This window comes from Pseudophryne corroboree, chromosome 10 (genome assembly GCF_028390025.1).
Source record: "Pseudophryne corroboree isolate aPseCor3 chromosome 10, aPseCor3.hap2, whole genome shotgun sequence".
NCBI classification, from domain to species: Eukaryota; Metazoa; Chordata; class Amphibia; order Anura; family Myobatrachidae; genus Pseudophryne; species Pseudophryne corroboree.
In genome coordinates, this window is record NC_086453.1 from 32909578 (window position 1) to 33053756 (window position 144179).

Below are 144179 nucleotides of genomic sequence, written 5' to 3' on the forward strand. Positions count from 1 at the left end.
GATTCAGTGATCGTCCCTGAATGGTAAAAATAGAGAATTTATTGTCTGTCTTTGCCATACAGGATTGCGGTCATACACTGAAGCTGAATCCGTGTCAGTGTTCCGGGAACACGTGACAAGGTAATATTTAAGTCCGGGACTTAATATTACGAAGTTTTATGTAAAAGCATAAAACAGGTATCAGGGATACCATAGAATCTTTAATGTCTGGGACTTAAAGAATACGTCTGAGAAAGGACCCGGGGTCCAAGCGCAATTCTCCAAAGACGTCAGTATCTGGGATACTTAAAAAAAAACATAGACCTGGGGTCTATACGTAACGTAGAGAATACCCCGATTTGATCGCCTATATATTCTTGTATGTTGTAGTGAGATAAGTTCTTATATTTGGTTCAGACGGCTGGTAAGTTTTCGTCTGCCAGATATCTATGCTCAAACACTTTTCTTGCTTCCTGTCTAAAACGCTGTATTTTTCTGACATCTTGTACGAAGGTAAGCGTACCCGTCAAAAGATTTCATGTTCTCATTATACAGATAATATTGTGATATTGTCAATGACTAATTAACTGGTTAGCTGATGCATGTATAGTAGAGTTGTAAATTTTAGATATTTTCCTTTAAAGTTGTACTGTTGATTTATATTACTGTCTGACAATGGGCTCTAGTCAGAGTAAAAAACTGCATATCCCCCGCCCCTCCCTGGTGAGACATGCAAGATGTATGTTGCCCGTAACTCTACCTCAGAGTATTATTTAGTTAACCCATGGGTGGATAATTTAGCGGGATGGACAGAGAAAGCAGGACAGGACCCATTCCTACGGGAAGGCAGTAATTACCTTTTCTATATGGAGATTTAAGAAAAAATGTCAGTTCCCAACAGCACAGAAGCGAGGCTGCAGAGAGATCCCTCTCGCCTCCCCCCTTTGCATTCCAATGTATCCTGCGCTCAGAGACACAAATCTCTTGGCAGCAGTAACCCTTTCACACTAGATGGGATTGCCTCCAGCTCCACTGCTGGAGGGTGCGTCCACTAGCTCTATCCCTAGCACCAATAACCCAGAGTTTAGATAATAGTAAAACACTGTCCCAAGCCCACTATTACCCTCGATGGCTGTATATCTTATTTGCGCAAAGCTTGCAAAGGACGCAGCTATACACATATGAAGGAAGTTTTTTTTGCCTGTGTTTTTTTGCCTGTCGCTGTAGCTTGTAAACAGAAACCTTCATAGTCTGTTACTGCGTTTTGAAAAAGGTTTAAGGACTGCTGGACAGATGACGCTGGCTTACCTTTGCTTAACTCAGAAAGCTTACTCACTTCCCCACTCACTCATAACTATCAGAACCCCAGACGCTTTGACAGACAGAACCAACCCCGCAGTCAGGGAAGATTCCAAAGACCCCGTGCACTGACGGGGCCCGGAGGAGGGTATCCCAGCCTTTATTCAACTCACCCGTCATAGTAAAGATTCACCTCTGCTGCCACTTATTATAAATGGAAGTAAAATTCCCTTTTTAGTGGACAGCGGTGCAACAACCAGTGTTTTGTGTTCTGACCTATGCAGTATCCCCTCTCACCAGAAAAGATAGAAGGTCTCCGCCCCGTGATACAGCAATTCTTACAACAGGGTATTCTCAGACATATTGTATCACCATACTGTACTCCTGTGAACCCTGTTGCCAAAGCTGATGGTAGTATAAGATTTGTACAGAATCTCAGAGCAATCAATCAGCTAATTGTCCCAATTGCACCAATTGTTCCAGATGTAAACTCACTCATTTCTGCAATCCCTGCAGATGCTGCGTTCTCTGTAATTGATTTGAAGAATGCCTTTTTTTTCAGCATACCTGTAGATTCACAGACACAATTACTTTTGCCTTTTCTTTTGAGGGTAAACAACTTACCTGGTGCAGATTATTGACGCACCTGTTGTCTCCAGGCCACATTGAGGCCCTGGCAACCTCACCATGGTTCAGTCCTGCTACAGTATGCAGATGATCTGCTGCTCTGTAGTAAAACTGAGGAGGCCTGCCGAGAGGATGGTGTTTCATTACTAAACTGGCTTTGTGAATGTGGACACAAGGTGTCCAAAATAAAAATGCAATGGTGTAAAAAGCATGTTGATTACTTAGGTTTTGTGCTCACTCAGGGAGAGAGGAAAGTCAGTCCACAACGCATACAGTCTGTATTGGGCCTGGTCACCCCAACTACCCAGAGGGAACTACTGTCCTTCCTGGGTATGGTAAATTACTGCAGACAGTGGATATCTGATTGCTCTTATTGTGATAACATTTTGAGACAAGCCACACTGAAGGACAAACCTAAAACTGTACAATGGTCACAAGAAATGTTAACTGCATATGAAAGTTTAAAATGTATGTTGATGAAAAGTCCGGCACTTGGCCTCCCCAATTATGTACTACCTTTCCATCTATATGCAAGGGACAATTGTAAAACCATGGCGGGGGTGCTCACACAGTTTCATGGAGGGAAGTTGCGCCCCGTGGCATTTTTTTCCCAAAGTCATGCCAGTGTCTGTGCAAGGTGTGCCTGCCTGCCTCAGGGCTTTGGCAGCCTGTGCAATGGTTGCAGAAATGGCCACTACCCTCACTTTAGGCCACATCACAGTACTCCACACCACACATGATGTCCTGGCAATACTTAAAGGCTTACACACAGCACATGTCAGCACAACGCCTTAGTGGATATGAAGTACTCCTTTTGAGTAACCCTACCCTTACCATCAAGTACACTGCTAGTTCTTCTGGCCCTGCACCCATTCTCAATACCCTTTTAGGCTTGAAAGGTCCCGAGGATGAACCACCCGACCTACATGACTGTGCTGCTTCTATTGAAGCTGAAACTTCTCCCAGACTTGACATGTCTCCCGTTCCCATACCAGGCGCAGACATAGTTTTTGTTGACGGCTCCTGTAGTAGGCCCAATGACAGTGCATACCAGGCTGGCTATGCCATTGTCACCCTCCCTGACACTGTGTTGGAAACCCTGCCAATACCTTATCAGTCCGCGCAAGCTGCAGAACTCATTGCACTCACTAGAGCATGTCCCTCCCTTTACAACGTCCATCTGCTCACTCAACTTCAAGCTGCTGCGACTAATACTGATCTCTCCGACTGGACTTACCCAATTCTGCAGAAAAAATCCTAAATCAGGATTAATCTGCAAAGAGGGGAAACCCTGTATACCCCAGTCCAGTGCCCCTTTGCTCGTTGCCCAGTGCCGTGGTGTTGGTCACCGTGGTGAAGCCACAACACTCCTCCTACTAACCAATGATTTTTATGTTACTAATGCCAAATCACTTGTGGACCAGTATGTTAGCAGATGCATCACTTGCCTCAGGAACAACCCTAATAAAGCTAAACACCAGCATCTTGAATACCCCACAGAAAACTCTAGGTTACTCACCCTTTGAAATACTAATGGGTAGACCCTTTTCCTACACCCTGGGCTAAGAAACCACTAGTAATACAGGAAGGAGATCTAGAACTCATCAGAGAAGAGTATGTCAGGTCCCTGATAACAAAACTGAATGAAATTGAACATGAGGTTGTTTGTAAAAACCCTTTTGAATCCACAGGAACCTACACACCCCTTTAAAGTCGGAGACAGAGTCGTGGTGAAGGTGCTCCCCAGGAACAAGAGCCCAGGAGACTTCACCTATGGTCCAGAGACAGAGGTCGTAGCAGTTACCCGGACAGCAGTCCTGACAGAGGAAAATCCTGCCTGGATCCATGCATCCCGAGTAAAAAAGGTTCCTAGACCAGACCTAGAGAGGGAAGCAAGTGATTCCAGTGAGGTACGAACCGGGGCAGACAGCCCTGACCTCCCACCTAGCGAAGAAAGAAGAACAGAAGAAGATGAGGAACCTGTCCCCTATCTCTATCCTGGGGACTATCTCGATAGCCCTACTGGCCCTCATTCACCTCACAATATGTGAAGTCGACATCACACAAACAAATGGGATCCCCACCTTGTGGTACAATTCCTCCAACACACACGTAGCCACATATATCCTTGATTATTTCATGTTCCCTAAACTTGCTGACAACAAACATTTCATACAGCAGAAAAGGAAATCAGGAATGTCTGAGACAGTATATATTTGTGTTACTGACGAATGGTACTATGACATTAGATATTATGGATCTAATTGTAATTCCTGGGAAGCTGTGGGGTGGAATACAGGAACAGATTGGGGATATCGCCCATCAGCTGCCAGAAACAGATATGGTCAACATCTGAACTTACTTCAAAGATTGTCCATTAATTTTTGGTTAGAATGGATGAAGTATAGTGCTAACAAACACAATAAAAGCAACTGTTATGTCTGTGGCAAATCTAGGCCCCACCTAGGTACAGTGCCCCTTAATATACCCCTTGTTTTTTTTCAGCCTTTTTAATGATCACCGATGACCCCACTCCTCCCTCTAATACTCCTGTTAATCGAAAGAAAAGAGCACTCCCAGGAGGTAGCTTTGACCCCCACGTATACATTGATGCTATAGGGGTCCCAAGAGGTGTTCCAAATGAGTTCAAAGCTAGAGATGAGGTGGCTGCGGGTTTTGAGTCATTGTTCCCTATAGTAACTGTAAATAAAAACGTAGCCTGGATTAATTATATATATTATAATCAACAAAGATTTGTTAATGATACCAAAGATGCTCTTAAAGGTATAGCTGAACAGCTAGAAGCCACTTCCCAAATGACATTCCAAAATAGAATGGCCCTTGACATGATCCTAGCAGAAAAAGGCGGTACATGTGTTTACATTAGTAAGGTGGAAGGCTGTTGTACATATATTCCTGACAACACTGGTCCCAATGGTAAGGTTACTTTAGCCATAAACAAGTTAGAAACCTTATCCATAGAACTTAAAAAAAATTCAGGTATTGATAACCCATGGAGCCAATATTTTGGGTGGTTTGAAAATTGGAAACAGGCTCTTGTGCAAATAAGCATATTTATACTCATAACTTTAATTCTTTTAGGCATTATAGTTTATTGTATAATTCCCTGTGGAAAGAAACTTACCTCCAAAGGCATTGATAAGGCCCTGATGTATTATGACATAACCACCAGTCCTGTCACCTCCTCTGATAGTAAGGGACCCGACGATTATGTCCAATATCTCAAGAACTGGAGAAACAAGAAAGGAGCCTCACTCAAGAATCATGTCATATAATAATCATGATTCTAAGAGGGGATTGAAGGGTTACCTCTTCTGTCTTTGTACATATTACTTTTTATATGATCAGTTTCCTTGTGGTGGTTACAGTGTAAAAGTGAATATTTCTATTTCCCTAGTGAAGGGTTAAAACATGCTTTATGAACTCTTATGTGTTTGCAATGGATGCGTGCTGCCCTGTGTTAGATGCCTTTGTCTCTCATACAGATACCAGGCTTGTGTGGGTCTGGCATCCAAGGTCAGCTCTATACTAGATGAAACCTGCTTTTTCTACTTCTGTGTGTTACTAAAAGATCCTTTGTTAAGTTCCGTCTGATGCAACGTATATAACATCTGCCTAGCAACTGCTATATCCAATTATGTTATGTCAAGTATTAACCACCCCTACGTACCCCACCCAGGCACCTACCCCTAAGCCAATGAGCCCTTTTACACTTATCAGTTACACCCTTATGTGTTCTCTTTTTATACCAATGTTAAACATTCAATAAAACAGTGTGAATTCTTACTGCTTGTGTTGTGCATGTACCTTGTGGCTAAGAGTTTACACTCCAGACGTCTAAGAGGCCATCACATCGAGGGTTAAGGTATAAGGGCAAATCCTTTCAATTACTGTAGTGTATATGTGCTGGGGTATAAGAGGAGGGGGGGATGATTACTGTAGTGTATATGTGCTGGGGTATAAGAGGAGGGGGGGATGATTACTGTAGTGTATATGTGCTGGGGTATAAGAGGAGGGGGGGATGATTACTGCAGTGCATATGTGCTGGGGTATAAGAGGAGGGGGGGATGATTACTGTAGTGTATATGTGCTGGGGTATAAGAGGAGGGGGGGATGATTACTGCAGTGCATATGAGCTGGGGTATAAGAGGAGGGGGTGGGGTGATTACTGTGTGTCTGCTGGGGAGGGGGATGATTACTGTAGTGCATAGGTCTGCAAACTCGGTCCTCAGGACCCCACACAGTGCATGTTTTGCAGGTCTCCTCACATAATCACAAGTGAAATAATTAGCTCCACCTGCGGACCTTTTAAAATGTGTCTGTGAGTAATTAATACAACTGTGCACCTGCTGGGTTACCTGAAAAACATGCACTGTGTGGGGTCCTGAGGACCAAGTTTGAGAACCACTGCTGCAGTGTATATGTGCTGGGGTATAAGAGGAGGGGGGGGGGGGGGTGATTACTGTGTGTCTGCTGGGGGGGTATTTACTGCAGTGCATATGTGCTGGGGTATACGAGGAGGGGTGGGGGGTGATTACTGCATATGTGCCAGGGTATAAGGGGAGGGGGGTGATTACTGCATGTGTGCTTGAGTTTAAGGGGAGTGGGGGGGTGATTACTGCATATGTGCCGGGTTATAAGGGCAGGGGGCGATTACTACCGCTGTCTCGATCAACCTTCCTGCAGCTGTAATTCCGCTTCCAGGCAGACCCTTCACTGCTCTCTTTAACCCCGGGCACCTCTGCTGCCCAGGCCCTGGCCGCTGTTACTCCCCAGATTTCGTGAGCATTGGCGGGTACCGGACGGGGAATTAGCTGTGGGGACGGCGACTTTAGCATGCACTGGCAGCTGGCATGGGCAGTAGTACAGTAGCGGGCACTGGCGGTGGCCATAGCGACGGTGGTAACGGGCATGCCTCACCAGCCACTGACCTCACCACACAACACTGTCTGGGGGTCAGCCGCTGTGAGACTGTCATGTAAATGCTGCAGTGTGAGGATCCCGGCTGCGTGGAGCTGGTGCAAGGACCCCTGTGGAGACCCCTGCTGACTGACTCAGAGGGTGGCCAGGACTGACTGTGTGGAAGCTGCTATTGTGGTGGGGAAGAGCATTGGAACCACTGCTGCCAGAGAGAAAGATGTCAACCACAGCCAGACCCCAAGAGACCACAACCCGACAGGAACAAGGCCCGGTATGCGGTGCAGGTGGCTAAAGACAGCCCCAATGGACAAGAAGGACCCGGAAAAGACCCCTGCCGGACAGCCAATTTGGGCAGGCATTGAGATGTAAGCCAACGAAGGACCAGAGGGGATGCTTCTCCTGTAAGCTACAGTGGCCTGGCGTGGTGTGCAGCATCTTGGGTACTCTGTGGAGCAAAGTCCGAGGAGAGTCGTGGGGCAGTAGTGTCGCAACTGCAGGGTGGTGAGACACACTGTTTAATGCCCTTCCGCTGCCACCTCTGCCCCTGTTACCGCTTTTGCTGCATTACTCTGCCCCTGATAACATCTTCCGCTGCAAAACTGAGCCTAAACTGTTATAGAACAAAGGGGATAGGCTCCCCTTCCTCTCTAAGTGCCCCATTGGTAAAAGTTATCTGGTTTAACCCTGCCCTATTTTAAAATAGCAGTGGTAGGCACCCTAGTTACAGAGCTTCACGTTCGTTACAAGTGGCAAGGATAGGTTCCCTTGTTTGCTTCCCTTCCTCATTGAGGTTAATGTGTTAATGCAAGTGTGTATTCCCAAATGGTGATGTGCTTTGCTGAAAGCTGACACGCTTATGCAGATTGCTACTCTTAAGCCCCATACACATTACCAGATCCCCGCTGACGTCGATATACACCAAGGAAGGGAGCGACGGCAGTGGGAGGGAGTGGTGTGGGGAACGACGCCAATGCTGTATCTGCAGCATGACTGTAGTTAACGAGGACCTCCCTCGTCTGTTCATGAGGGGGTCATTAATGATGCGCCGGAGAGTGCATCGTTAACGACATTGAGTGTACACACTGGACAAGATTGTGAAACATCTTGCTCAGAGCGGCCCTTCTGAACGAGATCTTTCATTTTCTCGTCTAGTGTGTATGGGCCTTTAAAGGTTGATACTGTATGTTAATACAAATGTGTATTCTCAAATAGTGACATGCCTTATCAAATGCTGACAGGTTAAAGCAAAGGTGTTCTCATAAATTTTGTGTATGATGAAGCAGATGTATCTTCTCAAATGCTGATATGGTTACGTCAAAGTGAATTCCCAAATGCTTTCTAAGTGCTGGGTTTTAACCCCATGACAGGGCACCCCTCGCTGATCCAAGCTCAAGCACACACTCAATCGGTCAGCATCAGGTTCATTCATGGCTGCAGCCAGTTACCAGTTAAATAAAGAGAGTGAAGTAGGAAATAGCAGAAGCAGAAGCAGATTTTATTTCCTGGAAACAGCATATTATAAAGGAATACATATTTGCATACAGTGTCGTAATTTCCTTACACAAAGCTTAATCCTATTGGTTAATAAAACTCCTATCTTATACGTAATATATTTGCCATCGTCTATATTTTTTATACTGTATGTGCTTTTAAATGGGTTAGTTAGGGGAATTTTGCTAAAAGTGAGACATGCTATGTCTAGTTATGTTTTCACACCTTCCATACCGCAAACTACTGGACACCTGTGAAGCCTATGGCCCTCATTCCGAGTTGATCGGTCGCAAGGCGAATTTAGCAGAGTTACACACGCTAAGCCTACGCCTACTGGGAGTGTATCTTAGCATCCTAAAATTGCGACCGATGTATTCGCATTATTGCGATCACAAACTACTTAGCAGTTTTAGAGTAGCTCCACACTTACTCTGCCTGTGCGATCAGTTCAGTGCTTGTCGTTCCTGGTTTGACGTCACAAACACACCCAGCGTTCGCCCAGACACTCCCCCGTTTCTCCGGCCACTCCTGCGTTTTTTCCGGAAACGGTAGCGTTTTCATCCACACGCCCCTAAAACGCCGTGTTTCCGCCCAGTAACACCCATTTCCTGTCAATCACACTACGATCGCCGGAGCGATGAAAAAGCCGTGAGTAAAAATACTACCTTCATTGTAAAAATACTTGGCGCAGTCGCAGTGCGAATATTGCGCATGCGTACTAAGCGGAATTTCACTGCGATGCGATGAAAAATACCGAGCGATCAACTCGGAATGAGGGCGTATATGTCTAGCTGCTGACATTTATATTTTACTCAGAAAAGTAATAAAAATAGATCATAAGAAGGTTTCAATATAGTTCACTCAAAGTGCAACGCCTTGCAGTTCTTTCCAATATCAACTCTGATCTGATAAACAATTATAAACAGCTTAGCAATATGGAGTCTATGAACAAAGATGGTTTCCATCTTTATCACAGGTGAAACTCAGAAAATTTGAATATTGGCCCTCATTCCGAGTTGTTCGCTCTGTAATTTTCATTGCATCGCAGCGATTTTCCGCTAATTGCGCATGCGCAATGTTCGCACTGCGACTGCGCCAACTAAATTTGCTAATAAGTTTGGTATTTTACTCACGGCATTACAAGGTTTTTTCTTCGTTCTGGTGATCGGGGTGTGATTGACAGGAAGTGGGTGTTTTTGGGCGGAAACTGGTCGTTTTATGGGAGTGTGTGAAAAAACTCTGCCGTTTCTGGTAAAAACACGGGAGTGGCTGAAGAAACAGGGGAGTGTCTGGGCGAACGCTGGGTGTGTTTGTGACGTCAAACCAGAAACGACAAGCACTGACCTGATCGCACTGGAAGAGTAATAGGCCCTACACACTGGCCGATTTTTGGAAAGATATGAACGATCTCGTTCATAAATGAACGAGAACTCTTTCATATCTTTCAGTGTGGAGACTTAAGCGATGAACGATGCATCGTTCATCGCTGGTCTCCCGTCGGCTGTGCATGCAGGCCAATATGGACGATCTCGTCCTTATTTGCCTGCACTTCAATGGAGCCGCGTGACGGGGGGAGTGAAGAAACTTCACTCCCCCCGTCACTGCCCCCCCGCCGCCGGGTCGCTCGTCGGCCGTATCCACCGTCGGGCAGCTCGGCGGCGGGTCGGCCAGTGAGTAGGGCCCTTAAGTCTCGAGCTACTCAGAAACTGCACAGAGAAGTCTTTTCGCAATATTGCGAATCTTTCGTTTTCACTCCCAGTAGGCGGCGGCTTAGCGTGTGCAATGCTGCTAAAAGCAGCTTGCGAGCGAACCACTCGGAATGAGGGCCATTTTGCAAAAGTTCATTTATTTCAGTAATTCAACTTAAAAGGTGAAACTAATATACAGTATTATATAGACTCATTACATGCAAAGTGGGATATTTCAATCCTTTATTTGTTATAATTTTGATGATTGTGCCTTACAGCTTTAGAAATCCCCAAATCCAAAATCTCAGCAAATTAGAATATTGTGAAAAGGTGCAATATTGTAGGCTTAAAGTGTCACACCCTAATCAGCTAATTAATCCAAACCATCTACAAAGGGTTCCTGAGCCTTTAAATGGTCTCTCAGTCTGGTTCAGTACAAATCACAATCATGGGACTGTTGACCTGACAATTGTGCAGAAAACCATCATTGACACCCTCCACAAGGAGGGAAAGCCTCAAAAGGAAATTGGAAGGGGAAAAGTGTGGAAGAAAAAGTTGCACAAGCAGCAGGGATGACCTCAGCCTGGTGAGGATTGTCAGGAAAAGGCCATTGAAAAGTGTAGGGGAGCTTCACAAGGAGTGGACTGAGGCTGGAGTTAGTGCATTGAGAGCCACCACACACAACCTGATCCTGGACATGGGCTTCAAATGTCGGATTCCTCTTGTCAAGCCGCTCCTTAACAACAAACAACGTCAGAAGCATATTACCTGGGCTAAAGAAAAAAAAGAACCTGTCTGTTGCTCAGTGGTCCAAAGTCTTGTTTTCTGATGAGAGCAAATTTTGAATCTCATTTGGAAACCAAGGTCCGAGAGTATGGAGGAAGAATGGAGAGGCACACAATCCAAGATGCTTGAAGTCCAGTGTGAAGTTTCCACAGTCTGTGTTGATTTGGGGAACCATGTCATCTGCTGGTGCTGGGCCATTGTGCTTTATTAAGTCCAGAGTCAATGCAGCCATCTACCAGGACATTTTAGAGCACTTCATGCTTCCTTCAGCAGACAAGCTTTATGGAGATGCTGACTTTATTTTCCATCAGGACTTGGCATCTGCCCACACTGAGAAATGTACCAAAACCTGGTTCTATGACAGTGGGATTACTGTGCTGGATTGGCCAGCAAACTCGCCTGACCTGAACCCCATAGAGAATCTATGGGGCATTGCCAAGAGAAAGATGAGAGACATGAGACGGAACAATGCAGAAGAGCTGAAGGCCACTATTGAAGCATCCGGGTCTTCCATAACTCCTCAGCAGTGCCACAGGTTGATAGAATCCATGCCACACCGCATTGAGGCAGTAATTCAAGCAAAAGGGGCCAAAACCAAGTACTGAGTACATATGCATGATTATACTTTTCAGAGGGCTGACATTTCTGTATTTAAAATCCTTTTTTATTGATTTTATGTAATATTCTGATTTTCTGAGATTTTGGATTTGGGGTTTTCTTAAACTGTAAGCCACAATCATCAAAATTATAACAAATAAAGGCTTTAAATATCTGACTTAGCATGTAATGAGTCTATATAATATATTAGATTCATCTTTTAAGTTTAATTACTGAAATAAATTAACTTTTGCGATATTCAAATTTTCTGAGTTTCACCTGTATGTGCTAAGAGCTAAACTTGCAGGACTTTATGCTAATGCTTTTGCTCTGAAAAATGCTGGACTCTGGGGGTGATTCAGACCGGATCGCTGGGCTACTGAAATTGTTGTCAGTTTGAACACACTCCACCCAAATCTAACTCTCTCTGCACATGTTATATCTGCCCCACCTACAGTGCACATGGGCCCTCATTCCGAGTTGTTCGCTCGGTAAATTTCTTCGCATCGCAGCGATTTTCCGCTTAGTGCGCATGCGCAATGTTCGCACTGCGACTGCGCCAAGTAAATTTGCAATGCAGTTAGGTATTTTACTCACGGCTTTTTCATCGTTCTGGTGATCGTAGTGTGATTGACAGGAAGTGGGTGTTTCTCGGCGGAAACTGGCCGTTTTATGGGTGTGTGCGAAAAACGCTACCGTATCTGGGAAAAACACGGGAGTGGCTGTAGAAACGGAGGAGTTTCTGGGCGAACGCTGGGTGTGTTTGTGACGTCAAACCAGGAACGACAAGCACTGAAATGATCGCAGATGCCGAGTAAGTCTGGAGCTACTCAGAAACTGCTAAGAGGTGTGTAATCGCAATTTTGAGAATCTTTCGTTCGCAATTTTAGGAAGCTAAGATTCACTCCCAGTAGGCGGCGGCTTAGCGTGTGCAAAGCTGCTAAAAGCAGCTTGCGAGCGAACAACTCGGAATGAGGACCATAGTTTTGCCCAACTGCTAACAAATTTGCTGCTACGATCAACTCTGAATTAGGCCCTGAGTCGGGCCCCCTATGTGCTAAGAGCTAAGTTTGCAGAGGACTGTACCCTGGGGGTTGATTGCTCGCTGCAGATTTTCACAGCGCAGCAATCAGGAAAAAAAACTGCAAAACTGCGCATGCGCCGCAATGCACACGCATGTTGTACGGGTACAAAGAGCATTGTTGCTGTGCAATGGATCTAGCAAAGAATCCATTTGCACAGCCGATCGCAAAGAGATTGACAGGTAGAGGCGGCAGGAGCCGGACCATTGGTCAGAGGGCTGCTGTTCCTTGTAGCAGTCCTAAGCTTTCTTATGTTCTTTTTTAGTCTTACTAGTTTTTTGAGTGATCTTTCTAAACAACGTCTTATACGCTTAGAAAGAGTCGCTCCAACAACTCTCCGTCGGGACGCGACAACGTTTACCCACGAGTACAGTGATGTTTCTGCGGGCGTCTGTGTCGGATACACTAGCAGTTCCAACAGACGTTACCAGGCTGTGGCCGGAGCACGGAGAGAAGGTAAGGCATCGATTCCACTTAGTAGATGGAATACGGACACAGCTGCACTGTATTGGTGTCACGATCCGGGTAACTGGACACCATTATTTACTTTTCAAGTGTCTCCTGAGGCTGGATCAGCGTCCCAGAGTCGGATCCCAGCTGCGTTGCTGAGGTCCTCACTTCACATCTCCTCCCTGTGATCCCGCAGAGCTGTCACAGCAGCTTCATAAGTCTAACTTGTAAAATCCTAAAATGGCATCTCCAGCCCTCCGCGGCCTCCGCCGCCATCCCTGTGGTTCCAGTGTGCAAATAATCAAGTATGGCGTCTCCTGCCCTCTGCGGCCTCCGCCGCCATTACTGCAATTTCTCCACATGGTTTCACAAACTGACTTTCCCTCCAAGTGCTAACATGGGCGCAGCCATGTTTTTTCCAGTCACATGCTATCACTTCACCTATCCGCTGCGCTGCTGGACTCTGCATAATTGATCAGCCAATGCCTGCCTCCCAGCAGGTATAAATATCCTGTTCCTAGACCTGGAAAGTGTCAGTACTTTGGTAGTCAAACCCAGTGTTTCCAGTCTCACCTCCTTGTGGTTGTTTTGCCAGCTCCAGGTATTTCCAGCTCCTGTCTTCAACTCCACTGGAGACCCGCACCAGTTACCACCTTGCGGTGCAGCCTGACTCTGCAGTGTCCTATCATTGCACCCTGCAACTGGCAGTTTGCTAACACCGGCCTCCAGCGTCTAGCTTCCAGTGGTGTCCTGTCTCCTGTTACCACCGGTGCTCCGCCATCAACTTCCAGATACCATCGGTGCTCCGCCTTCGACTTCCAGATACCATCGGTGCTCCGCCATCGACTTCCAGATACCATTGGTGCTCTGCCATCGACTTCCAGATACCATTGGTGCTCTGCCATCGATTTCCAGATACCATCGGTGTACCGCCATCGACCTGCAATAACCACCGATCCCCAGCATCACCAGTGTCGCTCCTCTGTTCTCCTGCTACATTGGTACACCCGCATTTCCACACAGTTCATCACCTGGTCCGGTTCCAACCGGCATACCAGGCAGTTCACTGGTGCTCTCACAGAGCCAGTAATTCAACAGTACTTCCAGTATAACATCAGCTGGTCAGTTCCTATTTTCATTTCCATTACTCAGCAGATGGGTGCTGGTTAAGAACTTACCATCTCCTGGTCTCTTAAGACTGTCTTGTGATATTACCGCACCCAAAGACATCCTAACCACTGCTGCATTTCTAAGAACTTTGTACTGTCTCCATTCATTTATTATACCTGAATACTGCAACTGCCAGTGTACCACCTGAACTATGTTTAAATAAAACCCATTAACTTTTCTTCTGTTGTCGTGGTCACGCCTTCGGGCATTGGTACTGCAAGCTCATCTGCATGTCAAAGAATCCCATATTGCCTCCCAGGTTCACGTACACTTCAGCCCCTACAACTGAGGCTTCCCCTGGTCAGCACCAGCCCTCAGTTGTGACAATTGGGAGGAGACTACCAAACAGTAGCTGACGCGGCTGCCACTGTGGGTGCACCAGCGCTAGGCCTTAGGGATCTTAGGCACCAGGAATAGCATGAGGCCGTGATTCCTAGGGTTGATGTCAGCAGGGGGAGTTAGACGCTCTCCTGGTCGCCCCTCCTCCCCAGTTCATGACCAGTTTCCACCGAGTCTCCCACCATAAACTGTTTCCTCGCTTCCGTCCCAGACGCTACCACGAGGGGACTCGGTCTCAGCATAGGCCGCTGTGTCTGTATTCACTAAGCGCTACCGTGAGGAGACCCGGTCACAGCATAGGCGGCTGTGTGACCGGTGCGTCTGTGTTCACTGAGCATCTGTGTTCACTGTAGGTTCCCGGAGCGACAGTGTACACTAGTAGCGTCTAGATCCACTCAGCGTTCGCTAACATATTGATCGATCCTACAAGCGAGGTTAGTCTCCCTGTATCTCACTCTACTGTGTACGGGCTATACAGCACTAAATTTCTATCTCCTTTTTTTGAGCATGAATAGTTAAGTGCCTATTGCATATGAGTCTGTGTACATTTACTGTGGTTTTCTTCGCATTTGCGTCTGAATACGTTAGATCTGTGTAAACAGGATTCAGTAATATGTACTCCTACATACTTAAAAATGTGTTTGTAGTTGATAATGTGCTCATATGAATAATATATAACATGTGACTGACTGCTTGTGTGATTGCTGACTTTAATATATGTTTGTCAGTTGTTTCTTCTGATCCTCAATGCTGGTGCATAGGTAGGGTCAGATTGATATCAATTTAGAAGGTTAAAGTGATTACAGTCACAAATTGTGTAGTACACTGTAAAAGTGCTGATTATTTATCATGTCTAAGAGTGGCAAAAGTGATGAAGGTACACTTACAGTAGCACCAACACTAATATCGTGTTTGTCTTGCAAAACTGTATTATCCTCTCAGGATCTGGTTCAGGATGGTTTATGTGCAAATTGTTTTGCTTTTCAGCAAAATACAAGGCAGATCCCTGTACAACATCAGATACAGATGGATTCACATTGGGCTATGTTTGCACAGACCTTGTCCAGGATAGCTGAACGGGTAATTCCTACAGTTTCTTTACCAGGAATGGGGTACACTATTAACCCATACATGCAGCTTCCTACCTACGGTATATAATTTCCCCCAGCAGCTTCTCATATGAAACAAGCTGATAAACCGATGGTAAGTTAACCTTCACCTTCACAGGCTACACAAGATGATTCATCGGAAGATGAAAACTCAATTTACTCTACTTCAGCATACGAAGAGGAGGAAGAAGGTCTCAGCTCAGTGTATATAGCTGAGTTAATTAGAGCAATGAAGGCCATTCTATCCTTAGAGGATTCAGCAGAGCATGTGTTAAAATCCAACGCACCTGTATTTAAACGTCCCAAAACAGTTAAGACTGAGTTTCCAGGGTCAGATCAGCTGACGGAAATCATGGAAGAGGCTTGGGCTACACCCAATAAAAATATAGAATTCCCAAAAAATGGGATTCCAATTATCCTTTTCCAGCAGGGGACTGTTTAAAAAGGGAGGTGGCTCCTAAAGTAGATACGCATGTGATTCGATTAGTGTGAAAATCTATATTGCTTTTACCGTCAACATCATTAAATGATGTCACGGATAGGAAAGTGGATGGTTTTCTGATAACCATATTTTCTCTGTCTTGAGCAGTCATAAGGCCAGCCATGGCTTCAGCTTGGATGGCAAAGGCAGTGGCTGCCTGGGCTGATGCACTGGAAGAGGATGTTTTCTCAGCTTCTAGTGAGCAAAAATCCTTTATAGCTCATATTAAACAGGCTGCAGTATTCTTGGAAGAAGCGGCATTAGCTATGAGTACTATTGCTTCTAGGGCATCAGCCTCAACAACAGCTGCTCGCAGAGCACTTTGGTTACATACTGTACGTGGCAAGCTGATTCAGAATCTAAGAAGGTTTTGGAACATTTGCCTTTTGCTGGAAATATTCTTTTTGGTAAAGAATTTGCAGATATTCTGGAGTCAGAAGCAGACTCCAAGAAGGTCAAATTTCCTTCCACATATAACCCCAAACCTAAGGGTCCAGTTTTTCGGCCTTTTCGGCCGCAAGGAAAAGCGAAGGTAAAAAGTGATCGTAAGCAGCCCCAATACAATAAGTTGGGTAAGTCAAAGAAACATTGGGCTACCAGAGGGCCAGCTTCCAAACCAGAAGATAAGCCATCAGCCTGATGGTGTGGGGCCTCCTCCTGGGGGACCCCAGGGTAGGGGGACGGCTTCTTCAGTTTGCACAGATCTGGCAGCAGTCTACAACAGATGCCTGGGTGCAAAAAGCGGTATCTCTCAAAGGTTCTTCTGCACCAGCTCATCTCGGGTGGAGGCGAAGGCAAGGGCCTTGCAAGAAGCAGTTCAGAAATTGCTTCAGTTAGGAGTAGTCATTCCAGTACCCCCTGCACAATGGGGACAGGGTTTTTACTCCAACCTGTTTTTGGTTCAGAAGCCAAATGTGTCTTTTCAACCCATTCTCAATCTCAAAATGCTAAACAAATACATTTGGGTACCACGGTTTCACATGGAGACGTTACGCTCCATAGCTTTGGCCTTGGAGCCAGGGGATTATATGGTATCCCTTGATATTCAGAATGCATACCTACATGTTCCTATAGCACTGTCCCATCAGTGTTATCTCAGGTTCGCCATCTTCCAACAGTATTTTCAGTTCCAGGCCTTACCCTTTGGGCTAGCCACAGCCCCCAGAGTATTTACCAAGATCATGGTGGTTATGGCAGCTTATCTCCGCAAGCAGGGGATAATAATTTTTCCATACCTCAACAACTTTTTAATCCTGGCACAATCACAGGAATTGCTCCTTTGCCATCTACAACAGACAATAACATGTCTGCAGAGGCACAGGTGGCTCATAAATTGGTCAAAGTCATCTCAGGTTCCATCACAACATATGACTCACTTGGGGGCTGTACTGGATTCAAGTCTGCAGAAAGTATTTTTACCTTGGAACAAGATATCCAAGGTACAGTCAAGGACTCAGGAGTTGTTACACAGTCAAACAGTATCAATTAATGCAGTAATGCGAGTGATGGGTTTGATGGTGTCAACATTCAACATGGTGGAGTATGCACAATTTCATTCAAGAACTCTGCAACATCTGATTCTGGCCAGGTGGAATGGAGTACATCAGACAATAAAGAAACAGACTATGGTACTTTCAGAAAAGGTAAGAAAGTCATTAGCCTGGTGGCTACAGACATCCCATCTAGACAAGGGGAGACCCTTTTGGATATCAGATTGGGAGATCCTGACAACAGATGCCAGTCTTCAGGGCTGGGGAGCAGTGTCCGGAAAATTATGGTTCCAGGGACAATGGACCACAGAAGAAAGTTGCCTGCCAATTAACCTGTTAGAACTTCGGGCCATATACATGGCACTGATTCAGGCAAAGGACATTCTTCAAGGGAAACCAATCCAGATCCGTTCGGACAATGCAACGGCAGTAGCGTACCTCAACAATCAGGGAGGAACCCGCAGCCAAACAGCAATGAAGGAGGTAAGTCACATACTAAAGTGGGCAGAACTCCATCTCCCAGCCTTGTCCACAGTATTAGTTACGGGAGTCCTAAACTGGGAAGCGGACTTTCTCAGTCAACACGCCATTCAAGTAAGTGAATGACCTCTACACCCGGAGGTCTTTCAGACTCTAGTAGACAAGTGTGAATTGCCAGAGATAGATCTCATGGTGTCCCGTCTGAACAATAAAGTGCCCGCATACGGGTTAAGAACAAAGGATCCCAAAACGATCTTTGTGTACGCCTTGTCAGTGAAATGGGACTTTCATCTGGTGTATCTGTTTCCTCCGATCATCCTGTTACCCAGGGTGGTGAGGAAAATAAAGCAAGCAAAGGGTGCCGTGATTCTAGTAGCTCCGGCTTGGCCCAGAAGGCATTGGTACACAGATTTGCAGAGAATGTCGATGGATGCTCCACTTCTGCTCCCTCAACGTCCAGATCTAGTAATGCAGGGTCCTTTTAGTCACAGACATCTGGATCGACTGTCTTTGATGGCGTGGCTCTTGAAACCTCTATCCTGAAGTCAAGAGGATCCTAACAACAGGTAATTCAAACAATGCTCAGAGCAAGGAAACCCTCCTCAGCTCGTATTTATCACTGAATATGGCAGGCCTATATTCATTGGTGCAGTGTAAGAAGTATGGGCCCAAAATCTTTCAGAGTTTCCAGGGTCTTAGCTTTCCTTCAGGCAGGAATGGATAAAGGTTTGAAGGTGGCTTCCTTGAGAGTGCAAGTATCAGCATTAACTGTATGGTTCCAAAAGAAAATTGCCAATTTACAGGCTGTGCATACTTTTTTCCAGGCAATGCTGGGCATTCAACCTCCTCCTACAGCACCTTGGGACTTAAGTGTAGTTCTGAAAGCTCTTCAAGTTGCCCCATTTGAACCGCTTAATATAGTGGATCTTAAATGGTTGACAGCTTATGGTCTCTTTCTACTGACTTTGGCATCAGCTAGAAGAGTGTCAGATTTAGGAGCGCTGTCATGTCGTTCCCCTTTTCTGATTTTTTTTTATCCAGATAAAGCAGTTCTCAGAACTAGGTCTGGGTATCTTCTTAAGGTGGTTCCACCTTGATGAAGAAATTGTAGTCCCGGCTTTTCAGGTATCAGGACTTTCTGCGGAAGATGCGTCACTGGACGTGGTCCGGGCATTAAGGATCTACGTGAATCGTACCAGTGCCATCAGAAAGACAGATTCTCTCTTTATTCTCTATGGATTTCACAAGAGAGGATGGCCTGCTAGTAAACAGACGCTGGCAAGATGGCTTTGAATGACGATTTCAGAAGCATACTCTCAAGCTGATCTCCCTGCTCCGGCTAATGTCTCTGCTCACTCTACTCGTAAGGTAGGTCCTTCATGGGCAGCACAACATGGTGCTTCAGCAGAACAGATATGTAAGGCAGCCACATGGTCTTCCATTAACACATTTATTAGACATTATGTCTTGGATAATTTTGCCTCTTATGATGCTGAATTCAGGCGTAAGGTTCTCCTGTCCAATCAGGAGCGTCCCCACCACTAAATTGCTTTGGGAAATCCCATTGTTATCCTGTGGATAACCTGTGGACCCTGCCAGAGAAATATACGTTATTGTAAGAACTTACCGTTTATAATGATATTTCTCCTAAGTCCACAGGTTCCACAGGGATCCCACTCTGAAGCACCTGATTTGAGGATACTTCTACTCACTAACCTCTTCCTTCTTGTACGAAAGGGTGTGCATGTGTGTTCTTCTCACCTGATTAGGGCTCTACATGATGCTCCTGCCTAGTGCTTTGGAATACAACTAATTTGCCTGAGCCAGTGGGCGGGGATATATGGACGGGCCCGTTGCATCCTAGGAGGCCTGAAAGCTTTTGATCGTTTGGTGCCAAATTCGCTGTCGCTCCATCATATCCCATTTTTATCCTGTAGAACCTGTGGACTTAGGAGAAATACCATTATCAACTGTAAGTTCTTACCATAACGTATATTTTCCTATTATGTGTTACAATAAAATGGTGTTGAATCCTGTGTGTCTGTGTGTGGTCATTGTGTCTGAGGGGTAAAATCAGGTCTGCCTCTCTGATCTTTCTGGAACCAGGTCCATTTCAGTACCCCACACACTTAGTTTTATGTTCCGCTACCGACTTTAGGGTGTTACATGTGTGGTATCCGGTTTTTAGGTCGACAACACTTAGTAGGTCAACCACTATTGGGTGACATGCATTAGGTTGACTAGGTCAACATGGCAAAGGTCAACTGTCGACCCAACGAACCACATCCACATGTTCACAGGAAGACTTGCACCTCCATGGGTAATAGAGCGAATGCATGCACCTCCATATGGCTCAAGAGGGAGGTCTATATGACTGCTCCACGGGTTGTTACTGTCCTCTCTGAGGTCGCCTTAGGACACCTGCGTTATGGTTTGACAGGTGTACCGCCCCAGTCGATTTTTGTCGATGTTGATCGTTTTCAGTTTGCTTTCAGATCGATTTTAATAGATGTTGGGCTTCCAGGGTTAAAACTAGAGATGAGCGCCTGAAATTTTTCGGGTTTTGTGTTTTGGTTTTGGGTTCGGTTCCGCGGCCGTGTTTTGGGTTCGAACGCGTTTTGGCAAAACCTCACCGAATTATTTTTGTCGGATTCGGGTGTGTTTTGGATTCGGGTGTTTTTTTCCAAAAACACTAAAAAACAGCTTAAATCATAGAATTTGGGGGTCATTTTGATCCCAAAGTATTATTAACCTCAAAAACCATAATTTACACTCATTTTCAGTCTATTCTGAATACCTCACACCTCACAATATTATTTTTAGTCCTAAAATTTGCACCGAGGTCGCTGTGTGAGTAAGATAAGCGACCCTAGTGGCCGACACAAACACCGGGCCCATCTAGGAGTGGCACTGCAGTGTCACGCAGGATGTCCCTTCCAAAAAACCCTCCCCAAACAGCACATGACGCAAAGAAAAAAAGAGGCGCAATGAGGTAGCTGTGTGAGTAAGATTAGCGACCCTAGTGGCCGACACAAACACCGGGCCCATCTAGGAGTGGCACTGCAGTGTCACGCAGGATGGCCCTTCCAAAAAACCCTCCCCAAACAGCACATGACGCAAAGAAAAAAAGAGGCGCAATGAGGTAGCTGACTGTGTGAGTAAGATTAGCGACCCTAGTGGCCGACACAAACACCGGGCCCATCTAGGAGTGGCAATTATGGACGGACTGCCACGGTTAGGTGGTATAAAAAAACCACGGTTAGGTGGTATATAATACAATTATGGATGGACGGACTGCCTGCCGAGTGCCGACACAGAGGTAGCCACAGCCGTGAACTACCGCACTGTACACTGGTTGATAAAGAGATAGTAGTATACTCGTAACAACTAGTATGACGACGGTATAAAGAATGAAAAAAAAACCACGGTTAGGTGGTATATATTATAATACAATTATGGTTGGACGGACTGCCTGCCGAGTGCCGACACAGAGGTAGCCACAGCCGTGAACTACCGCACTGTACACTGGTTGATAAAGAGATAGTAGTATACTCGTAACAACTAGTATGACGACGGTATAAAGAATGAAAAAAAAACCACGGTTAGGTGGTATATATTATAATACAATTATGGTTGGACGGACTGCCTGCCGAGTGCCGACACAGAGGTAGCCACAGCCGTGAACTACCGCACTGTACACTGGTTGATAAAGAGATAGTAGTATACTCGTAACAACTAGTATGACGACGGTATAAAGAATGAAAAAAAAACCACGGTTAGGTGGTATATATTATAATACAATTATGGTTGGACGGACTGCCTGCCGAGTGCCGACACAGAGGTAGCCACAGCGGTGAACTACCGCACTGTACACTGGTTGATAAAGAGATAGTAGTATACTCGTAACAACTAGTATGACGACGGTATAAAGAATGAAAAAAAAACCACGGTTAGGTGGTATATATTATAATACAATTATGGATGGACGGACTGCCTGCCGAGTGCCGACACAGAGGTAGCCACAGCCGTGAACTACCGCACTGTACTGTGTCTGCTGCTAATATAGACTGGTTGATAAAGAGATAGTATACAATACTACTAATATACTGGTGGTCAGGCACTGGTCACCACTAGTCACACTGGCAGTGGCACTCCTGCAGCAAAAGTGTGCACTGTTTAATTTTAATATAATATTATTTATCATGTACTCCTGGCTCCTGCTATAACAACCTGCAGTGCTCCCCAGTCTCCCCCACAATTATAAGCTTTATATACAATACATTGATGTGCAGCACACTGGGCTGAGCAGTGCACACAGACTGAGTCACTGTGTGACTGTGTATCGTTTTTTTCAGGCAGAGAACGGATATATTAAATAAAACAAACAACTGCACTGTCTCTGGTGGTCACTGGTCACTGTGGTCGTCAGTCACTAAACTCTGTCTGCACTCTCTTCTAATCTACAGTATCACAGCAATCTCTCTCTCTCTCTCTCTTCTAAATCTAATCTAAATGGAGAGGACGCCAGCCACGTCCTCTCCCTATCAATCTCAATGCACGTGTGAAAATGGCGGCGACGCGCGGCTCCTTATATAGAATCCGAGTCTCGCGATAGAATCCGAGCCTCGCGAGAATCCGACAGCGTCATGATGACGTTCGGGCGCGCTCGGGTTAACCGAGCAAGGCGGGAAGATCCGAGTCGCTCGGACCCGTGAAAAAAAAAGTGAAGTTCGTGCGGGTTCGGATTCAAAGAAACCGAACCCGCTCATCTCTAGTTAAAACACACATTTACTAGCAGATGATTTTTTAGATTAATTTTTAAATGTTAGTAAATGTGTGTTTTACCCCTGGAAGCCCAACATCGATCTGAAGTGGATCTGAAACCGATCAGCGTCGACCAAAATCAACCTTTAGTAAATATACTGTCCTTGTGGGAAGAGGAGGATGGTCATGTGATCTATGTGTAACTGATTAATCACCACTGGTGCCCCCTCTGCCGCTGGTACAAGGAGCAGGGCTGCCATCAGAAATTGCGGGGCCCGGGACTGACAAAATAGGCAGGCCCCATCCTCCCCCACTGTGGAGGAGTCAGCTTTAGAATTGCACCAGTTAACGTGTGCGTGTGTATTATATACACACACATGCATGCATAGTCATACATACATACATGTGCCGCTTTCGGGAGGGCCCAGGATGCTGATGCTGCTGCCTGCCCCCCTCCATCCCGCTGTTCTGCTGCTCTCCTCTGTCCTCCTGCAGCTGTATTGAAAACGTCCCTCCCAAAATGGCCACCGCCTCAGAGGAGACAGTTATTGAAGATACTAGAGGGCTCCTCTAGTATCTTGAATAACTGTTTCCTCTGTGACGGCGGCCGTTTTGGGAGGGAAGTTTTTTTTCAATATAGCTGCAGGAGGACGGAGGAGAGCAGCAGAACAGCGGGGACGACTGCGGAACGGCTGGGTCGGCGGCTGGCAGGCAGGTGGCTGCATGAGCATCCCAGGCCCTCCTCTCTCTGTCAGAGAGGCTGGGCCCGGGACAGCTGTGCCACCAGCAACCCCCCTGATGGCGGCCCTGACAAGGAGCATCTGCTCTACACAATGTGCCCCTGGTTGCAGGTGTCTGTAATAGAATGGGGGAAAATTGTTCTTATTATAATGTAAGGTAGCTGCATGCAGAAGCGTCACCGGGTGTGGTGACACCTGGTGCGCGCCCCTGATCTCCTGCCACGATCGCGACAAAAAGGGGGCGTGGTCTTGTACTTAGGGGGCGTGGCTTCGCGGGATCCCGGAATCGTCACTCTGGGGGCGGCCCAGCATCTCCGGAGATGCTGGGCTTCCCACAGAGCCAGTCTCCGTCCGCTGTTGGCTCCACTTCTGTGGTAGGAGCCGGGTGCTGTAGGAGACTTTCTCACTGCAGCACCTGGTTCCTGTCAGTGCGGAGGAGCTGACATTTGGCATCACACCCGGGTGCGGGCCGCACCCCTCGCACCCGCCTTGTGACGCCACTGGCTGCATGGAATGTGAGGTTAAAACTGAGCAATATCTTTTTATCAAGATGGTTCAGACCAAAACACAATCTTGTGATTTAGCGGTCCTTATAGTATAGACTGCTGGGAATGGGACAATGTAACCTCATGGTTTAATACCTGGGTCTTCAACCTGCGGCCCTCCAGCTGCTGCAGAACCACACATCCCAGCATGCCCTGGTTCAGTTTTAAGATGCATTAATAGCAAAACGGTGGCAGGGCATGCTGGGATGTGTAGTTCCACAACAGCTAGAGGGCCACAGGTTAAAGACCCATGGTGTGACAGGGCTACATAATATTTTGGTGCTTTGGAATAAATGGTTTAATCATAGTAACACAAGTACACACTTTTTTATTTTTTTTTATTTGGATTTATAATTTCCAGAATCTATTTGTCTCCACGGATACAGCAATGTACTCAAATGTGACCACATCCAACTACTTAGAAAACCATCAGGCATTGTCTAGCTCACCTGTCCCTGAGGGCCGGGTCATAGCCGGTCATCACTCCATGTCTTCCTTCCTGACAATCACTGCTATACTCAGAGCTATTTCATAATTACTTTTATCAATGCTAATTTAACATTTCATGTAGGAGAACTGAGCCGCAGCAAGTACTCAGCAATTACTGTAACACTGAGCTGCCTGGAAACACAATAAATACCACGTTCCGGGCTGATATTAGTGCACATTGTGCATCTTTGGCCAGTGATAGTAATTAACCTTCATCACATATTATTATTATTAGAACAATTGTGCTAATGATGTAAATAGATTCATTAGAAGCCTGATGAGAATGAATGAGAATTTTTTTTTTTTTTAATTTGCATTTGAATTTTAAATTGTTTGGGATTAGCAGTACTGGGAAGATCTGCAGATTTGTCTTGCAAATCCGCAAAGCCGTGACAGGCCCAGGTGATAGGGGTGGGGTGACCTCTCCAAAACGTGACTGGGCCCTTGCCGGGTCCCTGAAACGAGTTTAGTATGAAATACCTACAATCAAAATCCTGGCGGTGAAAATACTGACAAGGTCAAAATATCGACATTTAAAATGCCGACAGGTCAAAAAGTCGACAAGTTTTATTGTTTTTTTTTTGTGTATGTCGATATAGGTCGACATGGACACCGTATAAGTACTTCGGGCACGGTACCTCTCTGCGCTCAACACACTATTATATTACCCCTCCAGGTCCACTGGGATGGTAAAGTATTAACAAGTCGGTTTCAATGAAAAACTCATGTCGAATTTTTGACCTGTCGACATTTTAAATGTCAGTATTTAGACCTTGTCGGTATTTTAAATGTCTGTATTTTTTACCTTTTACGGGATTTTGACCTTGTCAAGATTTTGATTGTAGGTAAATTGACTGCATCCCCCTGAAACAAAGCAGGACCCAGGTGATTAATGCTCGCTCCCCTAATTTTGTCGCCCTTGTGCGTACAGGTGTAGCAAGCACCAAGTTGTCCGTTAGCGTTGGATAATTCTGCTGCCATTGCGCAGCCTATGCACTCTGATTTGTTCATGTGGAATGTGACTGTAACTTTAATTACCAAACCGGTAATCTGTTTTACCTACAGACCTCAGAGGCCGCCCAGTGGGATAAAAAACAATTATAATAAATAAAATTCCTCCTCAAATTTGAGTTCTGCCGGTACATGTTTGCCTACTCTCCCGTAATGCCCGAATTGCCGGTAGTTTCCACAGACTTTCGGGAAAGCGGGTGCCCCTCCGGCATCCCACCCATCCTAGTAAAATCGGCAGGATGATGATAGTCAGGGAATGGTGTCATCAAGGCCCATCCCCCTATGTGTGATGTGGCAAACCGTAGGATTGTGAGCAGCCGGCAGGGCCATAATAACGTAATTCACCCCGCTCCCCTCCCCCCACCCAACAAGGACCTTCTACATCACCCCTCACAGAACTCTCTCAAAGGGGAATTAAGTAAGTTATCGTGGTTTGGGGGACTGGGATGATTAACAAGACCCTGTTTATTGGCAAATCCAGCATTTCCAGTATGGCATCCGGTTGGTAGATTTACAGTAACGAAATAGACAGTCAATAGATCGACCCCAAATGGTCAACAGGCAAATGTTCAACAGAGATAAAAGGTCAATAGGGTCAAAAGGTCAAAAGGTAAAAGGTAGACAGTGCTTAAGGTAGACAGGTTCAAAAAAGTTGACATGCCAATAGTCAACACAAGTTTTCCCCCCCAATTTTTTTAACTTTTTTAAAACGTTTTCATCATTGACCATCCACGTGGACTACAATTGGAAATAGTAACCTGTGCTGAGTTCTGCGGTAGCGGAGTGAGGAACCTTGCCAGAAGCATTTCGAGTTTAGGCGAGGCCGCAAGGGTACACGTTTCCAGTAATTTGGCTCAGAGATGGTGAAACATTCGAAATGACACCAAAAAAAACCCTCACAAACCAAACAAAAAAAATCTTGTGTCAATCTTTTGACCCTGTTGACCTTTTCTACTGTCTGCCTTTTCTACTGTCTGCCTTTTGGTCATGTCAGCTGTTGACTGTCTGTCTTTTTACTGTAGATCTATTGAACCACGCCAGTACGTAGTGAGTGGGTGTGCTGTTATTTTTATTGGGATAATTCCTTTATTGACTCAGTCCCCCAATATTGCAGATTCACACACTATCTGGGGGATGAGCATTGCTTTGGGTGTCATATTCATGTGCTGTATATACTTTTGTTTCAGCTGTCATGTTTAGGACGATTATGTGACGGTGCCACCTGCTGGCAGAGGAATGCATTGCTGGGAATTTCAACATTACACGTTGGATGATACAGTTAAAGCTACAAAATAGGTTTCCTTACAGTTTAAGAGACTCAACCAAAGTTAGAAGGCAATTCAGTGCCTGCTACAACTGTAAATTAGATAACTACATCTAGTTGCTACTTTGGTGGTAAGTTGCCAAAAGAAACAATTACTTTAATTAACAAATCTGTTTAAATTGTTGAAACTGATGTAATGTGTGCAAACGTCAGTTTGCACACAGAAGTTGGCTTAGGGGGTAATTCTGAGTTGATCGCAGCAGGAACTTTGTTAGCAATTGGGCAAAACCATGTGCACTGCAGGGGAGGCAGATATAACATGTGCAGAGAGAGTTATGGGCCCTACTCACTCGGCGATGTGCCGCCGAGGTGCCCGACGGCCGATACGGCCGACGAGCAACTCGGCGGCGGTGAGGGGGGGGGGGGGCAGTGACGGGGGGAGTGATGTTTCTTCACTCCCCCCGTCACCCGGCTGCATTGAAGTGCAGGCAAATATGGACGAGATCGTCCATATTGGCCTGCATGCACAGCCGACGGGAGACCAGCGATGAACGAGCGCGGGGCCGCGCATCGTTCATCGCTGGAGACTCCACACTGAAAGATATGAACAAGTTCTCGTTCATTTATGAACGAGATCGTTCATATCTTTCAGAATATCGCCAAGTGTGTAGGGCCTATTAGATATGGGTGGGGTGTGTTCCATACCCTCCAACATGACCCGCCCCACTAGGTACAAAATGCTCTGTTTCTGGACTTCCCTCTTAATTTATTATTGCCATCACCTGTGAAGAAACAGCTTTCTTATCATTTATCTAGTTCAACACAGGTGATGGAAATCATAAATTAAGAGGGAAGTCCAGAAACAGAGCATTTTGTACCTAGTGGGGCGGGTCATGTTGGAGGGTCTGGTGTTCAATCTGCAATCTAAATTGCAGTGTAAAAAAAAAGTAGCCAGTATTTACCCTGCACAGAAACAAAATAACCCACCCAAATCTAACTCTCTCTGCACATGTTATATCTGTCCTCCCTGCAGTGCATATGGTTTTGCCCAACTGCTAACAAAGTTCCTGCTGTGATCAACTCAGAATTACCCCCTTAATGCTAAAGCAAGTTCCAGTGTTATAATCCCCATTTGTAAAATACATGCACAATATATACATTGACAGGAATACAATTATTGACTGCTTTGGTTTTCATCACACAAGTTTTAGAAAGACAGTGACAGAGATAACCAGCGGAAAGAGACTTTGGCGGAGATAACCACAGCTGTTGGCACATTTGGTTTCAACATTAACAATCTTTGGCCCCAGCTTCCACACTTGGCGAGTCGGTTCGCACATCTCCTTAGTGGAACAGCCACGTGATATCGTTTTGGACAGTATGCTCCCTACAAGAGAATAACCATTAGTCATGGCTGCTACAGACAACACTTTACATTAAGGGGTCTATTCATGAAGCAGTGAAATCAGTGGAGAAACAGACAAGTGGATAAACTGCCCATGGCAACCAATCAGCATCTCCCTTACATTTTATATGTACTGGATAAAGGCTACCTTCAAAGCTGATTGGTTGCTATGGGCAACTTCTCCACTTGACCATTTCTCCACTCTTTTCACTGCTTCATGAATAGACCCCTAAGTGAGCAATAAGTTGTAGAGCACAGGGTGCATGTTTTGCAGGTCTCCTCACAGAATCACAAGTGACATAATTAACTCCACCTGTGGACCTTTTAAAATGTGTCAGTGATTAATTAATACACCTGTGCACCTGCTGGGTTACCTGCAAAACATGCACTGCGTGGGGTCCTGAGGACCAAGTTTGAGATCCACTGTTGTAGAGTGATACTGTATGTACATTGTAGAAAATGTTCTGGATTCTGCCCTATATGTGCCATAGCTGACCACTGTATCATGCATGTTGTGTGTTTCTGCTTGTTTACACAATACATATCGCTGGGAACGTTACTGACCCCTCCCTCAACACCAATAGAAAAAGCTCACTAATAGGCCCTACACATTGGCCAATCCACCGCCGAGCTGCCTGACGGCGGATACGGCCAACGGGGGACCCGGCGGCGGGGGAGGGGAGGGCAGTGACAGGGGGGGGGGGTGACATTTCTTCACTCCCCCCATCACCCAGCTCCGTGGACTTGCAGGCAAATATGGACGATCTCGTCCATATTGGCCTGCATGCACAGCCGACATGGCACCAGCGATGAACGAGCGCATGGCCGCGCATCGTTCATCGCTGGTGCCTCCACACTGCCCGATATGAACGTTATCTCGTTCATATCGTGCAGTGATATCGTCCAGTGTGTAGAGCCCCTTACAGTCAATCTGAAAAATCAACCAAAAATAGCCATTTTCAATAGAACTTTCTGAAACCGCTCTATTTGAGCAATGATTTAAAAAATTGTGGATATGCAAATTAGCCTAGGAATGAAGGGCTTTGTGGGTAATACAGTGCATGTGACAATAGGCCAATAGGGATGCATTTGTATTATTTTGTTGAGTTTTGGTCGCTTTTGTGTCAGTTTTGTGTTGATTGCTTTGTTCTGTTGAGTGTGAATAGAACACATTTAGAACTTCAAACAGAACCTCAGATAGACAGACACCATTGATACCAGAATGGAACCAAACATTTGAGTGTTAGTAAATGTTCTATTTTGAATAGAAACACTGTGGTCCATTCTTAGGTGATGTTGGTTCTATTTTGGCTGATTTTAACCAGACCCAAAATCGACCATTAGTAAATTGACCCCAAAGAATCAAAATAATATCCCTTTCAGACCACCAGCAATAACTCGGCTTATTGCACATGAATGCGCAGCAACCCGTGTTTCAGCGCAGTCTGAAAGGGGCCAGTTGAAGTAACCCAGGCCGAGCGACCTGGCATTTCAACCCGGGTAGCGAGCAGGGTTGAATATGGGTTCAACCTGGCTCACGTTGCAGTGTGAACAGGTAAGTTGGGTCCATGCGACTTGGGACCCGCTCACTGCATAGGAAGAGGCAGCGCTTGGAGACCACCTGATCTCCAAGTGCCTCCTCAGGATGCGTCGGTGGTGATGTCACCAACCCGGCAATAAGCTGGGTGAGGCCAGCAGTCTAAAAGGGGTCTCAGCCGGGTTGCACCTGGGAAGGACCCGTGTACATATCCTGGGCGCGGCCCTGCAATGCGGTCTGAAAGGGGAATTATTTGCAGTAATATGGATTTGGCCACAAAGCAGGACCAACAACAATCCAACATCAAAGGGAAAACTTGGAACTTCATCCTAAAAGTAAGCTAGACACACATCGCTGACGATCCCTGGGCACTTGCAGCCAGCACATATGTTACATACATCCCTGCATGTATGTTCATATGTGCTATCCCACTCCCCCCTGCACGATATGGTGTGAGCTACACCCCAGGGGCTGCAGCCACCACTGCTGACCACAGTGAGTATTTGCTGGAGCTCTGTGACCAGATCAGGTCCATCATAGAGGAAAAAAATCAGATTAAAGTATGCTCCATAAGTGGCAAGGAATTCTTACAATTAGTGGAAATGGTGTGTTTTATTTTATTGTTTTCCTGTATGGGAATTCATTGCATCAATGTGTGGTTTATTGTTTTCCTGTATGGGAATTCATTGCATCAATGTGTGGTTTATTGTTTTCCTGTATGGGAATTAATTGCATCAATGTGTGGTTTATTGTTTTCCTGTAGGGCATTCATTGCATCAATGTGCACTTTATTGTTTTTTTTTATCCTGTGGGGGCATTTATAATTGATTGCATCAATGTTTATAATGGATAAATGCCCATAACAGTATTTACTCTGTTTACTGTTCTGTTCTTGAGAAATGGGGTATGTAATGGCTCAATGCCTATAAAATAATTTACTTTCTAACACCTGCTGTTCTATTTTTGATAATTGGATCATGTAATTGGTCAAAACCAATGGGTATTTTTTGTAACAAAAAGATAATAATTCTGTAATGTTTGTTGATTCCTTTTATATTATAATAAATGACATCGTAACATTTTACTTAAATAAACTCCTTTATTTTTCTTTGTTTGTCTCCTTGGATCGGGCACGGGGGAGGAGGAGAGGAAGGGGGGGCCTGTTTTTGAAGTTGTTTCACCCAGAATAAAGTGGAAATTCTATTTCAACATTGGCATGCCTTCCAACCGTGGAGTTAAAGGCCAGGTCCCTACGCATGCCTAAGGTGTGCCCGCCTGGAAGGAGAATGGCCTTGTGGCACACCTCCATTTCTATCACTCTGGGGACAGGACTTTGCTTGGGTCAAGTTGCTTCTCAGAGTCACCTCATCTTTGTGAATGGTTGCAGGGGTGACGACAGCTGTGCCGGGCCAAGGTAATGGGAGGGGACATGTCCAATGCAGGGAGGTGTGGCCAGCCACCCTCCTTCTGAAATATAAAAAATATTATTTCATGTGCGGTCGCACGCGCTGGGCGGGCGGTTGCCAGCATGGGGGAAGATGATCGGCCGGGTGTGATTGATCACCAGGAAGAGAAAGAAGTGACTGCTTCTGCAGATGCCTCTGTGTCCAGCGCAGCACACAGCAGCGTGTGTGCTGGGCTGAGGAGAGAGGCTGCTGCTGCAGCAGTCATTTCTCTCTCTCCCCGCTCCAAGTGCTGCTGCCTACAATGGGGAAGGGGGAGGGGGGGGGGGTGCAACGGGACCCAACGCCACACCCTCCATCAGCCCCTCCAACAGGCCCAGCCTGGGTAATGTCTATGTGCCCCTCCTCCCTCTCGGTGCCACTGAATGTTTGTATGTGTATTTTATGTGTGTGTGTGTGTGTGTGTGTGTCCGTGTGATAGTGTGCTTGTGTGTGTACAGTAAATATATTTATGTGTGATATTTTTTGTGTATACAGTATATCTGTGAAATAGAGTCTATCAGTGTGTATTTGTGTCTATATATCTGTTTGTTTGTTTGTTTGTCTATGTGTGTGTATGGTTGGGACTGTGAATGTGTTATCATCACACATTGCTCTAGTCTGTGTGGTCAATTAAATATAGAATACACATTTTTCTGATTTCACTATACCGTTAAAAAATCGGGATGCGGTCGTTAGGTCGACACCACTTTGGTCGACAGTCATTAGGGCGACCACTATTGGTCGACAGGGTCATTAGGTCGACGTGTACTAGGTAGACAGGTCAAAAGGTCGACATGAGTTTTCCACAATTTGTAAATTTTTTTTGTACTTTATCATACTTTACGATCCACGTGGACTACGATTGGTAATTGTAACCTGCGCCAAATGCAGCGGTAGTGGAGCGAGGCACCTTGCACGAAGCGTGGTGAGCCATGCGAGGTGACACAGTGCACTAATTGGGGCTTCCCGTCACTTTACGAAGAAAATGACACCAAAAAAAACTCATGTCGACCTTTCGACCTGTCAGCCTAGTACATGTTGACCTAATGATCCTATCGAACTAATGACCCTGTCAACCTAATGCATGTCGACCAATAGTGGTTGACCAAATGACTGTCGACCTAAGTTGTGTCGAGCCAACGGAATGCAGTCAGTTTACCTCCAATCAAAATACCGACGTTCAAAATCTCGACACCAATTGACCGATGGTCAAAATCCCGACAAGGTCAAAATACCGACACGGACAAAATACCGACATTTAAAATACCGACATGGTCAAAATACCGACATGTAAAATGCCGACAGGTCAAAATACCGACATGAGGTTTTCATGATTTTTTTCATTGAAACCGACTTGTTCATACTTTACCATCCCAGTGGACCTGTAGGGGGAATATAATAGTGTGCCGAGCGCAGCGAGCCATGCGAGGGGATGCGGTACACTTTATATGGTGTCCATGTTGATTTATGTCGACATACACACATAAAAACATCAAAAAATGCATGTCGGTATTTTGACCTGTTGGCATTTTACATGTCGGTATTTTGACCTTGTCGTTATTTTGACCTTGTCGGGATTTTGACCATCGGTCAATTGGTGTCGGGATTTTGAACGTCGGTATTTTGATTGGAGGGATTTCATACCGATCCCGAGCCAGCGACTCATCCCCAAAACTATCATTACACAGTTGCAGTAAATGTACCTGTTGTACTCGTCAGCTGGGTCACGCACTCTGTCTCATTTCCAATGCAATTCATTAAGATCTCAGCTTTACACGTGCTGGAGTTTGGAGAGAAGCAGCCTTTGCATGTCACCCCATTTTTACTATTCATGTCTTCTGTAACTAAGAATGAAGAATAGAGACATATTTAAAAATAAAAAATAAATGTACTAAAAAAGTAAACAGTATAATTAGGATTACAGTCCATAGACAGACACAATATTGGTGAAGCACTTTTAGAGTGAGATCACCACCTACACACACTGCGGGGATCTATTTTGTGGGTGTAACCACTAACACATAATGTTGCAGCCTATCAATGCACTGGGACCAGCGACATCAGTGAGGGGGAGGCACTTTGTAGTCAGTGATGTCACTAATTCCTAGTGACGTTGTATGCTGAATATCTGTAGAAGCCTCGTATTACACCTTCCTATGGGGGTCATTCCGAGTTGATCGCTCACTGCCGATTTTCGCCTTCAGGTGAAAAAATGGCATTCATGTGCATGCGTATGCCCCGCAATGCGCACGCGCAACGTACGGGTACAAAGCCCTTTATGGTTGTGCTCAGGTTCTAGCAAAGTTTTTCTTTGCATTGACAGCCGCAAGAAGATTGACAGGAAGGGAACGTTTCTGAGTATCAACTGACCGTTTTCAGGGAGTTTTTGCAAAAACGCAGGCGTGTGTGGAAAAACGCAGGCGTGTGTGAAAAAACGCAGACGTGGCTGGGCATTCACTGGGCGAGTGTATAACGTCAAATCCGGACACAAATAGGCTGAAGTGATCGCAAGCACTGAGTAGGTTCAGGGCTACTCTGAAACTGCACAAACTGTTTTTGCAGTGCTCGGCTGCACAAGCATTTGCACTTCTGCTAAGCTAATATACACTCCCCAGTGGGCGGCGGCATAGCGTTTGCACGGCTGCTAAAACTAGCCAGTGAGCGATCAACTCGGAATAACTCCCCATATCCTCTCAACGTCAGTGGTGGGCAACACTGATCAGAGGTGCATGTCCACAGGGGCGGATCGGGAGCTAAAAGTGGCCCTGGAAAAATTTGTAAAGTGGCCCCACATGTGCAGCAGCAGAGGTATAGCACAGCGTACCGTGTAGCCATGGCACAGTCAACCGCTCTACCCTAGACATTTGGCAATATCTAGAATCAAGGCGGAAGTTAGGATTAGGGAGAAAATATAAATATAATTCTTTAGAAAAATATATATTTTAGCTTATAACACCCATTGTCTGCCAATCACCATTCACTCCATCCTACATGTCAGCCAAGCACAAACACCAGACAGCACAAAAACTAGATCATCCGCAATCACAAAGCCTAAGTGGCAAAATAATAATATACAGATGCTGTATATACACTGCTGTGAGATGGATGACAGAATTGCTGTGCTGTAGACTATACATAGACATTGAATAACAGAATTAATTGGAGCTGTCTGTCATGGGAGGAGCAGGGACAGATGTTTACAAACCAAACAGGAACCCAGACACATTGGACCACCAGGAATTTTCCCTTTGAGCCGTATAGGCCAATCCTCCATTGTGTGTCACCAAGATGGCACCGAGGAGACTCAGTCACATCCTAGGGGGCATGCCCATCTCTGAAATGCCCCAGGCTGCCACTTGCTAGTGCCGCTACTCCTCTTGTTACCCTTTAACTGTTGTGTGCAATGGAGGCAAATGCAAGCAGATCTCATTCACTGCTGCTCTGCTGTGCTACTGGGGACAATGCAGACCTGCAGGACAGTGGGAAAGAGCCCTCGAGTAGGGACTGTCATGCTGGAAACCCTCAAGTAGGGACTGTCATGCTGGAAACCCTCAAGTAGGGACTGTCATGCTGGAAACCCTCCAATAGGGACTGTTGTGCTGGAAACAGGACAGTTGGGAGATCTGCACATGCAGTTGTTTAATGCAAGACATTATTCAGACCCACGTTTTAAAGACATACTTACCTGTTTTTTAATGCTGGCCTCCAGTCATAATAATGTGACTTAACCATGTATGTATATATATATATATATATATATAGACAAGATTCCCAAATTGCGCTAAAGAATAACACAAGCAGCACCTCTAGAAGGACTTTCTGTTAGCTAAAGTCAAATAAATAACAAATACAAAGCAAGATCTGAGGGCGCTAATTATAGGGGAACACCATCAATCACTATCTAAATAATTAATACAACAGAATCATTTAAAAATTTATTAAGAGACTCAGAACAAATTGATTAATTTCCAAATTGCTCAATGACATGATGAATTCAACACCTTAACAGCTATAATGGATGTAATTCCTTGTTTCTGAAACTTCGACAGTATAACAGAATGTCAATCTGAAGAACCCAACGCGTTTCGCCCCGTGGGACTTCCTCAGGGGTATTGAATCAATTGGTTAGATACAACATGATTATAGTAGCTTGGAAGAGTGAAAACATCGCTGTGAATAATTTTTATGATGAATCAGTATATGTCTGAGTAAAAAACTCAAAACAAAAAGGATTATCCTTAAAAAGACCAAACAAGGTCAGACATGAGGTCTGGGTCTGACCAAAATTTAGGAACAGACCAATATTTCATGTAGTATTAAATAGCACTGGACGTACAATAATGAAGCAATTTCCTCTTATAATGTATAAGGGCAGAAATGCAGAGATACATGTGCTCCTCACATGTCTGCCCTTGTTTGGTCTTTTTAAGGATAATCCTTTTTGTTTTGAGTTTTTGCTCAGACATATACTGATTCATCATAAAAATTATTCACAGCGATGTTTTCACTCTTCCAAGCTACTATAATTATGTTGTATCTAACCAATTGATTCAATACCCCTGAGGAAGTCCCACAAGACGAAACGCGTTTGATTCTTCAGATTGACATTCTGTTATACTGTCAAAGTTACAGCAACAAGGCATTACATCCATAATAGCTGTTAAGGTGTTGAATTCATCATGTCATTGAGCAATTTGGAAATTAATAAATTGGTTCTGAGTCTGTTAATACATTTTTAAATTATTCTGTTGTATTAATTATTTAGATAGTGATTGATGGTGTTCAATAATATCCCCTATAATTAGCGCCCCCAGATCTTGCTTTGTATAAGTATAAATATATATATATATACACGTTATGGTAAGAACTTACCGTTGATAACGTGATTTCTCTTATGTCCACAGGTATCCACAGGATAACATTGGGATATGGTTGAGCGACAGCAGAAATGGCACCAACACGGTCACAAGCTTTCTGGCCTCCCAGGATGCATCGTGGCCTCACCATATAGTCCCGCCCACTGACTCAGTCAAATCAGTTCTTTCCACAGCAATTTAGGCAGGAGCATCAGGTAGAGACCTGTTTAGGCGATAAGAACACACATGCACACCCTTCCATACAAGAAGGAAGAGGTTTAGTGATTGTCTAGATCCTCAAACCAGGTGCGTCAGGGTGGGATCCCTGTGGACATAAGAGAAATCACGTTATCAACGGTAAGTTTTTACCATAACGTCTATTTCTCTGGCTGGGTCCACAGGATTATCCACAGGATAACACTGGGATTCCCAAAGCCAATTTTAGTGGTGGGGACACTCCTGATTACACAGGAGGACCTTTCGCCCGAAGTCTGCGTCATGAGAGGCAAAAGTATCCAAGGCATAATGTCTAATGAATGTGTTTATGGAAGACCATGTGGCTGCCTTACATATCTGTTCTGCTGATGCACCCTGTTGTGCTGCCCAAGAAGGACCTACCTTACGTGTAGAGTGTACAGAGACATTAGCCGCAGTAGGGAGATAAGCATGTGAATAAGCTTCTGATATTACCATTTGGAGCCATCTCGCCAGCGTCTGTTTACTAGCAGGCCATCCTCTTCTATGAAATCCATAGAGGATGAAGAGAGAATCTGTTTTCCCGATGGCACTAGTACGATCTATGTAGATTCTTAAATCTCGGACCACGTCCAGCGATGCTTCTCCCGCAGATAGTCCCGATACCTGAAAAGATGGGACTACAATCTCTTCATTCAGGTGAAACTTTGAAACCACCTTTGGAAGATAACCAGATCTCGTTCTGAGAACTGCTCTGTCTGGAAAAAACTTAGGAAAGTAGACTTACATGATAATGCTGACGCCATTGCCAGTAGAAAAAAAACTTTAGCCGTTAACCATTTAAGATCTGACATCCTCAACAGATCTGTGTACCAATGCCTTCTTGGCCAAGCTGGAGCTATTAGAATTATTGCTCCCTTTGTTTGCTTTATTTTTCTCACTACTCTGGGTAACAGGGAGATTGGAGGTAACAGATATGCCAGATGAAATATCCATTCTAATGACAGTGTGTCTACAAGGACCACTCCTGGCTCCCTTGTTCTCGATCCGTACCTTGGAACTTTGTTGTTTAGACGAGACGCCATGAGTTCTATCTCTGGTAGTCCCTATCTGTTCACTAGTGTCTGAAACACTTCTGGGTGCAATTCCCATTCGGTTTCCTGAATGGTTTGTCGACTGAAAAAATCCGCTTCCCAGTTCAGTACACCTGGGACAAACACTGCTGACAATGCTGGAAGATGGAGTTCTGCCCATCTTAGAATGGGAGTTACTTCCTCCATCAATTTCTTGCTGTGAGTTCCTCCTTGATGATTGAGGTATGCTACTGCCGTCGCATTGTCTGAGTGAATCTGGACCGGTCTTCCTTGCAGACTGTCCTTTGCCTGACCTAGAGCCATGTAAATGGCCCTTATCTCCAACAGATTTATTGGCAGGCGACTTTCCCTTGCGGTCCATTTTCCCTGGAACCACAGGCTTCCGAGTACCGCACCCCAGCCTTGCAGGCTGGCATCTGATGTCAGGACTTGCCATTCTTTTATCCAGAAGGGTCTCCCCTTGTTTAAATGGTCTGTCTGTAGCCACCACACTAACGACCTTTTTACGTTTACTGGAAACTTTATCATCTGCTTTTTTATTGTCTGATGATTTCCATTCCATCTGGTCAGAATAAGGTGCTGCAATGGTCTGGAGTGGAATTGCGCATATTCCACCATGTCGAATGTTGATACCATCAGACCCAACAGTCGCATTGCTGCATGGACTGACATTGTCTGGGCGTGCAACAACGCTTCCTGAGCCATGACCTGCACCTTGACTATCTTTTTCTCTGGTAAGAGAATTTTCTGTAGGTCTGAATCCAATATGGCCCCCAAATGAACCATACGCTTTGACGGATTCAGAGACGACTTTTCCCAATTTATGAGCCACCCGTGTCTCTGTAAACAAACTATTGTCTGTTGAAGATGGCTCAAAAGTAAATCCTGCGATTGTGCTAGGATTATCAGATCGTCGAAGTATGGGAATATTCTTATCCCCTGTTTGCGCAGACAAGCAGCCATAACCACCATGATCTTGGTAAACACCCTGGGTGCTGTTGCTAGCCCGAAGGGCAAAGCTTGGAACTGAAAATGTTCCTGGAGTATGGCAAACCTGAGGTAACACTGATGGGACAGTGCTATAGGTACATGTAGGTAAGCATCCCGTACATCCAGAGATACCATGTAATCTCCCGATTCCATAGCCAACATTATGCAGCATAACGTCTCCATGTGGAACTTTGGGATCCAAATGTATTTGTTTAACATTTTCAGATTGAGAATTGGTCGATATGACCCATTTGGCATCTGGATTAAAAATAGATTGGAGTAAAACCCACAACACACTGTTTGTAGTCTCTACCAAATCAGTGTAGCTGTGTCCGAACCCCCCTAGTAAGAGGAAATCCATAGACTTACCATCCCCCCATGCTCCGGCCACAGCCTGGTTACGTCTGCTGGACCTGTCTCCGCAGTGCCAGATATGGCCACAGTGCCAGATACACAAATCCCCCCAGTGCCAGATATGCTCCCAGTGCCAGATACACATGTCCTTCTGAGGAAGGACTTGTGTAGTCCGAAACGCGTTAAGCTGGTGGCGTTCGATTGTGAAGGGCTCTAGCTGTTTGACCTGGACTGTCGTTTCTCCTGATGTGCTGTGGATTCCGGAGTTTCCAGTACCTTTTGGGAGGGTAATTTGAGTACCAGATGCCAGCTAGCCCCATCCACTTTACATGTGGTTACATGCTCGTTTTAACTGTCAAATTGTGAGTGCTTAGTGTGAATAAATCTGTTGTCTTTTGTCAAACTGGTCTGTTCTATGATTTGTCTCTTCATACCGAGATAAAAACCATACCTTGAGAAGACATACAGAGAGAATTCACTTCAGACCCACTAAGCCCTTGCTGTCGGACTAAGAGAGAATCCTTCAGTCCATCGTTTTCTTATATGTAAGATTATATGGTGTTGCGCCCACCACTTTCCAGTATATACTGCTGCACCTGTATATAATGCCCACATGTATATACTGCTGCACCTGTGTATAATGCCCACATGTATCTACTGCTGCACCTGTGTATAATGACAACATGTATATACTGCTGCACCTGTGTATAATGCCCACATGTATATACTGCTGCACCTGTATATAATGCCCACATGTATATTCTACTGCACCTGTATATAATGCCCACATGTATATACTGCTGCACCTGTGTATAGTGCCCAAATGTATATTCTGCTGCACCTGTGTATAATGCCCACATGTATATACTGCTGCACCGGTGTATAATGCCCACATGTATATACTGCTGCTCCGGTGTATAATGCCCACATGTCTATACTGCTGTACCTGTGTATAATGCCCACATGTATATACTGCTGCACCTCTGTATAATGCCCACATGTATTTACTGCTGCACCTTTTTATATTGCCCACCTGTCTATACTGCTGAACTTGTGTATAATCACCACATGTATATACTGCTGCACCTGTTTGCCCACATGTATATACTGCTGCACCTGTGTATAATGCCCACATGTATATACCGCTGCACCTGTGTATAATGCCCACATGTATATACTGCTGCACCTGTGTATAATGCCCACATGTATATACTGCTGCACCTGTGTATAATGCCCACATATATATACCGCTGCACCTGTGTATAATGCCCACATGTATATACTGATGCACCTGTGTAAAATGCCCACATGTGTATACTGATGCACCTGTGTATAATGCCCACATGTACCCTTGGGCTCATATTTGTGTGTAAATCAGGCTCTGGTACCAGCCAGTGCCTCCCCAGCCCTTTACCTCACCGCATGTCAATGATATATATAAATAGGTGTACTTATGTATACAGTATATTGCCTGGATGTAATGGGAGCAGATTTTTTTTCATCTAGGAAAAAGTCACACAAACGCAAACATTATAATATGTAACTTTTTCCCGGAACTTGGACAATGTAATGGTGTGCATCGTTTATGCTCCCAATGCACATAAGATCTGACTTCCATGGGATTTTTAGACCAGGAAACGTCTAATTTTTTTCAGACCAACCCGAAAACCATCTTCATATAACAGTTGCTCAGTGTGGGAGAAAGTCTCCCATTGGCACCCAACAGTCCCATACCCACAGCAACACACACACTATGTAAAGGGGTTCGCCCAGTTTTCCCAGGATTGTAGCATAACATTTCATATGCAGATACAGCCACAATTATACACGGAATATAGGCATGCTGCATATCATTTTAATTAGCAGGATCTGCTTGTGCTCCTATTACATTCCTTGGCATCATTTTTGCAAATTTTTCCAGTGAAAAATGTGCAAAAATGACATGTACAGTATATGTACTGTTTTGAGAGATAAAAGTATTTTCTGTTTGATTTTAAGGCTAGAAATAAATGTACACACATGTATGTGCTGTAACTGTGCTGTAATTGTGTACTTGTAATTGATTTTCTATAATGACAAATACAACACACCCAAAGAACAGCTCTATTTATGCCCGACTTTATAGAGCTGTTTTGTGTGAGATTTTCAAACTCAGGGCGGGATGTACTAAACGGAAAATGCAGTAACCTTCCCCCAACCCCCCGTTTACCGCATTTTCCTAATGTACTAACAACTAGAGATGAGCGCCGGAAATTTTTCGGGTTTTGTGTTTTGGTTTTGGGTTCGGTTCCGCGGCCGTGTTTTGGGTTCGACCGCGTTTTGGCAAAACCTCACCGAATTTTTTTTGTCGGATTCGGGTGTGTTTTGGATTCGGGTGTTTTTTTCAAAAAACCCTAAAAAACAGCTTAAATCATAGAATTTGGGGGTAATTTTGATCCCAAAGTATTATTAACCTCAAAAAACATAATTTACACTCATTTTCAGCCTATTCTGAACACATCACACCTCACAATATTATTTTTAGTCCTAAAATTTGCACCGAGGTCGCTGTGTGAGTAAGATAAGCGACCCTAGTGGCCGACACAAACACCGGGCCCATCTAGGAGTGGCACTGCAGTGTCACGCAGGATGTCCCTTCCAAAAAACCCTCCCCAAACAGCACATGACGCAAAGAAAAAAAGAGGCGCAATGAGGTAGCTGTGTGAGTAAGATTAGCGACCCTAGTGGCCGACACAAACACCGGGCCCATCTAGGAGTGGCACTGCAGTGTCACGCAGGATGTCCCTTCCAAAAAACCCTCCCCAAACAGCACATGACGCAAAGAAAAAAAGAGGCGCAATGAGGTAGCTGACTGTGTGAGAAAGATAAGCGACCCTAGTGGCCGACACAAACACCGGGCCCATCTAGGAGTGGCACTGCAGTGTCACGCAGGATGTCCCTTCCAAAAAACCCTCCCCAAACAGCACATGACGCAAAGAAAAAAAGAGGCGCAATGAGGTAGCTGACTGTGTGAGAAAGATAAGCGACCCTAGTGGCCGACACAAACACCGGGCCCATCTAGGAGTGGCACTGCAGTGTCACGCAGGATGTCCCTTCCAAAAAACCCTCCCCAAACAGCACATGACGCAAAGAAAAAAAGAGGCGCAATGAGGTAGCTGACTGTGTGAGAAAGATAAGCGACCCTAGTGGCCGACACAAACACCGGGCCCATCTAGGAGTGGCACTGCAGTGTCACGCAGGATGTCCCTTCCAAAAAACCCTCCCCAAACAGCACATGACGCAAAGAAAAAAGAGGCGCAATGAGGTAGCTGTGTGAGAAAGATAAGCGACCCTAGTGGCCGACACAAACACCGGGCCCATCTAGGAGTGGCACTGCAGTGTCACGCAGGATGTCCCTTCCAAAAAACCCTCCCCAAACAGCACATGACGCAAAGAAAAAAAGAGGCGCAATGAGGTAGCTGTGTGAGTAAGATTAGCGACCCTAGTGGCCGACACAAACACCGGGCCCATCTAGGAGTGGCACTGCAGTGTCACGCAGGATGTCCCTTCCAAAAAACCCTCCCCAATCAGCACATGATGCAAAGAAAAAGAAAAGAAAAAAGAGGTGCAAGATGGAATTATCCTTGGGCCCTCCCACCCACCCTTATGTTGTATAAACAAAACAGGACATGCACACTTTAACCAACCCATCATTTCAGTGACAGGGTCTGCCACACGACTGTGACTGATATGACGGGTTGGTTTGGACCCCCCCCAAAAAAGAAGCAATTAATCTCTCCTTGCACAAACTGGCTCTACAGAGGCAAGATGTCCACCTCATCTTCACCCTCCGATATATCACCGTGTACATCCCCCTCCTCACAGATTATCAATTCGTCCCCACTGGAATCCACCATCTCAGCTCCCTGTGTACTTTGTGGAGGCAATTGCTGCTGGTCAATGTCTCCGCGGAGGAATTGATTATAATTCATTTTAATGAACATCATCTTCTCCACATTTTCTGGATGTAACCTCGTACGCCGATTGCTGACAAGGTGAGCGGCGGCACTAAACACTCTTTCGGAGTACACACTTGTGGGAGGGCAACTTAGGTAGAATAAAGCCAGTTTGTGCAAGGGCCTCCAAATTGCCTCTTTTTCCTGCCAGTATAAGTACGGACTGTGTGACGTGCCTACTTGGATGCGGTCACTCATATAATCCTCCACCATTCTATCAATGTTGAGAGAATCATATGCAGTGACAGTAGACGACATGTCCGTAATCGTTGTCAGGTCCTTCAGTCCGGACCAGATGTCAGCATCAGCAGTCGCTCCAGACTGCCCTGCATCACCGCCAGCGGGTGGGCTCGGAATTCTGAGCCTTTTCCTCGCACCCCCAGTTGCGGGAGAATGTGAAGGAGGAGATGTTGACAGGTCGCGTTCCGCTTGACTTGACAATTTTGTCACCAGCAGGTCTTTCAACCCCAGCAGACCTGTGTCTGCCGGAAAGAGAGATCCAAGGTAGGCTTTAAATCTAGGATCGAGCACGGTGGCCAAAATGTAGTGCTCTGATTTCAACAGATTGACCACCCGTGAATCCTTGTTAAGCGAATTAAGGGCTCCATCCACAAGTCCCACATGCCTAGCGGAATCGCTCCGTGTTAGCTCCTTCTTCAATGCCTCCAGCTTCTTCTGCAAAAGCCTGATGAGGGGAATGACCTGACTCAGGCTGGCAGTGTCTGAACTGACTTCACGTGTGGCAAGTTCAAAGGGCATCAGAACCTTGCACAACGTTGAAATCATTCTCCACTGCACTTGAGACAGGTGCATTCCATCTCCTATATCGTGCTCAATTGTATAGGCTTGAATGGCCTTTTGCTGCTCCTCCAACCTCTGAAGCATATAGAGGGTTGAATTCCACCTCGTTACCACTTCTTGCTTCAGATGATGGCAGGGCAGGTTCAGTAGTTTTTGGTGGTGCTCCAGTCTTCTGTACGTGGTGCCTGTACGCCGAAAGTGTCCCGCAATTTTTCTGGCCACCGACAGCATCTCTTGCACGCCCCTGTCGTTTTTTAAAAAATTCTGCACCACCAAATTCAAGGTATGTGCAAAACATGGGACGTGCTGGAATTTGCCCATATTTAATGCACACACAATATTGCTGGCGTTGTCCGATGCCACAAATCCACAGGAGAGTCCAATTGGGGTAAGCCATTCCGCGATGATCTTCCTCAGTTGCCGTAAGAGGTTTTCAGCTGTGTGCGTATTCTGGAAAGCGGTGATACAAAGCGTAGCCTGCCTAGGAAAGAGTTGGCGTTTGCGAGATGCTGCTACTGGTGCCGCCGCTGCTGTTCTTGCGGCGGGAGTCCATACATCTACCCAGTGGGCTGTCACAGTCATATAGTCCTGACCCTGCCCTGCTCCACTTGTCCACATGTCCGTGGTTAAGTGGACATTGGGTACAACTGCATTTTTTAGGACACTGGTGAGTCTTTTTCTGACGTCCGTGTACATTCTCGGTATCGCCTGCCTAGAGAAGTGGAACCTAGATGGTATTTGGTAACGGGGGCACACTGCCTCAATAAATTGTCTAGTTCCCTGTGAACTAACGGCGGATACCGGACGCACGTCTAACACCAACATAGTTGTCAAGGACTCAGTTATCCGCTTTGCAGTAGGATGACTGCTGTGATATTTCATCTTCCTCGCAAAGGACTGTTGAACAGTCAATTGCTTACTGGAAGTAGTACAAGTGGGCTTACGACTTCCCCTCTGGGATGACCATCGACTCCCAGCGGCAACAACAGCAGCGCCAGCAGCAGTAGGCGTTACACGCAAGGATGCATCGGAGGAATCCCAGGCAGGAGAGGACTCGTCAGACTTGCCAGTGACATGGCCTGCAGGACTATTGGCATTCCTGGGGAAGGAGGAAATTGACACTGAGGGAGTTGGTGGGGTGGTTTGCGTGAGCTTGGTTACAAGAGGAAGGGATTTACTGGTCAGTGGACTGCTTCCGCTGTCACCCAAAGTTTTTGAACTTGTCACTGACTTATTATGAATGCGCTGCAGGTGACGTATAAGGGAGGATGTTCCGAGGTGGTTAACGTCCTTACCCCTACTTATTACAGCTTGACAAAGGGAACACACGGCTTGACACCTGTTGTCCGCATTTCTGGTGAAATACCTCCACACCGAAGAGCTGATTTTTTTGGTATTTTCACCTGGCATGTCAACGGCCATATTCCTCCCACGGACAACAGGTGTCTCCCCGGGTGCCTGACTTAAACAAACCACCTCACCATCAGAATCCTCCTGGTCAATTTCCTCCCCAGCGCCAGCAACACCCATATCCTCCTCATCCTGGTGTACTTCAACACTGACATCTTCAATCTGACTATCAGGAACTGGACTGCGGGTGCTCCTTCCAGCACTTGCAGGGGGCATGCAAATAGTGGAAGGCGCATGCTCTTCACGTCCAGTGTTGGGAAGGTCAGGCATCGCAAACGACACAATTGGACTCTCCTTGTGGATTTGGGATTTCAAAGAACGCACAGTTCTTTGCGGTGCTTTTGCCAGCTTGAGTCTTTTCAGTTTTCTAGCGAGAGGCTGAGTGCTTCCATCCTCATGTGAAGCTGAACCACTAGCCATGAACATAGGCCAGGGCCTCAGCCGTTCCTTGCCACTCCGTGTGGTAAATGGCATATTGGCAAGTTTACGCTTCTCCTCCGACAATTTTATTTTAGGTTTTGGAGTCCTTTTTTTTCTGATATTTGGTGTTTTGGATTTGACATGCTCTGTACTATGACATTGGGCATCGGCCTTGGCAGACGACGTTGCTGGCATTTCATCGTCTCGGCCATGACTAGTGGCAGCAGCTTCAGCACGAGGTGGAAGTGGATCTTGATCTTTCCCTAATTTTGGAACCTCAACTTTTTTGTTCTCCATATTTTATAGGCAGAACTAAAAGGCACCTCAGGTAAACAATGGAGATGGATGGATTGGATACTAGTATACAATTATGGACGGACTGCCACGGTTAGGTGGTATAAAAAAACCACGGTTAGGTGGTATATATTATAATAATAATACAATTATGGATGGACGGACTGCCTGCCGACTGCCGACACAGAGGTAGCCACAGCCGTGAACTACCGCACTGTACACTGGTTGATAAAGAGATAGTAGTATACTCGTAACAACTAGTATGACACTATGACGACGGTATAAAGAAAGAAAAAAAAATACCACAGTTAGGTGGTATATATTATAATAATAATACAATTATGGATGGACGGACTGCCTGCCGACTGCCGACACAGAGGTAGCCACAGCCGTGAACTACCGCACTGTACACTGGTTGATAAAGAGATAGTAGTATACTCGTAACAACTAGTATGACACTATGACGACGGTATAAAGAATGAAAAAAAAACCACGGTTAGGTGGTATATATTATAATAATAATACAATTATGGATGGACGGACTGCCTGCCGACTGCCGACACAGAGGTAGCCACAGCCGTGAACTACCGCACTGTACACTGGTTGATAAAGAGATAGTAGTATACTCGTAACAACTAGTATGACACTATGACGACGGTATAAAGAAAGAAAAAAAAATACCACAGTTAGGTGGTATATATTATAATAATAATACAATTATGGATGGACGGACTGCCTGCCGACTGCCGACACAGAGGTAGCCACAGCCGTGAACTACCGCACTGTACACTGGTTGATAAAGAGATAGTAGTATACTCGTAACAACTAGTATGACACTATGACGACGGTATAAAGAAAGAAAAAAAAATACCACAGTTAGGTGGTATATATTATAATAATAATACAATTATGGATGGACGGACTGCCTGCCGACTGCCGACACAGAGGTAGCCACAGCCGTGAACTACCGCACTGTACACTGGTTGATAAAGAGATAGTAGTATACTCGTAACAACTAGTATGACACTATGACGACGGTATAAAGAAAGAAAAAAAAATACCACAGTTAGGTGGTATATATTATAATAATAATACAATTATGGATGGACGGACTGCCTGCCGACTGCCGACACAGAGGTAGCCACAGCCGTGAACTACCGCACTGTACACTGGTTGATAAAGAGATAGTAGTATACTCGTAACAACTAGTATGACACTATGACGACGGTATAAAGAATGAAAAAAAAACCACGGTTAGGTGGTATATATTATAATAATAATACAATTATGGATGGACGGACTGCCTGCCGACTGCCGACACAGAGGTAGCCACAGCCGTGAACTACCGCACTGTACACTGGTTGATAAAGAGATAGTAGTATACTCGTAACAACTAGTATGACACTATGACGACGGTATAAAGAATGAAAAAAAAAACCACGGTTAGGTGGTATATATTATAATAATAATACAATTATGGATGGACGGACTGCCTGCCGACTGCCGACACAGAGGTAGCCACAGCCGTGAACTACCGCACTGTACACTGGTTGATAAAGAGATAGTAGTATACTCGTAACAACTAGTATGACACTATGACGACGGTATAAAGAAAGAAAAAAAAATACCACGGTTAGGTGGTATATATTGTAATACAATTATGGATGGACGGACTGCCTGCCGAGTTCCGACTGCCGACACAGAGGTAGCCACAGCCGTGAACTACCGCACTGTACTGTGTCTGCTGCTAATATAGACTGGTTGATAAAGAGATAGTATACAATACATACAACAATATACTACTATACTGGTGGTCAGGCACTGGTCACCACTAGTCACACTGGCAGTGGCACTCCTGCAGCAAAAGTGTGCACTGTTTAATTTTAAATTAATATAATATTATGTACTCCTGGGGGCTCCTGCTATAACAACCTGCAGTGCTCCCCAGTCTCCCCCACAATTATTATAAGCTTTGCCTTTTATACATTGATGTGCAGCACACTGGGCTGAGCTGAGTGCACACAGACTGAGTCACACTGTGTGACTGGCTGCTGCTGTGTATCGTTTTTTTTCAGGCAGAGAACGGATATAGCAGAGAACGGATATATTATATTAAAATAAATAAAAGTTAACTAACAACAACTGCACTAGTCACTGTGGTAAACTCTGTCTGACTCTGCACAATCTCTCTCTCTCTTCTAATCTAATTTCTAATGGAGAGGACGCCAGCCACGTCCTCTCCCTATCAATCTCAATGCACGTGTGAAAATGGCGGCGACGCGCGGCTCCTTATATAGAATCCGAGTCTCGCGAGAATCCGACAGCGTCATGATGACGTTCGGGCGCGCTCGGGTTAACCGAGCAAGGCGGGAGGATCCGAGTCTGCTCGGACCCGTGAAAAAAACATGAAGTTCGTGCGGGTTCGGTTTCAGAGAAACCGAACCCGCTCATCTCTACTAACAACCGGCCGGCAGGACAGCGCGGCAGAGGGCTCCCGGAAGACAGGGAGAAGCATTGCTAAACGCATATGTAAGTACATTTTGCGGCAAAATCTGACATTGTACAGACACGCAACTGAGTGATTATCGGCAGACTGCGCATGTGTCGTGACCGTAATGCGCACGTGCGGAGGTAGTTTTATAATGCCGATCACAGAGAGGATTTCATCGCAGACCACTTGTACTACTTCCAGTAAGCAATTGACTGTCCAACAGTCCTTTGCGAGGAAGATGAAATATCACAGCAGTCATCCTGCTGCAAAGCGGATAACTGAGGCCTTGGCAGCCTGGGCGGTGAGAAACGTGGTTCCGGTATCCATCGTTAATTCAGAGCCAACTATAGACTTGATTGAGGTACTGTGTCCCCGGTACCAAATACCATCTAGGTTCCATTTCTCTAGGCAGGCGATACCGAGAATGTACACAGACCTTAGAAAAAGAGTCACCAGTGTCCTAAAAAATGCAGTTGTACCCAATGTCTACTTAACCACGGACATATGGACAAATGGAGCAGGGCAGACTCAGGACTATATGACTGTGACAGCCCACTGGGATGTATTGCCTCCCGCTGCAAGAACAGCAGCGGCGGCACCAGTAGCAGCATCTCGCAAACGCCAACTCGTTCCTAGGCAGGCTACGCTTTGTATCACCGCTTTCCAGAATACGCACACAGCTGAAAACCTCTTACGGCAACTGAGGAAGATCATCGCAGAATGGCTTACCCCAATTGGACTCTCCTGGGGATTTGTGACATCGGACAACACCAGCAATATTGTGCGTGCATTACATCTGGGCAAATTCCAGCACGTCCCATGTTTTGCACATACCTTGAATTTGGTGGTGCAGAATTATTTAAAAAACGACAAGGGCGTGCAAGAGATGCTGTCGGTGGGCTGAAGAATTGCGGGCCACTTTCAGCATTCAGGCACCGCGTACATAAGACTGGAGCACCACCAAACATTCCTGAACCTGCCCTGCCATCATCTGAAGCAAGAGGTGGTAACGAGGTGGAATTCAACCCTCTATATGCTTCAGAGGATGGAGGAGCAGCAAAAGGCCATTCAAGCCTATACATCTGGCCACGATATAGGCAAAGGATGGGGAATGCACCTGTCTCAAGCGCAGTGGAGAATGATTTCAACGTTGTGCAAGGTTCTGCAACCCTTTGAACTTGCCACACGTGAGTCAGGTCATTCCCCTCATCAGGCTTTTGCAGAAGAAGCTGGAGACATTGAAGGAGGAGCTAAAACAGAGCGATTCCGCTAGGCATGTGGGACTTGTGGATGGAGCCCTTAATTCGCTTAACCAGGATTCACGGGTGGTCAATCTGTTGAAATCAGAGCACTACATTTTGGCCACTGTGCTCGATCCTAGATTTAAAACCTACGTTGTATCTCTCTTTCCGGCAGACACAAGTCTGCAGAGGTTCAAAGACCTGCTGGTGAGAAAATTGTCAAGTCAAGCGGAACGTGACCCGTCACCATCTCCTCCTTCACATTCTCCCGCAACTGGGGGTGCGAGGAAAAGGCTAAGAATTCCGAGCCCACCCGCTGGCGGTGATGCAGGGCAGTCTGGAGCGAGTGCTGACATCTGGTCCGGACTGAAGGACCAGCCAACGATTACTGACATGTCGTCTACTGTCACTGCATATGATTCTGTCACCATTGAAAGAATGGTGGAGGATTATATGAGTGACCGCATCCAAGTAGGCACGTCAGACAGTCCGTACGTATACTGGCAGGAAAAAGAGACAATTTGGAGGCCCTTGCACAAACTGGCTTTATTCTACCTAAGTTGCCCTCCCTCCAGTGTGTACTCCGAAAGAGTGTTTAGTGCAGCCGCTCACATTGTCAGCAATTGGCGTACGAGGTTACTTCCAGAAAATGTGGAGAAGATGATGTTCATTAAAATTTATTATAATCAATTCCTCCGTGGAGACATTGACCAGCAGCAATTGCCTCCAGAAAGTACACGGGGACCTGAGATGGTGGATTCCAGTGGGGACGAATTAATAATCTGTGAGGAGGGGGATGTACACAGTGAAAGGGGTGAGGAATCGGAGGATGATGATGAGGTGGACATCTTGCCTCTGTAGAGCCAGTTTGTGCAAGGAGAGATTGATTGCTTCTTTTTTGGTGAGGGCCCAAACCAACCAGTCATTTCAGTCACAGTTGTGTGGCAGACCCTGTCGCTGAAATGATGGGTTCGTTAAAGTGTGCATGTCCTGTTTATACAACATAAGGGTGGGTAGGAGGGCCCATGGACAATTCCATCTTGCACCTCTTTTTTATTTCATTTTTCTTTGCATCATGTGCTGTTTGTGGACTATTTTTTTGAAGGGCCATCCTGCCTGACACTGCAGTGCAGTTCCTAGATGGGACAGGTGTTTGTGTCGGCCACTTGTGTCGCTTAGCTTAGTCACACAGCGACCTTGGTGCGCCTCTTTTTTTCTTTGCATCATGTGCTGTTTGGGGACAATTTTTTTGAAGGGCCATCCTGCCTGACACTGCAGTGCCACTCCTAGATGGGCCAGGTGTTTGTGTCGGCCACTTGTGTCGAATAGCTTTGTCACACAGCGACCTTGGTGCGCCTCTTTTTTTCTTTGCATCATGTGCTGTTTGGGGCCAATTATTTTGAAGGGCCATCCTGCCTGACACTGCAGTGCCACTCCTAGATGGGCCAGGTGTTTGTGTCGGCCACTTGTGTCGCTTAGCTTAGTCACACAGCAACCTTGGTGCGCCTCTTTTTTTCTTTGCATCATGTGCTGTTTGGGGACAATTTTTTTGAAGGGCCATCCTGCCTGACACTGCAGTGCCACTCCTAGATGGGCCAGGTGTTTGTGTCGGCCACTTGTGTCACTTAGCTTAGCCATCCAGTGACCTCGGTGCAAATTTTAGGACTAAAAATAATATTGTGAGGTGTGAGGTGTTCAGAATAGACTGGAAATGAGTGGAAATTATGGTTATTGAGGTTAATAATACTATGGGATCAAAATGACCCCCAAATTCTATGATTTAAGCTGTTTTTTAGGATTTTTTGAAAAAAACACCCCAATCCAAAACACACCCGAATCCGACAAAAATTTTTCGGTGAGGTTTTGCCAAAACGCGTCCGAATCCAAAACACGGCCGCGGAACCGAACCCAAAACCAAAACACAAAACACAAAAAATTCCAGAGCACATCACTAGTATATACTGCTGCACCTGTGTATAATGCCCACTTGTATATACTGTACTGCTGCACCTGTGTATAATGCCCACATATATATACCGCTGCACCTGTGTATAATGCCCACATGTACTGTATATACTGCTGCACCGGTGTATAATGCCCACATGTATATACCGCTGCACCTGTGTATAATGCCCACATGTATATACTGATGCACCTGTGTATAATGCCCACATGTATATACTGCTGCACCTGTGTATAATGCCCACATGTACCCTTGGGCTCATATTTGTGTGTAAATCAGGCTCTGGTACCAGCCAGTACCTCCCCAGCCCTTTACCTCACCGCATGTCAATGATATATATAAATAGGTGTATTTATGTATACAGTATATTGCCTGGATGTAATGGGAGCAGATTTTTTTTCATCTAGGAAAAAGTCACACAAACGCAAACATTATAATTTGTGACTTTTTCCCAGAACTTGGACAATGTAATGGCGTGCATCTTTTATGCTCCCAATGCACATAAGATCTGACTTCCATGGGATTTTTAGGCCAGGAAACGTCTAATTTTTTTCAGACCAACCCGAAAACCATCTTCATATAATAGTTGCTCAGTGTGGGAGAAAGTCACCCATTGGCACCCAACAGTCCCATTCCCACAGCAACACACACACACACACACACACACACACACACACACACACACACACACACACACACACACACACACACACACACACACTATGTAAAGCCCAGTTTTCCCAGGATTGTAGCATAACATTTCATATGCAGATACAGCCACAATTATACACGGAATATAGGCATGCTGCATATCATTTTAATTAGCAGGATCTGCTTGTGCTCCTATTACATTCCTTGGCATCATTTTTGCAAATTTTTCCAGTGAAAAATGTGCAAAAATGACATGTACAGTATATGTACTGTTTTGGGAGATGAAAGTATTTTTTTGTTTGATTTTAAGGATAGAAATAAATGTACACACATGTATGTGCTGTAACTGTGCTGTAATTGTGTACTTGTAATTGATTTTCTATAATGACAAATACAACTCACCCAAAGAACAGCTCTATTTGTGCCCGACGTTGTAGAAGCTGTTTTGTGTGAGATTTTCAAACTCAGGTGGGATGTACTATACGGAAAATGCAGTAACCCCCTCCCCCGTTTACCGCATTTTCCTAATGTACTAACAACTGGCCGGCAGGACAGCGCGGCAGAGGGCTTCTCTCTGCAGCGCTGTGTGAAGGGATCCGATCGTACCCTCCCAGCATGACCCGCGGCCGGCCCAGTCATTCTGCACATGCTCAGAATGACCCAGGGGGCCGAATCCCGGAAGACAGGGAGAAGCAACGCTAAGCGCATATGTAAGTACATTTTGCGGCAAAATCTGACATTTTACAGACACGAAACTGAGTGATAATTGGCAGACTGCGCACGTGCCGAGGTACATTTTTAATGCCGATCACAGAGAGGATTTCATCGCAGAGTGACTGACAGGAAGTGACTGTTTGGGGGACGTAAGGGGGAGTGGTGACAAAAACACAGGCACGTCACTGTCATTTATGTGGCATTTATCTGCATTCAGCTGCGATCTTGTATTTAAAGAAACATGATGCCAGCATCGCTACTGCCGCGGCCAGTCTGCACAGCCATAGACTCACTCGAGGAGTCAGTGTTCATTGTTATTGCGTCAGCGCTGTGTATGTGGGTGCAGCTGCTGAGAAATTTTCTTCCCAGCAGCTTCACCTGTGATGATTAGCAGTTCCGTAGTCTGAAAAATCGCAGCTGCATAGGCATATGCGTATGTCTCGGACTCAGGCCCCTAGTGCAGTGGTTCCCAAACTTTTTTGAAGAGCGGCGCCCTATAGTATCAGACTTTTTTTCACGGCACCCCTACGGCCCAAAATTTCCTATTAAGAAAGTCAGGAAAATATATTAAATTAAGTAAACTGTGTTTAGATATCATACTTTGGTTCAGTTATGTGGTGAGGGACAGGATTCACTTCTGTTTGTCCACATATTTTATGATTGGAAGCTACAAGCACTGGTTTTGTCTATTACATTGACCGTAAATCATTTTAATTGGTCCTTGACCACCAACCCAGGGCACCTCTGCAAGTACCCCAAGGCACCCCAGGGTGCCTAGGCACACAGTTTGGGAACCACTGCCCTAGTGCATTATTCTAATGCCAGTTTCTGTTTGGCTGCTGGAAGGACCGGTGCAGCTCCTAGCGGGGAGCCGGTCCAACCATTGAGGGTTATTCAGATGTGTAAGCAAACCAAGAAGGCACGCAACTGGGCAAAACCATGTTGCACTGCAGTGGGCACAGATGTAACATGTGCAGAGAGAGTTAGATTAGGGTGGGATGTGTCCAAACTGAAATCCAAATTGCAGTGTAAATATAAAGCTGTCTAACATTTGAGGGCTACATGCAAAAGCAGCCAGTATTTACCCTGCACAGAAACAATATAAATGTATTTGCTCCCCTTGCATGGCAACATGGTTTGTTTCAGATATAAACTCACATGCTTTTTCTGCATTGCTTCCAAATACGAATTAGCCCCATTGGGTTTCCGTGTTTCTGTCCAATGTTGAAAGCAGGGCCTTATAGAGGTGCACCAGGCCCTGGTACTGCGCTATTAACACCACAGGAAGGACAGATTCTCTGGCAAGGGGGTGGGGGATCAGTTTCTTACATCACACCGTCATCTTCCCAGTGATATTCAGTAAGATGGTGCTTATGCACTGGAGAGCAAAGTCTCTGGAAGAGTGCGGTGACATCTTCGCAAAGATGTCACTGGGAAGATGGCGCCGCGGTGGAGACACGCTTGCCTTATCTAGGTTAGTGTACACAGGGGGGCGGAACTGCAACAAGCTCGGGCCGAGTAATTAGTACGCCCCCCCCCCCCCAATCAGTGGCACTGGCTGTAAGCGCCCTCACTAGTAATGGGACTTGCACCACCCCCTACGCTGATTGCAAGATACCCGTCTGACACAGGCTCCTCTTCTCCATACACATGAATAAAATATAAATTACAACTGTATTTTCTACTGTATCACCATGGCACAATGCAATACAGTAGATTATGGTAAATACAGATGTGATTAATGATAAATAGACCACCTACTCTGAATCGTGTATTTCAGTGGTTCTCAAACTGTGGGCCGATACTCTAAGGTGCTGTGATTCGAACAAGTTTGGAAACCACTGGTGTATTGTGGAAGATGTTGATAAAATAGCCACTTACAGTACTTGTAGTCTTGTACACAATGTACTGTAACTGGGAGCCTGTATCAGTAGGGTTCACAGAGAGTCTGTCCTCTGGCTAAAAACAGTCAACAGAAAAAGTGTAACTTACGGACGGGCTGAGGAGGGGTGCAGTTATCGGTGTTACAGCAGGTGGTACTAGTCTTCAGTCTACCATCCGGAACGCTCATACTTCCAGACCTGGAACACATCCTACTCTCTCCACATTGTCTGACGTAAATGTTGGAAACTTTCATTCCACCTACAAATGTAAAACAGTCACAATTTACACAGTGTATACCAATAGTGTACATGCAATTCATTTGGTTTCCATACTTAGGGGGGTAATTAATAGTAGGTGGAAATTTTTCATGGATGTAAAAAGTGGGGTAGCCTCAGGCTTTAACGCCCTGGTCTATTCAATTGCACACCCTTTTTCAGCAGACACCCTCGTTAACAAGCATTAATGTTTACAGGTGATAACACACAGAATCAGTGAAAAATTCACGGATCTATGTGTTAACAAGTTCATGGCACCCATTACCACACTGGTTATCAAGGTTTTTTGTCAAGCTTGCTGAGGCTCGTTAAAAAAAAAAAAAAGTTAACTTGGGGCTAATTGAATAGCCCCGAGGGGTCAATAAGCCGATGTTAGTTTACATAGGCTAATTGAATTCCCCATTTAGTGCCGGTAAATGATTGAATGACTTCCTCTGCCCACATTACTTGAATCAGATCTACAATGCCTGTTATTAAAACCTATTAAATGGCAGCATGGTTAGGGTGATGGTTAGCATTACTGCCTCACAGCACTGAGGTCTTGGGTTTGATTCCCACATAAACCCCTAACTGTGTGGAGTCTCTATGCGTTTCCCATGCTCGAGTATGCTTCTTCCATGTACTCACCCCTCAATCCAAAAATACACAGATAGATTAATTGGGCCTGACATGCCCACCTTTACTCATTTAGCATCCGCTCACACTGTAATACAGACTGGTGCATCCTTATATGCCACCATCTGTTGCACCATCAAATCTTGAACCAGTCCTACAGGAGATGCTGTTTCTCCATCTGACCATGGCTGCAGCTGTGCATCTGTGAATGCAGCCGCTTGCACTGACATGCCTGCGACACTCCCATAACACGCCCACTGAACTGACCATTTTTGCATGCAGTTCGAGCCACCTCCCAGTCACCGCACAGAATATCCCAATACTTCTCCACAACATTTCTGATACCATCTGTCCCGATCGCAACAGCACCTTTGTGCATCCGTTCTGCGTAGCACACGGGCTGTATGAGTTTTTGAAAAAACTTTGCACGTCTACAGTTGCAAAATGTTGCTCAAATACAGGGACACTGATGCCAATGGCCAAATATTGGATACAGAATATGTGTGCGCTATAGACACAATTGGTAATAAGTAATTGTGCTTTGATAGTGAGTACAGAAAGTAATGTGAGCAACTTGATCTATGGCCCTCATTCCGAGTTGTTCGCTCGCTAGCAGATTTTAGCAGCATTGCACACGCTAGGCCGCCGCCCTCTGGGAGTGTATCTTCGCTTAGCAGAATTGCAAACAAAAAATTAGCAGAATTGCGAATAGAAAATTCTTAGCAGTTTCTAAGTAGGTCGAGACTTACTCCTACACAGCGATCAGCTCAGCCCGTTTCGTTCCTGGTTTGACATCACAAACACGCCCTGCGTTCGGCCAGCCACTCCCCCGTTTCTCCAGACACTACCGCGTTTTATCCTGGCACGCCTGCGTTTTTCCGCACACTCCCAGAAAACGGTCAGTTTCCGCCCAGAAACACCCACTTCCTGTCAATCACACTCCGATCACTTCAACGATGAAAATTGTTCGTTCGGACGTGAGTAAATCTACTAAGTTTTGAGCTAAAATACTTAGCGCATGTGCACTGCGTACCATGCACATGCGCATTTTCGCCTTAATCGCTCCGTTGCGAAAATCGGCAACGAGCGAACAACTCGGAATGACCCCCTATGTGCACAAACAAGTTTTATGTGAGCGCTCATTACTTAAATAGCAAGCTATACTGCAGGGAAGTTTTTCTATACAATAAAATAAACAAGGACTGACTACAAGGTTTTCTGTAGGCTTCTAACTGGCATGGTTTGCAGTGCCCATTTGTGTGATCTGTAAATGGCATAATTCCTAAACTCCACTTTCTCCTCTACGACCTCCATAATTAATTGTATTTGCATGGACTGACACTAGCCACATCCTCTACTACAGTGGTTCTCAAACTCGGTCCTCAGGACCCCACACAGTGCATGTTTTGCAGGTCACCCAGCAAGTGCACAGGTGTATTAATTACTCACTGACACATTTTAAAAGGTCCACAGGTGGAGCTAATTATTTCACTTGCGATTCTGTGAGGAGAACTGCAAAACATGCACTGTGTGGGGTCTTGAGGACCGAGTTTGAGAACCTATGCTCTACTACTATTACTACAAAAAATGTCCAGTATCGGGAAAGCAGTAGGGATGGTCATCAATCATCAATGGTAGCAACGAGCGATGGTCAATGTTTTCCATTGATGAAGGAGATCCAATGGTTCTCTGCCATTGATGATTTTGTACTATCAATGTTAATCATCAATGGTACCATCAATGGTGATCACTGATGATTAACCCACCTGCCATCCTTAGAAACCAGTGGTTGCGCAGAGGCGTCAGTTTCACGCCTATGCAGCAATGTGTTGATGAGTGCTTTCTCCAATGCTAGGCAGTTGGTGCAGGAGTTTTTACCGTCTTCACCACGCTCTTTTTCCGGGGTATCCGCTAATCTGCAAACGTAGGCACAGATGTACTTTATGCATGTAAATAAAAAGTGTATAGAGCCACTGGCAACAATCACAATGAAAGAACTGAGTGAAGAAACAGAGAAATTATAGAGAATATATAAACTCATATACTTCTCTCTTGGTGTACAGTACATTCTCACAATGATGAACAATTGGTTGTGGACAAGAAAAAAGAAGAAAATTCAGAATAGTGTAATCCAGTAAATAAATCTTATTTCAAATATAACCTTAAAGTATAACTGATGTATTGTAACATGTAGATTAGCTCAAAATCATATTGAAAATATGATTTATTTACCGGATTACACTATTCTGTATTCTCTTCTTTTTACATGTCCAAAACCAGTTATTTATCATTGTGACAAAGTACACAAAGATAGAAGTACTATTTATGTGCTCATATATTCTCTACAATGTCTTTGTTTTTAAATCCATTCTTTCATTGTGATTGGTGCCAGTGGCTCTGTATACATTTTATCTACATTTAGTATCTCTTTGGGTTTAAGGTTACCCTTGTTATTGAGCAATAGGCTGCCTTTCAGTTGCACTAGGATGTTGCTCATACAATATTTATTAATGACTTTATGGATGCGTTTTAAATCTGGAAAGTGAACGTACACTTTAAAGTGATAGGTTAGGCAAACAACTTGGGGCCTAATTCTGAGTTGATCGCAGCAGCAAATTTGTTAGCAGTTGTTGAAAACCATGTGCACTGCACGGGGGACAGATATAACATGTGCACTTGCAGAGAGAGTTAGATTTGGGTGGGGTGTATTCAAACTGAAATCTAAATTGCAGTGTAAAAATAATGCAGCCAGTATTTACCCCGTGCAGAAACGAAATAACCCACCCAAATCTAACTCTCTCTGCAAATGTTATATCTGCCCCCCCCCCTCGCAGTGCACATGGATTTGCCCAATTGCTAACAAACTTGCTGCTGCGATCAACTCAGAATTACCTCCTTGCCCAACTCTTTTACACAAATAAACAGAGCCCATCTTGAGGTTTACAAATGAGCCATTGCCAAGGGTGAAACGATTGTCATTGTTATCACAAGGATGAAATGTTTGTTATCTTTAACACTTTCATGGATAAGCATGTTGGAAAAAGGCACCAAATAGCATGATACTTTGGTCTTTGAGGATTGCTGATGTCACAAAATATTATTTATAGGTATTCCTTTCAATTATGGATCATATGACATTAACCCTTAATCTTCCAACAACTACTATCTGACTTACAGCATTTTCCCTTCAGTACGAGCCCACATACCCAGTGTTGTAACTCCATAGGATAAAATACAGGAGTAGCTCCCAGGCGGACAGGTTACTGATGTTCCGTTACATATCTGATCATTCTGTGATGTACATTCTATACAAGTCAGAGAATAAGCTGCAGAATAAAGACAGAAAAGGTATTTTAGAAAATAAACCTGAATATTTTTTTTACAAATTCAATATTACAAAATAATGTAATATATTTAATAAAGTAAGCAAACTAATGACAGCACCATATAGACAATGACTAAAAGTGAATGTAGGCAGATTCCTAGTGGTACACCAATGCTGCTGCAGATGTGATTTTTGACTCAGGGGATCTGGAAAAATATGTTAATGTTCCAGCCATCAGGATTTGTATAGAGACGCCCACCAGAGCTTTTGCAGCTGCTTGCAACTCTGTACATATTTGCAGCATCAACTCCTCGAGTAAGTCTATGGTCAGTCAGAATGGATGCTGCAACTGAGACGCTAAAGATAATTCCTGCGTACAGGATCACAGTCAATGGCTGATTCCCCCCCCCCCCCCAAAAAAAAAAAATAGTTCTGACACACCCAAATGTTTGCCGCCATTCCACCTTACCCCCCACAAAGTGGCCACTCCTTGTCAAGCACTTGTATCCTCACTGCATCCATAATCCCAATTCAATCACAATGCATGCTCATTATGGCCATGACGTTAATTTCTTAACTTCAAAAACATCAGCATAGTGCACAACTAAAAATCAGGCCCATAAACAGCACAGAACAATCTTAAAATGTGTATATATATATATATATATATATATATATTTATTTCTCTTTATCGGGGGTTCACTAGAGATGAGCAAGTTATAGTGAAATATTGCATTAATCAAATCCTGCATTCTATCAGTCATTGGCAAACGCCCGGTAACCCCCCTCCTCTTGGCAAGTGGCTCAAATGATGACAATAATAGCAATGTAATAGAATACGATTCCTAGAGCTGCCGCCACATTATGCCGTTTAAGGGACAGAGCAGAGTATGATAAGGTAACCAGCCTCTTAGTCGACCACACTTAGGCCGACATTCATTAGGTTGACCACTATTGGTCGACATGCATTAGGTCGACATGGTTTCTACGTCAACATGGTCTCTAGATCGACATGACGAAAGGTTGACATGACTTTTTCATACTTTACGATCCGTGTGGATTACAGTTGGGAACAGAAACTTGTGCAGAGCGCAGCAGTAGCGGAGTGAAGCACTTTGCACGAAGCATTGAGAGTGAAGCGAGCCCTGCGAGGGGACACGGTGCACTAATTGGGGTTCCCGGTCACTGTACAAAGAAAACGACACCCAAAAACTTTTTTAAAAACCATGTCGACATTTTGTCACGTCAACCTTTTTTTTCCATGTCGACGTAATACTTGTGTCAACCTATTTTGAGTGTCGACTTTGTTACTGTCAACCAATACTGGTAGACCTAGACACTGTCAACCTAAGTGTGGTCGCCCCTATGAGCCACACCCTATGATAATACATTATATTTTAGTACGGAGCCCCAGGTATATTCCAATTGAACTATGGCCCTCATTCCGAGTTGTTCGCTCGCTAACAGATTTTAGCAGCATTGTACACGCTAGGCCGCCACCCTATGGGAGTGTATCTTAGCTTAGCAGAATTGCGAACGAAAGATTAACAGAATTGCGAATAGAAATTTCTTAGCAGTTTCTGAGAAGCTCGAGACTTACTCCTACACTGCGATCAGTTCTGTCAGTTTTGTTCCTGGTTTGACGTCACAAACACACCCAGCGTTCGCCCAGACACTCCCCCGTTTCTCCAGACACTCCCACGTTTTTTCCCGAAACGCCTGTGTTTTTCCGCACACTCCCATAAAACGGCCAGTTTCCGCCAAGAAACACCCACTTCCTGTCAATCACACTACGATCACCAGAACGATGAAAAAACTTTGTTAGGCCATGAGTAAAATATCAAACTTTTGAGCAAATTTACTTGGCGCAGATGCACTGCGAACGTTGTGCATGCGCAGTTTGCAACTAATCGCTCCAATGCGAAGAAAAATAACGAGCGAACGACTCGGAATGAGGGCCTATATTAGCAGTGCCAGATTAAGGTCCTTATGGGCCTGGAGCTGAAATTTCTGAAGGGCCTATTGCGTGCCAAGTATGATCAGCACGGCAGGGATGTGGCTACTGATATGGAGGTGTGATCAGTGCTGTATATATATTTGTGTGTGTGTGTGTGTGTGTGTGTGTGTGTGTAGACATGTGTTTGAAAAATAGAAAAATCTAAGCACTTAAATGCCCAATTATGTCTCTAACAAATCAATTATTAAAACAAAAACATATATATACATAGTACAACAAAGGCAACAGAAGAGCACACACAGGAGCTGATTCAGCAGTAGATGAGGCTGCATCTTTTGGTAATTGCACATTTGTGGCTTTATGCAAATGCTGCTCCAAAGCCATTCCATGGTGTACAAGTGTGCATCCAGATGTGCAAGGACTGAGATGCCAACTTTCATCATCTGTAGACACAGTCCTTAGACACTACCATCAGTCACACCATGAAAAATTGCACCTGCCCTGTGGCAGGTACAGATTTCACATGTGTGTATGTCCTCCTGTGTGAGTGATGAAGCGTCTGTGTAGGAAAACACTTCAGCAACACGCCCGCAACACTTCCAGAACACACGGATGAGACAGACTATTAATGTGCCCATTAATAGCCACCTCCCAATCACTACCCAGGAACGCCCATCACTTTTCTAAAACATTTCTGATACCATGCACCTCAATCACAACAGCGCCTAGGTGTGTCCACAGTGTAACACATGCACCGTAGCAGTTTTTATTGATTTTCATTTTATTCCATTAGATGGAGGAGAGGGCACTGACTGGACTTTATCAAATTAAAAAATGTTTATTGACCAAAATTCATACTAAATTGTCGGTCGGCATTTTGATTCCTCAGAATGTTTGTAACATCACAGCACAAGTGCAGCAGACCAGGCAGAGATTACACGCTGTCTCCCGTGCATATCTATTTATGCCACCAGCACCATGGGCAAAAAGGCGCCAAACTATATGTGGTCCAACTTGGACCGCATGAACTGCCCGAAAGTGATATCACTTCCTATACACTAGCTACAATATTAACATAAGGTCCCAAATGTCCAAGCGCAACAAAAAACAAACCACTACCGTTACAACATTGAACTCTTAAGTCATGTATTCAGTCAGTCAGAGATGTACCAACCTGCCGGTAACCTCAGGATACCACGTAAACAACATGTGGTACTGGTGTGCCCGAACTGTGCGGCTCATACTGGAACACAAAATTGGTTGTCCGCAGCTAGCTCTTCCCATGGAATGCAAACAACTCTAATGCAACAACCAATCACCAAGCAACATCAGTGCAAATGCATGGACCATTAGAGACCATGGTGGTCATTCCGAGTTGATCGCTCGTTATTTTTTTTTCGCAACGGAGCGATCAGTCGCTAACGCGCATGCGCAATGTCCGCAGTGCGACTGCGCCAAGTAAATTTGCTATGCAGTTAGGTAATTTACTCGCGGCATTACGAGGATTTTTCTTCGTTCTGGTGATCGCAATGTGATTGACAGGAAGTGGGTGTTACTGGGCGGAAACTGGCCGTTTTATGGGTGTGTGTGAAAAAACGCTGACGTATTTTGGAAAAACGCAGGAGTGGCTGGAGAAACGGGGGAGTGTCTGGGCGAACGCTGGGCGTATTTGTGATGTCAAACAGGAACGATACTGACTGAACTGATCGCAATGGCAGAGTAAGTGTCGAGCTACTCAGAAACTGCTAAGAAGTGTGCTAATCGCAATATTGCGAATCCGTCATTCGCAATTTTGAGAAGCTAAGATTCACTCCCAGTAGGCGGCGGCTTAGCGTGTGCAATGCTGCTAAAAGCAGCTTGCGAGCGAACAACTCGGAATGAGGGCCCATGTCCTAGCACTTAGCCAGAGTTTGCTAAATTACAGGATTTATTAAATTCTGAATACCCCAAACAGGAGTCAAAGGATATATCTCATATCAGCAATGCTCCCCAATGGGAGTACATACTTAGACTTACAATGCTAGCCAATTCAATGTAACTTTAGAACAATATTATTATAAATATTTATTTATACACACACATCATACAACTTCAAGTTTGTATCGCAGTCTGACGTTTTGGTCCTTTATTAGACCTCTCTCAAAGAGAAAGGTCTAATAAAGGACCGAAATGTCAGACTATGATATAGACTTGAAGTCATTTTGTTGAAGTCCGTTTGAATGCCACCTCGCTACAGATGTGTCCTAATACATCTTTGCCTGCAATGCGAACGAATCGCAAGCAAAAATGTACAGTATAAAGGACACACCTGTGGTGAAAGAGTCCTGACAAAACATGCGAGGCATACGCACATACCCGCAGAAGTATGCAGAGAATCTGTGTGCATACACTCTCACTGCCCTACATATGGAGGGGGACTCTGACGCAGTGTATGGGTACAGGTAGTGGGCAGGTACTGTATGCTCCCTCTACCCACAGTGATATGTGCTTTCCTCAACGGTGTTTGCGGGTGCGTGTGTATGCAAATTTTAGCAGAACAAAGGACTGCAATGACATGACATTGCAGCGATTGTGAGAACGCCATACCATGCAGTCCATTCCAGCAAAGATGTGCGAGGACACATCTGTATGTTCCTATATTAAAATTGACTTCCAATAGGAGAACACCCAGGCAAGCTATATTTTCAGAAGTGGAGTGACAGTTTTGGTCCTATGTGTATGTCCTATGTGTCTTTTATATATATATATATATATATATATATATAATATACATACACACACATATGCAGCACAAACATATACACAAATGATATATATATATATATACACACAAATACACATATACATACACCATATATACTGTATTGAAGGTCAGTGCCGCAATTAAACCTATTATTTAAGCAGTGCAGCCGCCACGCTGGCCGCTGGCAGCCAGCAGAACTGACACCTCACCTCAAGAGGATGGTCAGTCACACTTCCCGGCTCAGGCTGCGTTCACGGAGCTGCCTGCATACTTCAACGCCACGGTACAGCTGCTTCCTTCAGCCAGGGTGCGTCGCGTCGGTGGTGGCGGGTCAGCGCCTCCAACGTCACACATCCAATCATCACTGGTATGTGTCGCATGGAGGCCAGAGCTAGTGAAGACTTCCGTTGTGCCGGGATGAAACCTTAGTTTATGCCACCAGCGGCGGATGCTGCGGTAGGGTGGGTTGAAAGGCGGTTGTGACCAGGGGAATGGGTGCTCGGAACAACCTGTGAAGCTGCTGCTGTAACAAGAAAAAATGTTTTCTGGTCTACAGCAGCAGCAGAAGCTGTGGGTCTATTTTGATGGGGGGCCTGGAGCTGCAGCTCCATCCGCCCCATTGTTAATCCGGCCCTGTATATTAGACACAATACAGTTCATTACTTCATATGGACTTTGGAAAAACCTCTGATGACACCTCTCATTTCTGGTATTTAACATTCCATTTTTTCTGTGAACTATAATTGTACTATATTAGATCAGCTGGATCCTTTTGATACATTTCTACATCTCTAGAGGAAAAAAAAAACAGTATTTAAATAACTTTTATTACCTCAGATACATAATACTTTAAATAGAGATTTTCTCTGTATATATGAATACTGGTCCACACAGGTAATTGTGTAAGACTGGTGCGGAATCACCAACCTTTCTTGGTCAGATACATAATAACCAGCTTCTTTCTATGGTGGTCATTCTGAGTTGTTCGCTCACTAGCAGTTTTTAGCAGCCGTGCAAACGCTATGCCATGTATTTTAGCTTAGCAGAAGTGCGAACGAAAGGATCGCAGAACAGCGGCATCATTTTTTTGTGCAGTTTCAGAGTAGCTTCAGACCTACTCAGCGCTTGCAATCACTTCAGACTGTTCAGTTCCTGTTTTGACATCACAAACACGCCCTGCGTTCGTCCAGCCACGCCTGTGTTTTTCAAGGCACGCCTGTGTTTTTTCGAGCACTCCCTGAAAACGGCCAGTTGACACCCAGAAAAACGCCCACTTCATGTCAATCACTCTGCAGCCACCAGCGCGACTGAAAAGGATCGCTAGATCTTGTGTGAAACTACATCGTTTGTTGTAATATTACTTTGCACGTGCGCATTGCACTGCATACGTATGCGCATTGCGCCGCATACGCATGCGCAGAAGTGCCGTTTTTTTGCCTCATCGCTGCAAAGCGAACGAATGCAGCTAGCGATCAACTCGGAATGACCCCCTTTGTCAATAGCTAAACCACATCAAACTATACCATTCCACTGTAGGAATTATTTTACAGATATTAATGAGATTAAAAATTATAAATAGTGGATTCTAACGTACAGAGGGGTCTATTCATGCAGCAGTGCAAAGCCCTTTATCAGGAATAACAACGCTTTTCATAGGCAAATGCAGCGGGGGATTCCGGTTGCCCAGAAACCCCCCCCTCCTCTTGGCCAGTTGCTCAAATTATGATAACAATAGCAACAGTATATAATATGATTACTAGAGCTGCTGCCACATCATGCAGTGTAAAGGACAGAGCAGAGCTGCTGCACATGGCCAGTGGTAGCAGCTTCATCTACCTAGTTTGCAGTGTGTGGATCTGTGTCCTCAATCAGTGCACTGGACCAGAGAGTAGCTGCCAGGAACAAGAGACAGGAGCCTTACCATGAGGTGGGAGAATGTGTGCTTAGAAAGTGTAGTACTGGTTTTATTATGTTTGTGTATGTATTATTTAAATATGTTTGCTACAGTCCGTACTTTTGTGTTAGATATTAATACTGTATTCCATACAGGATCCAGTGTATAAAAAGACTAGTGATGAGTGGGTTCGGTTCGTCGGAATCCGAACACCCCCCCCCCCCCCCGAACTTTACCTATTTTACACGGTTCCGAGGCAGATTTGAATCTTCCCGCCTTGCTCGGTTAACCCGAGCGCGCCCAAACGTCATCATCCCGCTGTTGGATTCTTGCGAGATTCGGATTCTATATAAGGAGCCGCATGTCGCCGCCATTTTTCACTCGTGCATTGGAAATGATAGTGACAGGACGAGTCTGGCGTCCTCACACTTTGTTTCAGGGGCTGCAAAAGTGCAAATATCTTTATTCTGGGGGCCAGCAGTATTATAGGAGGAGTACAGTGCAGAGTTTTGCTGACCAGTGACCACCAGTATTATACGTTCTCTGCCTGAAAAACGCTCCATATCTGTGCTCAGTGTGCTGCATACATCTGTGCTCACACTGCTTTATTGTGGGGACTGGGGACCAGCAGTATTATATAGGAGGAGTACAGTGCAGAGTTTTGCTGACCAGTGACCACCAGTATTATACGTTATCTGCCTGAAAAACGCTCCATATCTGTGCTCAGTGTGCTGCATATATCTGTGCTCACACTGCTTTATTGTGGGGACTGGGGACCAGCAGTATTATATAGGAGGAGTACAGTGCAGAGTTTTGCTGACCAGTGACCACCAGTATAATACGTTATCTGCCTGAAAAATGCTCCATATCTGTGCTCAGTGTGCTGCATATATCTGTGCTCACACTGGTTTATTGTGGGGACTGGGGACCAGCAGTATTATATACAGTGCAGAGTTTAGCTGACCAGTGACCACCAGTATTATAAGTTCTCTGCCTGAAAAACGCTCCATATCTGTGCTGCATTGTAGTATGTAGTAGGAGTACAGTGCATAATTTTGCTGACCACCAGTATATAATATATAGGAGTACGGTACAGAAGGCCACTGCTCTACCTACCTCTGTGTCGTCAAGTATACTATCCATCCATACCTGTGGTGCATTTCAGTTTTGCACAGTTTGCTGACCACCAGTATATAATATATAGCAGTACGGTACAGTAGGCCACTGTTCTACCTACCTCGGTGTCGTCAAGTATACTATCCATCCATACCTGTGGTGCATTTCAGTTTTGTATAGTTTGCTGACCACCAGTATATAATATATAGCAGTACGGTACAGTAGGCCACTGCTCTACCTACCTCTGTGTCGTCAAGTATACTATCCATCCATACCTGTGGTGCATTTCAGTTTTGCACAGTATATATAGTAGTAGGCCATTGCTATTGATACTGGCATATAATTCCACACATTAAAAAATGGAGAACAAAAATGTGGAGGGTAAAATAGGGAAAGATCAAGATCCACTTCCACCTCATGCTGAAGCTGCTGCCATTAGTCATGGACGAGACGATGAAATGCCATCAACGTCGTCTGCCAAGGCCTATGCCCAATGTCATAGTAGAGAGCATGTAAAATCCAAAGCACTAAAGTTCAGTAAAATGACCCAAAAATCTAAATTAAAAGCGTCTGAGGAGAAGCTTAAACTTGCCAATATGCCATTTACGACACGGAGTAGCAAGGAACGGCTGAGGCCCTGGCCTATGTTCATGGCTAGTGGTTCAGCTTCACATGAGGATGGAAGAATTCATCCTCTCGCTAGAAAACTGCAGTGCCACTCCTAGATGAGCCAGGTGTTTGTGTCGGCCACTTGGGTCGCTTAGCTTAGTCACACAGCTACCTCATTGCGCCTCTTTTTTTCTTTGCATCATGTGCTGTTTGGGGACAATTTTTTGGAAGTGCCATCCTGTCTGACACTGCAGTGCCACTCCTAGATGGGCCAGTTGTTTGTGTCGGCCACTTGGGTCGCTTAGCTTAGTCACACAGCTTCCTCATTGCGCCTCTTTTTTTCTTTGCATCATGTGCTGTTTGGGGACTATTTGTTTGAAGTGCCATCCTGTCTGACACTGCAGTGCCACTCCTAGATGGGCCAGGTGTTTGTGTCGGCCACTTGGGTCGCTTAGCTTAGTCACACAGCTACCTCATTGCGCCTCTTTTTTTCTTTGCATCATGTGCTGTTTGTGGACTATTTTTTTAATCTGCCATCCTGTCTGACACTGCAGTGCCACTCCTAGATGGGCCAGGTGTTTGTGTTGGCCACTTGGGTCGCTTAGCTTAGTCACACAGCTACCTCATTGCGCCTCTTTTTTTCTTTGCATCATGTGCTGTTTGCAGAGCCGGCCCTAGCCAATATGATGCCCTAGGCAAGATTTTGGCTGGTGCCCCCTAGCACCACCACTGGTTCTGCCTCTGAACTTGCACCTCTTTCCCAGCACCATCACCCCTCATCCATAGCAGTCCTTATTTTGGGGTTTGTACCCCCTATTTTCGAAATAGGAACAGTTCGCACATTTGGCGCACAGCCCAAAAAGGGGTGTGTTATTGCTGGCAAGGGGCATGGCCGCACAATAGTAACCCCAATTACGTTGCACAGTACTGCAACTTTATTCACATTTGATCATGCGATAGTGTCCATAATTCATATTACATCCCACAGTAGTATCACTTTACCTTATAAACGTTACTCCTCACAGTAGAACCCCTTATTCACATTACATCACACTGAATTGCTCCTTATTCACATTACACCACACCCTATTGCTCTTTATTCACATTAGACGACACAGTAGTGCCCTTTCTATATGCAACGCTACATAGTAGAGCACCTTATACACATAATGCCACACAGTAATGCCCCTTACACATGAGACACATTATTAATGTCCTTATAAACATAGGCCCTCATTCCGAGTTGTTCGCTCGCAAGCTGCTTTTAGCAGCATTGCACACGCTAAGCCGCCGTCTACTGGGAGTGAATCTTAGCTTATCAAAATTGCGAACGAAAGATTTGCAATATTGCGAAAAGACTTCTCTGTGCAGTTTCTGAGTAGCTCGAGACTTACTCTTCCAGTGCGATCAGTTCAGGGCTTGTCGTTCCTGGTTTGACGTCACAAACACACCCAGCGTTCGCCCAGACACTCCTCCGTTTCTCCAGCCACTCCCGCGTTTTCCCCAGAAACGGCAGCGTTTTTTCAAACACTCCCATAAAACGGTCAGTTTCCGCCCAGAAACACCCACTTCCTGTCAATCACACTCTGATCTCCAGAACGAAGAAAAAAACCTCGTAATGCGTGAGTAAAATACCAATCTTCATAGCAAATTTACTTGGCGCAGTCGCAGTGCGAACATTGCGCATGCGCAAATAGCGGAAAATCGCTGCGATGCGAAGAAAATTACCGAGCAAACAACTCGGAATGACCACCATAATGCGCCTTACACATTATGACAACCTTTATTAATGCCCTTTTACACGTAATGCCCCTTACACATATGCCGCACATTATTAATGCCCTTATACACATGATGACACACATAGTGCCCCCTACACATTTGCTGCACATTATTAGTGCTCCTATACACATAATGACACACATACAGTAGTACCCTGTTACACATGTGCCGCACATTATTAATGCCCTTATACACATAATGACACACATAGTGCCCCTTACACATATGTTGCACATTATTAATGCATTTTTACATGACACACATAATGCTCCTTACACATATTCTGAACACTACTGCACAACCAACCTACTCACATGCACACAACATTCACACTACCACTGTTACCTCTGCCTCTGCTTGAATACAGATGTGTCCTCATAAATCTTGCCTCAATGCTAACGTCGGGCACATTTTTTTAATGAAAATGCATCTTATTTGCATTGCTATGTGGCTAGGATGCACAAGCAGCTTCTGCTGATTAAAATGATATGCAGCCTGCCTATATACTGTGTGAGACTGTGGCTGTATCTGCATATGAAATGCTACACACAGAATATAGGCATGCTGCATATCATTTTAAGCAGCAGAAGCTGCTGATGCCCCTAGGCATATCAAATGCCCTAGGCAATCGCCTAGTTTGCCTATGCCTATGGCCGGCTCTGGCTGTTTGGGGACTATTTTTTTGAAGTGCCATCCTGTCTGACACTGCAGTGCCACTCCTAGATGGGCCAGGTGTTTGTGTCGGCCACTTGGGTCGCTTAGCTTAGTCATCCAGCGACCTCGGTGCAAATTTTAGGACTAAAAATAATATTGTGATGTGTTCAGAATAGACTGGAAATCAGTGGAAATTATGGTTATTGAGGTTAATAATACTATGGGATCAAAATGACCCTCAAATTCTATGATTTAAGCTGTTTTTGAGGGTTTTTTGTAAAAAAAAAACCTGAATCCAAAACACACCCGAATCCGACAAAAAATTTTCAGGGAGGTTTTGCCAAAACGCGTCCGAAATCCGAATCCAAAACACGGCCGCGGAACCGAATCCAAAACCAAAACACAAAACCCGAAAAAAGTCCGGTGCACATTCTTCTACCACTCTCCCAGACCTCTGCACTTGCTCCAATGTTCCGCAGAGTGGGAGATTGTGGATTGCATTTGGAAATCCCCCTCTAGAAATCCTGCGTTTGCCACAGCTTTTCACTATTGTCTCTTATCTCACGTGCAGGGCCCTCAACCTTCATGTGCTTCTCCTTCTCTTATTTAAACCATCTGCGACAGCACCTAGTCCCGCGGTTTTCTGCCTCTCTGATACTTTTGTCAGTGTTAGTTACCCTGTACTTGCCCTATATTGTCTTCAACTGTAAGCCACTATTGTCCCGTTTTGATTTTTCATTTATGTACTGTGTAATTGGCTGCTGCGGATCCCTTGTGGCACGATATTAATAAAGCATAATAATAATAATAATAATAATAATAATAATAATAATAATAATAATTCACAGAAGTGGTTACCGTGGAGAAATCTCAGATTTCTCCAGGGGTGCCACAGCTCTGTGTCAGGATCTTATCCCCATACATTTGTATGGGGAGAGTGATTCATAATGCTCTGCTTTCCATTTCGCTTCTCAAAATCCATTCATCATCTCAGGATGGCGTAGACAGCCTGCTGAGGGGAGTAAGGCAGCAGAGACAGCTGTCTCCCCGCCTCTTTGTTCTCCCGACCCCCTTCTTTGCTGCCGGCCAATCAGAAGAGCCCAGGGCATATGCAATTATGCATATGCTGGGTCTCCTCCTCCTGACTGTCCACCCACTGCCCCAGTACCCTCTCGCTGTACTCCTACCGCCGCCGCTGCTATAAGGTTACCCGCCATATGCATATGTCCGGTCACCTTCTTCTTAGTGTTGCCGCTGACTCAGAGCACCCTTTTTCTGCCCCGACCCCTCCGGCACTTTAGTAAGAAGACCCGACATATGCATATGCTGGGCCACAGCTGCTGACTGCCCTTTGCCCCTGCCTTGTACTGTCTGTCGGATCGCACTTACAGGTGTACAAATTACGTGATCTCTCGCATGATTAATCACATTGAAGACATTTCAGCATTCACCAACTCATTCCATGAGCTTTGTAGAGTGCCAGGTTACACTATGTATTTAAAAGTCATATGCCCCATGAACGTTGGGCAATAATAAAAAAAAAATATTTTTTAAAAAATGACTGAAACTTAAATCATGTGCTTGTAATATTCCTCACCCACTTGGAACAATTTAGCTCTACAAATGTTTGTGCAAATTCGAAAGACAGAGAAGAATATAGTGTAGCTATTACACAAGGTGAGCGTACAGTAAGGACATTTATGGCCCAAGTCAAAAGTCAAAGAAATTGCTGGCTGTGCATGTGCCAGCAGGTGTGCCACAATGTTTGTAGCTTGGGGGCCGGGGGGGGGGGGAAGATATAATTTCATTTTGGTGTCCCTAACTCACTAAATGTCACCCCCTTAATGGCAGTTGGACCACACCACCCACTTGGTGACATACATATACTGTATGTATGTATGTATGTATGTATGTGTGTATATATATATATATATATATATATATATATATATATACAGTGTTGAAGCAGGCGGCACTCTCGGCGTTTTCGAAAATTCCGCTATGGTCATTGAAACGTTGATACACTAGACTTGCTTGTCTGTCTTTTTTTGCGCCGAGAGTGCCGCCTGCTTCAACACTGTATACAGTTGTTATATATAGCAGTTATGCATGTTAGATGTAAGTAGTAAGTAAGCGAAAACTTTAACTTGTTGAGTTTAAAAAAGAAAATACATACTGTATCTTACCTATTTCAAGGCCAGGTTCAAGGAAATGTATATCCATAACTGTATAATTGATCATTTTATCTTGGAAGAGATGGCACCCTGATGTTTTTTCTAACAGGAAGTACTTCTACCATCCAACTAATGGTGTTTGGTGCATTTGAGGCTCATCTCACAGCAGCTCATTAGCATTTCATTCAGGATGCAGTCAAGATGCTGGCGCTTGGCATCCCGGCGGTCGGAAAGCTGACGCCAGTATCCCAAAACTGTTCGGAATGCTGATGCTGGCATCCCAGCATAGATAGCGATGCAGAATGCCAAAAATGTGGGAGGGTTAGGGTTAGGGTGCGAGGGCAGGAGGGCTAGGGTTAGGCTGCAGGGAGGGAGATTAGGAAGGGTGGGTAAGGGTTAGGCACCACTGAAGAGGCTTTTGGGGGGAGGGGGCTGGTTAAGGTCAGGCTGCGGGAAAGGTGGGTTAGGGGGGAGTGATGGTGTAACGTGAATACGTGACACTACTGTGTGGTGTAATGTGAATGAGGGACACTACTGTGTGGTGTAATGTGAATGAGGGACACTACTGTGTGGCATCATTTGAATTGGAAGTACTATTGTGTCCACGCCCTTCCCCCACAAGACCATGCCCCATTTCCAATACTCACACCTTATTCCAAATGTGTGTGTGCATGTGTGTGTGTGTGTGGGGGGGGGCTCTCGGACTCCTAGATACACCCCTGCACATAAGTTTGGGTGAGGGATAGGGGGGGGGGGAGAAGGGGGAGCTGAGCGGAAGAGGGTAAAAATGTAGTGGGATGTGAGAAGGATTCAGGGCTGGTCCCAGAGGAGGGGCCAGCCCGGAGTCATTACCACACACTGTGAGGAGCTGGCTGCAGGGGGAAAAGGGCCTTGGAGTCAGGTGGTGTGGAGCTGCTGGAAAGGGGATTTTCTCTGTCCTGACACTGCCTATGGTAACCCTGGATGGCGGCAGCACTGCGCTTCCCCACCCAAAACTTTGAACATCACCCCTCAAATAATTGTGGTTCCAATACTGATGATGACAGGTGCCATAAAAACAGTGGCAGGACAGATATTCAGCGTACACAAGTGGATAATTGCCGTAGAACAAAGAAGTAGTGTAATAGGTGGCCGTACCGAAAATCGTCCGCTAATGCACACGACTCGGAATCAGGACCTTTACATCATGTTCTTCAATGGAAATAAATTATTATTGATTTTGAATAAACATATTAAAGTAAACAAAGACAAATTGGAGTAAATACAGAAGATACTCCCCATAAATCTGTAGTATCTATATTGTAATACAGTACGTAGATCCCAATTATGCAAACAAATTATATCAGCTGCTGATTTACTGATGTCCATGCTGCTTCATTGTAGAGCTGATCAGCGTATATACCAATAATATAGTTATACAATACTTTTTAGAGGTCATACACAGGAAAGATAATTGATGAAAGCTTAGTAAATAATGTAAGAAAAAGTCTGTTGCAATTAAACTTTGATATATATAAAAACCACTACCGCCTAACACCACATGGTGTACAAATGAAAATGATGATATAAACTTATATATATTCCTCACAATACACTGACACATACAGTATGAGACAAAAAAAAAATCCCTGTACTACAGCAATCACTGTGGCGACTTAAAGGGGTTGGGTATGAAGTCCCGGCAGTTAGGAGCCGTCAGACAGAAGACCGACAGCAGAATCCTAACTGACAGAATCCTGACACATCCTGGTAAGTACTTTTGGAGTCATTCCGAGTTGATCGCTCGCTAGCTAATTTTAGCAGCCGTGCAAACGCATAGTCGCCGGCCACGGGGGACTGTATATTTGCTTTGCAAGTGCGCAAACGCCTGTGCAGCTGAGCTCTGCAAAAACAGTTTGTGCAGTTTCTGAGTAGCGCTGGACTTACTCAGCCCTTGCGATCGCTTCAGTCTTTTTGGTGCCGGAATTGACATCAGACACCCGCCCTGCAAACGCCCGGACACGCCTGTGTTTTCCCCACCACTCCCAGAAAACGGTCAGTTGCCACCCACAGACGCCTGCTTCCTGTCAATCTCCTTGCGATCGGCTGTGCGAATGGATCTTCGTTAAATCCATCGCTCAGCGACGATCCACCTTGTACCCGTACGTGGCGCGTGCGCATTGCGGAGCATACGCATGCGCAGTAGAAACCTGATCGGTGCGCTGTGAAAATCAGCAGCGAGCAATCAACTCGGAATGACCTCCTTTATCCTACCTCTATTCCTGACCCTAACCCTGACAGTCTTCTGACAGCTAGAATCGCGACTGCCGGGATTCTGACCACATCCCAATTACTCTAGTTGACTTGTGCTTCCTGTTTAGTTACTTTATAGAGGATGATGAAATTCATGCAGAAAAAAGTTTCCAAAAACAAAACAACTACGTTGAACCAATGTGATGCTTTTGTATAGCTCGGTAGTTCTCAATTTCAGCCCTCAAGTTTTGCCAACAGGTCATGTTTGGAGTATTTCTGTCTGTCATGATTACAGAAATCCATAAAACATGACCTCTTGGTGGTACTTGAGTACTGGAGATAAGAACCCCTGGTCCAAATCATTTTGGCAAATAAAAATAAAATAGAACTTTGTCTGTGGGATATAGATATTTATTAAGAGTTTCTTATATAGCACAGCATATTCCGTTGCGCTTTACAATTAGAACAACAGTAATAGAACAAAACTGGGTAAAAACAGACAGACATAGAGGTAGGAAGGCCCTGCTCGCAAGCATACAATCTATATGGTATATTATTATTCACTCAAATCATCACAGTCCCTTAGGGCAATGCGTCAGGTTCTAGCAGTGGTTGAAATGAAGTAAAAATTGCTTTAAAATTAGGTGTTAGATACTATTTGTGGCATTTACAGAATGAGAATAATGTGACAACAGTAATGTGATAGTTCTCCTCAAAAGGACGATGAACCTTTACCCTCATCCCACGCATGGAGATGGTGTGGATAACACGTTCATTGCCTAGTAGTGTCTGGTATGTGTACAAAGGGTCACTTGAGGTCACCAGGGAAGAAGGCTTGGAACGTTGATCTTGATCCAATATAAGGAAGAACATCATAGTCTCCTTTGTAAGAAAAGTAGCTGGCTACTGAGATGATAGCTAAAACAAATATATACATCAGTTCTACATCTAGCCCTGTGGTCCCTTCTGATGGTCACCAGTTATAAGGATGGTGATCAGCGTTATAATGTACATCTAGCCTTGTTGTCCTTCCTGATGGGGACCAGAGTTATAAGGATGGTGATCAGAGTTATAATGTACATCTAGCCTTATTGTCCTTCCTGATGGTGACCAGAGTTATAATGTACATTTAGCCTTGTTGCCCTTGCTGATAGTGATCAGAGTTATAAGGATGGTGATCAGAGTTATAATGTACATCTAGCCTTGTTGTCCTTCCTGATGGTGACCAGAGTTATAATGTACATTTAGCCTTGTTGTCCTTGCTGATAGTGATCAGAGTTATAAGGATGGTGATCAGAGTTATAATGTACATCTAGCCTTGTCCTTTCTGGTGGTGACCAGAGTTATAATGTACATTTAGCCTTGTCCTTTCTGGTGGTGACCAGAGTTATAATGTACATCTAGCCTTGTCCTTTCTGGTGGTGATCAGAGTTATAATGTACATCTAGCCTTGTCCTTTCTGGTGGTGATCAGAGTTATAATGTACATCTAGCCTTGTCCTTTCTGGTGGTGATCAGAGTTATACTGTACATCCAGCCTTGTTGTCGGTACTGATGGTGACCAGAGTTATAATGTATATCTAGCCTTGTTGTCTGTCCTGACGTTGATCAAAGTTATAATGTACATTTAGCATTGTTGTGCCTGTTGACGGTGATAGGGGTTACTGTAATATACTCAACAAGTTCATCCAGTAAACTCCAATGAACCAGCAAATGAGTTTTACATCCTATTTGATAGCAGAAATGCAGAGATCTCAGTTACATACATTTTCAAACATATGATAAACCACCAGCCACAACAAGGTGTCTCAACTCTGGTGGTCCTTCACTACATGATAATAGCACCTTCTTAGGGTCATACATTTATGTATTTCTAAATTGAGAGTTAACTCATCCCAGGATTCTCCAATATGACTACAAGAACCAGCATACCCTCCAGCTACTGATCCCATACCTGCCTCTCTGAACAGTGATACACAGAATGGTAGATAATCGATTTATTGTCCCATCACAAGTGCATAAGGGTAAAGACAGTGATTACAGCAACACATTGATGTCCACTGTTAAAAATAAGAAAATAAAATTAAAAACAAACATTGCCCTATATGAAATGATTGTGATTCTCTGGAATATCATTAGAAGATACTTAGGGGTTATTCAGGTTTGTTAGCAAACCAAAAAAGTAAGCAACTGGACAAAACCATGTTGCTCTGCAGGTAGGGCAAATGTAACATGTGCATAGAGATTTAGATTTGAGTGGGTTATTTTGTTTCTGTGCAGGGTAAATACTGGCTGCTTAATTTTTACACTGCAATTTAAATTTCAGTTTGAACACACCCCACCCAAATCTAACTCTCTCGGCACCTGTTACATCTGCCCCACCTGCAGTGCAGTATGGTTTTGCCCAATTGCTAACAAACCTGAATAAGTCCCTTAGTGAGGGATAATTGGCCTCATTCAGACCTGATCGCACGCTAGGTTTTTTCGGTGCGCTGCGATCAGGTCAGAACTGCGCATGCGTATGCACCGCAATGCGCAGGCGCGTCGTACAGGTACAAAGCGGATCGTTGCTGGGCCAAGGATTTAACAAAGAATCCATTCGCACAGCCGATCGCAAGGAGATTGGCAGGAAGAGGGCGTTTATGGGTGGCAACTGACCGTTTTCTGGGAGTGTTTGGAAAAATGCAGGCATGTCCGGGCGTTTGCACGGCGGGTGTCTGACGTCAATTCAGGCACCAAAAAGACTGAAGTGATGGCAAGCGCTGAGTAAGTCCAGAGCTACTCAGAAACTGCACAAAATGTTTTTGCAGAGCTCGGCTGCACAGGCGTTCGCACACTTGCAAAAATGCCTCTCCTGTGGGCGGCGACTATGCGTTTGCACGGCTGCTAAAACTAGCTAGCGAGTGATCAACTCGGTATGAGGGCCAAGGTCAACTACAGTATGTAAGTCCTGATTTGATGGTGAGAAAGTATTTTTCTGGGTTGCGCAGGTATAATTACTAATAGGCCCTACACATTGGCTGATCTGCCGCCGAGCTGCCCGACGGCGGATACGGCCGACGGGCGACCCGACGGCGGGGAAGCAGTGCCGGGGGAAGTGAAGTTTCTTCACTCCCCCCGTCACGCGGCTCCATTGAAGTGCAGGCAAATATGGACGAGATCGTCCATATTGGCCTGCATGCACAGCCGACGGGGGACCAGCGATGAACGAGCGCAGGGCCGCGCATCGTTCATCGCTGGAGCCTCCACACTGAAAGATATGAACGAATGTCACAACATGTTGCTTCAGCTTTCCACAGATATTTTGAATACATCTACAGTATGTGTTTGTAAATAGTTGTGTTCTGATATGTGATCAGTCTGTGTGGTAGACTGCAGCAGGTTCACAAACTATAAATACACCATTGACCCTATAGTCCCCAGCTTACAGGGAAATTTACATGAATTAACTAGTAGCAGTACAGAATACAGGCAACCTGCAAGTGCGGCACTAGTAAATCTAATTTGAATAACAGCACATAGCAGAAAGCAGGTTACTATTTCAGAGTGAGAAATTATTATAGTCACGTACTGAATCAGTAAATGGCAAATTGTGCATGTGGATAACAAATAACCATAGAAAGCATGAACACATCACATACAACCAGATGGGGTGACATTGTTGTACATACTGTAGGTGAGAATTGCATGTGTGGCTCACACAGTAGCATTACTCAGGGAGATGGTGTAAATGTAAGACAGGCTGGCTTGTCTGATTCCCCAGCTTCTACTATCCTATCATCATGGAGATCCAGAGGATGATGGGTGAGAGCCTCAGAAAGGGGGTGTGACCTCACTAAAATGGGCATGTCCTTGCAGGAAAAGACTATCTTCCACCCCAGTTTTTGACTCTGCATACCCAGAGATTGGCCAACACAGGGAGGGGGGGAGGGGGGGGGGGGGGAGTCCACCATATTATGCCTCACACAGTAATGCCTCCAGCACCATATTATGCCTCACACAGTAATGCCTCCTGCACCATATTATGCCCCACACAGTAATGCCTCCTGCACCATATTATGCCTCACACACTAATGCCTCCTGCACCATATTATGACCCACGCAGTAATGCCTCCTGCACCATATTATGACCCACGCAGTAATGCCTCCTGCACCATATTATGCCGCACACACTAATGCCTCCTGCACCATATTATGACCCACACAGTAATGCCTCATGCAACACATTATGCCCACACTGTAGATGCCCCTTGTACCATATGCCCACACAGTAAATGCCCCTTGCACCATATTCCCCACACAGTAAATGCCCCTTGCACCTTATTATGCCCCACACAGTAATGCCTCCTGCACAATATTATGACCCACACAGTAATGCCTCTTGCACCTTATTATGCCACTTGCATCATATGCCCCTCACAGTAATGCCCCTTGCACCATATGCCCCCACAAAAATTCCCCTTGCACCATATGCCCCCACAAAAATTCCCCTTGCACCATATGCCCCACACAGTAAATGTCCCTTGCACCTTGTTATTCCCCACAGTTAAGCCCTGCCCTGTCACTTAAGTGCATACCAGGCTCACCTAATAATGCCTCATTACGTGCTTATTGTCACACTGCCATCACCGTCTTCCTCTAGCTGCAACCGTCCATCCATCCCGACACTTCAGGGGAGCTATGTGTGTCTTTGCTGCTAACAAATGTCTCTACCAAAATGGCCACTGCCTCCTCTAGCAGTCTTCAAAAGTGTCTTTTCTGTAGTGGCGGCCATTTTGGGAGGGACATTTTCAACAGTATTCCAAGCAGACGGCCAGACTGCATGAAATGCTGTGCAAACACTGGCCACAGATGCACCGTGCGATTCCATCCTCTCCTCCTTCTACCTCCTCTCCTACACGTAATCATTGCTCAGGGCTCCTCTTCAAGGCTGTGCCATCTTGCACATTGAGGAAACATGACTGACTTATGCAATCATTATGTAGTGTACATGAATAATTATATATATATATATATATATATATATATATATACAGTACTTTGCAAAAGTTTTAGGCAGTTGTAGAAAAAATGCTGCAAAGTAAGAATGTAATATATGAGGTAATAGTTTGTTATCAATGACCAAAAGGCAAAGTGAATGAACAGAAGAGAGATCTAAATCAAATCAATATTTCAATATCTAAATCAAATCACCATTTGCCTTCAAAACTGCATCAATTCTTCTAGGTACACTTGCACACAGTTTTTGAAAGACCTTCACAGGGAGGTTGTTCCAAACATCTTGGAGAACTAACCACAGATCTTCTCCGGATATAGGCTTGCTCAAATACTTCTGATGCTTCGTATATCTAATATACATAATATATAGCAGGGAGCGACGCATTATTTCAAAATGAGAAGGTCAAGGTATGATGTGCTGCAGTCAATAAAATCTGGTTTGTCAGTCCCTATCCAGTCACTGAAATATTGATGCACCTTTTCATCTCCTCCAAGCTTTAACTATACTTTAACTTCTCCCAGCTGCCTCCAGCCCCATCAGTCATCGTAAGGTGAAGCACTGGTGGTTACCTAAGGATGCTGCTATGCTGGCATGGTGACACCCAACAGACCCCACAGATATGGAGTAAGGGAAAGCCTGTAGTAACAAGATTCCTACCCCAGCCATATTCAGTAGGGTTGGGAGACTCTTGAATCATCCATCACTTGCCTCGGACTGTGTGAAGTACTCGACGTGTGGCTGCTTTGACCTGGCCACTGGACATGACCATAATACATCTGTTATACCTTATACAGACATAGAACACTACACCCCCAAATGACATGACTGCTGGACATGACCATAATACATCTATTACACCAGGGCAGGCCAAACTGGTCCTCGAGATCTACCAACAGTTCATGTTTTCAAGGCCTCCTGTAAATCTGTAGAATTGTCAGTTAGGAATGAATGTAGCACATCTTAATTAGTTATGACTACACCTGTGCACTAGCTAGGTGGTCTGCAAAATGTGAACTGTTGGTAGGTCTCGAGGACTGGTTTGGCCAGCTCTGTATTACACCCTATACAGACATAGGATACAACACCCCAACATGACCTGACCACTGGACATGACCATAATACATCTATTACACCTTATAGAGTCATAGGACACTACACCCCAACATGACCTGACCACTGGACATGACCATAATACATTTATTACACCCTATACAGACAAAACACACTACACCTCCAACATGACCTGACCACTGGCCATGACCATAATACATCTATTACACCTTATAGAGTCATAGGACACTACACCCCAACATGACCTGACCACCAGACATGACCATAATACATCTATTACACCTTATACAGACATAAGATACAAAGGACTGCATTAACAGAACTGACCACCGGGCGACCACAACAGAACCACGATACCAGGGCTTAACCTGGGAGCACAGAGCTTGAGCACCTTACAGCAGCAAGTAACTTGAAGCACTGGCACCATGACTAAGCATCAACCCCTTTTTATAAGAGAAGACTGCACCGGATTGGCTGGATGCAAACTGGGATACCTATTGGCTTGGCTTGATCTCCAACATGGTGGCCCCCTGCACAGAGGACACATGTGGAACCAGCACACAGCCACTACCTCATGCCTTAGACTCCCTGATGCCGCACTCCAGCAACAGAACACTTGGAAACAGACACGTCCAGCTGCTATGCGATGCTTCCCAGGACCCGGACCCCAGCCTCCAGACACCTGGCATCTGCACCGTAGGACCTCGCTGCCGCAGCTCCTATCTGCCGCAGCCACACCAGCCAGCTAACAGGAGTGCCACAGGGACCAGAACCCGGAAGTAAGACTCCGGATGCTGGCATAGGATACTACACCCCCAACAGGACCTGACCACTGGACATGACCATAATACATCTATTACACCCTATACAGACATAGGACACTACACCCCCAACATGACCTGTCCACTGCACATGACCATAATACATCTATTACACCCTATACAGACATAGGACCCTACACCCCCAACAGGACCTGACCACTGGCCATGACCATAATACATCTATTACACCCTATACGGACATAGGGCACTACACCCCCAACATGACCTGACCACTGGACATGACCATTATACATCTATTACACCCTATACAGACATAGGACACTACACCCCCAACATGACCTGACCACTAACCATGACCATAATACATCTATTACACCCTATACAGACATAGGACACTACACCCCCAACATGACCTGTCCACTGGACATGACCATAATACATCTATTACACCCTATACAGACATAGGGCAATACATTCCCAATGTGACCTGACCTCTGCACATGACCATAATACATCTATTGCACTCTTTAAGACATAGGACACTACACCTCAACATGACCTGACCACTGGCCATGACAATAATACATCTATTACACCCTATACAGACACAGGACACTACACCCCCAACATAGCCTGACCACTGGACATGACCATAATACATCTATTACATCCTATACAGATATAGGACACTACACCCCCAACATGACCTATACAGACATAGGACACTACACCCTCAACATGACCTGACCACTGGCCATGATCATAATACATCTATTACACCCTATACAGACATAGGACACTACACCCCCAACATGTCCTGACAACTGGCCATGACCATTATACATCTATTACACACTACACAGACATACTGTAGGACACTACACCCCCAATGTGACCTGACCGCTGGACATGATAATAATACATCTATTACACCCTTTACAGACAAAGGACACTACACCCCCAACATGACCTGACCACTGGACATGACCATATTACATCTATTACACCCCTAACAGACATAGGACACTACACCCACAACATGATCTGACCACTGCACATGACCATAATACATCTATTACACTCCATACAGACATAGGACACTACACCCCAACATGACATGACCACTGCACATGACCATAATACATCTATTACACCCTATCCAGACATAGGACACTACACCCCAACATGACCTGACCACTGGCCATGACCATAATACATCTATTACACACTATAAAGAAACAGGACCCTACACCCCCAACATGACCTGACCACTGCACATGACCATAATACATCTATTACACCCTCTACAGACATAGGACACTACACCCCCAACATGACCTGGCCATTGGCCATGACCATAATACATCTATTACACACTACACAGACATACTGTAGGACACTACACCCCCAACATGACCTGACCACTGGACATGACCATAATACATCTATTACACCCTATACAGACATAGAACACTACACTTCAACATGACCTGACCACTGGCCATAACCATAATACATCTATTACACCCTATACAGACATAGGACACTACACCCCAACATGACCTGACCACTGGCCGTGACCATAATACATCTATTACACACTACACAGACATACTGGAGGACACTACACCCCCAACATAGCCTGACCACTGGACATGACCATAATACATCTATTACACACTATACAGACATAGAACACTATCACCCAACATGACCTGACCACTGGCTGTGACCATAATACATCTATTACACCCTATACAGATATAGGACACTACACCCCTAACATGACCTATACAGACATAGGACACTACACCCTCAACATGACCTGACCACTGGGCATGACCATAATACATATATTACACCCTATACAGACATAGGACACTTCACCCCAACATGACCTGACCACTGAGATCATCCTGTAATACAATTGTATTGCACTCTGTAGAGACATACTGTAGATTATTACACCTCCTAACACGACTTGATCACTTGACTGGATCATAATATAATTCTATTATTTTCCATACAGACATAACACCCGCTCCAAATGATCTATCTGCTTTCCATGACCATAATACCATGTATTTGTGCTTTGTTGTAGCAGCGGGGTTGTGTACACTCTTGGCTGTAAGAGCCTGGCACTAAGCTTCTGTTTACTGTAGTTGATAAGCTCGTCTTTCAAAGCTCCATTAGCATTGTTAAGATGCATGTACTATTTGTATCTAAATATACATGATATGGGCAGCAGAATCCTGTTAGGTGTGGTTACTCGTTTGGCTGTAAAATCTGAGACACCTGGTCCAGATCCAATACTCTATTGGCAGTGACATCCTGTCAGTCCTCAACGCTATCCCTACAGCCTACTGTAAATAGAAGTGTCTTCTTTATTCCGTCTATAAACACTACTCACATCTTTAGACAGGAGTGTAAACACGCAATTCATATATACAATGCAGAAGAAAATAGTACTATTAGTACATTCTAAATATTGGAAATCGCAGCTTTTTCTTTTAGTTACGATATTATAATATGGCTAATAGCATATTTTATGTAGATAAAAAAACAACATAATTTATAAATAACCATTATCTTAAAATAGTTTGCAGTTGCAAGTTTTTCACCAAATGTACATATTTTAGCTCTGGATCCAAGTAGAAAAGTGTAATAAATAGATTCAAACTTACAGATTTAATTATTAATTATTTTTTTGGTGCATTTTCTGTTAAGGATTAAGATAAATCAGTTAAAAGATAACGTCATGTAAAACTAAATATTGTTGATAAATTTTGAGATTCTTGTCTATTATGTTAATACATTTTATTATTAATTTTTTGTTACAAATCATACGATCTCTATATAAACGTTGAAGGTCCTTCACTAACTTTATATGATGAACAAGTTCTAGAGTTTTTGTTTTCTCTCATGTAAAAAGTCCTTCCAGCAATTTTATGTCATATTTTATGAAGTTGCCATGAGTGAAGATTTATATAAAAAAATAAATTTATTTAAAAAAATGCTTCATTCAATTTAATTTTAGGAAGCAAATAAAAAAAAACCAAAGCACTAATGAACTAAAATAATAATAATAATAATAATAACAATAACAATAATAATAATAATAATAATAACAATAATATGTCATGCCAGCAAATTCAGTTTAGTAAAATGCAACTATTAGACTCTTATATATATGACTAGATAAATTAAAAGCTATGTGTGTGCATAAACATATAAATAAGGAAATGTGTTGACAAAAACATACATGGACAGACATCGATCTAACAGGGTGAAGTTCTAATTCCTGTGTCTATTTTACATTACAAACTCCAGATACGAGTCTATATTATATTTAATTTCCCATAAAATGGACTGGGTATCAGTAAATTTACCTGTGGCTGCAAGTGAGGATAGAACGCAGGTAATTAGGAGATAGGAGCTCATTGCTATCCCAGGGTTCCAGACTGTTATGAGAGAGCAGAAAGTGCATCCCCAGCTGCCGGAGTTCTGTATGATCTATCCATGGGTGTTGGCACCAATAGATGGATGGAGTTAGCACAGGGAGGGGAATGCACAGGAAGATGACACCTTCTGTTTAAAGTACAGTACAATAGATCATTATTAGCAGAATATTTGCTATTATTTTACTTTTCTGGAACCAGAGACGGCACTGTACATATGTGTTTATTTATTTTTATTTTCAATTAAGACATAACTTTAACCTAAAATAATACATTTCCCACTTTATTATTTCAAGGTTTGCAATTATGATAGGAAAAACATTCTACTTTTTTTAAAAACTGGGGGGAAAGGAAAACAATACACAGAAAAAAGAAAATGCAAATGCACACTCTATAGTACTAAGCACTGCTAATCAGAATAATTATAATAAACTCTACACTATAGCATGGAGCAAAATAGAGGTGTGTAGCATGATTTGTTGCCAAAAATATATGGTCCCTCCCAACAGCGACCAGGTGACATCATCTTGTAGGCCCCTAACACTAAGGTTCAAGTTCAGGGCAACCGCCCAAAGGCATCACATTAGTGAGAGGATAAAATATTAGTGTTATGTAAATAAGAAGCAGGAGCTACTGTATGTGTCTGGAGTGTTACCATGGTGAGAAGTAATAATTAGTGTTAAAAGGTGACACATAGGTAGAAAAATAATTACGTGCTAAAAAAAAGTGCTAGTATTACAATGTGATGCCCCAAAGCAGCCAGAGATAAGGAAAATTATAGTAAGTTTGTGGATAACAGTTTTTTATTTCCTGGTAACTATCATGGCAGCATAAACCTAATGTCACGGTGCCGGATGCTTCCACAAGGGAGATGTATCAAGCCTTGGAGAGAGAAAAAGGGGAATAGTTGTCCAAGGCAACCAGCGAGCTTCTGTCACTTAAAAGACTGTGCTAGATAAATGACAGTTAGTAGCTGATTGTTTTCTTTGGGACACTTCTCCACTTTATCTGTCTGCAAGGATTGATACATCTCTCCCAAGAGAGAACCACTTTACCTGATTTTACTACCATGGGCACACCACATCCAGCCAAGCCACTACGTCCACGGAGGATGGGCCGTGACAAGCTGAAGACGATGGATGGGAGAAGGTGGAATAATGAAGGGATGAAGCTGAAGTCAGTGGACAGGCATACAAACCAAGACTCCAACATACTGTAGATATGCAAGTCTGAACTAGGAATGAGGCTTTATAAAGGCTTCATATGGGCAAGGTCTCTTAGTGCTGATTGGCTTGGTCTTCAGCAGAAGTTCTGAGTCTGCAGGTCGGTGCTCCTGGTTCTCTGCCACCTGTCACCCATAGCTGATATTGCGGCAATCCTCACACCTAACTTGTCCAAACACAGGATGGGAGGGGATCATGCTCAACAATGTATTAATAGGGGGTGTGGTATGGCTGACTGATGGTCTCCTGACTGCCTGTCAGCATACCGACGCCGGGATCCCAGCAGCATACCGACGCCAGGATCCCGGCGGGGAGGGGCGAGTGAACCAAGCCCCTTGCGGGATCGCTGCACTCGCCATGCTGCAAGCTCGGTGGCCACCTGCGGTCGCTGCAGGTTCTATTCCCACTCTATGGGTGTCGTGGACACCCATGAGTGGAAATAGTTCCTGTTGGTCGGCATGCCGGCTGTCGGGATAGTGAGGGGGCGGGATTTTGGGGGAGATTATGTGACCGTCAGTCTGCTGACCGCCGGTCACATGAATACCACCCATTAATAGGATGCAAAATTTTAGACTTCTTTCCCAAAATTACTAGTAGGGGCTACTGGGTGGAATAAAGCTGCCACCACATCCAATGTATTATTATTATTATTATTATTATTATTGTAAAAGCTTTAAGAGCCGCCCGTTTAACTGCATCCCGGATAGTGTTATTTAGTGAAGACTGAACAAGGTGTAGATGTGTATAGTTGAATAGGCTCTAGCAATTGCGTTGAGGGGATAATTGTCTTCATAGCCCCCCTGGTAGCACTTGCAGGCTGATTGACTCTTTCTCACACCTCAAGTAATAATTAATTGTCTGTTTTTCTAGTTATCTGTTATCTCCACTTTATTGTATTGGCATCTAATTTGACGCACAAATAAATTAGAACAAATTATCTCCCCCCCCTCTTCCCAGCACATAGAGACAACTGCTAGAGTGAAAAACGTAATATTCTTGTGTGTGTATTTCTATAATTGATTTTTTTTTCGATTTCAAAGTTAATTCTTTAGTATCCAGAATGTGTTTAATTTAATTACTTCAATTTTTTTTTTTTTTTGGGGAGGGGGGGGGGGATTTTCGACACCAGAGTTTCACAGAAGACGTTATAAAGATTACTTACATTTTGGTGCAAGGGATTATGGGCGTGATTCCGACCTGATCGCTAGCAGGCTACTTTTAGCACTGCTGCGATCAGGTAGTCGCCGCCTACAGGGGAGGGGGGATTCGCTGAGCAGGGCTGCAAACCGCTGTGCAGAGAGCTGCACAAACAAAAAGTTTGTGCAGTTTCTGCACAGCTCAGGACTTACTCAGCCGCTGCGATGATCTTGTCCGGAGCTGACGTCAGGAACCCTCCCTGGAGACGGCTGGACACACCTGCGTTCACTCGGACACGCCTTCAAAACGGTGAGTAGACACCACTGGCCGGCCTCTTCCTGTCAATCTTCTAGCATTCGCCTCTGCGAACGCTTTCTTCGTCCATTTCGACGATGCACGGCGACAGCCAGCGCATTGCCACCCTCGCGCATGCGCAGTTGTGACCCGTTTGCACGGCTGCGAAAAATTGCAGCGTGCGAACGGTTCGGAATGACCCCCTATGTACTGCACTCTCTAGCAAGCACTCAGATTCTTCAGGTCATGTGTGGTATAGATAAGCTGGATGCTTGGACTTCACACACTTGGGGAGACATTTGGACCCTGCCACTGAGGTGGCGCGCAGTACAGTTTGCCGTTGGTGGCATACTGGGCATGCACAGCGGCTACACAGACATAAACATTGTGGCCGGATCTTTCCGTGGCAGGCGTTCGTGGGGTGGTGATGCGCCTTTTGGGGGGACGTGCCGAAAGGAGACAGTGTAGGACCGTTTTTGGCACAGCAGTGTGACGTCACACGAAGCCGCTCCAAAAGAATGGCCGCTGACCACGTGACAATGCAGCCAGGCTGTGCTGCCAGGGGTCAACCTTAGATCCGATGCTTCTGCAATTTAATTGTGGAAGCAAGGGGGAGGGCGGCCTTGTCTGTGCTGAACAGCCCCCAGCATGTGCGGAGATGAACGCAGATCTGGCTACATATGCAGCGACCTGCATTCATCTCTGAATGACCCCCTATGTTACACCAGTCTAGCATCACTATCCTGCGCAGCTGGGTGACCCTGCTCTCTCTATATTACGCACACCGATACGCGACAAGCTGTTCCCTAATGGCACTTTGTGGCAAGTCATCAACACAAGTTTTTTTCTCGCACCTTTTACAAGCGCACAGGAAAATTAGTGATATTAAGATTACTATATATTGTAAAGTGTAATGGAATATTAAGCGTTATACAGTATATGTAAATAAATATATGGCGGATAGGTGCAGCAACGCTCCGCAGCACATCACACAGAATTGAATCAGCCCTTAACAGTCTGTGACTTCCCACCGGTATACACCACCTAGCTGCCCCCTCGCATGTCATTCTTTCTTCACTCACATAATCACAAGATAAAAGGTCATTTACTTCCACACCATTAGCCTATTCATCTCCTGAAATACTCTGTGAAACTTTGAACATTCTAATGATCTGATTGGCTGTGTAGTTCTGTAACACTTCCTGCACACATAAATGTGAAAGGACACAAAATAAATGCCTGTTTAATATGTGTATATGACATATGGAGAAGGAGATAGCATGGATGGCATTATGATTTTATATTTCACAGTTAGTGATTCCGAGAAACCCTCTTACAGTTACTGTACTTGTAAAAGGGAATCGACACCGAAAATACAGAGTAAAGTAACTGTGACAAAGGTGGTCATTCCGAATTGATCGCTAGCTGCATTTGTTCGCAGCGCAGCGATCAGGCTAAAAAAATGGCAATTCCACGCATGCGTATGTGGCGCAATGCGCACGTGCGATGTAGGCGCACAACTAACGATGCAGTTTTGCACAGGCTCTAGCGATGCATTTCAGTCGCACTGGTTGCCGCAGAGTGATTGACATGAAGTGGGCGTTTCTGGGTGGCAACTGACCGTTTTCAAGGAGTGTTTGGAAAAACGCAGGCATGCCAGGGAAAACGCAGGTGTGGCTGGGCAAGCGCTGTGTGGGTGTGTGACGTCAACTACGGAACTGAATAGTTTGAAGTGATCGCAAGCGCTGAGTAGGTTTTGAGCTACTCTGAAACTACACAAAAATATCTGCGAAAAAACGTTTGCACTTTTGCGAAGCTAAAATACACTCCCAGTGGGCGGCGGCATATCGTTTGCTCGGCTGCTAAAAACTGTTAGCGAGCGATCAACTCGGAATGACCCCCAAAATTCGGTTTGAATTTCTAAATGTTCAGCATATCCACCTATCAGATCTCTCCGTTATTAATTTGCAGTGTACTGGTGCAATCTTAGCTGAAGTCTGATTGGTTACTACGACTTATTACACTGTACATGCTCAGTCTTGTCTTCCCATATTTCAGTCTATTAAAATAAAACATAATTTGAAGCCAATTCTTGAAGAAACTTTATTCGTATCCAGAGCTGCAAACAATCTGACACAATATACATATATATTTATTAAATGTATGTTTAGCTGTATTAATCTACAGCAAAAACTAAATGTTTTTGTGACAACTCCATTACTTTCAATTGGGCAGCTTTTGTCCGGTCCCGGTGCATGACTAAACCATTACTCTACAGACGTAAGTATATATCTGGTCTTCTGTACCATTAATGGGAAATGAATGGATAAGACAAATCAAAGAGAAGTTGATTGGCCCTGTATAACATGTATGGGGCCACAGGGCTATTTAGTATTAGTGTAGGCCGGGCCTATTTTATGGGTGTGGTTCGTTTTATCGACAGTGTCTAGGTCGACAATGTTTAGGTCGACCACTATAGGTCGACAGTCACTAGGTCGACATGGATGGAAGGTCGACAGGGTTTCTAGGTCGACATGTGCTAGGTCGACAGGTCTAAAGGTCGACATGAGGATTTTTTTTTTGTGTCGTTTTCTTCGTAAAGTGACCGGGATCCCAAATTAGTGCACTCTGTCCCCTCGCATGGCTCGCTTCGCTCGCCATGCTTCGGGCATGGTGCCTTCGCTCCGCTACCGCTTCGCTCGGCACACTTTACCGTTCCAATCGTAGTCCACGTGGATCGTTAAGTATGAAAAAAAAGAAGTGAAAAACTCATGTCGACCTTTAGACCTGTCGACCTAGCACATGTCGACCTAGAAACCCTGTCGACCTTCCATCCATGTCGACCTAGTGACTGTCGACCTATAGTGGTCGACCTAAACATTGTCGACCTAGACACTGTCGATCTTCAGACCGGATCCCCTATTTATGCCCCAGTCCATCCTTACACACACCGCAAACAGGATACAGAAAAAAAATGTAATTAAATGTATCTTCGTCAAATAATGTAAAGTAGTAAGACCCATGAAAAAGTTTTCTTTCTTGTTTTTAAAGATTTTTGTGCGACATCCTGGGCCACTGCTTTCAGACAATGCACATTTACTAAATACACTGAAGCCCGATTGATGCATACATAAGGGTGAGATTAATCTGGGTGTGAACAGAGGAAGAAAAGTGTACAGTACATGATTTGATAGACACCATATGTTAGACAGACATTAGGTCAACAGGGACAAAAAGTTGACATGACAATGGTCGACGTAAAAAATGTAGACCCAGGTTTTATTTCAATGTCACATGTTTTTGGACTATTTCCCACCTTCTCTATCCATGTCGGCATAAAGTTGGATATAAACCTTGTGGCGAGCGCAGTGAGCTACCAAGCCCGAAGAGTGGTGAGCGAAGCGAGTGCCGCGAGGGTATGCCTTTCTACAATTGGGGGTCCCAGATGACAAAACTATCCACACAAACCACAAAAATGTAAAAAAAAAAGTTGTCTACCTTTTTTTTTATGTCGACCATTTTCATGTCGACCTTTTGACCCTGTCGACCTTTTGTACTGTCTACTTTTATTCATGTCGACCTTTTGACTGTCTAACTTATGGGGCGGGATGTATTAAGATACATAGCCGCCCCTCGCCGCTTATCGCAGCGATGGTGATCGCATATGTCAGTGGTTTGCAAACTTTTTTGAATCACGCGCCTGAGAATATCAGAATTTTTTTCACGGCACCCCTAGGCCAAAAATTTCTTATTGAGACATTTAGAAAGAAATATTACATTAAGTAGATGGCGTTTATATGGCATCCTTAGGGTCAGTTGTGTTGTGAGGGACAAGATTTGCTTCTTTTTGGCCACATATTTTATGACTGGCAGCCACCAGCCCTGGTTTTGCCTATTATATTGACCATGAATAATTTGAATTGGTCCTGGACCATCAACCCCGGGGCACCCCTGCAAGTGTCCCGAGGCACCCCAGGGAGCCACGGAACACAGTTTGGGCACTTCTGGCATATGTACTAACATATGCGATCAATATCGCAATGCGGTGACAGAGGCCCCCCGCGATACCTGTGACGTGGTCTGCGTGGGGTCTACGTCACCTCCCCGGGATCTTCACACTGCCTAGACACCGGGAAGCAGGCAGCAGGCTGCCCCCGGTGCCTCCTCCTCCCCCCTGCAGCCGGAAGAACCTCCGGCTGCGTTGCTAGGGAGAGGAGGAGATTACCTTCCGGTACCAGGGCTGCCTAGAGAAAGGTATACCGGGGGGGAGCGGGGGAGGCGTCTGTTGCGGGGGTGGCGGAGGTGGTGGGTAGCGTCGGTCGGCGTTAAGAAGCCCATAGGCTTCTATAGGGTATAGCCATCTAGAGATGGTGATACCCTGGTCGGCGAAAATGCGGCGGTAGGTTCTTAGTACATTTGAAAATGCGGTAAAACCCCGTTTTTGGGGGGTTTACCGCATTTTCCTTAAGTACATCCCGCCCATGGTGTCTACTGTATCTATTGACTGTCTGTCTGTTATACCACACCCATTGTACTGATAGTGATAAAAAACTAAACTCCATTCACTGATCTGTAAAACACACTGTAAATTCACACTAAAGGGTCTATTTATGAAGCAGTGAAAAGAGTGGAGAAGTAAGCTTGTGGAGAAGTTGCCCATGGCAACCAATCAGCTGCTCCATACAATTGTATAGTATGCAAATTATAAATGTTACTTCAATGCTGATTAGTTGCCATGGGCAACTTCTCCACTGGCTCACTTCTCCACACTTTTCACTGCTTCATGAATAGACCCCTAAGACCCAGATTTATCAAGCCTTGGAGAGTGATACATAGCACGGTGATAAAATACCAAACAATCAGCTCCTAACTGTCATTTTTCAAACCCAGCCTGTAACATGACAGTTAGGAGCTGATTGGCTGGTACTTATCACTCTCCAATGCTTGATAAATCAACCACAGTATACAAAACCACAAAAACGGAATTCAGTAATGGCGCTGGACCAACCTTAAGTTATGTATCACTACAAAATCACATTTCAGATGCATATTGCAATATCGTTAAAAGTGGATGATAACACTGTACTCAAGAATGAAAATGAAAGAATGGAGAGTGTTATCATCCACTTCTAACCTCATTATAATATACTGTACATCTATCTTGTGATTCTGTTGCGACAAAGAAGGCTTATCTGAGCCATGCAGCACCATCATTGAATTCCGTCATGCGTTTCTAATAGGCTGGTCATATACTTCATGGATTTACCAGGTGATTTTTAAAAGCAACGTTGTAGAAATAATGAAGAGAAAGAAGCTTTGCTGAAGACCAGCGCTCCTGCTTTGGCAGACCATGTGGATTTGTGTTTTTATACTTCCATCTGTCACGTTATACATTCTGTCGCACAGGGCTGGTGTGGAGCAACCAGCCACAGACGTCTCAGAATGTCCTGTAAAAACAAGATAAAGTGATATTACTACAACATAACTGCATATATTTCATGAACTACTGTACATCTCTCATGATGATCAGTAGGCTCTCTAATCATTAGCACGGGCACAGATTTTTGTTATATACATGTTTTTAAATGTTAGGTGGGGAATTTCAATTAAACAATCACAATTCCACCTTTATATCGGGCTGCTCCACTATAGATAGTCTCTAGTATAGGCTGTATCAAACATTTAAATAGTATAAATAAGTGGTCAGGAAAAGTTTATACATATCATAATAAATAAATAAATAAATACACACACAGACATAATAGAATGAGTACTGCACTTTCTAAGCACACATTCTCCCACCTCATGGTAAGGCTCCTGTCTCTTCCTCCTGGCAGCTACTCTTTGGTCCAGAGCACTGATTGAGGACTCAGATCCACACACACAGCAAACTTGGTAGAAGAAGTTACTACCACTGGGCATGTGCAGCAGCTCTGCTCTGTCCCTTACACTGCATGATGTGGTGGCAGCTCTAGTAATTGTATTATATACCATTGCTATATTCGTCATAATTTGAGCCATTTACCAAGAGGAGGGGGTTGCTAGTCTTTCTCGCCCATTAAATTATCAGTGCTAATTGAATTCCCAACCTTAATGTATTTTTAAGATAGATTTGCAACGTTTAGGGAAAGTTAGTAAAGATCCTTCCCAGACCTATCTCTTTCAAGACTGTTATATAATATTGATTTGAGGAACGGTACCTGATACAAAAGTCACTGAGATACATTTGTCTTCATCTCCCGTGCATTCCATTGTGACATCTGAGGGACATGGTTTGCCTTCTTTGGTAGGGCAGCCCTTACAGGAAACCTTGTTTTTTTCAGTTTTATCAGCAGGCACTTATAATGAAGAAGAAATATATGTCAAGGAAAAGTCCACACAGTGGTTTCCAGCAGATCCTAAATCACAAGGACAGTACACTGCAAAACTGTATGTTTCATTGTGTTTACCTACCACTATTACCTCACCATCTAGTGGCCGCTGGATCACGAAACATTTGAATTCCCCCCATTATATAGGATGTGTCCAGGTGGGTTTGGGTATTTAACAAAGGGTTCCACGCACATGTTTCAGAGAGGAGATGTGCAGTCCCACCAGGAGACAGGATATCCTGAACAGCTGCCAGTCAGGATCTGGGGAAATCTAATGGAAGTGAATAAACTTCGTCCAGTCCTTATATATTCCCAGCCTTTTAGTTATAGTCCTGGTGGAAAAGATTGTTCTGTTGGGGACAGGTTATTCTTTGAAGCTTGGGATTATGGACTGGATGTCCTGTTATTGCTACTGGAGATCCCTAAAACCTCACAAGGCCTGTGAATTATGAGCCTGCATGGCAACGATGACAGAAGGAAGACTGTCAGACCAAAAGGATTGGACTGAGGGACTAGTTGGCTAGTCATACAGGTGACCGCAGTCTATAGTGACTCAGGGTTCCCCACAGAAGAGGAGGATGCCATTGTGTCAGCGACCAGTCAGGATTAGAAGCTCTCATGTGGTATGGCTACCGATGCCGGGTTCCCGGCAGCATACTGATGCCAGCATCCCGGTGGGGGGTGAGTGCAGCAAGACCTTTGCGGGCTCGCTGCGCTTGCCACGCAGTGGCCTCAGTCGCCACGTGTTCTATTGCCACTCTATGGGTGTCGTGGACACCCACGAGTGGAAATAGTCCCTGTTGGTCGGCATGCTGACCGTCGGGATAGTGAGGGGGCAGGATGTTGGAGGAGGTCATGTGACCATCGGTCTCCTGACCACCGGTCACATGAATACCACCCCTCAGGATACCACCGACATTTGGAAGAAGTGTGTTGTGCAGCTACCACAAGCTGCGAATATGGAGTCTATGAGAGCAGGAGTTTACCCACCCTATTTCATTTAGAAGAGGGGGGAGCCCCTTTATGAAAATGGCCCCCTGGAGAAAACCTCAATGTTAATGAAAATGGGAAAAAACTCTGTATTGTGTAGAAAAGGCAATGACAATAGTGACTATGAGTAAGAACAAGTAGCATCCAATGGATGAAGTGAATGACAGCCTGCAGTGTGTATGAGGCTCCAGGGGAGAGAGGGGTCCTGGTTGCCGCAGCAGAGGTCAATGAGAGACCTCCTGTGAGGAGAAGAGGAAGATATACACATGACATGCATCCATGATATCAGGGTTAGTGCCTCCATTCTATGTGAGGAAGGACCCCAGTTTGTAGAGACCTCAGAGAAGTGCTCCCATAGTGTTATGGGGATGGGGGGGGGGGGGGAGTTACTGCAAGATGGCAGGAGAATTAAAGGGGGGTCCTGATAGGTGTTTCTCTGTACATCTGTATATCTATGTAAGAGAGACCATCAGTAAAAGGGTCACCCATGATAAACTGTTTAAGATCTTTTTATTTTTATTACAAGTAAATTTTAATATCAAGACATACGGGTAAAAAAAATACATGTTGATTGTTTTGGTAGATTTCATGGCTTTTAACGGACAAATAGATTGATTTAGTGTAATCCATAGATTGATGTGGTGTAATCCATAGATTATATCTGTTCAGTTCACAGAGTTTATATCTGTAAAATCCATATATTATAAAAGACAACTCCACCTTTAGTGTAATTTATATAAATTAACTATTTCCCCCCACATGTAGTAAATTGGAGTATACTAAAACGCCAATAAAGGTGAATTAATACACAAAGTAATGTTGGGCCGGTTTACTCCTATCACTCGCAACACTGGAGTGTGTGTAGCTGCAACATAAAAAGTAAGATACTTACAAAGAGGAGTGGGTGGAGCGCAGCCGGAGGTGTAACAACAGCTGCTACTCAGTTTAATTTTACCAGTGGGAACACTGTAACTTCCAGTTAGAGAACACAGATTTCTGTCTCCACAATATCTTCTAAATGTTTTTCTTTCCGCTCCATCTGCAAATTAGAAATCTAAGTAAATATTTTCCTAAGCAGAGGAATGATAATGAGGAGGACAGATCAGTGGATAGTTTTATAGATCTTTTTACTAATAAAAAAAACAACAACAATTTTCAGCAACCATGTGACTTGATTAATGTACACACTGCAAGATTTGGAGACTGGATTGAGAGGAACATTTAATAAACATAATTTTAAAAAAATCAGGAAATTGGGATGTTTATGTTTTCTGGTGATGGATATAAATGTGTCTCTTCTCCAGTGGCAGTTGCAGCGCAGTCCAAAATTCAAATAGGGGAGTCACACTAACTGCCACCCCACACACTGCTAAACATCACTGTCCGGGCATTTAGTGTGACTCCTATATTTGAATTTTGGACTGCGCTGCAACTGCCACTGGAGAAAATACAAACTTATATCCATCACCAGAAAATATAAACATCACAATTTCCTGATTTGTTTTAGATAATTGTGTTTATTAAATATCCCCCAGAATGACAAATGATTGTTTATTTTAAGCCCACACATACAGGGGGCTGATTCATAGATGTACGCTAATAGCACAGCCGCTGTGCGCAGATGGAAGCATCTCAACAATTCTTCCACCTTTATTTTTGGTTGGTCTTTACCAACCATGCCTAGTCTGTAGCCTGTGGGCCACATGTGACCCCCTGCCCTCATTTGTGTTTGGCCCTCTGGAGGGAACCCCAGACAGAACCGTTACCCTGGTGTTGTCTGTTTAATTCTTTTTTTTACCTCATGAGGATTTTTATTTACCTCTGGCATCGGGAGAGAGGTGGGAACTGCTCACCAGGGTGGGACTTGGCTGAGACACGTCTATGACAGGCAGCTTGGTGGCCAATCAAATTAGCTGCCATGCATCTGTCGTTGCAGACAAGTGGCCTCGGAACGCTCATTCTTGATAATATAATCATTGACTTATTAAGAAATTAAGTTTTTTCCAAAAAGAACTCTAAAAAACTTAATAAATAGCAATGCATAAGAAAAGGCTAGGGATAGTGTTAGAGTTCACCATTTTAATAGTTTTGACTTCTTTCTTATCACATACACCTCTCCTTTGTAGAATTTTGCTAATAACTTTGCAGTATGTTTGGACTGTACAGCCTTTTCACATTTCATAATGCATACAGTATGCTCCTTCCATGTTAATTTAACAGTGATATTAATAAGGGCCCATCTTCTTTTGTGTATTTTTGCATATGTTTATGCTTTTTGTCAGATATTAATTCATACAGTATTATTTAGTGAAATATATTATTATCTAAAAAATTTTTTTAAGTCAAACTGCAGTAACAATTCATCTCTGGGTTGCTCATGTCTTCTAAATCAATGAATTGAAATGGATTATATAGCCTCCAATAAATTATATTTCTTAGTGAGAGATAAGAACACTTGACCTTTTCAGACATTTCCTTTGTGTCTCCATTTATTATTTATTTATTACCAGTTATTTATATAGCGCACACATTTTTTCCGTAGTGCTTTACAGAGAATGGGGGTCATTCCGAGTTGATCGCAACTTTTTGCTGCCCGTGCGATCAACTGGACGCCGCCTATGGGGGAGTGTATTTCTGCATAGCAAGGCTGCGATCGCTTGTGCAGACCTACTATGCTTAAAAAGATTCCTGTAAAACAAGACCAGGGTAAGAGTTACTTACCCTGTGCGATCGATCCAGCGATTGACGTCAGACATCCGCCCTCCAAACGCCTGGACACGCCTGTGTTGGACTCACCACTCCCCGAAAACGGTGAGTATCCACCCCGCAACACCTCCCCGCTGTCAATCTTCTTGCGATCACTGTATTCTTTCTTCTGGTCGTTGCCCGGCAACGGCTGTTGCTGGGCAATGACGCGCATGCGCATTGCGGGTCGGAATAACCCCCAATATTTGGCCATTCACATCAGTCCCTGTCCCAATGGAGCTTACAATCTAAATTCCATAGCACATTTACACGCACACACATTCACACTAGGGTTAATATTTGTCAGAAGCCAATTAATCTACCAGTATATTTTTGGATTGTGGGAGGAAACCGGAGTACCCAGAGGAAACCCACACAAGTAATGGGAGAATATACAAACTCCACAGAGTTAGGGCCATGGTGGGAATCGAACCCATGACCTCAGTGCTGTGAGGCAGTAATCCTAACTACTACACCATCCGTACCGCCCTCCATTTGTTTTACTAAAAGTAATTTGTCTTCTGCTTACCTGTTAAATTAGATTTGACAGTGGAAACACACACTTCAGCTTCAGGGGGACACATCTGTGGTGTTCCTGTGCAAGTTTGGTCACCATGTACCTGACATTGCAAACATGACAAAGAAACACCTGCAATATAAATGAACACAAATATCTCAATTTGCTAGTAAAACCATCTCTTTAGTATTCATTCTAGAATAAAATAAACACTGCGCTTTGTCATTTCTTAGATGGTAATATGATAAGAAACTTGTTGTCAAACTTCTTATTAGTACCATATCCAAGGTTCCGGCACCCCTTGCAAAGTTAGGACTTGACTACCCAACCCTTCTACTGAGCAGCATTGCAACATCAAGATGGCATAATGTAGTGCCTTCTGGCCCACAACTTCTTGAAAGCTCTGCAAGAGACCCCAAAGCCAGGAGATCCGAGCAAAAGACTGGGGTAATCTGCGGAGAGCCTTTCCGGTCACAGGGTGTCAGTGGGCTCCTATACTATAGTCAGAATTCCTGCTCTGTGGGAATGTATGTTTGGGCCATTATGACCTTTGCCAGGGTAAGGATTTTCCTGCAGTCTACAGCTGAAGTGAAGGCCACCAAAGCTCATCTTTACTTCACTAAGTAAACTTAATTGGTGTAACATTTTTTTAAAAATGTTTTGACAAAAGCCACTTTTTGTTTTTAGTCATTCTTTATTTACTCCTAGTTAACTGACTTGAAATGGACTGGTGTCATCAGAATGCTCACAGTTTTGAAGTGTGGGTGAGGATACAACAACCTGTAGCCAATGAGATCATCAGCAAGGACACAGCAGCAGGAGATGTGTGAGAAGGTTCTGTGGGAGGCATTGACCTGTCCAATTTTGTGATAAAGTTATATTCTTGGCCATCCACACCAGCATAAAGGAAAATACTAGGGTGTAGTTAGAGAAAACAAATGCTACATTGAAAAACAGGATAGCCAAAATATGTGCTGAAGTCCAAGGATTCTTCCCTTGTAGCCCTGGTGTCCATGAGATAAACAACCTCAATGTTTCTCACTTCCAGTCCTCACACACCCCAGTGGCTCTGGATTTCAGAATTCCATTAATCTATGCCAAGTGACTTTTTCTTCTTGGCTATTGCAATACAACAGACAAAAATCCTCAATACATGAAGGGGTCAGCGTGTGGACTGAAGTTGAAGAACACTGTTTTATCATCAAAGGACTCTGTGAGAACAAAGCACAATGCCAACTACTGATGACTGGCTGCAGTTATATTGGCATTACTCTTTATAAATTACTGCTACCTGTACTGTACCGATAAGGCTCCTGGCGATCAGGATACTGGCAGTTAAAATACCGATGCCAGAATCCCAACAATACTCAGAATGCCAACATCAGCAACCCAACTAGAGTCACAAGCCCGGCGCTGGAATTCTGACTGCTGGAATACCAACTGCCGGAATCTGAATGAACATGTGCTGACACATCTAAGGTAAGCCATGGTGGTGGTGGGGGGGTGAGGGGTATTCTGACCACCGGCTTCCTGACCGACAGCATATCCATCCCAACACCTTCAGCCTAGTTGATCTGTCTATGGGGCAATCAGCAAGATCTTGAAGTCTGCCCATCCATGAGGCCCAGAGTAACTGGACAGATGGCAGTAGTTTAAGTACAGTAAGTACACTATTAGAGCCTTAAAAAATTGTGCATTGAACTTGTTTTTAGATTGGGAAGAATTATCCCTAATTTTGCCATAAGGTTCTAAATATTCATCCATAAGATTCCCTATATTATTTTATGACCTTGGATGGACAAATGTAATTAATGTGGTGATAAATGAGAGTCTTATAACTATTCTGACCTTACAGTATACTCCATGAGCAGGATATTGTTACAATTTTTTTTGTGACAAATATTTATATGGTTACTGTTCTTTTTGTGTGTTTTATTAAATGTATGTATGTTAATACAGTATACCCCTTTAACACTGCCAGCAAAGTCCCGAGTTATTTTAACCCTGTATATTGTGCAGCGTGAAAGCACCCAGTTGAAATGACCTGGGTCCAGTGACCCAGCATTTCAACCCACACGGCTATCGACCATGGTTGAACACGAGTTCAACCCGGGGCGCGGTTCAGTGTGAATGAGTAACTCTGGTTGATCATTGACCTGCTACCCATTCACAGCATAGGATGAGCCGGCGCTTGGAGATGATGTCATGTCCACATGACCGCGGTGACATCATCAACTTGGCATTAAGCCAGGTCGGGCCGCCAGTCTAAAAGGGGCCTCAGCCCGGTCGCACCCGGGATGGACGCGTCTACAAAATCCCTGGTGCGACCCAGTAATGCAATGTGAAAGCAGTATTGGTTAAATATACCTTTTAATAGTTGTGATCCTCTGTATTTCAACCAATTAGAGAGCAGACTATTGTCATTTTTTATCTTTATAGAATATTTTTTAATCCACTAAGTGCAGTGACTGCTGTGTTGTTTTTCTGGAGATTGAGTTCTCATCAAGGTAAACCTGATATGTGTGATATACAGTAAGCTTATTATAAATGTTATTGGTAAAAATGGACTGTATATATCTTTGTTCTCTTCCTCACTCTCTACACTCATGTACCAATATGATCATTTTGGACCAATAATACTTGGCTCCAGGGGCATAATCATAACTTTGTGGGCCTCATAGCAACATATTGAAGGGGCTTCTGTACCAATGCTTCTTGAGAAACACTTCTCCGTATCATTTATTAATTTTATGCCCAATAATAGTGCCGTTGTAGTTCATTTTCTGAACTTAAGTAGCACCCCCTTGTTTTTTTTTTTATGAACCAGCATAGTCCCCTTGTTTACAGTACATGATGTCACATGGTAGGGCTGCCAGTACACATTATGCCACAAAGGACATACAGTTTCCCTAGTTCATATAATACCACATTACAGTGCCCCATATTCAAACTGTGCCACATTATAGTACCCCAGTTCTTATTATGTAACATTATAGTGCCCCCCACATTACAATGAGCAGATCAGATTATGCCCCATTACAGTGCCCTCCAGTTCACATTATGCCACACTACAGTGCCCCCTTACCATTATAACATCCACTACACACTCCTCTCATTGAATATGTAATGTCACACAATTCAGGACGGGTAGTGGATCATACCCAATTGCTTAGCAGGTAAATTTGGGAAATTGGAATGCAGCTTTGTAATCTTTGTAACCTTGGTCCATGCCCTCCTATGGATGCTATGGCAATGGCACCCCTTGTACCCACTATAATTACGCCCATGCTTGGCTCATGAAGACTAACCAGTGTGCTATTACTGACTCTACTGTAAATGTAGACTTGTGAGTGTGTGGTCATGCTCTTATTCTCACAGATGTAGGATTTCAGTGATGGATCCTTACATTTTAGGTGTTGAGTTAAAACACTAAGTGACCAGTCCCTATTTCTATATTTGTGGTAAAAGTTACCTAATGAAAGGGAAATAAATTATTGTATAGGATATTTACTTCCAGCTACTCTACATTGTAATGGCATGGACCTGCCGCCAACAGCACCACAACTCACACACCTCCACCTCCCCTTATGGTTTGATCTTGCCCCAGACTCATGGATTTTTGTACTCAGACCTATGGGGCTTCAAACAAAAATCTACAAGACTTGCTGTACCCAGGGCAGTAGAGAGCCGGGCCTGGCCAAGGTACTTTCCAAGGGGGCGTGGCCTAATCACAGGAGGCGTGGCCATGCACCCTTAAAAAAATACAGAAAAAATGTATTTTAAGAACCTCCCTGGCCACACAGCAGCTCAGCACACAGTAGCATGTGCTGGGCTGAGTAAAAGAGCTGTATCTGCTGCTGCCAGGTAAGGGGGGATGACCTGGGCCCCCCACTGGGCCACTCCATCAGACCTGGGCCCGGGTAATTAGTACCCTCCCCCCTCCCCCCAGCACCACTGGCTGTACCATAAGTGCAACATATAGATGCATTTTCTGCCAGGCATGACTACAGTATGTCTAATTAAATTAACCTCTTGGTATTCACGACACATGAGCTCAAAACCTCTGCTCATGTTGTCATCCTCAGAGCTGACACTCAAAGGATGTTAATTCAATTGGGGACAAATTAATTAGCTTCAAATGACTTATGGCCGCAAGGAAGAGCAGCTACATGGCACACTTACACTACCTCTGGACTCACAGATATTGGCTGTGTGAGCCTGGTGCGAGTTCAGGTCATGAGCAGTGCACGTTGTGGTTCCAGAGATTGTGTGCAAACTAGTGATGAGCGGGTTCGGTTTCTCGGAAACCGAACCCCCCCGAACTTCAGCCTTTTTACACGGGTCCGAGGCAGGTTCGAACCTTCCCGCCTTGCTCGGCTAACCCGAGCGCGCCCGAACGTCATCATCCCGCTGTCGGATTCTCGCGAGGCTCGGATTCTATCGCGAGACTCGGATTCTATATAAGGAGCCGCGCGTCGCCGCCATTTTCACACGTGCATTGAGATTGATAGGGAGAGGACGTGGCTGGCATCCTCTCCGTTTATAGAGAAGAGAGTAGAGAGTTAGAGACACTATTTGGTATTTACTAATTTTGGGGAGCATATTAGGACAGGAGTACTACTACTTGCTGATAGTGTGACCAGTGACCATTGACCACCAGTTTAATTAATCCGTTCTCTGCCTGAAAAAAAACGATACACAGTGTGACACAGTCACATACCATATCTGTGCTCAGCCTCAGTGTGCTGCATCATCTATGTAATACTGTATATCTGACTGTGCTGAGTGCTCACTGCTCACACAGCTTAATTGTGGGGGAGACTGGGGAGCAGTTAGAGCAGGAGTACATAAATAATATATTTTAAGTACAGTGCACACTTTTGCTGCCAGAGTGCCACACTGCCAGTGTGACTGACCAGTGACCACACTGACCACCAGTATATTGTGATTGTCTGCTTAGGACGGAGTACTACTTGCTGATAGTGTGACCAGTGACCAGTGACCACCACCAGTTTAATTAATCCGTTCTCTGCCTGAAAAAAAAACGATACACAGTGTGACACAGTCACATACCATATCTGTGCTCAGCCCAGTGTGCTGCATCATATGTAATACTGTATATCATTATCTGACTGTGCTGAGTGCTCACTGCTCACACAGCTTAATTGTGGGGGAGACTGGGGAGCAGTTATAGCAGGAGTACATATTTTAAGTACAGTGCACACTTTTGCTGCCAGAGTGCCACTGCCAGTGTGACTGACCACTGACCACCAGTATATTGTGATTGTCTGCTGACCACCAGTATATTGTGATTGTCTGCCTGAAAAAGTTAAACACTCGTCGTGTGGGTTTTTATAAACGCATTCTGCAGACAGTGTCCAGCAGGTCCGTCATTACATAATATATATATACCTGTCCGGCTGCAGTACTAGTGTGATATATATATATTTTAATTTTATCTCATTATCATCCAGTCTATATTAGCAGCAGACACAGTACGGTAGTCCACGGCTGTAGCTACCTCTGTGTCGGCAGTCGCTGGTCCATCCATAATTGTATACCACCTACCCGTGGTTTTTTTTTCTATCTTCTTGATACTAGTAGCTTACTTTAGGAGTCTGCAGTGCTGACAGACAGTGTCCATCAGGTCCGTCATTACATAATATATATATACCTGTCCGGCTGCAGTACTAGTGTGATATATATATATATTTTATTTTTATCTCATTATCATCCAGTCTATATTAGCAGCAGACACAGTACGGTAGTCCACGGCTGTAGCTACCTCTGTGTCGGCAGTCGCTCGTCCATCCATAAGTATACTAGTATCCATCCATCTCCATTGTTTACCTGAGGTGCCTTTTAGTTGTGCCTATTAAAATATGGAGAACAAAAATATTGAGGTTCCAAAAATAGGGAAAGATCAAGATCGACTTCCACCTCGTGCTGAAGCTGCTGCCACTAGTCATGGCCGAGACGATGAAATGCCAGCAACGTCGTCTGCCAAGGCCGATGCCCAATGTCATAGTACAGAGCATGTAAAATCCAAAACACCAAATATCAGTAAAAAAAGGACTCAAAAATCTAAAATAAAATTGTCGGAGGAGAAGCGTAAACTTGCCAATATGCCATTTACCACACGGAGTGGCAAGGAATGGCTGAGGCCCTGGCCTATGTTCATGGCTAGTGGTTCAGCTTCACATGAGGATGGAAGCACTCAGCCTCTCGCTAGAAAAAAGAAAAGACTCAAGCTGGCAAAAGCACAGCAAAGAACTGTGCGTTCTTCGAAATCCCAAATCCACAAGGAGAGTCCAATTGTGTCGGTTGCGATGCCTGACCTTCCCAACACTGGACGTGAAGAGCATGCGCCTTCCACCATTTTCACGCCCCCTGCAAGTGCTGGAAGGAGCACCCGCAGTCCAGTTCCTGATAGTCAGATTGAAGATGTCAGTGTTGAAGTACACCAGGATGAGGAGGATACGGGTGTTGCTGGCGCTGGGGAGGAAATTGACAAGGAGGATTCTGATGGTGAGGTGGTTTGTTTAAGTCAGGCACCCGGGGAGACACCTGTTGTCCGTGGGAGGAATAGGGCCATTGACATGCCTGGTGAAAATACCAAAAAAATCAGCTCTTCGGTGTGGAAGTATTTCAACAGAAATGCGGACAACATTTGTCAAGCCGTGTGTTGCCTTTGTCAAGCTGTAATAAGTAGGGGTAAGGACGTTAACCACCTCGGAACATCCTCCCTTATACGTCACCTGCAGCGCATTCATAATAAGTCAGTGACAAGTTCAAAAACTTTGGGCGACAGCGGAAGCAGTCCACTGACCAGTAAATCCCTTCCTCTTGTAACCAAGCTCACGCAAACCACCCCACCAACTCCCTCAGTGTCAATTTCCTCCTTCCCCAGGAATGCCAATAGTCCTGCAGGCCATGTCACTGGCAATTCTGACGAGTCCTCTCCTGCCTGGGATTCCTCCGATGCATCCTTGCGTGTAACGCCTACTGCTGCTGGCGCTGCTGTTGTTGCTGCTGGGAGTCGATGGTCATCCCAGAGGGGAAGTCGTAAGACCACTTTTACTACTTCCACCAAACAATTGACTGTCCAACAGTCCTTTGCGAGGAAGATGAAATATCACAGCAGTCATCCTACTGCAAAGCGGATAACTGAGGCCTTGGCATCCTGGGTGGTGAGAAACGTGGTTCCGGTATCCATCATTACTGCAGAGGCAACTAGAGACTTGTTGGAGGTACTGTGTCCCCGGTACCAAATACCATCTAGGTTCCATTTCTCTAGGCAGGCGATACCGAAAATGTACACAGACCTCAGAAAAAGAGTCACCAGTGTCCTAAAAAATGCAGCTGTACCCAATGTCCACTTAACCACGGACATGTGGACAAGTGGAGCAGGGCAGGGTCAGGACTATATGACTGTGACAGCCCACTGGGTAGATGTATGGACTCCCGCCGCAAGAACAGCAGCGGCGGCACCAGTAGCAGCATCTCGCAAACGCCAACTCTTTCCTAGGCAGGCTACGCTTTGTATCACCGGTTTCCAGAATACGCACACAGCTGAAAACCTCTTACGGCAACTGAGGAAGATCATCGCGGAATGGCTTACCCCAATTGGACTCTCCTGTGGATTTGTGGCATCGGACAACGCCAGCAATATTGTGTGTGCATTAAATATGGGCAAATTCCAGCACGTCCCATGTTTTGCACATACCTTGAATTTGGTGGTGCAGAATTATTTAAAAAACGAGAGGGGCGTGCAAGAGATGCTGTCGGTGGCCAGAAGAATTGCGGGACACTTTCGGCGTACAAGCACCACGTACAGAAGACTGGAGCACCACCAAAAACGCCTGAACCTGCCCTGCCATCATCTGAAGCAAGAAGTGGTAACGAGGTGGAATTCAACCCTATATATGCTTCAGAGGTTGGAGGAGCAGCAAAAGGCCATTCAAGCCTATACAATTGAGCACGATATAGGAGGTGGAATGCACCTGTCTCAAGCGCAGTGGAGAATGATTTCAACGTTGTGCAAGGTTCTGCTGCCCTTTGCACTTGCCACACGTGAAGTCAGTTCAGACACTGCCAGCCTGAGTCAGGTCATTCCCCTCATCAGGCTTTTGCAGAAGAAGCTGGAGACATTGAAGGAGGAGCTAACACAGAGCGATTCCGCTAGGCATGTGGGACTTGTGGATGGAGCCCTTAATTCGCTTAACAAGGATTCACGGGTGGTCAATCTGTTGAAATCAGAGCACTACATTTTGGCCACCGTGCTCGATCCTAGATTTAAAACCTACCTTGGATCTCTCTTTCCGGCAGACACAAGTCTGCTGGGGTTCAAAGACCTGCTGGTGAGAAAATTGTCAAGTCAAGCGGAACGCGACCTGTCAACATCTCCTCCTTCACATTCTCCCGCAACTGGGGGTGCGAGGAAAAGGCTCAGAATTCCGAGCCCACCCACTGGCGGTGATGCAGGGCAGTCTGGAGCGACTGCTGATGCTGACATCTGGTCCGGACTGAAGGACCTGCCAACGATTACGGACATGTCGTCTACTGGCACTGCATATGATTCTCTCCCCATTGAAAGAATGGTGGAGGATTATATGAGTGACCGCATCCAAGTAGGCACGTCAGACAGTCCGTACTTATACTGGCAGGAAAAAGAGGCAATTTGGAGGCCCTTGCACAAACTGGCTTTATTCTACCTAAGTTGCCCTCCCACAAGTGTGTACTCCGAAAGAGTGTTTAGTGCCGCCGCTCACTTTGTCAGCAATCGGCGTACGAGGTTACTTCCAGAAAATGTGGAGAAGATGATGTTCATTAAAATGAATTATAATCAATTCCTCCGTGGAGACATTGACCAGCAGCAATTGCCTCCACAAAGTACACAGGGAGCTGAGATGGTGGATTCCAGAGGGGACGAATTGATAATCTGTGAGGAGGGGTATGTACACGGTGATATATCGGAGGATGATGATGAGGTGGACATCTTGCCTCTGTAGAGCCAGTTTGTGCAAGGAGAGATTAATTGCTTCTTTTTTGGTGGGGGTCCAAACCAACCCGTCATTTCAGTCACAGTCGTGTGGCAGACCCTGTCACTGAAATGATGGGTTGGTTAAAGTGTGCATGTCCTGTTTATACAACATAAGGGTGGGTGGGAGGGCCCAAGGACAATTCCATCTTGCACCTCTTTTTTCTTTAATTTTTCTTTGCGTCATGTGCTGTTTGGGGAGTATTTTTTTGAAGGGCCATCCTGCGTGACACTGCAGTGCCACTCCTAGATGGGCCAGGTGTTTGTGTCGGCCACTAGGGTCGCTTAGCTTACTCACACAGCTACCTCATTGCGCCTCTTTTTTTCTTTGCGTCATGTGCTGTTTGGGGAGTGTTTTTTGGAAGGGCCATCCTGCGTGACACTGCAGTGCCACTCCTAGATGGGCCAGGTGTTTGTGTCGGCCACTAGGGTCGCTTATCTTACTCACACAGCTACCTCATTGCGCCTCTTTTTTTCTTTGCGTCATGTGCTGTTTGGGGAGTGTTTTTTGGAAGGGCCATCCTGCGTGACACTGCAGTGCCACTCCTAGATGGGCCAGGTGTTTGTGTCGGCCACTAGGGTCGCTTATCTTACTCACACAGCTACCTCATTGCGCCTCTTTTTTTCTTTGCGTCATGTGCTGTTTGGGGAGTGTTTTTTGGAAGGGCCATCCTGCGTGACACTGCAGTGCCACTCCTAGATGGGCCAGGTGTTTGTGTCGGCCACTAGGGTCGCTTATCTTACTCACACAGTTACCTCATTGCGCCTCTTTTTTTCTTTGCGTCATGTGCTGTTTGGGGATTGTTTTTTGGAAGGGCCATCCTGCGTGACACTGCAGTGCCACTCCTAGATGGGCCAGGTGTTTGTGTCGGCCTCTAGGGTCGCTTAGCTTACTCACACAGCTACCTCATTGCGCCTCTTTTTTTCTTTGCGTCATGTGCTGTTTGGGGAGTGTTTTTTGGAAGGGCCATCCTGCGTGACACTGCAGTGCCACTCCTAGATGGGCCAGGTGTTTGTGTCGGCCACTAGGGTCGCTTAGCTTACTCACACAGCTACCTCATTGCGCCTCTTTTTTTCTTTGCGTCATGTGCTGTTTGGGGAGTGTTTTTTGGAAGGGCCATCCTGCGTGACACTGCAGTGCCACTCCTAGATGGGCCAGGTGTTTGTGTCGGCCACTAGGGTCGCTTAGCTTACTCACACAGCTACCTCATTGCGCCTCTTTTTTTCTTTGCGTCATGTGCTGCTGTTTGGGGAGTGTTTTTTGGAAGGGCCATCCTGCGTGACACTGCAGTGCCACTCCTAGATGGGCCAGGTGTTTGTGTCGGCCACTTGGGTCGCTTAGCTTAGTCATCCAGCGACCTCGGTGCAAATTTTAGGACTAAAAATAATATTGTGAGGTGTGAGGTGTTCAGAATAGACTGAAAATGAGTGGAAATTATGGTTTTTGAGGTTAATAATACTTTGGGATCAAAATGACCCCCAAATTCTATGATTTAAGCTGTTTTTTAGGGTTTTTTGAAAAAAACACCCGAATCCAAAACACACCCGAATCCGACAAAAAAAATTCGGTGAGGTTTTGCCAAAACGCGGTCGAACCCAAAACACGGCCGCGGAACCGAACCCAAAACCAAAACACAAAACCCGAAAAATTTCAAGTGCACATCTCTAGTGCAAATGTAATCATGGGTAATTGAATTTACCCTATTGTTTTTACAGTCCATAGCAATGGGAAGGTATCAACTACAGAAGTGTTGTCAACAATAGAGAGATGTTGGGGGGGGGGGGGGGGGGTGGATAGAGAGAGTGTGAAGGTGTGAGAGAGGACAGAGAGGCAGGCAAGGAGAGATGTGGGGGAGATTGAGGCAAAGCAGATAGAGAGGCAAAGAGAGGAAAGAGAAAGAGGCAGGGGGAAAGAGAGGCGAGAGAGACAAGATTGAGAGAGATGGAAAGAAAGAGATGAAAAGGGAGAGTGAGAAAGATGAGTGAGATAGAGACATGAGGGGAGAGAGATAGAGAGGATGGAGGTTAGAGAAAGGGAGAGAGGGAGAAAGATAAAGGAGAGTGAAAAAGAGAGAGAGAGAGAGAGATAGACAGGGGACTTAGACCGTTGGGGGGACATGTACTAAGCAGTGGTAAAAGTGGAGAAGTGAGCCCAGTGGAGAAGTTGTCCATGGCAACCAATCAGCATTGACGTAACATTTATAATTTGCATACTATAAAAATATACAGCAGCATCAGGCCAGCCATCAAGGGGGGACGGTGGGAACTCCAGTCCCGGGCCCTGGCTGAGAGGGGACCCTCAGCCTGATTGGCTGCCGGTCCGTGAGCTCAGATTGGCTCGCGGCCAGCTCAATAGAGAGAATACATACTGCTGCTCTGTGTACCTCCGCGGCTGCCTACTCTGCCACTGCGCAGGCAGCTGGCCTGTACCCGCGATCCTCATTGCTGCCACCCGGGACCCCTCTGGTAAGCCTTGGGGGAGCTACGGTCAGGGAGGGGGGCCCTTCCAAGTTTGTCAGTCAAGGGCACCATCAACTTCTCTACTGACTCACTTCTCCACTTTTATCACTGCTTAGTAGATGCCACTAACAGAGAGAAGGTAGTAGAGAGAGACAGGGAAGAGAAAAAGAAAGAGAGATGAGGAGAGAGGGGGAGACAAAGGTGGGAAGTTGGGAGAAGAGAGAGGAAAAACACTTTACAATAACTAGTGACTCAGTGAGTGAGGGGTCAAAAATACTAGTATAATTATACAAAGAATTCTGTTCACTAGTGCAGTGTTCCTAAACTTCCTTGAATCATGGCGCCTAAAGTATCAGCATTATTTCAAGACACCCCTAGTCCAAAAGTTTCTAATCGATAAATTAAAAATTATATAAAAATAAGTAAATTGGGCTTACTTAGGGTCAGTTATGGGGTGGAGGGCATATGTGTGGCTCTAATTGTCCACATATTTTATGATTAGGAGCCACCAGCACTGGTTTTGCCTAGCACTTTGACCATAAATAATTAGTTTTGGTCCTGGACCACCAACCCAAGGCACCCCTGCTAGAGCCTCGCTGCATCTCCGGACGCCATAGCACAGTTTGGGAACCAGTGTAAGGTATATAATTAACCACTGGCCATACTGCAATGAGATCTCTGGCATATTAGATAAAGTGGTAAATGACAGAACCAGAGACTTGTAAACAGGGCCATATCTACGGGTGTGTAACTGGTGCTGTCATCTAGGAAGATAGACCCTGGAGGGAACACTGTTGCGGCCTTACGGCACCTGTATTTAGCTTGCAAAGTGCATGGAATGGCAGCTTGCAGCAAAAAAGCGACCTGCACAGCTGTCTGGAGTGTGCAGAGGACAATCCAGACGAACACCCTGCAGAATATATATATATGATGACACATTTGTCCTAAGGATGCTCCAGGAATGGCTTTTCTTAATTCTGCCCGTGGCCCAGCCCCTTGGTGTGCCATCATGACCTCATGTGTTTTGGGAAAGGGGCTGGTACAGGGAAGCGTAGAATCCTTATCTGGTCCTGGTGCTAGAAATACGGGGGAAAATGTGTAGGGGTCCCCAGTATTTCCTGAACCAGCCTCGGGCTCCTAGTGGGGAGTAATGCCACAGCCAGGGGATACACTTGACGGGGTCCCCCTAACTAGTCACCCCAGCCTTGGGATTCCTATGAAAGTGGGGACACCCCAATAAAGCCTCCCCCCCTACTGACGATCCCCCATGGCTTGGGCGGTGGATTCCGAGTTTAAACCAGTTTAGTTAACGATAGCAATTACTATTTTGTTTCTTTTGACTTTTTTAGCAGTACAATGTATTGTTCCCTTTATTTGCCACTTGGAGGTGACAGAGGGAATTGTCTCCATAACAATGGGGGTGATTCCGAGTTGTTCGCTCGCTAGCTGCTTTTAGCAGCATTGCACACGCTAGGCCGCCACCCTCTGGGAGTGTATCTTTGCATAGCAGAATTGCAAACGAAAGATTAGCAGAATTGCGAATAGAAATTTCTTAGCAGTTTCTGAGTAGCTCCAGACTTACTCAGCCATTGCGACCAGCTCAGTCCTTTTCGTTCCTGGTTTGACGTCACAAACACACCCAGCGTTCGCCCAGCCACTCCCCCATTTCTCCAGACACTCCCGCGTTTTTCCCTGAAACGCCTGCGTTTTTCCGCACACTCCCATAAAACGGCCAGTTTCCACCCAGAAACACCCACTTCCTGTCAATCACATTACGATCACCAGAACAATGAAAAAACCTTGTTACGCCGTGAGTAAAATACCAAACTTTTGTGCAGATTTACTTGGCGCAGGTGCACTGCGAACATTGCACATGCGCAGTTTGCAACTAATCGCATCATAGCGGAAAAAAAAATAACGAGCGAACAACTCAGAATGACCCCCAATGTTCACATGGAGAGTCTATCACTATTAATAACAGTGACCTATTCCTACAGAGATGGTGATGAGACAAAGATAACAGATTGATTTAGAGGTGGACGCACCTTTGATGTCATTTTTTTGTAGTTGCTTGTGTGCATGTGTATAGGTGGGTACACACTAGGCCATGTGCTCTATGAGCGACGTCGTTTAGTGTTTCCCCTCCTGGGCTGGGGCAGGCGGCGGCCGGACGTATACACTTTGAGATATGACGTTCATATTGCTCAGTGACATCACGCAGCGGGCAGGATGTGAATGCAGCTCTTGGACGACAGTCCAAATTGAGCTGCCTGCACGGCCAACAGCGAGGGTCATTAACGACCCGCAGGGCTGCGCATTGTTGGTCGGTGGTGACGTACGCACTTGCCAAGTGAGTGAACGACGTCACTCAGGAAGCCTGAAAATTAGTGACGTCGCCCGTTTTCTCGGCAAGTTTGTGTGCACCTTAAGTCACACATCAAATGCGTCCTGGTTGTGTCTGTACAGAAATGCAGGTGCAATTTCAGGCACATGTATGGAGAAGTGTACTGAAAATGTATTGGGCAGTGACAGGAAGATGTTGTTGTGCACTCACTGTGATAGGCGTGTTATGGCAGTGTCCCTCAACCACTTACACAGTGGTGTCGAGAGAGGGGGGGAGAGGGTACATATTACCCGGGCCCAGGTCTGAAGGAGGGACCCAGTGAGGTTCCAGTAGGGGCCCAGACCCTCTCCCCCTTTACCTGGCAGCAGCCGCTGAAGCTCTTCTCCTCAGCCCAGTATACTCTGCTGTGTGCAGAGCTGCAGTGTGGCCATGGAGGTGCTTAAAATACAGTTTGTTTCAGTATTTTTTTCTAAGGGTACATGGCCACACCTCCTGTGTTTAGGCCACACCCCTTGAAAAGTACCTGGGCCCAGCCCGGCTCTTGACTGCCCTGCACTTACATAGGCCATACTGGGAAGGAGAAACGGCACCTGCCGTGGGGCTGATATAAGTTTTGATGGTGCAACTGATGGTGGAGTCTATGGAAGCACCATTCAGTATTACTGCATCTAGGAATGCTGACAGTGGGTGTCACAGTAGATGCAGCTGCTGGTGCTTCTCCGTCCAGCTCTGAATCAAGCCTGATGTTTCTCCAGCACATCTTAGAGGAAGACCCTGAGATGCTACCATATCTCATTAGCAGCCCCCACGTGGAACCTCTGCGTTGGGGGAAACCTTATTCTGACTGAGCGTTGTATTTTACTGCTCACGTGACTGGGAACAGTTCCCAGGTAGTGGTTTGCTCCAGAGGCTGCTAGTGACAGAACAAGTTGTACAGTCACCGATTTTGTACATATATAGGTTCTTCTGGGCTCATGTCCAAAATGCCCTTATTACAATCCCCCGCTCCTCACATTATAGTGTAACCTCTTAACTGTACTCTGCAGATCTTACGCTGTGCGCCAGGCGGACTGTTTTCCAATGTTATGAATTTCTGGCAACGCATTGGATAGTTTTCCAATGGAATGTTCCCTGTAAGCATGACTAAATATAACTCACAGGAGAATAGAAGGGACAAGCTGACTGACTGCTAACGGTTTGGAGAAAGCGACGGGGCACAGCGAGCTGTATAACTTTCTTACATTGTGTCACGGTTTTCTGAAAATGCTGACACACACACACTCCAGATGTACGGAACGTTATACTCAGCATTATCCGGAAAAGTGGGGAATGCAAAATCCCCATCATAAGAAGCTCAGAACAAAGTGGCATTTACTTAGCTTTTAGAATATCTGATGGTTTCAGCAGAGAAAGTAACAAACTATTATATAGTCAACAATCATGTACTATATTTACAGTGTATGTATTACAGTACCTGCAATGTAACTCTTATTTATTACGTATTACTCACTGCATATTAACTGTTATTTAAAATGTATTACACACTACATATAAACTATTTTTAATGTATTAATCACTAAGGGGGTATTCATTAAAGCTCAGAGAGAGATACAATTGTGAGAGATAAAGTACTAGCCAATCAACGTCTGCCTTACATTTTACTGTGTTTGAAAAAATGATAGTTAGAAGCTGATTGGTTGATACTTTATCACTCACAGTTTTATGTCCAAGCTTTGATAATTACCCAAACTAAGTATTAACTGTTATTTATAATGTATTACACACTGCATATATACTATTTTTAATGTATTATCACTAAGGGGGTATTTATTAAAGCTCAGAAAGAGAGATAACATTGTGAGAGATAAAGTACTAGCCTGTGAGAGATAAAGTAATAGCCAATCAACGTCTGCCTTACATTTTACTGACTGCATTTGAGAAATGATAGTTAGGAGCTGATTGGTTGGTACTTTATCACTCACAATTTTATCTCCAAGCTTTGATAACTACCCTCCCTAAATATTAACTGTTATTTATAATGTATTACACACTACATATTAATCATTGTAAATGCTCTTAATGATCAATTTATACCAGAATACAATATATTCAGCGTTTATTCAACTGTAAAATGACATTTTGTTTTTAAACAGATTTTTCCGCAACTGTAAAAAGCTTCTTGCCCAGAACAACTTAATCCTTGTGTACGTGACAGAATGACATCATAAAATTATTTGAGACATGTGTTTTCAGTTTTGATGGTGTTACTGCAGATCTTTTTATAAAATGCATTTTATGTCATGTTTTCATGCACCGTATAAGCATCGGCTAAGTTACTGCACATTGCATGTTCTGTACGGCTGCAACTCAAAAGTAATAATTACACCCAAACCGTGAAGCACTTACTTGTAGCGACCAGTGCGGAGAGGATGACGGTGACTAGGAGAAGAGATGTTTCCATCATTACTTGTGGATGAGAGAAGAAGAAGAGATGGACCGACAACAGCAGGTTTTTCTATAATAACTAGGGCGTTGGCTTCTCCATAGAATGCACTTAGATCATTCAGAGGTGACGTGGTTAAGGACCAGTGCTGAGCTACACATTTACTACATGTTTAACCTCAAAATGCTCAGTACACTGGAGAAAGTGGAACGTTGCTGGGAGAAAGCATCTGTACTGGAGGGCGGTGTGCATGCTGCTACTAGTGTAATATACGATGGGGGACATTACATACAAGGAGGGAATTTAAAATGACAGCACACTCATATGGCAAGTGCCAGATGTGGTTCCTTATTGCTGTTATCTTTTGGTGACAAAATAACTGTAACAATATAATTATTGTAATTATTATAGAGCAAGAAAAAATATTTTTTCAGCCTTTTTTTGCGCATAAATCATCTTAATGAATTTTTTTAATACTTTTCTTTTTGGGGGGTGGGGGGGGGGATAGCAGATTAGACATATATTGATTGATGTGATTAGTGACAAGGAATCCCAGGCCATAGGAAGCTCTGGGCAGAGCTCTGCTTGCTAAAGCTGGTGGCCCCGCCCCCTGAGCGTGACATCATGACATGTGGTGCATGCGCAGTCTGCTGATAATCACTGGCATGTGACTCACTTGGAACCAGATCCATAACTGGTGCCACCATATATAAAACAATGCAAGTTATTAAGAAGTAAGAATAGAGAGAAGATAAATGAGGTATGAGGGAGAAAAACTGACTAACGAGGGGTAACATTTTGTAAAGAGGAGAATATAAAGAATGGAAGGTGACACTATAGAAGAGTGATATAACTGCTATTAGAATACTGGGGTTCAGTATGATTTACAGACGGTCATAATCCCGACAGCCATTGATTTACAGTCAAAATACTGACACGGTCAAAATGCCGACATTCATTACACCGACATGTTCAAAATATCGGCATAGTCAGAATACCGACATTTGAAACGCCAACATGATTTTTTTCTGTTTTTTGTGTGTCAATGTCAACATAGGTCGACACACTATTATATTCCCCCTCCAGGTCCACCGGGATGGTAAAGTATGAACAAGTCAGTTTTGGGGCAAAAATTCCATAAAAACGGATGTCGGCATTTTGATGTCACCATTTCAAATGCCGGTATTCTGACTATGTCGGCATTTTGAACAGGTCGGTATAATTAATGTCGGTATTTTGACCGTGTTGGTATTTTGACTGTCGGTCAATGGCTGTCGGGATTATGTCCATCAGTATTGTGTCCGTCGGTAAATCAACTGCTACCCGTATACTATATAATGCTGTAAGGACTCTTGGGAGGACCGGATCCAGGAATTCCCAGTGTATTCTGCTGGTGTCTCATGTGTACTTTATTTATTTATTTTTGTATAATTTATTAAATACTGTACAGTAGTTTTCAACAAAAACTACATCCAGATTTAGGGGTCTATTTACTAAGCCTTGGATGGAAATAAAGTCACTGGATGACACGTACCAGCCAATCGGCTCCTAAGTGCCATTTTTCAAACAGAGCCTGTGGCATAGCAGTTAGGAGCCAATTGGCTGGTACTTTATCTCCAACAACTTTATCTCCATTCAAGGCTTAGTAAATAGACCTCTTACTTACTTCTATTGCCCAGGTATAGCATATGTATTAAAGGGAGAGGTCATAATCATGGGAGACTATAATCTGCCTGATGCAAATTGGGAGGGGTCTTTTACAAGTTCAATTACAAGTAGCAAATTTCTAAATTCCTTATGGGGATCATCCCTCAAGCAATTGGTGAGGGAGCAAACTTCTACAGATGCAATATTAGCTTTAATACTCACAAATGGTGACATTATATCAGACATATATTTGGGTGAGAACCTAGGATCCAGTAATCATCAAGCAGTATGGTTTTATATTAAGACAGGGTCCCACCAATCCTATCACACAAACAATGGTGTTGGATTTTAGGAAGGCTGACTTTGCAAAAATGGGGAGATGTTTAAGTGATTCATTGGTGGATTGGAGGAACTTGGAAGGAGTGCAGGAGAGGTGGGAAAAACTAAAACGTGCAATACTAAAGGCAACGGACCTTTGTATCAAAAGGGTTAGGAAAGGAACAGGGAAAGGGAGTCAGTGGGGTTTAATAAAGAGATATTTATCTACTAAAAGTAAAAGGGGCAGACTAGATGGGCCAAGTGGTTCTTATCTGCCGTCAAATTCTATGTTTCTATGTTTCCTAGTGTGAAAGCAAAATGATGGCCTTTAGGAAATATAAGCAGACTCACAATAATAACGACAAAGTGGTTTATCTTGCTAGGCTTGGAGGCTAAGAAGGTGATCAGGCTTGTCTTTGAGTAATCCTTGACTCCTCTCTCTCCTTTAAACCACACATTTAGTACCTCTCAAAAACCTGCCATTTCCATCTCAAAAACATTTCCAGGATCAGACCCTTTCTCACCCAGGATGCTACTAAGACCCTCATCCACTCACTGGTCATCTCCAGATTGGACTACTACAATCTCCTCATGTGGCCTCCCTCAAAAATGCCTCTCTCCACTTCACTCTATCCTCAGTGCTGCTGCCCATCTCATCTTTCTCACCAAACGTACTACATCCACATCCCCTCTCTTGTATGACCTTCACTGGCTACCCTTCCCATTCAGAATCCAATTCAAGCTTCTCACACTCACCTACAAAGCCCTCACCCACTCTTCTCCCTCTTACATCTCTGACCTTATCTCTCTTTACATTCCCAACCGTCCTCTTCGCTCTGCTAATGCACGCCAGCTCTCCTGCCAACTGATTACCTCCTCCCACTCCTACCTACAAGATTTTGCACGTGCTGCTCCCTATCTCTGGAATGCTCTACCTCTCCCCATCCGACTCTCCTTCAAACGGGCTCTCAAGACCCACTTCTTCACCAAATTCTCCAACTCAGCCAACTCTCTTCCTAACCCTCTTGTCTATGCTCACTGTCTACCCCTTCTGTGTCACTCCGGTCTGTTAGCCCCTCACCTTTTAGATTCTAAGCTCGCAAGAGTAGGGACTTCATTCCTCATGTGCCTTTCCTTTTCTTACTTACACTATCTTATACTCCTTACTCCCTTTGATGGCACCTAACCCCGGGTTTTCTATACCTGTCCTACATTGTCTTGAACTGTAAGTGCTGTTTTTTTGTTTGCTCATTTGAATATGTACTGTGTAATGGGCGCTGCGGATCCCTTGTGGCGCCATGTAAATAAAGGATAATAATAGTAATAATAATAATAATAATAATCAGGCGTGTAAAGGCAGAAGCTGAGGAGAAAATGACCCAGTCAGTAGATAAAACTTTTTTTTAAAGTGTTTTAGTGAAAGTAGAAAATCAAATGGAGGAATAATAAGATATAGCATATCTAGTCTTTAGACTTTAGTAAGGCATTTGCAATGTTACACATCGCAGACTGCTAAATAAACTCAAAAGTATGGGACTGGATTATAAAACAGTTAAATGGATAAGAAACTGGTTGCAGGATAGGAAAAAGACAGTTGTAGTAAATGGAGTGCATACACAGGAGGGAAATGTTATCAGTGGAGAACCCCATGGCTCTGTATTTGGACCAGTGCTTTTTAATATTTTTTTGGGTGACATTCCAAATGGTATTAAAGTGAAAGTATGCCTTTTTGCCAATGACACAAAGGTACGCAAAAGGGTTGACACACCTGGAGTGGTAAAATAAATGATTGATGATCTAGGTAGACTTGAAGAATACTCAAGAACGTTGCAACTACAGTTTAATTCTACAAAATGCAAAATCATGCACTTGTGTCTCAAAAACCCAAAGGCTAAATATAGTATCAAGGGTATTATAATGGATACTACTGAGGACAGGGATTTAGGAGTCACTATTTATAAGGGACTGGAAGGCAGGTAAGTAATGTAACAAAGCAATAAGGAAGGCTAGCCAGATGCTTGGTTGCGTAGGGAGAGGAATCTCCAGTAGTAGAAAGATAGAAAGAAAGAAGTAATAATTCCACTGTATAGGTCATTGGTACGGCCTCATCTAGAATACTGTGTTCAGTTCTGGAGACCATAGGCTAAATGCAATAGGGTGTAATTTCGGAAAATGTGCAAATTCGCACGTTTTCCAAAACTCGCAAATGTAATAGTTTGCGATTTTGTAAAAAATTGCACGTTTTGAACATATACCAAAAATCACAAATGAAAATCGCATCCAGATGTTTTCCCATTGAAAACAATGAAATCGCAAATGTAATATTGCACATAAAACCTTTTAAAAAATCGCCAGAATAATAGACAAGGTTTAAATTGACGATTTTTGGTGAAGCATGCACAGGTCAGTGTGATCCATGCATGCTTCTGTAAGGAACAGTAAAGAAAGTGTTACATTTTTTTACAAAAATGACGTGCAGGTCCCCCCAAAAGCATAACCAGCCTCGGGCTCTTTTGCAAAAATACGGGGAAAAAGTTGACTGGGGTTTCCCGTATTTGAGCAACCTGCACTGGGCTCTTGGACCGGTCCTGGTTCCAAAAATACGAGGGACAAAATAAGTAGGGGTCCCCCGTATGTTTGAAACTAACACCGGGATTAACTAGCCAGGAAGGTGATGCCACAGCCGGGAGACACTTTTATATAGGGCCCTGCGGCCAAAGCATCACTCCCCCCAACTAGTCACCCCTGGCCGGGGTTCTCTGGGGGAGTGGAGACCCCTTAAATCAAGAGTTCCCCCCCTCCAGGCACCTGAGGGCAGGCGTGAAGCCCGAGGCTGTCCCCTCCATCCTTGGGTGGTGGATGGGAGGCTGATAGCCAAAATTGTGTAAAAAAAAAGAATATTGTCTTTTGGTGTGGAACTACAAGTCCCAGAAAGCCTCCCCTGCTTGCTGGTACTTGGAGAACCACAAGTACTAGCATGCAGGGAAATAACGGGCCCGCTGGTACCTGTAGTTCCACAACAAAATAAATACCCAAATAAAAACACAACACACACCGTGAAAGTATAAGTTTATTTACACATACATGCACACTTACACACTCACACATACTTACCTAGTGTCCCACGGAGCCCATTGGTCCCCTTGTCAAGTAATATCTCTTTGGGGCACCTGTAAAACAAAAACCTAAATACTCACCTATTATCCAGTGAAGATCAGTCCTCTTCTTTCCACGTAGCATCCACAGGGTTAAAAAAATAAAAAAAATGAAAAGCCCGATCCACGCGACTAAAGGGGTTCCATGTTTACACATGGAACCCCTTTCCCCGAATGCCAGGACCCCCCGTGACTCCTGTCACTAGAGGACCTGGCAGCCAATCAGGGAGTGCCACGTCATAGCGCTCTCCTGATTGGCTGTGCTCTCCTGTCCTGTCAATCAGGCGGAGCGCACTGTCTATAATGGAGGATCGCGGTTCTCCATTATAGTCACTGGTGGGAACTTTGCGGTCACTCTTGTTGGTGACCTCAATTAACCTTGTGGTTAGCCGCAGACCGCAATAAACACAAATGTTTAAATTTGTTTCAAAATATTTCTAATATGGGTCCTTTGAATCAACTCTTAAATTGTGCTAGAGATTCTCGATGTTTATAGAAACTAAACAAATTGGCAATATGTGAGCAAGGTGAACACATTAGCTGCTACTCAATCATTTTCTTAATGGCTTTCCCTGTGATTGGTGAATTACAACTTTGAACTTGAAAACAATAATGTTGCTTTAAATTGTAGCAACTTATGGGCCTAAATCAGACCTGATCGCTCCTCTGCGAATTTGCAAAGGTTTGCGATCAGATAGTCGCCACTCAGAGTGAAAATCCGCCCCGTGCAAGTCTGCGTACATCATGCGAAAATCTCTGCAAATGCCGGTCAGCTGCAAATCTGTTCGCAACTCACTCACCATCTAATGGTTTTTCCAGTCTGTGCGGCGTAGCCCAGGACTTACTCCTACAGTGCGATAGAAACAGGCTGATCGGGGCCGGGGCTGACGTCACACACCCACCCTGAAAACGCTTGGGAACGCCTGCGTTTTTCCTGACACTCCCAGAAAATGGCCGGTTACCACCCCAAAGTCCGCTTCCTGTCACTCACCTTGCATACGCCTAGCGATCAAAAAAGCTGCTGGATGTTTTCGCAGTCTGGGCTCGCGCGTGTACACTATCATCCGTACACATGCGCAGTCAATCGATAATCGGCCGCCTTGCAAATTCGCACAACAGCAACCAGGTCTGAATTAGGCCCTAAGATCAAAGAAGCACCTACGATAATCACACATTTGCGCCTTAATAGAACACAGTACATTATTACATAAAACTGAATTTCAGTATTTATTTGCTATTCTGCATGACATCACATATTCATACTACACATAGGGCGGTATTTAATTCTTTTCACCCTCTTCCACACCCCCTTCCAAACCCGTTCTGTTTCTGCTGACGGGCGTGGTATAATCATTTCAGCTCACTACCCCCGGGGTAGCGAGGGTACCCAACCCTTTACGCCGCTAACCCTGATTACTATGGGCGCGATATGCGCAATAACGAGGATCACATTAGAAAGGAGATTAGGCGTGATATATCATTTGAATACCGCCCATAGAATGCTTAAATAACACTTTATGCAGAACAATACATTTAATAAGCAAAGTGCAGATGTAATATAGCAACAAGACTTGTAGTAAGAACCAATGGTAATAAACTGTCGTGGATTCCATCACTTTCATCTGTACACAAAAAATCATATTTAAGTTTTTCGAATGATAGAGTCTGATTCTTGTTTGGGCACATTTCCTCCGTGGTGCAGCCCCGCATAGCCATTGAATAGTAGACTGGTTCTGTAGAGAGAATAACAATGAATTAGCTAAGCGCACCCGTCATGAGAAATTGGTGTTTTTTTCCCCGAGCAACTTATGGGAAGAAAACGTTTTGATTTGGATTCAGGTGTTATGCAGATACAGGGTTGAGTATCCCTTATCCAAAATTCTAAATCACACATTTTTGGTTCCCCTAATGAGGTACCGACACATATATACACTCAGTAGCGGATCTTGCCACGGGCAAGCAGGACTTTTGCCTGGGGCGCCGCCTTCCGGGGGGCGCAGGGCGCCATCCGGAGGGCGCCGCCCCAGGGCAAGATCCGCTGCTGCTGTGCCCCCCGCTGCCCGTTGCCGCTGTGAAGAGAAACTAGACGCATACGCGTCTAGTTTCCCTTCGTGGAGAGGTCCTTTACTGTGCGGTGCGCGATGAAGTCATCGCGCACCGCACAGCAAAGGTCCTCTCCACGAAGGGAACTAGACGCTACGCGTCTAGTTTCCCTTCGTGGAGAGGACCTTTGCTGTGCGGTGCGCGATGACTTCATTGCGCACCGCACATCATTTCAGTCTGTACAGGGGGTGTAAATGACCACACCCCCTGTACATAGCCACGCCCCCTATTGTCGCCCGGGGCGCACAGCGCCCAAGAACCGGCCTTGCATATATATGTATATTATACTATATATCTACATAATATATCTATATATACACATAATATATAATATATATGTCATTATCTCAGTAGAGGACCCCAAAATGTGGAATTTTTCATTTTGGATAAGGGATACTCAACCTGTATTAATGCAAATAGTCAATGTTTTTCAACTGTGCATGTGGAAAAGTCACACCGCACATGCGTCCAGTGGAATGCGCGTACAGAGTCGCAGTACCAATTGTGGAGCACAGTCTCATAAACGTATTGGGTGCTGATTGGCAGTGACTGGGAGGTGGCTATAAAGACTCACAGAGATAAACCATTTATGGGCGACTAGCTGGTGTGTCACTGAAGTGGTTGTGAACTCAGATGTTTAATTGCTCCCGTTGGAGGCCACACTTTGGTGGAGAATTTCCACCAAGCATGGGGCGACTGATGGTTGTGTCTACAGCCGCACCAAATGGTGTTTCAGAGTTTGAAGACACTCAGAGAGGGCTTCTCAGTCCCTACCAGTGGCAGTTTTTACCTGCAGCTCCCCCAGCAGCACCCCCCAGGTAAAATCCGCCACCCAACTCAGAGTCAGTGAAGCCAGGTGCAATCCATGAGACTGCACTGGCTTCACTGTGACTGGCAATGACTTCTTATTGCCAGTCACAGACACTACAGGCAGTCCCATTGGGAGGTGTTACCTTTCTCCAGGACTGCCAGACCGGACTGCAATTAGCAGAGAGCTGGCTTCCTGTAGGAAGCCACTCCCTGCCTCGTAAGTCCTAGCTGGCATCTAGTATAGACTGCAGCCAATGCAGTCCATAGAGTGTGGGGTTTTGTGCATGCCCAGTACCATTGTCGCTACTGCGCATGCGTCGGGTCCTGATGCCTGCGAGCCAGGCAATGGGGACAAGGCAGCGGAAAACCAGCAACATGACCAGCAATCGCCCTCCTCCTCCACACAGGTAAGAGTTGGCTCTGGTTCCTGCACATTCAGACAGATGGCTGTACACACACACACACACACACACACACACACACACACACACACACACACGCGCGCGCGCGGCTGCCTCCAACTCAGAATCAGGCCCTTAGTCTGATACCATGGGTAAATTTACTAAGATGGGAGTTCTATTTAAGATGGGATGTTGCCCATAGCAACCAATCAGATTCCAGGTATTATCTTCTAGAAGGTGCTAGATAAATGAGAAGAAGAATCTGATTGGTTGCGATGGCCAACATCCCATCTTAAATAGAACTCCCATCTTAGTAAATTTACCCCCATGTATAGTAAAGTATATACATTTCTGCACCTGTATAAATTAATGATGCACATGTTGATAATTGCCTTGAACGTTTATCAGGTAATTATCACTATGTGGTATAGAAACATATTTTTTTTTTTTAACAATCTCACTAATACTACAGACACCCACAAGTGACTGAGTTATGTTTTTGTTACAAGAGTCACAGTTTTCATATGCTTTCATCTGATTGCTGACAAAGTTAATTAACATATAATTTCACAAATTATATGGAGTCAGAAAAGCAAACACAGCACCGTTTATGCAAATGACCTACTGTAATTCCCAAGAGTGACTGTTTGCCGATGTTAGGGTCTCCTGCCCTGTGCTGCCACGTCTTCATGGCAACCGGGAGACAAGTGCTAGCGGAGTAACCTGAGCGCAGCTGATACTCCGGTTCGGGTCTTTTGCTGTGCAGTGGTTACAGGCAGGGGATCCGGTGCTGGTTTTTGTGCTCACAGTCTGTGAGGTCTGAGTGGGGCGTGGACAGCACCTGCTTTATAAGGCCTCTTTTCAGGGTAAGCAGATGCTGCCGAATCTTTGTTGGTTAGTCAGTTTCTGAAAGTTAGCCAGTACTGTGTAGCTTTGTATTTGTTTGTTGCTTACTGCAAATAGGCCTGGGGATTTGGTATTACACTCTGCCAATCCAGACCTAGCAGTAAGACTGGAGTCAGTCGTTTAGCTTGCTGGGGTTCTGTTACTACTCTGTGAACTTAGCAAGTTTGCGGCTGTATTCTAAGACTTGCCTGTCTAATCCTGTCTCACTGTGCTAGGTGTCAGGGGTCAGTTTAGTGGCAGTAAGCTGAACCTGTGCACTGCAAGTGAGAATTAGGATTGTGGAGACTCTCCTTGTGTCTATCATTCCATCTCTGACCAAGGAGTTTACTGCCACACCCGTTGGTAACCCTTTAGGGTTTTGCTGTTGCCCTTAGCAACAGCATTTCGGGTTCTCTACGTATTAAAACACAACATCTTGCTTTTCCCATCTGAGCAGTTCTAATACAAGGGAGATACCCAGTTCCTTAGCCTCTGGGCTTCTCTGTTCACTTTGTGTGTATTTTGTTACCCTATCACCTTCTGTGTACGTTATGTCATATTCCCCAGTCTGTCTGTGAGTCCATTTGTTTTGCATAACAGTTCAAACACCAGTACATTCCTGCAGGCACTGGAGTGCATAACAGTCCTGACACTAGTACTTTCCTGCAGGCACTGGTGTGCATAACATATTCAGCAGCCAATACTCCTGTTGAAATTTTGTGGGAATATGGAGCATACCCCTCAAAATACGTTGCAACAGGTGGTCGATCAGGTGCAGGTCCTGACTCGACAATTTAATGATTTGTCCATTAAAATGCACACCTCCCAGGCTGCTGGCGGAGCTCCCGCAGCAGCAGCACCTGCAGGGGTTAAGGAGCCGAAAGTAAATCTCCCGGATCGTTTTTCTGGAGATCGCTCGCAGTTCTTTTGTTTCAAGGAGAGCTGCAAGCTATACTTCCGGCTTAGGCCTCAGTCTTCTGGGTCGGAGATTCAGCGGGTGGGCATAGTGATTTCCTTGCTACAAGGAGACCCACAGGTCTGGGCATATGGGTTGCAGCCTGACTGTCCGTCGCTTAAAAGTGTTGATGCTTTTTTTACGGCACTGGGCATGTTGTATGATGACCCTGACAAGACGGCCTCAGCCGAGGCTCAGATTTCGATCCTTAAGCAAGGGCGAAGGCCAGTTGAGGTTTACTGTACGGAGTTTCGGAGGTTGGCCCATGATACCCAGTGGAATGACCCAGCCCTGAGACACCAGTACCGAAGAGGTCTTTCTAACCAGATAAAGGACCAACTGGTACAATATCCCTTGCCTGATAGCTTGGATCAGCTCATGCAGTTATCCATCCGGGTGGATAGACGGCTGAGAGAGCGTAGGCTTGAAAGGGAGACTGAGATTTCCTTCCTTCCCAAGGGAACCTCAGACTCTGAGGAATTTTCCGAGGAGCCTATGCAGATTGGGGCTACCCGCCTCTCCTCGCGTGAGAAGACGCGGAGGAGACAGCAGGGGTTGTGTTTGTACTGTGGGAATAAAGGTCATGTGGTAGTATCATGCCCAGAAAAGCCGGAAAACTTCAGGGCCTGAGGGTGATGGGAAATATCCTGTCAGGCCAGAAGTCAGAATTTCCCAAGAAGACTTTTATCATTCCGGTGACCTTGAAGATCCTCGGTCAAACTGTCAAGACTGAGGCCTTTGTGGACAGTGGGGCCGACGGGGTTTTTATGGACCGCCAATTCGCCCTGAAACACTCTGTTCCCTTAGTACCCTTGGCATCGGAAATTGAGATTTGTGGGTTAAACGGGGAACCATTATCCCAAGGTAAAATTACCTCTTGCACTAGCCAGATTTCTTTGTTTATTGGAGCCACACACTCTGAAAAATTGTCCTTTTATGTGACTGTCTGTACTTTTGCCCCATTGGTGTTGGGGTTACCCTGGTTAAGGGCCCACAATCCTCAATTTGACTGGGTCTCTGGGGAGATTCTTAGCTGGGGTACTGATTGTTTCAGGAGTTGCTTGAGCCTTCCAGTCAGGCTCTCGCAGCTAAGTTTGCCAGGATTGCCAGGGTGTTATGCAGATTTTGCGGACGTGTTCTCCAAAAAAGTTGCAGAGGTACTACCTCCCCATCGTCCCTATGACTGTGCCATTGATTTGTTGCCAAATGCTAAGCTTCCCAAGAGCAGGTTGTACTCCCTGTCACGTCCTGAGACTCAGGCTATGGCAGAGTACATTCAGGAGAACTTGGCTAAGGGATTTATCAGACCTTCACAGTCTCCAGTTGGGTCGGGGTTCTTCTTCGTGGGTAAAAAGGATGGTTCGTTGCGACCCTGCATCGACTTCAGGGAATTGAACCGTATCACGATTAAAAACTCATACCCACTGCCTCTCATTTCGGTCTTGTTTGACCAGCTTCGTACTGCCACCATTTTTTCTAAGATTGACCTACGCGGTGCGTACAATCTAATCCGAATAAGAGAGGGGGATGAATGGAAGACTGCCTTTAATATCCACTCAGGGCATTATGAATATTTGGTGATGCCTTTTGGGCTCTGTAATGCCCCGGCAGTCTTCCAGGATTTCATGAATGATGTGCTCAGGGAATATTTGGATAGATTCTTAGTTGTATACTTAGATGACATCCTAATCTTTTCCCATTCCCTGGAGGAACATCGGAAGCATGTACGCTTAGTCCTCCAGAAACTCAGAGACCACCGGCTTGGGGCGAAGCTGGAGAAGTGTGAATTTGAAGTTCAGCAAATCGCATTTCTAGGATATATTATCTCCCCAGAAGGTTTCCAAATGGAGGGTTCCAAGGTACAGGCAGTCCTGGATTGGGTGCAGCCCACTAGTTTGAAGGCGCTTCAGCGTTTTCTGGGCTTTGCGAATTTTTATAGACGATTTATCGCTGGATTTTCGTCTATAGTGGCGCCCTTGGTGGCACTCACTAAGAAAGGGGCGGATGTTGCTCACTGGTCTTGTGAGGCTAAAGCGGCTTTTGCCCGTCTCAAAAGGGCATTTGTTTCGGCCAAGGTGCTGCGACACCCAGATCCAGAGCGTCCTTTTGTGGTGGAGGTGGATGCCTCTGAGATGGGTATTGGGGCAGTGCTTTCTCAGATGGGAGTGTCTGATAATCGCCTTCATCCCTGTGCTTACTTTTCCCGTAAATTTTCGCCTGCCGAGATGAATTATGACGTGGGTAACCGGGAATTGTTGGCTATTAAGGATGCACTCGAGGAGTGGAGACACTGGCTTGAGGGGGCTAAGTTTGTGGTCTCAATTCTCACTGACCATAAGAATCTGGCATATTTAGAGTCAGCGAAGCGTCTCAATGCCAGGCAGGCACGATGGGCTTTGTTTTTTGTTCGCTTTAATTTTTTGATAACATATCGCCCTGGGTCAAAAAACATCAAGGCTGATGCGCTCTCGCGGAGTTTTGCTCCAATCCAGGAGACCACCGAGGAGCCGTTGCCCATTGTTTCCCCATCATGTATTAAAGTGGGCATTACCCAGGACCTCTTATCATTAGTCCTTAGAGCACAGGAGCAGGCTCCTCCAGACCTTCCGGTAGGTCTTTTGTTTGTGCCTCCTAGGTTAAGACAGCGAGTGTTCCTGGAATTCCATGCCAAGAAGTCTGCAGGTCACCCGGGTATTGCCAGAACTCGGGAGTTGCTATCTAGGGCGGTGTGGTGGCCCTCGGTGGCTAAGGATGTGGATCAGTGGGTTCGAGCATGTGACATCTGTGCCCGAAATAAGACTCCTAGAGGGGTTCCTGTTGGCCCATTACATCCACTCTCTATCCCATCTAAGCCATGGACCCACATTTCAATGGATTTTGTGGTGGACTTGCCCAAATCCTCGGGGATGACAGCCATCTGGGTTGTCGTTGACAGGTTTTCGAAGATGGCGCACTTCGTTCCACTGGTTGGGCTGCCATCGGCCAGACGCCTGTCTGAATTATTTATGCTGCATGTTGTGCGTCTCCACGGGTTGCCACTTGATGTGGTCTCTGACCGCGGATCCCAGTTTGTGGCCAAATTCTGGAGAGCATTTTGTTCCGATCTCCAGATTTCTGTCAGCTTGTCGTCGGGCTACCATCCGCAGTCTAATGGGCAGACTGAAAGGGTGAACCAGTCCTTGGAGCAGTTCCTCAGGTGTTATGTCTCCAAGTGTCAGACTGACTGGGTTGCTCATCTGTCCATGGCGGAGTTTGCCTATAACAACGCGGCTCACTCTGCTACAGGGATCTCTCCCTTCCTTTGTGTGTATGGGCATCATCCTAAGGCCAATTCTTTTGACCCCCTGGACTCCACGCCTGGTGGTTCCTCTGTGGTTTCGGTCCTTAGAGGTATTTGGCGGAAAGTGAAGAAAGCCCTTGTGTCTGTGTCATTAGTGACCAAAAGGGTTTTTGATAAGCGGAAAAGACCCTGCAGCTTCAAATTAGGAGACTTCGTCTGGTTGTCTACCAAGAATTTGAAGTTGAGACAGCCATCTCATAAGTTAGGCCCCCGGTTCATCGGCCCTTATAAGATCACCAGGGTTATCAATCCGGTGGCATTTCAGTTAGATCTGCCCCGTTCTTTGGGTATCAATAAAACATTTCATTGTTCCCTTTTAAAACGGGCGATTAGTAATCCTTCTTCCAGTGGAAGACCTTCCCCTCTTCTGATACGTGGCCAGAGGGAGTTTGTTGTTGAAAGGATTCTTGACTCCAAGGTGGTTCGGGGTCGGCTGTCATTTTTGGTGCACTGGAAGGGGTATGGCCCAGAGGAGCGGTCGTGGGTGCGCAGTTGTGATCTTCATGCCCCCAGACTGATACGCTCTTTCTTCTCGCAGTTCCCCGATAAACCCGGTGGTAGGGGTTCTTTGACCCCTCATCAGAGGGGGGGTACTGTTAGGGTCTCCTGCCCTGTGCTGCCACGTCGTCATGGCAACCGGGAGACAAGTGCTAGCGGAGTAACCTGAGCGCAGCTGATACTCCGGTTCGGGTCTTTTGCTGTGCAGTGGTTATAGGCTCTGTGCATGGCAGGGGATCCGGTGCTGGTTTTTGTGCTCACAGTCTGTGAGGTCTGAGTGGGGTGTGGACAGCACCTGCTTTATAAGGCCTCTTTTCAGGGTAAGCAGATGCTGCTGAATCTTTGTTGGTTAGTCAGTTTCTGAAAGTTAGCCAGTACTGTGTAGCTTTGTATTTGTTTGTTGCTTACTGCAAATAGGCCTGGGGATTTGGTATTACACTCTGCCAATCCAGACCTAGCAGTAAGACTGGAGTCAGTCGTTTAGCTTGCTGGGGTTCTGTTACTACTCTGTGAACTTAGCAAGTTTGCGGCTGTATTCTAAGACTTGCCTGTCTAATCCTGTCTCACTGTGCTAGGTGTCAGGGGTCAGTTTAGTGGCAGTAAGCTGAACCTGTGCACTGCAAGTGAGAATTAGGATTGTGGAGACTCTCCTTGTGTCTATCATTCCATCTCTGACCAAGGAGTTTACTGCCACACCCGTTGGTAACCCTTTAGGGTTTTGCTGTTGCCCTTAGCAACAGCATTTCGGGTTCTCTATGTATTAAAACACAACATCTTGCTTTTCCCATCTGAGCAGTTCTAATACAAGGGAGATACCCAGTTCCTTAGCCTCTGGGCTTCTCTGTTCACTTTGTGTGTATTTTGTTACCCTATCACCTTCTGTGTACGCTATGTCATATTCCCCAGTCTGTCTGTGAGTCCATTTGTTTTGCATAACAGTTCAAACACCAGTACATTCCTGCAGGCACTGGAGTGCATAACAGTCCTGACACTAGTACTTTCCTGCAGGCACTGGTGTGCATAACAGCCGAACCTTAATGTGGACCTTCTCACCATACTACTCCTTCCTGTGGCTTCTTCAGCTTCCAATGTATAGACGGACAATGTCTAGGTCAATAGTCAATAGGTCGACCCCATTTAGTTGACATGCATTAGGTAGACACTGACAAAAGGTCAACAGGAACGAATGGTCAACAAAATGATGGTCGAAACACATATGGTCGACACACGTCAACACAACTTTTAATTTTTTTTTTTTGCATTTTTACACCTTTTTATCGTGGACTACGATTGGGAATAGAAATTTGTGCCTTGCATGGCTCAGCAGTAGTGGAGCCATGCAAGGGTACGAGGTACACTAATTGGGGTTCCCTGTGCTCTGACGGTGAAAACTACACACAAAAAAATAACAAATGTTGTGTCAACCTTTTTTGTGTCAACCATTTCACATGTCAAGCTTTTCATATGTTGACCTTTTGTACCTGTCGACCTTTTCCTGTGGCAGCATTTCACAGATCGACCTTTTGTCCATGCCAATCTTTTGTCAGTGTCAACCTAATGCTTGTCGACCATAAGGGGTCAGCCTAATAACTGCCGACCTAGACATGGTAGAACGTCTATTCTACACACCTGGCTTCTTCTTTCCACTACAGCAGAGAGGCAGGTGGTCCCCATTCCCCAAACACAGTAAATGACACAGAGTAAAAGCTACAATCACTTTTATTAAACAGGAACTCTTTGGCAGAGGTGGTTTCTTCAGTTTTATCGTCACTCTACTGTGTCTAGTAAATACATTTCATACTCCACAATATATACTGTAACTACATTGCATAACCACGTCTCAGAAATTGTCATATCATATTACCAATTAAGTATCTACTGTACTATAACTAAAGTGACTAGCAACAAGGGGTGTAGTACGGGTGACCGGCGGTCTCCTGACCGCCGGTCACCTTACCGACGCCGGAATCCCGGCAGCATACCGACGCCGGGATCCCGGCGGGGAGGGGCGAGTGCAGCAAGCCCCTTGCGGGCTCGCTGCGCTCGCCACGCTGCGCTCGCCACGCTGCGCTCGCCACGCTGCGGGCTCGGTGGCGACCTGCGGTCGCCACGGGTACTATTCCCACTCTATGGGTGTCGTGGACACCCACGAGTGGAAATAGTCCCTGTTGGTCGGCATGCCGACCATCGGGATAGTGAGCCGTCTGGCTCACGGAGGAGGTCATGTGACTGTCGGTCAACCGACCGGCGGTCACATGACTACCACCCGCAACGGGTGTAGTACGGGTGACCGGTGGTCTCCTGACCGCTGGTCACCTTACCGACGCCGGGATCCCGGCAGCATACCGACGCCGGGATCCCAGCGGGGAGGGGCGAGTGCAGCAAGACTACCACCCGCAACAAGTGAAAGTGCACCAACAATATTACAGATGTTTTAAGGAACAGTTTAAACTAACTACACTATTATTAGTTTTAAGACCACAAAACGACATTAATTCTACACATTGAAATACAGAACATACAATTACACTTTGTTAACTGAATATACCCTAAAACCTGGCTAATTCTGGTACTCTTGCCTGGCCAGGACTGCGTAGGTGCATAAAGGGTAAATTGGATGGTGAATAGGGTAACTGTTGGCAAAATAAACTCTAGGCCTTCCTGATTAAGCTTTGTCATTATTTGTCTTTATTTACTGTAGTAGTCCTAGGCTGAGTGCTATTTGTCACTCTTTAGCCTTTACTATGTTAAATGAAGTCTCAAGTCAAGAGGGGACTTTCTGTGCAGATTATAAGAGCAGTAATAGTGTGTCTCTCATTCAGTCTCTGCTATGTGGGTGCAAGCTGTAAGGGTATTGGGGGTCATTCCGAGTTGTTCGCTTGTTGCCGATTTTTGCTACAGAGCGATTAAGGCAAAAATGCGCACGCGCATGGTACGCAGTGCGCATGCGCTAAGTATTTTAGCACAAAACTTAGTAGATTTACTCACGGCCGAACGAAGAATTTTCATTGTTGAAGTGATCGTAGTGTGATTGACAGGAAGTGGGTGTTTCTGGGCAGAAACTGGCCATTTTCTGGGAGTGTGCGGAAAAACGCAGGCGTGTCAGGGAAAAACGCGGGAGTGTCTGGAGAAATGGGGGAGTGGCTGGCCGAACGCTGGGCGTGTGTGTGACGTCAAACCAGGAACGAAACGGCCTGAGCTGATCGCTATTTGTGAGTAGGTCTGGAGCTACTCAGAAACTGCTAAGAAATTTCTATTCGCTATTCTGTGAACCTTTCGTTCGCAATTCTGCTAAACTAAGATTCACTCCCAGAGGGCGGCGGCCTAGCGTGTGCAATGCTGCTAAAAGCAGCTAACGAGCTAACAACTCGGAATGAGGGCCACTGTATCCTGCTATAAAGAAGGGGGGGTGGGGTGATTACTCTTCATCCAGGCCTGTTGGAGGGGCCCAGGGGGGGTACAACACAAACACCGTCCCTTGTGCACTTCTTTGGTTTCCAGTGTGCAAGGACTGTTGTGACAAGTCCAAAATTCAAATAGAGGAGCCACACCAACTGCTACTGAGTCCCCGCCAGTGATGAGTGAGAGCATTTGGAGTGACAGTTGGTGTGACTCCTCTATTTGAATTTTGGACTACGCTGCAGCCGCCACTGGTTATAACCACTATTAGCATCTGTGGACTCTGTAATAGGGTTTGGTGCATCCTTATATTCCACCGTTGGCATTGGGTTCAGTCCCCGTGTATTGTGTTCTGTGGTGTAACAGCTTGAAATATGTTTTTTTCCTTTGCGAGTCACAGATTAGAACTGGATTGCTGTACTATGTAGATAGTTGTTGGTGGCATTTGTGTATAATAGATTTGTAGTACTGTGTATAATGTAGTTAATCTGCTAGGCGATAGTGTAGTTTGCCTTGGATTATATGTGTCTAATAGATTTGTGGTACAGGGCGTGATTCAGTGGTCGGCGTAGTAGCTACTTCATCGGTATAGCAGTGCCGTAGTCTGTGGGCATCCTACTGAGATGCCCACTGGCTCAGGCTTGAATAAACCAATGGGCAAACAAAGATGCACCATTGGTTAGACAATGGCTGCTCCATCGTACATTCGAGCAATCATAGGGTAGCCTTATTGTCCTATGGTGAGGACAAAGTCCAGCATGTGGCCGTTGGTTCCAGTGGAACTGTGGGGCAGATTTATGAAGCTCGGTGAAGTGATAAAGTGGAAGGTGATAAAGGACCAGCCAATCAGATCCTAACTACCATGTCACAGGCTGGGTTTGAAAAATGTCAGTTAGGAGCTGACTGGCTGGTGCCTTATCACCTTCACCGAGCTTAATAAATCTGCCCCTGAGTCTATTGATGCAGTCTTTGACACTGACACGCCCACCACTGATAGCCACCCCCCAAGTCACTGCCCAGGAATGACCTTCAAAATTGCATGAATCTTCATAAAATTCCGATCTGTGCCCAATGTTTTACTACCATACACCTCTATTTCAGCCCCATCTGTTATATGAACCATGCATCTTGGAGTCTTATTGAGGTTACGCCATTGGTGACTTGATAAGACTGTTTAGTACATATTGGACATTCATGCCTTGCTAGTGGCGCAGTGCGACTCAGACATACAACATCTGCTGTTTACCTGTAGACATCACCGTTTGCATGTGTCCTCCGCTGAAGCAGGCTGCTGGTGTTTAGCTAATACAGTTCTGGGTCTTATATATACGTGAGTTCAACAGTATGAAGGTTTATACATGTCTTTAATCTACAGACAGGTTTTGTCTGGTGTATAAGCTGTGTTCTTATGATCATGGGTCTATGGCGTCTATGTACTAAGGGCATAATTCAGATCTGATCGCAGCAGCAAATTTGTTAGCTAATGGGCAAAACCATGGTGGTCATTCCGAGTTGTTCGCTCTGTAAATTTCATCGCATCGCAGCGATTTTCCGCTTAGTGCGCATGCGCAATGTCCGCACTGCGACTGCGCCAAGTAAATTTGCTAAGAACTTTGGTATTTTACTCACGGCTTTTTCTTCGTTCAGGCGATCGTAGTGTGATTGACAGGAAGTGGGTGTTTCTGGGCGGAAACAGGCCGTTTTATGGGCGTGTGGGAAAAAACGCTACCGTTTCTGGGGAAAACGCGGGAGTGGCTGGAGAAACGGAGGAGTGTCTGGGCGAACGCTGGGTGTGTTTATGACGTCAAACCAGGAACGACAAGCACTGAACTGATCGCAGATGCCGAGTAAGTCTCGAGCTACTCAGAAACTGCACAGAGATGTCTTATCGCAATATTGCGAATCTTTTGTTCGCAATTTTACTATGCTAAGATTCACTCCCAGTAGGCGGCGGCTTAGCGTGTGCAATGCTGCTAAAAGCAGCTTGCGAGCGAACAACTCGGAATGAGGGCCCATGTGCACTGCAGGTGAGGCAGATGTAACATGTGCAGAGAGAGTTATATTTGGGTGGGGTGTGTTCAAACTGAAATCTAAAGCAGCCAGTATTTAGCCTGCACAGAAACAAAATAACCCACCCCAATCTAACTCTCTCTGCACATGTTACATCTTGCATTGCCCTTGCTGGCAATATCACAAAAAAATGGCTAGTTAACATGTATTTAATTGACTGTGATAATATATGGGTGTAACAATTGTATTCTATTAGGTTGAGTGGGAGTTGTGTGGGTACTGGGACAATGAATGGTTCTGTGTGGCAGCTGCAATGGTTGTATTTGTGAGGCAAATGAGTAACAGTTTGGAACTGAACCTAAGGAGATATTTGTGCCTTGAAACATGTTTTGTGTTTGATTAGCTGAGGGCTTTACAGGCATGAAGCTATATGAGAGTCCCCATTTTTTGTCATTAGTTAGTTGTTATTACCTGTTGGTAGGTAGATTATGTGTTGGCCAATTTGTTGATTGGGTAGGTTTCAGCCTAATAGGTTATTTGGGGGGTGTATGCCTTTAAAGGACTGTTTAGGTGGAATTTGAATCTTGTTTCAGCCTCTTTTTGTTTGGAAGACCCGCACTAACCACCCACCCAACGCCTTACTATTATATTTTTGTTTGTCTTTATAATTCTTTCAAAATAAAATAAGGCACAGCTAAGAAGGCAGGAAGGCGCTGCTAGCCAGCGGCCGCATGTGACGTAAGTGGTTGTTGTGGGGAACTTACCCTTTTAAAGGACTGTGGGTTCGTTCTTCCCCAGCAGGGGCGCAATGGGCGTTTTTCTGTGGGAACGTCCATACAGTGCCATGGTAAAGGGTGTGGAGTCCTTCACAGTGCAAGGATGATCAGTGGAAACAGGATGCATCTGAGCTTAATTTTAAGCTTCTTGGCAAAGGCTGTGAATATTTATTTACATGTGATTTCTTAGCTTTTTGTTTTTAATAAATTTGCAAAAATCTCCCAAAAACTTTTTCACGTTGTCATTATGGATATTGGGCCTAATTCAACCCTGATTGCTCACTAGCAGTTTTTTGCAGTCCAGCGATCAGATAGTCGCCACCTACACGGTGCGATCGCATGTGCGGCTGAGAGGTACAAAAAAACGTTGTGCAATTTCTGAGTTGCCCAGGACTTACTCAGCCGCTGCGATCACTTCAGCCTGTTCGGGGCCGGAATTGACGTCAGACACCCTTGTTTTTCCAACCACTCCTGAAACCGGTCAGTTGCCACCCACAAACGCCTTCTTCCTGTCAATCTCCTTGCGATCGGCTGTGCGAATGGATTCTTCGTAAACCCATCGCACAGCACCGATCCGCTTTGTACCTGTGCGACGCGAATGCGTATTGCGGTGCACACGCATGCGCAGTTCTGACCTGATCGCAGCGCAGCAAAAACGCTAGCGAGCGATCAGGTCTGAATTAGGCCCTTTGTGTGTATAATTTTGAGGGGAAAAATGAATGTATTCCATTTTGGAATAAGGCTGTGGCATAACAAAATGTGGAAAAAGTGAAGCGCTGTGAATACTTACCAGATGCACTGTATATAGCCCGCCCCCTACATTTTAGATGCCTCCATTTTTAAGAAATATAATTGGCTGGAGCTGGTTTTTGGCAGCATCTCTTTTGCCACCCTCTACGAACTAAAATCGGTTAATCCAATTAATAAATGTGACCTATAATCCAATGCAGTGCTCATTATTTTTTGTTGATAAATTAGCTTAGGGTGTGGTATCAATGTGTACTTACAATAAATGAATGGACGCCTTTGTGGTGTTGTTTCCCAACGTTATTAAATACTGTATGTTTGTACTGTTTTTTTTTATATTGAAAATGGTAAATAATGCTTCTATGCAGAGCAGTCCGCCTGTGAGGTAGTTATATGTTGTGAAATAACGTAGGTATAGTGGGGTTTATATTGTCTATAAATGTGTCTCAGTCAACTAGGTATCATTAATCACTTTTCATATTGTATCCAGAGCCGGATTAAGACCATGGGGGGCCCGGGGCACTTAAGAGAGTGGGGCCCCTAATAGAGAAGGCAAATATATATATATATATATATATATATATATATATTTGTCTCCCCAAGCAGCACACAGCGGACCTCCTACCCTGCACTCCCATCCCCTTTGCAGCAGCGGGTGCACAGACAGGACAGCTGAGCTGAGCGACGGCTCAGCTGTCCAATAAAGTATGAATGAAGCAGCCTGCCGCTCAGTCATTGGCTGGGCACGCAGGCTGTTTCATTGATACATTATTGGACAGCTGAGCCGTCGCTCAGCTCAGCTGTCCTGTCTGTGCGCAGCTGCTGCAGTGAGGACGGGAGCCGGGGAGCACAGCACTGAAGATCGGATCGTAAGAGAGATCCGATCTGCGGTGTGGCAGGGGGCCCTTTTGGAAAGGGGGGCCCGGGGTACGTATCCCCCAGGCCCCCCCCCCCCTTAATCCGGCTCTGTATCCCAATAGCCAGGACACTAGCATAATATGGTTATATATATATATCGTGGGCCACCACAGTGGTGTACAGATCTTGTAGTACTGCTCACCTTTCTTGCAGTATCAGTCCGCAAATGATTTGAAGTCAGAACAGTCCAGGATAGGTACACAGCTTAGCAGAGATCAGCGGACATAGGGTTAGGCAAAGCCAAGGTCCAATGACAGGCAAAATAATCTGGTGCAAGGGAAGGCAATATCAGCAAGCAGGGATGAGACAAGAGTGTTATCCAGAGTCAACACCAATTATTCAGTACAGAGCAGTGGTTTCAGCAGACAAGGGAATCAGCAAAGCAATGTCAAAAAACCAAGTCAAGTCTGTGCACAGTATAATAATATGAACAATATGAAAAAAAAAGCAGTCCAAAGGCAAGCCAAGAAAGCTGATGTCTACTCAAATGCAGGTTTCCAGATTAATCACCTAGCATTGAATGCTAGGTGAGGTCACATTATAGGGGTGAAAGAGTGGCGTTCCAATTACAGACAGGGTAGTTGATAGTGCATGTGCAGACAATTTCAAACAATGGCAGGAGCTGGAAACTGGGCGATATCTTTAAGCACACTAGAACCACATTGCCCCGCTAGTCTGATATCACTGACTGTGACAACATAAGTTTATTGTGAACTATAGTATATAGACAAAGGATGGAATACACCTACTGTACATCTCCTCTCACTGCACTCCCCTCCTGCTCCTGCCAACAATGATGGAACACACCTACAGTACATCTCCTCTCACTGCACTCCCCTCCTGCCAACAATATGTATTTGTATATCTATGCCGCTACACACACACACACACACACACACACACACACACACACACACACACACACACACACACACACACGTGGTATTCAGCATGTTGGATGTTGGGATCCCGGCGCTCGGTATACCGGCGTCGGAATCCCGACACCCGGCATACCAACAACTATTCTCCCTCTTGGGGGTCCACGACCCCCCTGGAGGGAGACTAAATAGTGTGTCGTGCTCATTTGCACTCGCCCTGCTGTCGCAATGCCGGCGGTTGGGCGCCGGGAACCCGACCGCCGGCAAAACATACTACACCCCCCACACACACATGCATATTTACTTACATGCACACACATATATCTATCTATCTATCTATCTATCTATCTATCTATCTATCTATCTATCTATCTATATACACACACACACACACACACACACACACACACACACACACACACACACACACACACACACACACACTATTCAGTCCACACTCTCAGGGTGTGATTGCAATTAAGTCCAGAGAATATAGAGAATTCTTTTGGTACAGGCACTCACCAATTTGTTGACAAAGTAATTATTCCACCGCAATGGTACATCATAGTAACAAACAAATCATGTTATATGACAGCAGATCGACGTTTCAAGATCACAATGAATACATCAATAGGATAACCAGCAGCCCATAACACATAAATGCCCCCTGGCCCACTATATAGCAGAGGCAATTCTGGACAGATCTTGGTGTATTTGCTTGAGAGGGTTCACTACGGCTGGCCGGTGGTCGGGCTCCCGGCGACCAGCATCCCGGCGCCGGGTGCCCGACCGCCGGCTTACCGACAGCGTGGCGAGCGCAAATGAGCCCCTTGCGGGCTCGCTGCGCGCGCCACGCTACGGGCACGGTGGCGCGCTACGCGCGCCACACTATTTTATTCTCCCTCTATGGGGGTCGTGGACCCCCACGAGGGAAAATAAGTGTTGGTATGCCGGCTGTCGGGCTCCCGGCGCCGGTATACTGAGCGTCGGGAGCCCGACCGCCGGCATACAGAAGACCACCCGCTTGAGAAAAGGGCTGTTTCCCTGAAACAGCTGTCGCTACATAATACACAGCATTTGTTCAGTACCAATTGCCTCCAGTGCCGTCCTTTTTGTAGCATTATATATATATATATATATATGTGAAAAAAAGCTCCTCCTAGTGTAATACTTTGACCAATTTCTATCCGTCACCTTCTAATAACACCCTATAAAGTGCAAATGCACCGTGTAAGGTGGTAATCCAACCACTCTTCTTCAGGCAGGATCAATTAAACTTGAGTGACCATATTTCCCTTTCACCTGGGACATTCATGGATTACGCAGGTTCTGGGGCTGGCTGACTTCAAGCCTTCATTTCAGCTGGCTTTAATCAGCCACAGAACCTGTGTAATCCATGAGTGTCCTAGGTAAAAGGGATAAAATGGTCACTCTAATTCAGGGGTGGGGAACCTCCGGCCCGCAAAGCAGTTTGTTCCGGCCCACCCGCTGCTGTGTGTCAGCGAGACACGCCGCCTCTCAGCAGCGCCGTAACTACCTATGTGCCAGGTGTGCCACAGCGCAGTTACACTGAGGGCGCACGGCCAGCGGCATGTAATGAGTCAAATTGACTCATTACATGCCGCCTGTTCTGTGCCGTGCGCCGCGCTGGTGAGGAGAGCAGCAGCGCCGGAGGCAGAGAAGGTGGAGGAGGGAGGGGGACTTGAGCCGCAGCAGCGCTATGTCATTGGTAGTGGCGCTGCTGCAGCACTCCCCTCTCCTTCTGTATTGGCTGCCCGGCGCTGCTGTGAATGCTGGGATGCGGTTCCCTCATCCCAGCATTCACAGCAGCGGGCATCCAATGCGGAAGGAGAGGGGAAAGCTGCAGCAGCGCTACTACCAATTACATAGCGCTGCTGCGGCTCCAGTCCCCCTCCCTCCTCCTCCTTCTCCCCTGCGGCTGCCCGGGATCTCTGCCAGCACGAGGAGCCTGACTGCCAGCGGGAGAGATGGTAAGTATCTCTCTCTCTCGTGTCTGCCGCAATGTGTAAAAAGGGGGACTGGCTGCCGTAATGTGTAAAAAGGGGGACGCTGTCTGCTGTAATGTGTAATAAGGGGGACGCTGTCTGCTGTAATGTGTAAAACGGGGGACGCTGTCTGCTGTAATGTGTAAAACAGGGCATGCTGTCTGCTGTAATGTGTAAAAAGGGGGATGCTATCTGCCGTAATGTGTACAAAAGGGACGCTGTCTGCCGTAATGTGTAAAAAGGGGGACACTGTCTGCCGTAATGTGTAAAAAGGGGTACGCTATCTGCTGTAATGTGTAAAATGGGGGACGCTGTCTGCTGTAATGTGTAATAAGGGGGACGAAAAAATGGGACGCTGTCTGCCGTAATGTGTAAAGAGGGGGATGCTGTCTGCCTTAATGTGTACAAAAGGGATGCTGTCTGCCGTAATGTGTAAAAAGGGGGATGCTATCTGCCGTAATGTGTACAAAAGGGACGCTGTCTGCCGTAATGTGTAACAAAGGGCCCTATCTGCCGTAATGTGTAAAAAGGGGCTCTACCTGGTGTAGTGGCGCTATTGTGCAGCGTAATTTGAATAATGCAGAGGAGACTACTATGCACCGTAGTATGAATTGGTATTATTTTGTGGCCACGCCCCTTCCCCATGAAGCCACATCCCTATATATTTTTTCACGCGCCTGCGGCGCGCACTGCTCCTGTCTTGCGCGCGCGGGGGGGGCGCCAATGCCGTTTCTTGCACACAGCGCTAAAATACCTCGTTACGGCACTGGTACGGCGGCGGCGTGTCTCAGCTGTCAGGGCAGGGATGAGAACACAGCTATGTCCGGCGGCAGCGGCGGGTAGGATCTCAAACCAGCCACCGGTTCGTGAGCCATTCAGAGCTCTGATTGGCTCATGAACCGGCAGCTGGTTTGAGGTCCTACACGCCGCCGCGCCCGACATAGCTGCGCTCTCCTCCCTGCCTGGTCCCTGACATTACACATGCCACCGGACTGAGCACTAAGGGGCAGGAGAGGCGCTCTCCTACCCTGACACTCAGCAGCAATGGTGAGCAGCACAGTGGGATGGGGGGGCATGTGTGGGGCAATGTGTATCTAGCACTGTGGGGGCATTGGTGTATCTAGCACTGTGGGGGCATTGGTGTATCTGGCACTGTGGGGGCATTGGTGTAACTGGCACTGTGGGGGCATTGGTGTATCTGGCACTGTGGGGGCATTTGTGTATCTGGCACTGTGGGGGCAATTGTGTATCTGGCACTGTGGGGGCATTTGTGTATCTGGCACTGTGGGGCATTTGTGTATCTGGCACTGTGAGGCATTTGTGTATCTGGCACTGTGGCGGCATATGTGTATCTGGCACTGCACTGGCATATGTGTATCTGGCACTGCACTGGCATATGTGTATCTGGCACTGCACTATTGGGGGCATATGTGTATCACGTCCCATTTTAATTGGCCACACCACTCAGTACCTCTAAGGGGCATAACTGCTGGGGGGGCAGGGTAATTTTTAAGTTGATAATTTTTGTATGGCCCCCGAAGGATTTTATAAATATCCAAATGGCCCTTGGTAGAAAAAAGGTTCCCCACCTCTGCTCTAATTAAGCCATGAGCAATTCTGCAACCTCAGTAGTATCTCCAGCCCAAACCCAGTCCATATATATACATGCGGCCCCAGATGTAGTGCCTGCGATTTGCGGGCACTTTCATGATTTAGAAAATATGACAACTATATTTAAAGTGCCAATTAGTTTTCAATCAAAACGAAGCTGGTTTTGCCTTAAAAACAATTGTCATTTTAAATAAAACAACTCTGTCAACGAAATCACAGGCTATAACATTTCGGCATTTGCAGTGTATGTGATGCTGTGTTATATCATAAATAACCTATTTGCGATCATTTGTAAATATGTTTGAATATTGACCATTAAATGAACATATATTGTGCAATCTTTCTAGATGTTCGTTGTGGTATTTGAACAGGTATATTTGTTGGTTATAACTTTGCTAATAGTATATTGGCCCTCATTCCGAGTTGTTTGCTCGTTAGCTGCTTTTAGCAGCATTGCACACGCTAAGCCGCCACCCTCTGGGAGTGTATCTTTGCATAGCAGAATTGCGAACGAAAGATTAGCAAAATAGCGAATAGAAATTTCTTAGCAGTTTCTGAGTAGCTCCAGACCTACTCACAAATAGCGATCAGTTCAGGCCGTTTCGTTCCTGGTTTGACGTCACACACACGCCCAGCGTCCGGCCAACCACTCCCCCGTTTCTCCAGACACTCCCGCGTTTTTGCCTGACACGCCTGCGTTTTTCCGCACACTCCCAGAAAACGGCCAGTTTCCGCCCAGAAACACCCACTTCCTGTCAATCACACTATGATCACTTCAACGATGAAAAATCTTCGTTCGGCCGTCAGTAAATTTACTAAGTTTTGAGCAAAAATACTTAGCGCATGCGCACTGCGTACCATGCGCATGCGCATTTTTGCCTTAATCGCTCCGTAGCGAAAATCGGCAACGAGCGAACAACTCGGAATGACCCCCATAATTCGTTATTCATTGCGATCAATTATTAATTGGTCTGCCTCAGTATTATACTATTGACACAGTATAAAGCCCTTTATCAGTTTTGTTGTTAAAATTGATTTGACACTTTCAAATTGTGGGCAAAATCTGATTCCTAACTGTAATGTGCAGAAACTGCAGTCCTGATAAAGATGGCAGATGGCAGGGTGTGGCTGTGTGCTCCTGCACAGTCAGTCAGGCGGAGTACTGACTGACAGGCGCACAGCCAATCAGGAGAGTGCCATGACGTGGCACTCCCTGATTGGCTGAAGGGACCCTCTTTGACAGGAGTCACGGGGGTCCCGACATTCGAGGAAAGGGGTTCCATGTGTAAACATGGGACCCCTTTCAGTGCGTGGCCCTGGTATTTCGTTTTGTTTTTTTACCAAGTACGTGGATTATAACTTTTAAGAAGAGGACCGATCTACACCGGATTCTTTATAAGTATAATTTTATTTACAGGTACCCCTGGATTCTACTGGACAAGAGGACCGAGTGCTTCATGTCAACATAGGTAAGTATGTATGTATGTATGTATGTATGTATGTATGTAAGTGTGCATGTATGTTCATTAAACTTTTACTTTCACGGTGTGTGTTGTTTGTATTTGGGTATTTTTTTTATAGTAGAACTACAGGCACCAGCGGGCCCGTTTCCCCCCGCATGCTGGTACTTGTGGTTCTCCAAGTACCAGCAAGCGGGAGAGGCTTGCTGGGACTTGTAGTTCTGCTACAAAAAACAATATTCTTTTTTTTACACAAAAGGCTATCAGCATCCCATCCACCGCCCACGGATGGGGGGGACAGCCTCGGGCTTCACCACTGGTCCTTGGGTGGCTGGAGGGGGGGGGACCCCTTGATTTAAGGGGTCTCCACACCTCCAGGGTACCCCGGCCAGGGGTGACTAGTTGGTGATTTAATGCCAGGGCCGCAGGGACCAATATAAAAGTGTCCCCCGGCTGTGGCATTATCTCTCTGACTAGTGGAGCCAGGTGCTGGTGTTAAAAATACGGGGGACCTCTACGTTTTTTGTCCCCCGTATTTTTTGCACAAGGACCAGGCGCAGAGCCCGGTGCTGGTTGTTTAAATATGGGGGGACCCTAGTCATTTTTCCCCCCGTATTTTTACAACCAGGACCGTCTCAAAGATTCCCCGTATTTTTACAACCAGGACCGTCTCAAAGAGCCCGAGGATGGTTATGCTTAGGAGGGGGGTCCCCACACAATTTTTTTTTCTGATTTTTAACTCTTTCACACCCCCTCCCACTGATCCGTGCATGCCTATCAAAATACGGTAAAAAAAGCAGGTCTATTTGAAAACTGCTTTTTTTTTACGATTTGTATTTTTTCACGGCAGTGTTTGGCTAATGCCGTCAGTGATTGTGAATACGAATTTTTAGTAAATTACTGAGTTGTATAAAATAACAGGCGTGTTTGACCGATGGTGTATTCATTCGTTTTCTTTTTCTTTGCCTTCAAAAAAAATACGAATGCCTTCATCACTGCCGAGATTTGTGTTTAGTAAATTCCTGAGTAGACACTTTGAAGAAAAAACTCAAAATCGGTTAAAATCGGGAGCTTAGTAAATATACCCCTAGGTCGACATGTACTAGGTCGACATGAGTTTTATCACTTTTTTTGTGTCCTTTTCTCCATATCGGGAACCCCAATTAGTGCACCCTGTCCCCTCGCATGGCTCGCTTCGCCATGCTTCGGGCACGGTGCCTCGCTCCGATACCGCTGCGCTCAGCACAGGTCACCGTTCCTAATTGTAGTCCACGTGGACGTAAAGTATGAAAAAGTTCTAAAAATGAAAAAAAAAATGTGAAAAACTCATGTCGACCTCTTGTCATGCCGACCTAGTACATGTCGACCTAGAGTTCCTGTTGACCTAGGAACCATGACGACCAATAGTGGTCGACCTAGACAGTGTCGACCTACTTACTGTCGACCTAAAGACCGGATCCCCAGAGGGCAGGGGAGTACATTTTTGGGTTGGATACATTTAAATGAAAGAATATTTTTTACAGTTACTGGAAATGTCAAAACTATACAAAAGTCCTCACCTGTCGCAATTGCAGACCGAGAGATACATTTTGTCTCATCCTTGGTGCAGTTCATGAAGCTGGTACAGTCACAGGCCTTGCTGTTTGTGGCGTAGCAGGTTTTACATTTAATACCATTTCCAACGATTTTTTCATTTTTTGAAAATTTATCGGGTGGCACTTATAACAAAGAAGAAATCAGATTAATCAAAGATAGAAATATAAATGGCTAGTTTCCTAAAGGGAAGCAGCAACACAACGCAATCATGCTATTCGATAGACATGGTGTCAGCGGCCAATAGCAGCCAACGTATTTGCAATCCTTAGGGGTATATTCAATTGGCGTCAGATCCATTCCGACAGGCATTTGTCAGGAATGGATCCGACAACCCCTATTCAATCTCATCTCAATTGGACTTTTTCAAGTCGAATTGAGATGAGGAACCCAGAGGAGGAGGGGGGAGCCGCGGGGAGATCAGCGGGGGACAGCCGCCGGCAGCCAGAGAAGATCTACAGTAGCACTGCAGAAGGATGTGACACAGCCGCCCGACCTCACGGCAATGTCCACCCAGCTCCAGCAAGCAAGCTGGAGCCGGGTGGAAGCTGCCGTGAGCGGCGCGGCTGTGTGACATCCTGCTGCAGCTCTGTGCTGTATCGCTGATCTCCTCTGGCTGCCCGCGGCAGTTCCCCGTTTCCCTGCGGCTCCCCCCTCCCCCTCCTCCTCTGGGTCTGCATCTCAGTCCGACATCTTTTGATGTCGGACTGAGATGGTCGAAATGGAAGCACGTGGATCGGCAGCTATACCGCCGATCCACGTGCTTTTCGACAAGTCGAATTCCTCGACTTGTCGAATATATTGAATAGGTTGGAACCCCTTCCGAACTAAAAAAAGTCAAACACTGCCGTCTTTTCG

The 144179-nt window shown here is 45.2% G+C and overlaps 3 protein-coding genes across 5 annotated transcripts in view; all 3 read right to left on the bottom strand.

The window, feature by feature from the left end:
* Positions 1-27596: 27596 nt before the first annotated feature.
* On the bottom strand, positions 27597-84302 carry LOC134965894 (phospholipase A2 inhibitor gamma subunit B-like). Of its 2 annotated transcripts, XM_063942285.1 has the most exons (5): positions 84179-84302; positions 58659-58778; positions 54671-54820; positions 32913-33053; positions 27601-28209 (listed from the first exon to the last, which is right to left on the bottom strand). In XM_063942285.1, exons 1-5 carry the CDS (start codon positions 84228-84230, stop codon positions 28019-28021), a joined length of 654 nt encoding a protein of 217 aa, XP_063798355.1. In that variant the 5' UTR covers positions 84231-84302; the 3' UTR covers positions 27601-28018. The 2 variants fall into 2 exon arrangements, with proteins under 2 accessions (XP_063798356.1, XP_063798355.1); XM_063942286.1 differs by lacking the exon at positions 84179-84302 and having other exon boundaries at positions 27597-28209; positions 58628-58771.
* A 4688-nt stretch (positions 84303-88990) lies between these two features.
* LOC134965895 (urokinase plasminogen activator surface receptor-like) lies at positions 88991-114077 on the bottom strand. The gene is made up of 5 exons (XM_063942287.1): positions 113775-114077; positions 97537-97656; positions 95155-95301; positions 93102-93239; positions 88991-92348 (listed from the first exon to the last, which is right to left on the bottom strand). The coding sequence occupies exons 1-5, from the start codon at positions 113830-113832 to the stop codon at positions 92164-92166; spliced, it is 648 nt and encodes a 215-aa protein (XP_063798357.1). The 5' UTR covers positions 113833-114077; the 3' UTR covers positions 88991-92163.
* A 6068-nt stretch (positions 114078-120145) lies between these two features.
* Positions 120146-144179, bottom strand: part of LOC134966931 (phospholipase A2 inhibitor gamma subunit B-like) — a 98475-nt gene continuing 74441 nt past the window's right edge. The window contains exons 4-6 of one of the 2 annotated variants that reach the window (XR_010188744.1): positions 143288-143446; positions 135916-136040; positions 120580-120664 (exon numbers count right to left, since the gene is read on the bottom strand). Coding sequence is in view for 1 of the 2 variants with exons in the window: in XM_063943949.1 (XP_063800019.1) it covers positions 120465-120664; positions 143288-143446 (359 nt within the window). In the remaining variant the exon portion in view is untranslated. Of the gene's footprint in view, positions 120665-135915; positions 136041-143287; positions 143447-144179 lie in introns of both variants that reach the window. The other variant, XM_063943949.1, reaches the window with a different exon arrangement.

Excerpts from the sequence above, each read along its gene's own strand:
- LOC134965894 (XM_063942285.1), bottom strand. The coding sequence starts at position 84,230 with ATGAGCTCCTATCTCCTAATTACCTGCGTTCTATCCTCACTTGCAGCC. Across the intron at positions 54,821-58,658 it reads CTATGGAGTTACAACACTGG|GTGGAATGAAAGTTTCCAAC; the intron begins GTATGTGGGCTC and ends TTACATTTGTAG. Across the intron at positions 28,210-32,912 it reads CCAGCTGACGAGTACAACAG|GGAGCATACTGTCCAAAACG; the intron begins GTACATTTACTG and ends ATTCTCTTGTAG.
- LOC134965895 (XM_063942287.1), bottom strand. The coding sequence starts at position 113,832 with ATGATGGAAACATCTCTTCTCCTAGTCACCGTCATCCTCTCCGCACTG. Across the intron at positions 97,657-113,774 it reads CTCCGCACTGGTCGCTACAA|GTGTTTCTTTGTCATGTTTG; the intron begins GTAAGTGCTTCA and ends TTTATATTGCAG. Across the intron at positions 93,240-95,154 it reads CGCTCCACCCACTCCTCTTT|TGCCTGCTGATAAAACTGAA; the intron begins GTAAGTATCTTA and ends CTTCATTATAAG.